Source organism: Sander vitreus, chromosome 3, assembly GCF_031162955.1.
Source record: "Sander vitreus isolate 19-12246 chromosome 3, sanVit1, whole genome shotgun sequence".
In the NCBI taxonomy this organism is placed as follows: domain Eukaryota; kingdom Metazoa; phylum Chordata; class Actinopteri; order Perciformes; family Percidae; genus Sander; species Sander vitreus.
In genome coordinates, this window is record NC_135857.1 from 10302704 (window position 1) to 10446882 (window position 144179).

The following is a 144179-nucleotide window of genomic DNA, read 5'->3' on the forward strand; positions in this document are numbered from 1 at the left end:
ATATATATATATATATTCTATTTTGGCTTGTTCCAGGGATGGCCTTTTTCCATCTGAGAAACATCTCCAGCCCTGCTTTAACACATGGAAGTCTTAGTCAATGTTTTGGTCACATCACACATTGACTACTGCACTGTGATCCTGGCAGGCATCCCCAACAAACTTCAACTCATCCAGAACTCTGCAGCACAGATTATTACACGGTCAAATTCCACTGAACATGTCACACCCCTGCTGATTCAATTACTTTGGCTCCCTGTGTCACAATGCATTCACTTCTTAGGAATATTTAAAGTTATTCATAATCTTAACCCTGCTCATCTCACAGACCGCCTTCAGACAGCCTGCGCCAGCCATCAGACGGTCCGGAAAAAACTAGAGTTGGGCATCGTTTTGGATTTTAACAATTCTGATTCCAATACCGATTCTTCCTTTCAATTCTGAAAGGAAGAATTCCAAACGACTCCAATAAAGAAACGATTCTACTGGAATCGTAATTTTTGAAACAATTCCAAGTAGGAATCGGTTCTCGATGCCCAATCCTTGCAAAAACGCAGGTAGTTCCATTCATTTTGAATGGGGGTAGTGTGTTTAGGCCTGTGGCAAAAACTGAGACCGACACGTTTGGACAGGAAATATCACTGCCTTTATCGCTGCCGCAGGAAAGTTTTAAAACACTATGAGGTAGGGCTGCACGATATGACCTTAAATCAAAATCACGATTAATTGCACATTCTACCTCGATAACGATTTTTTTTTTGGGCCCAAGTTGCTCAGTTGACTCAGACTCAGTTTTTGAGTTATCCTCCATTATGCTTACCATGCAGCTGACTGGTCCGGGCAAAGTCATGTGACTACACACACGGTAGAATGTTTGTTTTTAAGGAGAAATTAGGCCTATCAACAGAAATAAATTATCAAAATTAACGTCATGGGAAAAATACGTCGATAACCGCACCAGAATTTTGATCTCAATGCATTTTCGATAAATTGTCCAGCCCTACGATGAGGGTAATAAAATGAAACACAAGCAGTGAACTGCCCAGGAGTTTGTGTAATAGCTGGATGTTTCCTGCAACAACAAAGCACTCGCTATGTCTCGCTCGTCTTTTTTTTTTCTCTCTCCTGTGAAATAAAGCTGCCCTTGAAGTGCGGTCGGAAACGTCAAAATCAAAATTATAAACGATCTGACGGAAATCCGTAATTGTGAAATTTAAAGTCTACTTGTGCTAAATTGGGGGGTTAAAGAACACAACAGGACGTCACACAAATGGACCGTTTTCACACGACCTCAACGTCATCGTTCTCAGCCGCTCCCTCTCTTCGCTGATTGGACCGGTAAAGACTGGCCGGAGAAAACCCGCGAATATACCGCAAATCCAGACGACGTACTGAAGGAAAATAAAAATTGAGCGGAAGTACTGATATGACTGATCTTATGCAGTGTTGGGGAGTAACGGAATACATGTACCGGTGTTACGTATTCAGAATACAAATTATGAGTAACTGTATTCCATTACAGTTACAATTTAAAAAGTTGGTATTTAGAATACAGTTACATTGTTGAAATTAATGGATTACATGACGATACTTCTCTGTTTCACGGGTTTATTCACTTTCGCAACTCCATGCATTTTCCAGAAGCCCCAATATGAAAACGAAAAAATGAGCTATTTGCGTGGTCACTGATAGAGGTGATGGAGCCGGAACCGGCACAACAGAGCCAGGGCAGGAATGCGTTTCTATCTTGGAAATTCAAACAGCATTTCACATTAAAGAAAGAGAAGGGAGAACGAAATATAACCGTGCACTGCAGTGCAACTTCTGCTTGCCAGCAACCAACTTCCTTTCAGTGTCCAAATTACGCCACCTCCAACCTGAAGAAGCATCTTAAAGTAAGTTATTTTTAGCCAAGGGTAGTCGTCTGCTGTAGTTTTACTGGTCACCTTGCTATTTTATAGTTGAAGTGCGACTTTACATTGTCCTACGTGCTGATTTACTAGCCCCAGATCCGTTGAAAGACTAGCCCCGTTTGACATGTTAGCTAACGTTAGCTAAAATTAGCTCGTGGTAGCTTAGACTGCGGTTAGATTTTTGTAGTGTGCAGTTCGGGACTACAAATACAAAAATCTATCTGCTTGTTCAGGTACACATTCAGCCAGTTGGAACAGAAGAACACACCAGAATAGGCCTGTTTAGTAAGCTGTATGTGATGGCCACATTCCTACTTATAAAATGCAATTCAATGTGGAAGTAATCCAAGTATTCAGAATATGTTACTCAGATTGAGTAACGTAACGGAATACGTTACAAATTAAATTTGTGGGCATGTATTCTGTACTCTGTAACGGAATATGTTTTGAAAGTATCCTTCCCAACACTGATCTTATGTGATATAAGGTAACCTTGAGTGCCGTGAAAGACGCCATTAACTAAATTGTGTTATTATTTATTATGAGTTTATAATAACTGACCCCAGGCCCCTGCAGGCCAGTACTTCTTAAGGTTCTTTTTTTAAAAGGATGCCCTCCTCTGTAAGTCTCCTCTCCCATCTGTCATTCCCTCTCGTTTCCTCTTTCTCTGCACTGAACAAATGCGTGCATGTGTGTATGTGTTTCTAAAGCATGTGTGTCAGTGTGCATCTTTCCGTGGCAGCATTCCAGTAAAACTGAGCCAGTGAGGGGTCTCTGTCTCACATCCCTCTTCAATCAAACACAAACACACACGTCCGGCCAGCCTGGCCCACGCTATCTTTCCCTGCCTCCTAGTGCCAGATGCACACACCCTGTGCTCTCCCTCTTCTCCTCCTCTTCCAACATTCCTCCTCTGCCTCCTCTCTCTCCTCTGCTTGCTTTTCCTTCCCCCCTCCTCCCCTCCGGTTCGGCACCCCTGTGCATCACATTGTCTCCCGGCTCTTCATCTTTCTCCACTTCCTGTGTCCTGCTCCTTGTGCCCCCTACACCCCCTCCTCCTTCCTACCCCGCTTCTCTGGACTTCTCTCTCTCTCCTCGCGACGTGACTTTTAGCACAGACAGTGGGGCCGCTGCCAGTAAACTGGGGCAGAACTGGCTGAAGATGTGCACTCGCTCGCTGTGGTGTCCATGTACAAGGCTGACTGTGACATACGCAAGTGGACAAAGACAGATGTGGTTCACAGCAACTCAGATTTGTCTTTGTTTCTGCTATCTCATGTACAAGCCACAGGCGAAAGATTTTAAGGAATAGGTCAGCATTGTTCACTTTCTTGCAGGGATACCGATACTACTCATGCATCCTTTAAATATATAGCTGGATAGTTACTTTACCTTTGCATAAAGACTCGAAACAGGGAGACACCGTAAGCCTGGCTCTGTTTTGAAGGTGACAACATCTGCATACCAGCGCCTCTAAAGCTAACTCTAAATAACACATTATTCCTCATGTGTTTAGCCAAAGTATAAAAGTGGGAATTGTTTGGGCCAAGAAATAATCTTTAAAACATCAAATAAGAGAATTGTGTGCATAATCGCTTCTGTAGAGCTCCAGAGACTTGTAAAATAAATCTATAAATCTATGCAAGCAATGAAGTTGTTCAGCACGCTCATGGTGACCCAAACCTTACTTACTGTAGACACTTAATATTGTTTTTATTCTTTCATTTGTCACCCATCCTAATTTGTTTTTGTTTCCAATATGCCACCAAGCTTCACTGGACAACAACATGCTTTCAATATTTCACAATATACATTTCCCACTTTGTCTTACACATAATGCAGTTGTTTTATTTTTCTGACCCAACTTTCTCCACTCAACACCACTAACAATATCAATAGCTGATGGCAATTGTGCTCAGTGAGTGCTGGGAAACACTTTTTTTGTAATGTGATCGTGGGAATGAAAGAAGGCTCCAGTTTGCCTGAAGAGAGCAAGAAAGACATAAAGAGGAGGGGAGACAAGCTGCAGCTGGTACAGGAAGTAAGGGTGATGCCAGTGGAGGGTGGAGGGCATGAGAGCAATCCACAGAGCGTTCTCACAGGAGACACCAGAGCTCAGCAACACACACACACACACACACACACACACACACACACACACACACACACAAATGTGGCATAGTGAAGCACGTGATTGTCCAGACATGTTGTGTGTCTGCATGTGTGTAAGTGTGTGTTTTTTGCAAGAGTTATCAGGAGGTTGAAGATAGAGACAGAAGACGTTGGACCATCCCTCGCTCTCTGTGTTTACACTCAGTCTAAACAGCAGACCAGCCACTGAGGCTAATGGGGCTCTAATCTCGAGCTGGATGACACACACATGTTGTCTTCTGAGCTTCTCAAACAGACCAGTAACCTCTCTGTGCCACATGTGCATTTACAACATACTCTCCCTGTACTTTTTATACATTTAACTGTATGTAATGCAGTTGGCGCACATGGAAATTACTTTTTTTTTACCCCCATGGGGAGCAATTTTCAGTTTGGTGCCTTGCTCAAGGATATTTTCAACACTCTACCACCTGAGCTACAGATTCCTCCTATATTGCTTGTTTTGAGTATAAAGATTTATTGTTTACACATAAATGAACAGATTTACACGAGCATCCGCTCCTGAACAGAGAAAGAGAGATTAACAAACATACAGAAAACAACACTTGCTTTCTCACCTTTCTGTGGAACCCATCCACAAACACACACACACACACACACACACACACACACACACACACACACACACACACAGTGAAAGTGAAAGTGATGAGGCACTTGGTATTTTATTACCCTTGTCAAACTGAACAGAATACTAATGGACTGCTTTTAGGTTTTGTAACTCCATGCTAAGGTTATGGACACCCTGTTTTTAACAGCTCACTGACTTTCTCTTTTCTGTGAGACAAGGAAATTCTCACACACACACACACACACACACACACACACACACACACACACACATATTTGTGCCCATGCTCAGTCTTTGTTCTGAGAGTGAGTCACCAAATACAATAGCGTCAAAGTTCCAGCAGATCTGGCAGTCTCACCTTCACACTTTGTGTCATACACAGAACACATTTCACTGCCAGCACTTTCACATGAAGTCACGCTCAATAAATGAAAGATCACACTACTTCTATAGGCCTCACAATGCACAGGGCCTATACTGTATGTGTCTCTTACACAAAAACACACTCACCTTCTGAACTGCAATTGTTTGCATGCCAACTCATTAGTCTGTTCAACTTTTTCCGCTCCAGGCATGCAGTATCTCTACCTTTTCCCTAATAAATAGAGATCTCATTACTTCTAATGTTTGGGGTGCGTGTGTGCATGCGTGCGTGCGTGTTTCACCCAGCCAGGCTGGCCGTCAGCCTCTCTCCCCCAAGGCCATGCGAGTTTGTCCAGGCTTGTCTAGCCGCTGGATGGATGTGCAAACTTTATGATGTAAAGCCCCTGTTTGGTTTACTGTGTTTGCTTCTCCCTCTTGCTTTCAGCAACTGTGAATGACATATTCATGAACCTCTTCTACCAGTTTCTATTATCATCTGGGCTAGTATTTTAACACTATGTTTCTGGAAAGTTTAGCTCATACTCAAGGTCAGTTTATAGGTGTTTTGGCGTTCTGGTGTGCAAAAGGCTATGCTGTTTTTACACTTGTATGTATGTTTCTTTAATATTTTATTTGCATGTTTGTTATAAAGTATGTGCAGCGGCAGTAAGACTATGCATTGTGTGAGCTGAGAGAAACAGGATGGGTGGATTTGTCAGAGCAGGTGCCCACACGTTAGTCAATCTGCTGGCAGGAAATTGCACTGGCATAGACACACAAACACACACACATTGCCCACAATATACACCCAATCCTCCTCGTACTTCTCTTGACCCTGCTCTGCTTCTCACACCGTCCTCAGCTCTCTTGAAATATTTCATCTTTGTGACATAGCCAAACCACCAAGCACCATTTTAATCTTCCTAATCCCTCACAACAACACATTAAGTCACCATTAAGCTTTACAGTTAACTCCACTTCGACTTAAGTGTTTATTGTCAAATTAAAAACTGTACAAGCCCTTTACATATACGATTTAATCATTCTTTTAAAGTTTTGTCTGCCAGTAAAGATAGACCAGCAGTTCCTTCAATGAGAAGCCCTCACATATTATATTCATGTGACCTTTTAAGCAGGCATGATAGAGTTGAAGTTTCTACTTTACCTTAAACATTTTGAACAGCGGCAACAAGTGAAAGTGACCAGAGTTACATTAAATATCCCTTAGATTTTCCCAAGATTCTCTCCTATCACTTGCTTTAAAGACATCATTGTCTGTGACAATGCTTAAATGTTGTGTTTCAGGAACACCAAGATACTGATAGTCAGTTACACAGCAGCATCTTAAGCCTACTAAACACCGAGCCGATAATTGGCCATTCGGACAGTCTGGCAAGTCTGTTCGGTGTGTTCCGTGCCGTCATCCGTCCGAGGGGGCGTTGGCCTTCATTTTGGCCGATTTGACATGTATAATTGGTGGGGCTGGCACTGCCGGCAGTCAAACTCAAATGACCCATCTGATTGGTAGAGTACTAACCCGGAAACGGGGAGCGGAATGAGCGTGACTAGAGTCTCTCAAAATCTGACGAAAATCTTTTAAACTGACCTTTGTTGATCTGAAGACGGATTCAGCAACTGCACGGCCTATTTCTCACGTAACACGTTTCGGTGAACTATTTTAGTACAATATGAGATCGTATTCTGAACAAGCCACCATGACTGTCCGTCTTTGAATTTCTGGAGAAACCAGACCCACGTGACGTGTTCGTCCAATCAGCTGCCGGTTTTTATTTTTGGGCGACAATAGAGCTCAACAGTCCCACCCCTCCTCCGATAGACCTAAAGAAGTAAATTTCCCATTCATTCAGTTTTAGACCATGCCTTAGGCTAACCAGATGGTACGTGACTCATAACCATACAACATATCATTTCGAGTAAAAAAACGAACAGAAAATCCCAAAAAAGTCAAAGGTACAAGACTGTGTACATATCGTCATTTCAGAGCGAAGGAACTACTCATCCCATAAACCACCGCGCACCACTGAATAAAGAAAGCTACGTTAGTTTAGCTAACAGCTAATTTGGCTAACCGCTAGCTGAGACAGCATGAAATAACTTTAAAAGACCCTCAAAAATAACCGTTACAATATATAATGGCTGTTACGTCAGCTGTAGCCTGCTCTACCCAGTGAAGTAAGTTTGAGTTAACGTTATTTTAGACTGAATCAAGCTGTCAGCTAGCGGTTAGCCGAATTAGCTGTTAGCTAAACTAACGTTAGCTTCTCGGCAGAGGCTAACGGCAGAAGCGTGGAACAGATCGTGATTCGTGCAGTGTCGTAAATCCTCGTGACGGATCGTGCAGGCAGCACAGACCCCTCCTCAACAGCATGAGTTCCACCAATCAGAGGCATCACTGTGGGATTGTGGCATTGTTCAGGATTGTGGGTAATGAAGTACTTATTCAAGACATCGCGAATAAAAGACATTCATCTCAAAACAAGGGTAGTGCCTTTTTGGCGTCTATATGAGCATATACAATCGCTTAGTCATGTTGGCATGCTGGTTTTAAGTCTATCATCGACAATTACGATTTTATGGCTTATACTCCAATTTGTCAATGGAGAAATTGCATTGTATTTTTTACATATTAGCCGCCATAAGCCATAATTTATATTGTATTAGCCGCCATAAGCTACTAGTCATACCAGACCAAGTAAGGCTGTAGGAGTAAAACTCAGAAGAGTATAGCGAATAGAACAACGGTGCATTGCTCATTACTTTAAACAACATCAATTAACTGCAATCAATTACATTTCCACTCACACACAGCACTACATATAGTTTCAGAATCTATCCGCTTATTGTTTTTGGTTTTCCAGCTACCATAACTCTCCTTTCCAGCCACAGAAGGCAACTGTGCAGCTCTCAACTGTTAGTTTGTAAAAATCTGTTTGCACATTTGTTATTGCTTATTTCAAAAATGATATTGTCTCATTTGAACATGTTGTAGGTGGAGGCTAGCGATATTGAAAACTGTTTTCAAAGATCTGTGCAAAGGGAAGGATGTACAAAAGGAAGAAATTTAGTTTTGGAGTAGTTTTGTAGTTTTGGAAGCACATGCTGCTACATGTATTGCACCTTAACATATCTCTTGAAAAAACCTGTAAAAACACTTTATTCTACAAGGCTGTTTAAATGGGCCTTATACAATTTTTTTTGTTCTAAAGAAATCCAAGCACAGGTTTTATGGTTGCTTTTGTCTTCACATCTACCCCAGCAGGTGAACTAGCTTGGGTATGAGGGCAAAGTCATAACTCGGATACATTACCTAACTATGTGCATACTTGGCCGTACAGCTCAGCTGCATTATATCGCAACGTTTTTCATCTTGTCAAAAGCAGAACTAGCCATAACACCAGAGTATCACTAGGGAGTAAGGCTGGGAAACAAATTCACAGAATGTGGAAGAGGGAGTGAGTACCATATGTGGGTGAGAAACATGTTCTCATACAGGCTGTTTTTCTTTTGTTTCAGCTGCGCGGCCCCACCTTAAATGAGGACAGGGAACAAGGGAGCACACTGGACAGCGGAGGAGAGGGGAGAGGTAGTTGGGAATTCATTGAAGAATTGGGCATAATGTGCTCTGGGCAGTCCCTGAACCAGCTGTTTTCCATTCGGTGGGAGTCCAAGCAGTGAAATGTAGCAGGGGTGGGATAGACAGGCAGACAAAGAAGTGTAGAAGAAGAGGAGCAAGACTGTAAAACATGGTGTGAGACACAACAAGGTCATGAAGATGGCCATTCAAAGTGGCCTGGTGTGTCCTTTTCGTTCTCTCCATGCTTTCTTCTGTCTCTGACAAACTAAATAGAACAGTGGGCTCAAAAAGACACTCCCTTTAAAGGAATGGGACTTGTTTTTAGATGTATCAGTGTTTGCTTTTGTTGATAACCTACATCTTTTTACCCTAATTAAATGCTCCACATTGTGTATGATACACAAAACAGGAAGCCATTTACACTAATTGATACTGTACAACACACATGAGCGAAGTTCTTATTGTCCGTATTAATATACATTTTGTGTTACTGTAATTCATATTCAACATGAAACAGTGACTCAAACCACTTTTTAAATGTTAAAGTTTGTGACCTTTTCACACTTCTTCAAACTTGTGTGACTAATGGTTTCTTTTTTCAAATGATGACACAATATTGAAAGTGGCATCAGGAGCCTCCAGAGATCTTTTTCTATGCTTTATGGAATTGAAGAGAAGTCAGGGAAATCCAGAAAAAGGCAAAGCTCAATTACGCTGGAATCATTTTTGTTTTTTAAAGAAGACCTATTATGCTTTTCTGTGTTTTCTGTTTCGTGTTTTCTGTCTTATCTATTATGTTACAATGATATTGGATGTAACAAACATGAGACATGAAATAATGACAAACATATTTCAAAGAAATCCCTGTGAGCCAAAACAGATTTCAGATTTCACACTGTTCTGAACGCACTGGTTTCAATAGTTTTTTCCGTGCCGGTTGGCAGGTTGGGATGGTGATTGGTTGAAAGAAACACAAGACTTTCACTTAGGAGGCCAGGGTTTTAGTCCGTGACGCAATGACGTCTGTGACGTTATGTAGATACATAGTTTTTGGATTAGAAGCCTTTATTTGTGATTTTTCATGGTATGGTGAAATAGGGTACAGGGACTGGTACAGTCCCGCTATATAATAATATTAATAATAATAATACATTTTATTTATATAGCGCTTTACATGGTACTCAAAGACACTTTACAGTTAAAAGTATGGACTGTACTTAGACAGCGAGAGCAGAGCACAGATGCGGAGACTCCGTAGACCCAGAAATGCTAACCAATCAGAGCAGACCAGACTGTTTCGGGAGTAGGTGTTAAAGTGAAAGTAGCGCCAACAGAGCGTCTCAGACAGAGGGTGAATCCAGGCGCAGTATGTGAAGAAAAGAAACAGAGTCACTGCAGGTCGTCTATGTGTGCAGACATCAGAGTCCCTCAGAGTTTTAAGGACTCTGCAGTTAACACCTTTGCCCTTCTCATGTCCCATCTACTCTACCTCTGAAGCCCCTGGTTACGCTAACTTCCAGTCCACTGTAAACCCACTGATTAGCCACCTCATCTATGGATGTTTTTTATTCCCATGAAATAGGTCTCACCGAGCATACATGGCTCACATCCTGAAAAGTTCATTGCACTGTCCCTGAGCAAAACACAGACAGACATATTACCAGGCTAACCCAGGGCACTCAGTGCCTGACACCAGACACCTCAGACCTTTGCCTTTTAATTTAGGATGTCCCTGAGTGGCAGAGGCAAGAGAGCAGGGTGTAGGCAGGCCTGCTGCCAAAAGGAGTATCTCGTCTCTCAGTATGAGCAGTCAGGTTTTTGACAACTGCCCCTGAAATGAAGATACTAGTGCAGTGCCGTTCAAAACATTCCTATTTGGAACGGGCTGATTGCTTGGCCTCCTGTATTGTTGCTTGTAGCTATCTACTGGATTATTGTACCCTGGACCCTCAAAGCACTTAAAGATGCAGTAGGTAAGACTTCTAAAACTAACTTTCTGTCATATTTGCTGAAACTGACCCTATGTTCCCGTAGAACTACATGAAGCAGGTCATTTAAAAAAAAAATCCGCCTACAGCCTGTAGTGTGATTTGCAAAAATCCACAGCTCCCTGTTCAGATGCACCAATCAGGGCCGGGGGGGTGTCTAACTGCATGTCAATCACTGCTCATGCACACGCGTTCATTCTCTTGTGGGGGGAGGGGCTCAGGAGACGTTTTGGGCTTTAGCGGAAAGGGGGGGGAGGGACTGAGAAGTTGTCGATGTTCAAATTTTTTGGCTAAGTCCTGGATCTTCACAATCCTACCTACGGCACCTTTAATATGCAACTTAACTGTATACTACTGACTTACTGTGTAGGCTACTTCTACTTCATAGGATAACATTGTACTACTACAGTAGACAGCAATCAGTTTTCGGCGGATGATGACTTTTTTTGGCACGACACCGGTAGCCCACTGCAAAGACATATTTGACTGAGAGCCATGAAGCAGTAAAGCTCCATCCCCACAGATGCACACAGGCCGCTGTGTTTTTAAAAAAAAATTCTTTACAGCGTGCTCATGTGATGTGATGTCTTTTGCGCATGTGGGATCGTTTGAAAGACATACACATACATACATACATACATACATACATACATACATACATACATACATACATACACATACATATACATACATACACATACATACATATACATACATACATACATACATACACATACATATACATACATACATACACATACATATACATACATACATACATACATACACACACATACATACATACATACATACATACACACAGAGGTTTCTGTTCGATTTATAGTTAGATTAAAGGAAAATTTACTTTGGTCTTTTTTTAGCTATCATTTCTATCGGTTTTGATTCAATTTTACTTGGAGCACAGCAGAATCCCTGCTGGGGCTGCACGATATGTAGAAAATATACGATATGCGATAAGGTTGTTGAATATTGCGATAACAATATTACTTGCGATAAATCAGATATTAACGTGTACTCAGGTCTGCATTTCTGCTGCTTTCATTATTCTGCTAAGATACAACAAATTGCTTGTTGAATTTTAAACAAATGAAAGTAACTCATTTCCAACATTCTTTTATTGAACAAATTGAACATTGAATTGAATATAAACGCCACCACTAAAAACAATATGAAAGTTTAAAGTGCAGTTTTCTGCTGATATTTTCTTTTAACTCACACAAAAGATCTCTGAGTGGCTATCGCGATATGTCGCAGCCTTTCGCGAGATGTATATTGCGCCAGTTGATCTTGCGATGACGATAAAAGAAAACGATATATTGTGCAGCCCTAATCCCTACAAAGTCCAACAGGGCAAGCATCACAAGCAGTCACACATTTAAACAGGTCTTACACTAACTCCCAGTGAAGTCCAGCTCTTTTGGAAGAGAGAACCAAAACGAATTGTTGTAAACTTCTATCACAGTTTATAGATTGATATTCCGGTTCAACTTTGACCTGCTGTACTTAGTAACAAGTGCAATTTTCTTGTGCAGCGAGGGATTATTACCAACATTTTCAACTGCTCATCCAAACAACTTCACACTCGACACTGCACTTCCTTGGGTCCTGAGCAATACACCTGCCAAGACATAGTTGCGTCCCCTAGCAATTCTATAGTATAGTATAGTATACCCTGCATTTTTGGTAACAGCTAGAAAAAAGGTGACTGTGAGCTGGGTACCGGTCAACATGAGTTGACGGTCAGAACAGCCTGCAGCAATGCACCCGCCAAGTGTGTCGATTGGATGAACGGTTGTGGAGAAAATCGAAGGACAGACTGACATTTTAGTTAGATGAAGGCAGTATATTGATGTAGCAGGGGAGGGCTCTGTCCAAAAAAATGGCAGGTAATCTGGCAAAGAAGTTTATCCAGCAACATAATCCACATTCAACATAACGCCATCGCTGCATTAGCCATTTAAATAACTTATATGCTTGCAAACTTTGCTGGAAGTGGACTTTGTAACACGAATGCCATATTTCTACTGTTTGTCTTATAATCGTTGCAACGAAGATAAAATAGTTGCCGCTGTGATAACTTCCCAGAGATGTAAAATCCCATCTCAAAGTATGAACAGCTGTGCAGTATTTTGGCATTTGATGAGCTTTTTCAACATGTTACTTAAACTGGACTTCCTGGATCGTATTTAATGTCACACCAGTACCTGAAGCAACACGCTCCCACAAACACCGCCCTTTGCAAATTTTTTCACGCAAGGCTTTTGGCTTGTTAACAACCTGTCTGATCATCTTGTGTTTCTTGCCCCATTGGACTTCACACTAGTGATGTCAGTGATGTTCCCTGATCTCTGCAATACATTTCGAGAGCATAATGTTCTCATAAGCGATAGAAAAGATCATGACAAGTTAATTCCTGACCTTGGAAACACTTACTAGCTTGAAAGCTCTGAAAAAAAGCTGGTAAGTGGACTTTGGGTTTTGATAATAGATACAGTATGATAGCCACAAGTGAGGAAATAGCCCACATTTGATTAAACTGGAATTTTCCTTTAACTTAGAGAAAACTGAGGCAGCCATCCAGGTTTAGGAAACAGAATGAACTGAGACATGTTGATGAATGTCATGCTGTTCCTTTTGTTTTCACCTTATGTTCAAACAGCATAAAGCAGATGATGTCTTTAATTACACCTGGTGAATATGATCTCTCTCAGGGAGCTCCTCGAGTTCATGAGTGTTGATGATGTGCAGCACCTGTGAAAGGAAATGCTAATTTGTTTTAATGTCAAGACATAATTTGTGGCAAAATGCTTGATTCATGTCAAACATCTGGACGGCACGATGATTTCTCATGTGCTGGTGATAATATGGTGATTTTCACACAGTGGAAATAGGTGTGCGTGTGTGCGTGTGTGTGTGTGTGTGTGTGTGTGTGTGTGTGTGTGTGTGTGTGTGTGTGTGTGTGTGTGTGTGTGCCCCTGGCTGGTTTTGCTCCTGCTGACAGACTAATGGATCTGTTCATTGTTGCATGTGGACTGTGTGTGATGTATGAGATTCATTTGAAATTCTCTGTCTTAAATGAGGCACTCGCATGTCTCCGTATGGGAGGATATAGACGTGTAAAGGCGAATGTATTATAGGAAAATGAACAGAAGTTGCTAGTTTTTGCGGTCATCATTGCTGTGAAATGATCTTGATCGTGGTCTTTTTGTCTCATATTTTTTCTTTTTATGTGAAACCCATATCATGGGCAATAAATGTGTCAAAAACACAAATGGTTGCTGTGCTGCTCTAATACTTAAGGTTTGATGTGGACATTTTTGAAATGGGGTAAATCCAGTTAAATTAAATTCCAAGAAAATATCAATTTAATCATATCTGAAAAGTAGTTCAATGGAATGTTTGTCTAGTAGAAATGTATGATGTATAATAATGTGTTATGGAATTTATTATTTATAATAATTTGCATTTGAATTGGATGTGCAAAAGAACACTAAATAAATTAAATAATGACACATTTTCTTGTAAATCCGTTATGCAATTCACTTTATTGCCAAGTTGATTTTGAGTATAGTAACAAACAAAACAAACATGACATTTTTTTCACATTGGCTTTTAAAAAAATAAAAGCCTTATCAACATGATTTTATGAAGACACCATCATTAAAAAAAAACAAAAAAACAAAAAAAAAAACCCACAATTGAAATTTACAGAAAAATTTACTATAAAACATTTTGACATGCAATAAATACATTCATTTCACTAAAGCAAAGTATGATCAATATTGACAATGAAATGCAGAAAATGCAAAAATACTGTTTGGTTTAATGTATTGCTTTTAATTGGTTTTTTTATGGTACTATAAACTCTTGTAAAACCACAAAAGGAAACACCGGACATTATTGACGTTTCTGCTTCATGCCTGCTGAAATAAGATCCTGTCTTCCACTGAAAAAATCTCATTTCCATTGTAAATTTGTGATGTATGTATTCTGACATGTACACATATATATTTTCCATCTATCCGCAGCTACTACTGTCTGCGTGGCAGTCTGTGTTACTGCTGAACTTTCTTATCCGTGAACATCAATCAGTCGGGTACAACCACCTCAAAACATCACATTGATCTTTATTAGATCATAATCCGTCATCTCTACACTTTTTGCAAAACCAGAATAGATTTGTGTGTGTGTGTGTGTGTGTGTGTGTGTGTGTGTGTGTGTGTGTGTGTGTGTGTGTGTGTGTGTGTGTGGTGAGACCCTGAGGCTCTGTAATATTTTGGCACAGGTTTTAGTGTGTTGGGTGGAAGCCGTCAGTGGAATCACCTTTTCTTTAATAATGGCTTTTTCTACAAGAAGCGACACTCCAAACGGAGCAGGGAAACCTAATTTAATCTGACCTAATCTAGAGCAGCAGTCTGCCTTCCAGTTGTGCGTGCGTGCGTGCATGCATGCGTGTGCGCGATCGTGCGTGCGTGCGTGCGATATACAATCAAATGTTCTCCTTGACCAACTATCGCTCGTTCAAATTCCTGCATGTTTTGTCATTGCTCTTTGTTTGTCTATGTTTGTACACTGTAAACTAAAAGATTCAAGCCAAAATCCACTTAGTCTGTCTTGCATTGGTTTATGGTAGAGACAGAAACAGAGGTCCAAGATAAACAGATGGAAGAAGACACGGGCAGCCAGAACCCCCCCCCCTTCCCTATTAAACTACAAAGAGCCTACTGTGGGTCGTGGCTGATTGGGCGATAATTGTTAGGTCTGGGAAAAGGATGACATCTCTGAGGGCACGCTGACATGAACATTAACATAAAATGACCTGCAGCAATGAACAATTAAAGGGAAAAACTTCATTTCCTCACAAGATAATTTCGTAAAAGAGGGAAATGAAATAGAGTGAATCACAGAATGAGGTGGGGGTGGGGGGGGGCAAGAAGAGACTCACAAAGCAACCAGGATCAAGCACAGGCTACTTTTCTCTTTGTTTCTGTTCCTCTCAACTCCTCTCCCTTACTTGTTCTCTCCATCTCAGTACATGACTTGGCTGGTGCAGCCAAGGCCCGGCTCAATTGTGCAATTTCATACATGTTTACTTTACTGGCATCTTTCTGAGCATATTTTCCCCTGAACATTTTCCCTCACATTATTCTGCATTTCCTCTACAACGATATGCTGTCTTTAATCTCCCTTTGTAAGCCGTTTCTTGGCTTGAGGATCACAGTACAATAACCTTTTTTATATATATATATATATATATATATAAATATTTGGCCCGTCATCTGCTGTATTTTAACACATGCCACAAAGTTCATTTTGGAAATTGATCAGGGCTTAAAGAAAAAGAAAGTAGCTCTTCACATAAACATTTAGACAACTGTCTTCTTCAGCATGAAAAACAGCTGGAAGTAAGTGGATCAGGGGAGAGGAGGGAGGCAGCGGGCGCTGTGGGTCAGCGGTTTGTGTTGAGTGTAAGAAGAGAGAAGGGACAGAGAGAGGTGAGCATGGAAGCTGTGCTTCGAGGTAACAAGGGCGGCGAACGAGCGTGGCCAAGCTCTGCTCTTGGAGGGAGGAAGAGGAGGACAGCAAAGTGCCAGATGAAAAGGCAATTGTGGGACTTCTAGGGGAATCATAAGAGTAATAAAAAATCACAATGCAATGATCTTTCCAGAAAAGTGCAGTTCGGGGAAATAATCTAAAGCAGCTGCTTGTAATAAAGACTCTTGAAAGTGTAGAATCTCTCTCTGCTACACTGTGGGAAAGGCGTTCAGACTTGTAGACAGACAGGTGCACTATGTGGACACATCCGAAGACCTACACAATCACACAGGCACACACGCACGCATACAAGTTGTTGCAGAATCATCGATGCTTGTTATATTGAAGACACATTTGTATTGGTTGACTTAAGGGGCAGTTTTTGGTTTCAACGCCAAAAAAAAGCCTTGATTATTGATATTATTTGGCTCTAGCTTACATTTGAACATGAGTCCTCATAAAAAAACAAACAAATATGTACACTGGAAAATAGTGGCATGTCTCCGCTGTGCTCTCAAGATTAGCCACTTAGATAATGGCTTTTTAAGGCAAAGTCAAAGTTGGTCAGAAGCTTAGCTCGACAAACTACAAAACTACAAACTACTAAGATTGTCGCTGAGTTTTGTTTTGAGCATCCGCGATGTCAGCTAAGTGCTTCAGTCTTTTTGGCACACATCGGGAAACACAGTAAATGTCAAACAGCGGTATGATTGCAGATCAGGACTATTTAGCCTGTCAGAGTCACATAGGTGACCTCGGCCCGCTGCTGCTGATAGAGAGCTTTAAGGCATGCTTTACATTTTTCAACATTAAACCTAAATCCTTTTTTGGTCTACACGGGGCCACTGGAACTCATCCAGACATTTTTTACATCTATACTGTTAGTGTTGCAAAAGTTACAGGTCTGGGATGGTTGCCATAACAACATTAGAAAGGAATGAAGTGGCCTAAAAAATAAAATAAAATGATCAACCCACATCTCATAGTTGGTGGTTTGTCTCGCTGCACTCATTTATATTTGCATTGGTTCATTTTCATTATATCAATTGATGTAACTAATAAATTGTTTTGAATGCCTAAGTTTATTACTTTCTAAACATCTTCATCAAAACCACTTTGGTGGCAATGGGAGGTTTTCTGGGCTGGTGTGTCATATAAATAACGTTAACAAAGGCATTATGGCATAAAACCCCACGGGGCAAGTGGCTACACCAGCAAATTGAAACAAGACTCTTGTAATGTTACTAATTGAATCAACCACAGAGCAATAAAAATACTGCCATTTTCTAAATTATGAATTACATTACAGTTTCTAGGCCCTTCATATTGATCAGCGCTGTCCCAATTTAAAAAATAAAAAAAACAATCCCCAAATTGTACAAAATGTTTAAATGGCTTCCTCGCCATGCAGCCCTTGAAAGCCCATGATGTCGCATCACCGTGATACTGAGCAGAGGTCTATTCCCAAAGAGCATAAAAGGGGAAGGAAAAGAGAAGATACAGTCAACTTGTTTTCTGAATGGAGAGTTTTAGAAGTACGAACAGGCTTTCATACTGAGACAATGGCTTGCGTCCACCCTGCTGCGCTCTCCCTGCTCCTCTCCCTCCCCATTCTCCGTCTCTCTATCTGCCTCTGAGCAGAAGCACACGGCACATCCTGCTCAACACAACACACCAGCCAAAAGTTCACTTCCTGCTCCTCAGCTCTTCTCCTTCACACCGACCCTATTCCCAGGACTCGCATTAACAGCCCTTCATACGCTCGAATGGCACAGGGACGTACAAACAGACAAGCAAACGCTTCCCTTTTCTATAGATACACAACCCTCCTCCCCCTCTGTCTGTCATTAATGCATTAATGCAATTAAGCAAATTTTAAACTGTGCACATCCTACAGAAATGTTCAGCCATTATCTTGCTCTTCCCTCCTGCACAGATTTGGAGTGACAGTGGAAACACTTTGTGTTATTTTAATGGTGTAAGGCAGGGAAAAAGGAGGAGACAGATTTTCATTTAAACAAGTGAATGAGAAAGAGTGAGGGGACTGAAAGTCCCACGACTGACATCCGCCTACTGTACATTTTTAACACGTATGCACTTGCTTGTGGACAAAGTTGTAAATAATGTTTCGTTTAGCCTATCTTTGCTTTTTTTGTTACAGAGCTTGACAAATGAGTCCCAAAACTTGAAGCATCATCCAAAACAAGCTGGCTTCCTGTGTGTTTGTGTGCATGTATACGGCCTCAGTCTGGCTCTCGTCATTGCAAGTTCACTAACCTCTGGAGAAATATGAGGCGACTTTTCATACTCGCCCTCTGAAGCCACTGTTCGTCTGTTTAGGGAAATACTGAGAATATTCTGTGTGGTTGAAACCAAAGATCAAATCCATCATGCTCGCTAAAGTGTGGTTCAGAAATTCACAAACAGCCAGTTAAAATGCGACCAAAATGACTTTGCCTTATGTTATAACAATTGGAATTGGTCATACCAGCACAAGCCTCTTTGAGGACAACACAATAGAAAATGTATACCGCATAGTAAAAAATAAAAACAAAGAAAATGTTAATATCACATGTTATCTCTTCACCATAAAACAAGAAATGTATAAACACAGAAAAAAACACAGGTTTAACACAGGACAACTGCCCTGTTGATAAGAAAATAAAAAAAGTGTGTGTGTTGACATTGTAATTGGAAGGTTTAGTAAAGCTTAGCGTCCCCATGCTGGGTTCAGTCCTGAGGTAAGCACCAGTTTCTCGTGCGCAGCTTTCAGTTCAAATAAAAAAAAAAATGTTTTTAAAAAGTGACAGAAAACCACATGTTTGATATGATCATATGCTACAGAGAAGAAGCCCTTAAATTATTGTTACATTTAAAGAATAACAATCCCAAAAGTCAGGCACATTGTCTCTGTATTTTTTTCTTTTAAGCCTTTAGGATTCACTACCTCTATCACAGTGTATTTATGGCTTTAGTCTTCACATTCACCCACTGAGGTTGGCATTGGCACTATAGTGGTCAGACATTTCTAATCTGAATCAAGGACCAGTAAAAGTGGTAAAAGAAAACCAAAGGCCAGCACGTTCTTTGGAATAAACATTTTAAAGACAAAAATGTGCCGTCAACCCGCAACCTTTTAAGTGCTCTTTTGTTTTCAAGCTGGAGGAACGGCTGGTCAGCCAACACAGAAATATGTCATTCTTTGTTTTCACGTTTGATACAAGCGGGGAAAGGGAGGCTGGGCAGGGAGACATTCGCTCGGCTTGGATATGTTGTTAATAAGTGGATCAGAGGGGTAAGATGGCAGGCATGAAATGGGACATCGTGCCGGCGAGCAGTGGGAATTGTCCGGGAGAAAGTGAGATTTCACAGGGATTGCTGAAGCACAGCAGCTGGGGTGTACTGTTCACCCACTGGCTTCCAGGGACGACCCACAAACCCCTTCTTATGTTCATATCACGGACAGATTAACAGCTCGCTATGTGTGTGTGTGTGTGTGTGTGTGTGTGTGTGGGGAGGGGGAGGGAGTGTATATGTGTGTGGGGTGAGTGGAGTGAAGCGCTTTTAAGGCAAAGGGCTGAGTACAGCACTCACTTTGGCCTGTCAACAGTAGCAGGGCTCCCAGACAACAGACTGCAGGGGAGGGAGGTCTAATGAGAGGTGGGACAGTGGAGCTGCGGCGACGCGACATCTGACTACCGTCGCTACACGATTAATCATCAGGCTGCTGTGAATAGAGTAATTGCTGTTGAAAGTAAATGACAGATTTCTGTGCCATTCATTCTGACCTCGTCCCTGCCTCTCTGCTCGGCTGCATCTATAATTGTAAATTGTATTACACGATGTCAGAGGCAACACCCATGCTTCGTCTACGCCGTGAGATGAAGCTACGCTCATCATAAACAGGGATTAGTGTGTCATCAGTTGGGTATGTGCAATCGTGTCCCAGTTATGAGATCACAGGGCTTTGCTTATTGCATCTCGATAACAACTGAAAGGGATGTTAGTCAAAATGCTTTAAAAAACGTTTTAGGTCAAGAAGGGTTACACGCTGTAAGGCTGATTAAGCTACCATTACTGTCACATAGCATGAGTCTTTATCCGCACAAATATGTGGGGTAGTGGGTTACTTTTTAAAAATGTGGAGAAAATAAAACAGAGGAGACTTTACCCAGATGCCAGTCATTCCCTTGCGATTTGGGAAGCAGGAGCATGATTTGGAGAAGCTGGGATACATAAATGATCCAGTACCCCAAAAACAGAAGAAAAAAAAAAAGAAAAGAAAAAATATATCCTCCCATTACTTTAAAGTCCAGAAGAGTTGGCTTATTCATTTGGTAAAGGTTCCGCTCAGGTCTGGACTCAAACCCTGAATCTTGTCCTTATGTGCTTTTTTCTTTTTTTTGTACACTGATGATACTTAATAGTACACAGGTTTAGGGTCAGATTGCAACATTTCCTTGCAACAGTTTCTCTTTGGATTTCACCAAAATACAAAAAATAAATAAAACAATTTCATTTTGGTTTTCAATTTGTCACTTTGGCTCAATGGCTGTAATTTTTTTTCTTTTAAAGTTTGTTTGCATACACTGTACATAAATACTGGACTTCTTTGAGTGAGTGTCTCTTGGTCACGGAATAGCACAGAGCTCCTTTATGAAGGAGGACTTTAAGATACATTAGATGCATAGAAAGGCACTTAGAGTCTACACCTTTTGGTCTGCATGAGCAGACCAATTCCTCCTGGACTGAGTCTGAGGTGCAGAGGAGATATTGTGTTGAGGTGAATGGCTTTAGAATACTGCAAGTTATGTGTGCACAGATCTACTGGTGACTGCCATTTATACAGGTCATGTGGTCTTAGCTGGGTGAGTAGCGGTCAATGGTGCGGGCTTCAGACAGGGCCTGTGGAGGAGGGGGGAGGGGTTGTCCCAGGACATCCATCTTGTCGTGGGTGAGGCCCAGGTGCTCCGAGGCCAGTTTGGACAGCGGGTAGAGGCTTTCCATGACCTTTGCATCAGCTACCAGTTGCTGCTGGGCTTGGATGAGAAGCTCATTGGCCTTCTCCTGCTTCAGCCCCAAATGCTCTGCTGCATATTTACTCAGAGGATAGATGCCCTCAGCAAAGTCCAGCTTCAGTTTCCCATCTGCGGTCAGGCCCCCTGCAGTCCCTCCACTGCTGTGCATCTTCATGTGGCTGATGAGGTTGCGCTGCTGAGCGAACTTCCCTCCGCACACCTGACATTCGTAGGGCTTCTCCCCTGAGTGGATGCGCATGTGCTCGGTTAGGCGATACTGGCGGGTGAAGCGCATGCCACAGGAGTCGCAGGCAAAAGGTTTAAGGCCAAGGTGGCTACGCATGTGGCGCGTCATGGTGCCGCGCTGCGTGAACTTCTTGCCACAGATGCTGCAGGGGTAAGGCCGGGTCAGCCAGTGGGTCTTCTCATGCTGGCGCAAAGTGGCTGGATCTTTGTAGGACTTCTCACAGGAGGAACAGCGGTAGGGTCGGATCATCTCCCCGATGCCCCCTGAACTCAGCCCCTGGCTGGACTTGGTCTCCAGGTGGGACATACTGTTCAAACTGTTGCAGCTGTTCAGGCTCCCATAACCGTTTGTATTACTGCTCATGTTTTTGGTACTGCCGTTATTGCTGTTGCCCATCTCCCCACCAGAGTTGCCGTACAGCTCTTCTTCCGTGTGTGTCTCCACATGTGCATTGAGCTGCTCTGAGCTCGGAAAGCCTTTGTCACAGGGAATGCAGACATACAGATTGTCCCCGAAGCTCTCTGGCTCATACGGTATGTGGAACCTCCCCATTGGTCCAGAAGGGGACGGGCGGCCTTCACTACTGCCCGTCTCCTCTGTGCCTGACCCGCTCTTGTCGTCGGCTCCTTCACTCTCCTCCCCGGCCTTGTGGTGGTTATGATGCTGTTCTCCATTTTCCCCCGCTTCTTCCTCGTCCTCATCCTCATCTTCATCTTCAGCTGTGTATGAGAGTGGCTCATGTTTCACCCAGCGGTAGATGTTTCCCATATCTCTGCCTGCCTCTCCACCCTCTGTGGGGGTGTCAGGGCTGGGGAGGCATGGGTAGCGATCTCTTCCCTGGGAGCCTGAGCGGTGCAGGTGGGGGAGGTGTGGGCCAAGAGGCTGGTTGTGATGGAGAAATGGTGGAGGAGTGAGGGAGCTTGCCTGGTCAGTCGACTCCATTTTTTCTGAGGGGAAGGCCCTTCCATTCGTCCCCTGTATGGGACTAGTGCGTCCGCTCAGAGTCCCGTCTCGCTCCTCATCGTTGTGAGTGTTTGCCAGATGGGATTGAGAGGGTGTGTGCTGAGACTGGGAGTTGGGGCTTTTCTTGGAGAGATCAAGGCCATAGCTGGGGGAGCAGTTCCTCTCAGGGTGGGCTGAGCGCCCAATATGGGCAGGCAGAGCTGACTGCAGGGACGGGAACACCTGAGAGCCCTGGATGGAGGTGGGAGCATACAGTTCCGCAGCATGAACGGCTAGTCGATGGGGAACTAGCTCCTCTAGTGGTGATACTCGGGTTGCATTGTTATTTAAAATTCCTCCTGGAGGGCAGGACTGAATGACAGGAGTAGAAATCCTATACCTGCCACCACTCCCTAAACCCATATTATTGGGCCCCATCTTTGGGTAGGGCAGAAATGCAGGACCTGGGCGGGGAGGGTACTTGCCATTTCTTTTCAGCTTCTTTTTGCACAAAGCCACTAAGTCAAGCAGCTGAAGGTAGCTGGCTGCTGCCAAGACAGCCCCTAGATTGGGTTCAGTGGGAGAAGTGGGGTCTCCCTCACTGAGGCGGCCTGTGTAGATGTAGTCCAGAATGACCCTGAAGACCCCTGGACTCACCATCTCGTGGTCGAGGTTGATGAGATTGTCATGGACCACCAAAGATTTCAAGTAGAGGCTGCTGGCAGCCAGAATGTTCTTGTGAGCTCTGAAGAGGGCGTTCTGCACCACAATGATAACATCACACAGGAAGCCTTTGGTTCGTTGGCTGTTGAGCTGCAGGAGGAGATCCCTAGCATGACTTGGAACGTCCATGGCATCCAGCATCGTCTTCAGTCCGCCACCTGCAACAACAGATATCTGTAAAACATCATGCGGCAGTCAGCATTTCGATGCACAAAAACACAATTAATGTGTCATTTTCTGCACCATCAGAATAATTGTTGTTGCATTTTCACTCTATCAAATCTATGATTTACACATCAGAATATATTAAAATATATTTGAGAGGTTTGAGTGCCAAAAGATTGGATTGCCAACATAAAAGTAAAGGAATTTTTAGGAATAATATGGAAACAAAAATATCCCTTGCATATGCATTGCATATTTGTGAGGATTAATATAGATTAATTTATTTATAACAGATTTTATTTTGAATCACAAAACATCACTTAATTAAATAGCATTTTTATGCAAACAGTTATAACAGTTACAGTTTACATAATCATGTTTAATTCATAGATTCCACTTGATGGAACATGCACGGAGTAAAGATCAAAGTGCACATGAAGGCCACTTGGTAGGAGTGAACTTTTGCTGAAGGTGAGCGGCTGCAATGGTTTTCTCATTATCAGAAATTCAAGTCTACGCATTCACTTCCTCTGCAGCGAGCAAAAAGAAAGGGAAAAAAACAAAATTCAGTGAACAGCAGATAGATATTTTGTAACCACTGGCTTCCTGATAAAGTATTCCACAAGTGGAGTTTTTAAACAAAGCAAAGGGATGAATGTTTCACAAGTATGAGGAACAGCAGGTATAAACCTGTGGTGGACGGACACATCCAAAAAAAGATAGGTCTTTCAGCTCCCCTTTCTGCCCAGTCATATAAGGAGCACTGAGCGCACAGGATGTAAATCAACGTAACATGGTTCAATATTTTACATTATGATGAGCTCCAGGGATCTAATGCACACACGCACGCACGCATACACAAACACACACACACACACACACACACTCTCAAATATCAACACTAATTGTTCCATCGAGCCTAAAATAAACTATATGAGCTGCATGCATGACACACAATGTATTGTTCAATCAGTGGCATCTGAGGATAGTTTACTTATGAGATTACACATCTCAACTGTCCCTAAGGGCTTAGTCTCACTTGTGGGAAACAAGCTACTAAATAAATATCATGTCATCCGTCTGATCATGGTCTTCCTGACACCAGCTCATTCACTTCTTGTTTATTTCATTCAGTTTACACGCTCAGCACAAGAATAGGGAAGTATGAATTTAAGTAAAATAAACCTTCACGAGTGAGTTACTAGGGAATTCTGGAGAATCCTGAACAAAGAGTCATGTCACCATTATCTTCTCTTACAATGCATCGTTGACAATAGTCCTAAAGAAATCAGGGTTACTCCCTAGTAGAGTTTAAGCGGTGTATTTTTGTAATTGCATGGTCAGCATCAGGCGGAAATGTCATCACTGATGAAACAGAAAATGAAAAGGCAGTATAAGTATGACGTCCAGCACGTGATCGTGAGTAGAAATCAAAAAATGAAAAGAAATATCTTTTAAATACAAGTTTTATAAAAAAAAAAAAATTCCAAAGGTGCTGTCCTCATATCTATACGTATGACTCGTATGCTATTTATTACTTATTATCTGGTCATGAATTTCTAAAACAAACAAAAGAAGAAAGGGAAAAAAAGGCTATGAATAAAAAGGCGGGTAAGACAGGTTTAGGTGGATTTACGTTCCATCATGTCCCCAGTTGTCATCTAAAGTGTTTCCACTTCTGGTTTCTGTCTGGCTCTGATTACTCTGCGGCCATATTTTACTATAAATTTCAGCGTTCGGTCAGATCAAACATGTTTAGAAATGAGGGCGATATGAGAAATAGTACTTTCCACAACGTGTTGAACTTTTGCAGTCTCCATCGCATCCAGGAGTGTTTAGCTTACTGTTACTGGTTACTGTGCCGAGCACGGTGACACTTTGTGTACTCACACACACACAAACACACACACACACAATCAGTAGATTCCCGTCTGTATGAGGTCTACAGCGCCGTATTATGCGACACGGTTCATTTGCATCACTCAGCATAACAGAAAATGAAGCCTTCTTTTTTATCCTGATTTATGAAGACATTTTGTTTTTTTAAACAGGGCTTCTAAAACATTTCAAATCCACATTTTATATATCCTTGCCATGTTTTGTAAAATCGTTTGTGATACAAGAGAAGAAAAAAAATCTCATGCACAAAGCAACATTTCTGTGCACCTGCAATGTGCTGTGCATACAACAAATTATTGTGGTAACAACAGTCAAGGTGGCTGTGGGTTTCCCATCAGGACAATAAGAGTCTTCTTCTTTTTTTCTCCTTGTGATCCCAATGAGTCTTTTGAGAAGCTACAATTTGTCTTTTAAAATATCTGAGCGCCCCTGTTTGATGTAGCCTATACTGACAAAAAGTGAAATGCCACAGAAAAACATGTTTCATAAAAGTCTTGATCTGGAGGGCATGTGTAAGCTCACTGCATCCTGTTAGGAAGCCATGTATGATTGCAATGATATTTAGTCAGAGGACACATCTTAGAGCAAGCCTGCTACATATATAGGCTCATGTTCTCATAAGCACATTGAAAGCCTGTTTTGCGCCTTGTTTTGTTAGTTTGTTGTGTTAAAAGGGCTAAATGAAATCATTTTTCTAAGTTGCACATACAGTCCTGAGAGAAGTATACTCGAGTCCTTCTGGGATGCACGGCTGTTTCCATCAGATAACATTCTTCTTTTTTTTTAATGACCCGTCAACATGCCGAGGAAACTTAGATGATGGGGATGTAGTTTACAGGGATGACATTCAGTTATTTGCATTAGATTAATATCCACTGATGCTGTGTTCAGTCTGTTTTGTCACTTTTGGGGTTTGGGGTGAAGCAGGAGACTATTAACGTCCATACCTCTACATGCAGCCTCCATCACACAAACACTCCAGACATCTGCTTAAAACGTTGTGTTGACATTTTATTTTCTTCATTTCAATTTGCAGCCCATGCTCATGGAGCCTTGTTTATTTTAGAACTCATTTGACCACGTTCATACACCGTCCCATGTTCAATTTATGAGGCAACACTGCAATACAGCATCAGTGTAAACGTGCAAGAAGATATTTTACTGTAGTTTTGTATTACTTTTAGTCATTTATTTTATTTTTGTCATTTTTGTGACTCACAAGAGGGCATTTCATGCATTAAATAACAGACTGAGTTTCTCAATGAAGTTGAAGTTGAAGAAAAAAAACTGCATTCTGAAGCGCAGACCGAGCAGTAGCACTAATAATGGTGACTAATAAGTCGACTTTTAGGCAGGTCAGCAAACATCATGGGGAGTCAGAGTCGATTTCCTGTTTGATTACTGTAATCGCGTATCTAAAAATCATCACACATTTATGAAATAGTGTCGGAAGTGCGTCTTAATCTTGATGCCGAGGTAACCGTTCATTTAAACAGCAGATCACGAATAATCATATTCATATCACATGGTTATAATCGACACATAATGCCTATTTAAGTAGGCTTATTAACGGGATAAATTGTCTTTTGGTTTTGGATAACAATCCTTTTTATGCCGTGCAGGTTTTACAACATTTTTTTTTTTATAGTTGCACTATTTTCTAATTTCTTCTGGAAAATGACATTACATTTTCCCCGGGATTTGAAGTTCACTGCGTAACATCTGAGTACTACTTCACGTCCCGTTTTGCAAGCACAGCATTAGTCCGCTGACTCTGTGTGTCGAGAGGACGCGTCCTCTCTGCGTCTCTAAACTCTTTCACTCTTTACTCTTCTAATGTACAGTCGAGCTGCAGCGCCTCATCCTTTAAACCTTCACCTTATCTCCGCCAAAAGAGCTTTTAAATCCCCTCCAGAAACCGACCTGTACTTCAAGGTGCATCGCATCAGACAGCTGTTCCTCCTTCAGAGCTGTCAACAGCACTGAGACACTTCTCTTTCATACACGCTTATATAAAAGCTCTCTTTTTATAAAGGAAACCAGAAATTCATGCACTTAAAAAAATCCACCACAAAATATCCCTATAATATTCATTATAGTGTCCGTGTTCGGAATGACATTATTACACAGACACACACACACACACACACACACACACACACACACACACACACACACAGTAATGGGCCTGTTTAGTCCAATAGAGACATGGTTATTATTTTACTGCTTCCTTATTCAATTTATTACAGGCTACTGTAGTTCCCTTTTGACAGAGACATGTTCCCTTTAACTTTTACATTCAATTTGAGTTCAAAAAAACATTTTAAAAATAATTAAACTCGAAGGTGAGATCTTTTTAAAAAACAAACAAATCATGTTTCAAAATCTGATTTTGCAAAGTGAGTGAGCCTTGTCTTGTTAAGTACTCGAGACTTTTGACGTCGTTTTGCTGATTGTTGAAGCATAATATGCGATCTAAATTCGCCATTACATCAGACTGATCCGGAATGGGGTTTTTTTATACAAAATGGACTGTTCTACGTAGCCTTAAAGCCTTAATTAATTTTTAGGGGAATAAAATACACATTTTCAACCGAATTAAATAAATGCGTGAAAAAAGAACAAACGGAGCCTTCCTCGTGGATATCAAAATTCTTGTATGATATACAATACTGAGATATATATATATATATATATATATATATATATATATATATATATATATATATATATATATATATATATATATCAAGGATTAATTAAAAAAACAAACATATTTGCTCTCTGACAGCATGCACAGTTTCATGCATTCAAAAACCTAAATGTCATCTCTCCCTTATTCTTGTTTGGGTGCCTGCGCGCGTGCAGCTCACATCAGCTCTTACCTGCATGCCCGATGTCTTCTGCCATCCGATCTAAGTCTCCCTTAATGATCATCTCAGCAGTCTCTAGCAGTCATATCTGACGTTTCAGCTTTGAACTGCCAGCCTCCAAAAAACCATGCCAGTTTTCCGAGCGCGTCTGCCAGCACTTTTTTTTTTTTTTTATGATTATTAATTGATATGAATTTCTTGTCGCTCCTTAGGTCCGTCCTCCCACCCACTTTCCTCCCTTTCCCTCTCCCTCTTTCTCTGTGTGTCTATGCCCCTCCTCTCCCCTCGTTCTCATCCCCTCCTATAAAAATACGTGCTTAGACCAGCATCAGTTTCCTCCTTTTTCTTCTTCTAGTAATTTCCTTAGCTATTTTTGAGTCAGAGCAATAACGCGCACCGGGATGATAATGGTGCCTCTATGCGCCTTAAGTGTTTTAGCGCCCCGTGTGATGTCAGTCTATAATAAAACTAAAAGGTAAAATCGAGGGCAGGAACTTCAAGTGACCCCGACTTGAACTTCTCAACACGTCGTCTTAAAGAGACAGGCAGCCGTGCTACGCGCACGTATATATGATGCATATTTATGATCAGGCAGCCCACTTCAACTTTGGAGATGTGTTTAATGATAAATATAGCCGGTTACATCGAGAGTTGATAAAAAGCTTTAAATGTCAAGACCTTTAAGGAATTGGACTCCCAAACCCAAACACCACCACATTTTATTGAATGTTGTCACTGAGGGCCAAAATGAAATCAAAATGAATCACAGTTCATGTTTGCTTTTTGGGTCACTTAGGCAATAAATTCACAAATAATTGGTATTCTTTAGTTTTAATAATTTAATAAGAGTTTTAATAAGTAAAATGAATAAATGAAGGTGTCTCTCACCCTCCCTGCAGACCTCCCCTGAGAAGATTTGAAGGCTTAATGCCCCCTTAGGCTAAAGGCTTCACTTAAAGAGCACAACTAGCTTAGTGGGAACTAAATAGAGGTTTGATAAACCACTTGAAACATTTAAATACACCTCTCTCTCTCTCTCTCTCTCTCTCTCTCTCTGTGTGTCGGTATAACACACCTGCTGTCAGCTGGACATGGGTATTGGAGTGGACAGCACCACTGACAGTGTAGCCTATTATGAATGGGCAGATACAAGTCCACTGAAAACTGTCAACACAAGGACATCAGGGCCTACGTTCACGTTTAAATAACCTACCTACCAACTTCAAAACGTATCAAGGATTTTGTGTCAAAATATTCTTATGATAAGTAGTAAACGCAGCTGTATGCCATAACATAGAGCCCACTTGTGGACACTGTTTTGTCTTTGAAATAATTCCCATTTATTTTACAATTATTTTCCCTTTTTTCTACAGATATCTTATACAGTATCAAAATAAATGATTCAAACATTATTTTATTACGTACTTACTACTACGCCTACATCTTATGTTGAAAATACTAACCACAAGACGTCCAGCGTCTTGGATGATTTAAATATGCCTATGTCAAGATTTAAAAAAAAAAACTGAAAACATTCTAATATAGCCGAAGAGACCATCAGCTTTAGGCCGGGGACGTGCCCATATGATCCAGATGATCAAGCTTTGACTGTGGTGAAGGCTTTACAGGACCATCGGCTCCAATACAAAAATACATTAAATACACTCAAACTTGGACAAACTTATCATGGTCCACTAAAAAGCCGCCCGTTGTGACACAGTGTCACACGTCCGCATGAGTGCCATCCCTGCCTCTCTGCCGTATCGCAATCTTACCTCGGACTCATGTCTGGTGCTCTGGCCGTATGTCTGCTCTCCTTTTCGGCATTCCCTCATTAGGTCCTCCGCAGTTTCCTCCAAATCCAGCTCTCTCTCTCTCTCTCAAATATTATCTTCCGTGTTATTTTGCAGCCCTCTGTCTCCCAGTTTCCCTTTCTTTCACTCTCTTCCATACACTGAATATCTCACGTGTTAACAAGACTATCTGACACTTCAGACTGTGTTGGGGTCCGGTCGGACCAAACCTGCCGGCGGAGACTTTTCGCGCACAGCGACACCCAATGGTGCACTTGGCGGCAGCGAGTCCCACTGGCCTTATCAAGGAGGACATGCAGTGCTGTGAATTCGGCGGGGGGGGGGGGCTGGATTAAAAGTTATGGATGCTATGAGTATGACCTGTGGTTTGTGAGTACCATATAAAAACACGCAGTAACCTATCAACCAGCCATACTGATTGGGTGTTTATGCGGGAAATCTGGCTCATGGCCATTTCTGTCAGCATATAAATGTTAAGATTGGTCTTAACTTTTTTTTGCAAAATTAAAGGTAGGCTAAGTAAACTGAGTTTAGGTGACGAACACCTTTCATATTCACGTTGAAATGTCCAATGTGGGATGATGTATTCAGATATTTCATATTAAGTAAGTAGCAGCAGTTATAAATATACTCTATTACAAGTAAAAGTCCTGCATTTGAAGTACAACAGCACCAAAATGTACCTTAAGAACTTTTACCCCTGCCGGTGTTATTATATCATTGGATCATCGTTATTATCGATGCATTTACACGTTAGTATTACAATGCACCGTCGACTCTCATGGTTTACGGTAGAGAACAGGCTGGTTTTCAATACAGCTACATTTTTCCGAAACACTGTCTTTTCTTCTCAACCCGTTTTCTTATATAACCAAATTGTTAGGTGTGATCAGGTTCATTTTCATTTGACAAGGTCAGCTGATGATAGCCAGATGATGATGTTACCACGCCCAAAATCAAATGCTTTAAAGAGAACAGTTATTTATTGTGCCATCAATAATTAGAATAATTGCCCACTGAATATACGTAAAATGAATAGCAAAGTCTCTTTCAAGTACCATCTGAGAATGCACTATTTAAAATTGTGAGTAAGGAATGGACACATTTACTGTATGGATGTAATACTGAATGTAATACTGTAATAACTTATTCTGAATCATTTCTGATGATGTTTATAATGATGTCTACAATGATTTACTGCTTTTAGATTATCATCGTTAAGTGATTTCTTTTTCTTTTTGTTGTGGACCCCAGGAAGACTAGCTCGTCCCACTTTGGTGACAGCTAATTGGGATCCTTTTAACAATAAACAATAAAAATGTAAGCTGTGTATTTAATATGATACTTCCTAACTTTAACTACTTCATACACTGCATGATAGTCTAGTCTGTAAGCATCATATTGTACAGGCTGATTATAGGTTTTGTTGTGTAAAGTAACCATGTACTAGCTGTCAGATAAATGGAGTGAAGTTAAATATTTCCCTCAGATATGTAGTGGAGTAGAAGTATAAAGTAGCATACAATGTTGATACAAGTACCTCAAAAAGTTTACCTAAGTACAATTGAGTAAATACTTAAATAGAGTGAAAAAAAAAAAAAAAGGCTAACAATGTTGTAACTGTCTCTAAATCAATTGCACTCTAACCGGTCATGCAAAAGAAAAGATGTCCTTTGTTATGTCATCATGTATGCCAGTTTTTTTTTTTTTATTGTAACCATCACTCAAGGCTGGATTATTTCAATTTATAAGATAAAAGTAATTGAGAAAACATCATGAGCAACTCTGAACAACATGAGTCTGTATATTGCTGCCAATTGACTTCAGTGTCTAAATAAAAGTACATTTTGATTCTTTTTGTACGCTGTATTTAGCAGAAGTCATTACATTTCCATAAACATGAAGACATAATTAATCTACTGTTGGACGGGCTATGTGAGACAGGCCTGTGTGTTATTATCTCTTTTTTTCTCCCAGAGATATCTTGAGGTGTTTGAAAGACCGCAGATTGAAATTGATGAAACTACTTATTTCCCCCGTCGCTGAGGTCTCTTAACAGACAGCTGCGGTGATCCAGGGAAACACGAAGCAGAAGCCTATTTATGTTTGTTTTGATCAAAACAGCAGCTGACAATCTCATAATGCATGCCGGGTCTCTTCCTCTTGAAATGATCCGAGTTCAAGGTGCTGGTGTTTCATTGAAGTGATCCGAGCCACCCCGAGAGCCTGTTGGATTTGAGGAAGGTATTGTACTCTCGCTTCCATGTTCCCTTGATGAACTGTTGATAACCCCCCAGATAGAGGTAGGCAGAGCTGTGCGGGAGAATAGATATGTTTTATCAAGGATGTGACAGCGTGTTTCGATTCATGGTCTAAAATAGTTTTTTCCACTTAAGGAAACACATAATGATGTCACATGCTGTATGTCAGGATGTTAGGTTTAATTTACACAGCTTTAGAAAACAGTATAATTATGGCTGGTGGTGTTATTCAGCCGCGCATTTCTGCCCTACTTGTATTTATCTGATTATAAGCTTCATATTGGCTTCAAATATTGATGTATTGCACTAGTTTTTTTCCAAGATGATCAGGGCTATTTGAAAATGAAGACATTGGATGTGAATAATTGGATTCAAGATATATGATGGATTACATATGCAGACCTGAGGTTACAAAATGCATTTTATTAAGCTGATAGCTCATTACAGAACGCAGATTCCAACAAATCAGTGACATCTGTGTGGTTATTTGGTGTAATTGGCAGTAACTATGCACCTACAATAGCCTCGTAACCATTAAATAACACAGGCAAAAATGATTAAGTGCAACAACATGCCTTGACTCAGGTTTTACTCAAGACAAACTATGTCACACAGCTTTCTGACTTCATAGGGGTCAAGGGTCACGCCTAGATTGTGAGTAGTTTACAAAAGCCTCGTAACCGATAAATAACAAACTTTCCTGCCACATGTTGCTTGGACCTCCATAACAACACAAAATGAGAGGGTTCCAGCCAAGAATAGTAGACATATACACATATACTTATTGGATGTGTTGTCTAATAGTGAAACCAGCACACAGCTAGAATAGATAGGTATGTGTTAAAAGCAAATAAAATAGTGTTTATATGTTAACAGTGGCATGTCAGTGTTTGTTTTATATAGTTTATATTACTATATTTGAGAGAAGGAAATAGTTGAAAAAAAAAAAAGTCTGATACTATAGAAACTTATGTTGCTTAATTTCCAATGTCTTTGTTTGTCTCTGGGTACAGCTGTTGTCTTCCCAGACAAACTGTATCTGACTAATCAATCAGCCTCCAGAGGCCTGCGCTGGATATTAAACTTCAGCCTGTTAAAACACAATTTAACATACTGTAATCTGGAGCGCAGCAAACCTGAAACGCTGAACTTTTAATGAACTGAAAAAGCCTCCAAATTGCTGGTTGTAAGCAATGATTCAATTAAAGCGGTGAGAGCTGAGCCCCAAACACAGCCCAGGGAACCCATCCCAAAGACTGTGCATGTGTACTTCCCCAAAGACCAACACTCGGTGAGGAACCAGAACTGGAGATAAGGCAGGCTGGACAGCTAAATCCCTTAACAGTCTTCTCTCACCCTCTAAATCACACACCTTTCCCACCATTTCTCCAAGTGTGAGCATTTCAGGTTTTACATGTGATATATACAGTATATCTTGCAGAGGCTTTGTGGGTTGGATATGGAAACACAATGGGGAGGTGAATACTCTGAATGACTGTAGCCAACTTTTTCAGACATCTGTGAGCAGATATGCTGCAAGGTCACCATGTCTCCGAGGCCAAACCATTGCGTTTTTTTAAATTAAGTTTTGAGTGACGAATACGAATCATTTCTGTCCACCAGCACATGCATAGGACCCTGGACAATAGACAGGACAGTCTTAAAGTAATCTTAACACCTCGAAACAGACCATCTGAGTGTAATGTCCCACAGTTATTCAACTACTCACACAAGGCCGTTTTGCTCTCTCTTCTTACTTTCTTTCATTCTTATAAATCATCCCTCTCTCCTTTCTTTGTTTCTTTCTTTCCAGCGGACATGGCCACACATACCTCCAGATGCTTGCTGTGACCGCCCCGCAATAGCAGACACGCCCCCCCCCCTCCAGCTTCAGATTCCCTTCACCACCAAAAATTGAACGGTAGGCTCAACATTTACACACAGACCTCTCTTAATTCATTGTAATGAGCAGTTTTGCGACAGCTTTAGAGCACAGGCGTGCAAGGCATGTCATTTGAACGAGCAGAGCTGTTGTGTGCGTTCGGTCGCTATTCTAGTTCGCCCATCTGCTGGTGATGGACAATTATCGTGCCATGCTTAGAGCCAGATCATTTTTACAGAGGAAAACATGTATAAATGCAAAATAGTTTACCATACCATGTTTTATTCCCCAAATATTTGTGGCTATATTGTATATCTTACCCTCAGCTGGGTGGTATATGAATGATATGAAATGGAAAACTTGAAAAAAACAATATGACAACCATTTTTACAAAATAAGGAAATACAAGATGCTTATTGACTTCATTGACAGCACTTAGATGAGAAGATCACTACCTCTCTTGTCTCTCAGAGTGGTATCGATCTTCTCATCTAACTCTCGGCAAGACGGCAAATGAGCATATCTTTCAAAATGTCGAACTATTTCTTTAAACCAACAATGGGTACAACCGGTTGAATCTCCTCATTTATCACCCTGATGAAGGTAAGATAGCTGAATACAACTGAGGAATACAGCATTGTATTCTGAAATCTTGGTGATATTGATTTTAAACAGGTGTCATTATTTGAAACTGAAGTTAATTAGAAAAGTTTGACTTTTCATAACAGAGGGACAAGGACTCTCTTTTGGGCTACCGTACGCATCAAAAAGACCGTATACAATCTTACAAGGTCCAATTAGTGGCTGTTCTGGAGCTTTTGATCGTATCACAGAATCTTCCTCAGCTGATGAAGTTTGCCCAGTTGTCAAACTGCATTGTATTGTCACGTAGTTTGCATTTTTGTTTTTTGTTAGCACTTTCAGGAAATAAAGAATTTAAGAAGATTGTGTGATATACGACTGACTAAATGGACCTTGTGCTGAAATTGTTGTGTCGACTGCTGTGTCCAAGGTCAAGAATGGACTTTTACCTTTGACTATAAACCAACTCCTTGGCTATAAGAAGCTGTGAACACACCACTGGGATATTATCACCTTTTAAGTTGATATGGCAAACTGGAGTTGTGTTTCTGGCCATCTGATTCATTTGATGTCAGTCCAATATTCATTTTCCTTCTAGCTGTGGCCTAGCTGGCTCTTTAGCAGCTACATGCTCCACCATTTTTACAAGGTAAGGTCGTCAACTTTGTCTATGTACCGTTTGGCGCCGAGTATAGTTGGTTTGTCGAGCTTCTTGCAGTATATAAAAGTGATGAGTTGGTGAGAGCAGTAAGACTGAACCAAAACAGTAAAGTAGCAGCCAGAAAAGCAAATCAATGAAGTGAAAGATGCTAAAACACGTCATTAAGTGGAGGAACTGCAAAGTCAAGTGGTAATTCTCTGTCGGTTTATTACTACCAGCGAGCCCTTTCACATACAAGTAGTTATGGGATGTAAAAATATTGATTATAGCCGCTTTAAGTTTTTGGCAACTGATCACAGCTCAAATACCTGCAATAACATGAAATGAGACAACTAAACCATTCTTTACCTCACAGAACATCTTATTGATATTAAATCCTATTTACCAGCATTGCCTGTTAGCTTAGTCCTGCCTACTTCAGCACTACAGTGTGAGTACATGACTCTGTTTAAATGTGTGTATCTCTGCCTATGGTGTGTAGGCCAGTCCAACAGGCGTCTGTGCAGCACATGGCTGTCCGATGCATGGTCTCTGCTCCCTGGTCTCTCTTCATTAGCCTCACACAGTGCAGCCACCCCCCCCCCACTCTCCCTCACTACCTTCCACTCACAGTACACACAAGGGGAAGAGTGAACCTTTTGTTTTCTGTGTCCGACCTGCGCCCTGTTCCAGCCCTCCTCCTTTTCTCTCCTTCTCCTCTCCACTGACTAAATCTCTTTTCCGGCTTGATACTGCTGAAAACCATATGGTGTGTGACATCATCAGGGCAGGATGCAGGGAGAGGGGAATGGTAGAGCAGGGGAGAGATTGGCTTGCCAGGTCTCTGTGCAGTGATGTCAGCAGAAAAGCACTCTGGGAGGCCCGTTGGGGGGGTAAGAGCAGAGCAGGTTGGAAATGAGTATCTTTATATATATATATATATTTTTAGATTTCACTCCCACCTGGATAATCAAGGGCTAATGGAGGGAGAGTACAGAGGCAGCGTACACCTTTAAGGAAACCTTCATGTAATTTGTCGACATGTCAGGTCATGAACTTTCCCTGTTGTGCTTTGTGCAGGTGCTGTTGCAACACTTCTCCAAAAATGTCAGAATCTCCATCAGAAGGATTTCAGTAAAAGTGTTGGGCCATCTTAAGATGTCTTGGTCTCATCCTGTGATGCTAAAGAACTTCTGCTCATCATCTGTCTGCCTCGTCCTTTTAGTCACTGGCAGTCCCAATCTGCTCACCAGGCTTTATGTCTGTCAACCTCCCTCCCTCCCCGCTTTTGTTCTCTGGGTGAACTCTGCAGCTTTGTGTGAGATTCTGGTCTCCATACCATCACTACCGAGCCATCCAGCTCTCTATCGGCGCACACGCGGAGATACACATAACACTCACTTAGCCCCTCACACAGTCAGCATCTCTCTCCTTCACACACAAACACACATGCACCAAAATACCCATCCCCTCTGATTAATGGCGGAGCTGGGGAGGGTGCCAGGCAAGGAGGGAAAGCATTAGAGGAGAGAGGAGAGGAGGAAAGAGAGGCTGCTGCAGCTGTGGTTTTGGAGTCAGTCTCTGCACCCCCTTGCTGCCCCCTCTCTCCATCTCCTCTCTGGCTCCTCCAGGGACACACGCCTTGGCCAGGCCCCAGGAACCTGGGAGTCAGGACCAGGCTAAGGGGGATAAAAAAGGGGAACAAGAGAGGGAAGGAAGGATATCACAAAAGAAAGAGGAAAAACAGAGCTGACCTAGTACGAAAGTATTGCCAGGCAGCACCTACATAAACAGCAGAGTGCATGGGATGTTCCTCAAGGGTTTTTACGGGCGAAGAGGTACAAAGCATCACATTTCCAAAAACACTTGATCCTGTCAAGGTTTGTTTTACTATGTGATACTGGTGCTGTCACTTGGTTTTATGTTGCAACAAAATCAGTACTCAGTTTTCTCAGAGCTGAAAAGAACTACATCTACTCAAGTACTATTCTTAATTGCACTGTTGAGATAATAGCATTTTACTGAAGTATTTACTATTTTGCATGAATTTATATTTTAGTCACTGAAATACAACCAGATAATTGTATTGTACTTTTTATATGCAAAGCACTGCACGCAAATCACTGAAAGCTCACTCTTTCACATTTAGCAGGCTGCAGATTCTCCACAGGGAGTGCTGTTAGGTACTACCTCCATCAGTTTATGCCAATATCTGCCACCTATAGGTGCAGTTTAGATCTGCAGATGTAGACATGTCAATGTTGCCTCCTACAGGCAAGGAGAGTAGAATCTGCCAAAGTTTTAACCAAGGGGGTAAGCGAGCATCCGGAAAGCGTACCTCCTATGGGGAGTTTCTGAGGCTAACAAGCCATCGCCTTCCGCTAGCATTCCATTGACTGCCATTCATTTTGATGTCACTTTGACAGCGAATAACTTTACATCTGAAGCGTTTAAAGACTCTATATGTCCATTGTTTATTTCTAAAGAAACATGACAATGTATAAAAGGCTCCATTACCTTGTATCTCACGTTATGGCCCCGTAGCAGCCGTTTTTGTAAAAATAGGCTAACGATTGTGTCATAACCACGCGACTTACTGTCACACAGTAGAGAAATTACCGTATGGTCAGGAGAAGCTTGCAGGCAATCATGGGGACGTGGAGGCAAACAGTCAAGGGAGAAGCCTATAGAGAGTCCATGAAAGCATCGGAACAAATATATTTCAGCAAATTTTGCTCCTGCTCCTACGCTCATGGACAGCTCCTACTCAAGCTCTCTGTCTCTGCAAGATTGGGAATGATTGAGATTTCTCTTGGCACAGCCACCAGAAGACTTAAACATTTCAAACAGGTTGCTCCCGTCACATCTACATCGTCAAGCTCAGTTTGAGGCTGCGCAGTACGCTCAGCCATCACCGGAAAAGTGCTTCTAATAGACTCCACTGGTCTCCGTCGAAGTCTGTGGCATCGCTGTGTCCATCTCTTTCACTGTCTATGGTTTTAACACTCACGCCACCGGCAGGCAGTGAGTTTTACAACTTTAAATAAACTAAGACTGAATCTGCAGTTTAAAAAGTGTTTTGGGCGTGTACAAAATGCCAAATTGTGGATCTTAATGTACAGTATTGTAGTATTAAGTACCTTAAATGTAAGTAATATGACTATAAGCAAAAGTTTGGTTATTCAAATCCCTTTGTGCACAGTGTGAACAGTACTCTCAACACTGCCAACGATCAAACACTCACTGCCCTCTGAGCAGTTGACTGCAGATTGCTGCAGTAAATTGTTCATCCTCCAGTATCAGAACACTGCAGTTGTACTATTAAATGTGGAGGAAAAAAATGTGATTTTTCTCGGAAGAGGGAGGGAATCTGGAATCTGGAAAGAGAAATGGTAAAAAGTGTGTGGATAAGCATAAGTGAACAGACACCTGATGAACACTTTTGCTTGTACACGTGGCTGGCTTGCTTCTCTTTCGTAATCTTGTCAAAAGCACTTGTAATAAATTCAGCATTAATGCGTACAGAGGTAGAAAATTCCCTTGTAACAGTGACGATAGTGTGATTTTTCATGGCTGTGGGAGGTGTCTACAGAAGGCTCATCCTCATTAAATGTGAGATAAGCGTATCATCTCTCCACTTCATGCTAAGTCTTATGCATTAACCTATGACTCTATCGGTAGCCTGGCCCGACATATGCAGGGTGTTCAGGTATGCCTGTGCTTGCTTGAACCCAAAGTGTGATCCGCTCACCCCCGCTGCCCTGCTGTCCTGGGTTAGTGTGTGTTTAAGTCCTATTCTCTCTCTCCTCTCCCCCACTACTCTCAGTGTTTTATGGTCTGTGTGCTGTGGTGCAGTGACCTCCCTCTCACCCCGGTGCCACCCAGCCGGTGCAGGATTCAGGCGCGCACGGCCCCTGCCAAAACCCCATAGCGCCACATCTGCAATCCATAAACGCCAGCCACTCTCACTCTCCTACTCCCTCGCCCACACCGCCTTAGACTCTCACACTCCTCCATTTCACTCTCTCGCGCTCTCTCTCTCTCTCTCACTCACACACACACACACACACACACACACACACACACACACACACACACACACACACACACACACTAAACTTTTTATTTCAATTCCCAAATTCTATGCATCCCCCTTTTTTGCATTCCTCTGACTGCTTCCTCCCACCACTTCTAGTTTTATTAATGCTGAACATCAACTGGCTCTTCCCTTATCTCTCCTTCCGTTTCTGTATCCACATCCAACGGAAAACTCTCTCACCCATTATATCTTCAGTGCGAGCCAACTGAGTGTGGTGGCAGTGAACTGGGAACCACAAGACATTCCTGATCCAAGCAAACAGCACTAAGTCACCAGCGTTGATGTCTTCTGACGGTGGCCTGTGCCAAACACACACTTCACTTATGGGCTGGATTCAGTCTTAACACGTCGCAGTTGGTCCCCTAACAGCTAAATGTTTATCTGTATCAAATTGATAGTGTCAGAGAAAAATGTAGTGTGCGCATCTAAACTCAGTACCATTTTTGTATATGTGTTACTTTAAGAGCATTCTCCATCAAGGGGGTATTGAATTCCCCCTCCCCTTGCCTTGAACTGCTGGCCAGCAGAACACCCCTCCCCTCAGCCTTAACAAGATGTGTTCAACACATCACTGTTGCTGTGCCCTTGCCTTAATACATGTTAAAAAAAAACAACTAGTAAAGCAGGAAATAAATTGAGTGTTACCACAAAACTGTCCAGAGCTCCCGGCTTGCCCCCCATGGGCAATGGAGACATTAGTCTTTCTCGATTGTATTATCTTCTTTTTTTTTTCTTCAATTTTTTTGCACGCAGTGAACTTTTGCTCCCCTTCGTTTCTTGGATCATGTTCTCCTCTCCATCCCAAAGTCTTCACCTTCTGGTTTCCCAGACATATTGGCATGCCTCTGTGGTGCGGTCCCAACACAGCCCGAGGATGAATCACGTTGCTGCAAGCATGCAAGAGCCCAGTTTTATGATAAATACTGCAATTCATAAATCAGTGTTTTCCTATGCAAGAAAGCACGGGGCAGGGAAGGACAAAGCATTTCAACTTCAGTTTGAAAGCAACAGAGGACCTGGTCTGTGTGTGTGTGTGTGTGTGTGTGTGTGTGTGCGCGTGTTTCAGGTCAGGGCCAGACCACCATAGAGAGAGAGAGAGAGAGAGAGAGACTGATCTCATGAAGTGGTGTATGTATGACATGCCAATTCGTATGCCATTTTGGTGTGTTATCAAGACTCATACTCCCTTTTCAGCTTGTTTATCAACACTGTTTGGCCTCCATTGACTTACATTACCATGCGATTGCGTGGGAATTTACGCCGTAGCGAGTAGTATGAAAGAGCGAAAATCCACATTGGGAGGTTGGTCGGGATGGAGGATGGGTCAAACACAGGACTTTCACCCAGGAGACCGGGGATCATGTCCCGCATGTCACGTTTCCTAAACTCAACCGTCGCTTTCTTCTTTTCCTAAACCCAACCCGTCCGCCAAGTGGCGTGTATGTTTACGTCCGCTGTATACAGCGTAGAAATACACGCGGATAGCTCAAAATGCGTACAGGTAACACGCCACTTGGCTTAAGAAAGTGGGCGTGTATGTTTACGCGAAGTGAGGATGTCATGTTGGAAAGCAGGGTATGTGAAGGGGTGTATTCTGCTGTTAGTAAGCAAAATACTATAAATAACTAAGTTTGGGCCCACCGCTTGTAAATTCTATTAATGAATCACAGGGTACAGGAAATAGTAGCATGAGTGTGTTTGGAGAATAATTGTTTTCATTGCTGTATCCCTGCTTTAACACTGATATAGTTTAGGTGGTGCCATGTTGCTTAAATGGGTTAACAAGTCTTGTATTTAGTGCTTTTAGTTGTTCAAGTTCATTCCAAAAGACTGGTGATTAATCAGGTCTTGGTAGCCTTTTTTGTAAAGCCCACTGAGGCATGTTTGTGATAAAAGATTATATAAATAAATAAACCTGGCAGCTGTTATTTCTCAAAATCTTAAAAGGCCACACCTCATTGATAGAGATATGGAAAAGCATTTTTGCTTAAAAGTACAACTTGGGAGTTCTTTTTCCATGATTAAAGTTCCTCAGATATCACAAACATTAACTATATAATAATGGGCCAGTTAGTGCGTTTTGGTGTAGCTGCAGGCTTTAACCCACATCGGCATGACTTCAAAGAGTTGCCAGTGTAATGGGCTTGATACATGACGAATGTAAAATGTATTATTGACCTGCGTGTTGCTCTGGTAACAACCATCATTTAATCATAAAGTACTCAACACACAGACAGCTATGTGTTCAGTGGCAGTCACTCATTCTTGACCCATTTTAAACAAAGTTGAAAAAAAAAAAGTAGTGGAGAAGCTTTATGAATACTTATTTATCACTGCCATCTAGTGGCCGAAACACACTCAGCCGCAAATTAGAGCCTTCATAGCAAAATGGAACAAGGTGACAACAGTTACAAAGGAGATACTGTGAATGTAAAGTTATTTTTAATACACGTTACACTTCTTGAAACGGTTATGCAATCACACTGATGTAGAGTATTTCTCTTCTGTAAATACATGTCCTGTGTCTTTCTTGGGTTGTCCCTCCACTATTCCATGTCCAAGTCGTCCATCTCCACAGTTGTCTCTCTCTTGACCCAGGGTAAAGACAACGGCACGTAGGGGTCGTATGTCCAGCGAGGATACACTCTTTTGTACAAATTCATCAGGACAGTGTCTTGCGAGCGCATCTGATTATCAAATACACACTTCATGTGACCGTGTGTTCCTGGAAAGATAAAACATGCCAGTCAGAATTATAGAGATAACATGGCTTCAAGAAGCTTCGGACACCTAATTTCATTTTTTTTTTTAAATGTCTCACCTAAAGCCTCCTTGATGTGGCCTCTCCGACCCCACTTTGTCCGCAGCTCCACTGGCTTGAACCACATGATGTCATCTGTCACAGAAGGAAACAAAAGAACGGTGGATCATGAAGCTTAAAGCCACAGAGAAGTCAAACGTTATGTCATATTCTGCAGTCAAAGTAGTGAAAGTGAACGTCCCCTTACCCCGGTTAAAGAACATGTAACGGACAACCGCAGAGCGCCGGTTAATTTTGAACGGGTGTCCGCTCAGTACAATCCTCTTCAGCACAACACGCTGAGGGTCACAGCTGAGCAGACTTCCTGTAGCCACCAGGTCCTGGATGCCTAGAAAGAAAAGAAGGAAACAAAAAACAAATACCAGTGCAGGATTAGCTTAAGTGGATAATCAAATAAAACGGACAACAGAATGGACGGTCAAAAGTTTAAAAAGAAGGCAGCCGGACCAAATGACAAATGAAATCAACATATTTTCAAGTATTCACGGAACTTTTCGTCTCACCGTCATTCCTTTGTTTGAAGAGCAGGATTCCTGCAGGGGGGAAGGTGATAGGAGCGTACACCGACACCACGGTGGGGGCATCTGGCCGGAGGAAGCGCTCCATCTTATGCTTGTCAGCTAGAGAAGAGCAGAGTTCAGCACGCAATAATTCACTTACAACCATTTTATCCAGCGGCTAAATTGGTTTCAGACCACCTGCTTCCACGGTCATCCTGCTAATGCCAATAGAAGTAACAGCAAATCGACAGTGCTCTCGAACAATGAATAACTGATCTTGCAGAATGATACTGTCCTAGAACCAGAAAATCAAGCAAGACGCTGAACCCACTGCCTTCTGAGAGACAGCACGCTGCTTTAAATAAGGGCATTACTAAATTCCTAGAATACCAAAATCGTGTTCATCATCCCCAGCTTTTGGGGGGATTTGGTGTCCTATCAAGGTGGCAATTATTACAATTAAATGTCAAAGTCAGGTCAAAATAAAGTGCCACAGCAAAATGTATTGGGTGTTTTTGCACAATTGGTGGTTTTTGGTGACATAGTGAATCCTTGATGGTCGTTCAGGGGATAGCGTTCATTGTTGCTGGTTGCCTCTGTCGCATCAGTTCCATTGAAAACAATTGATTTAGGTACCAAATCTAATTGTTAAGTTGTTAAAGCTGGTTTGAGTGAGCCATTAATATGTGGTAGTCAAGTCATGTTTTTACTAACTTCGTGTAGATGGGGTCATTTCTATCTCTCAGTTGTTCTAATGCATGTATTATGGGGATTTGGTTTCATTAAGATGAGATTAAAGTTAGAATAGGAGTATGTTTAGGGGCATGTTTGCTCAGTTAAAAGTTGTTCTACCTGAAGTGTGCTGAGAGAAGATAGGAGATGCCCTGAACCTCCGAAATCCACAGTGGAGCACCAGCTCCTCTTTAGATTTGATCGGCTCCGTATTGCTGGGGTGTCTCCTCACCAGGAGGTGCATCACTGACATCTGTGCACGGCGGGAAAAAAGGATGAGGTCAGAAAAGTCAATGACAATAGTACTGTACCGTCAGTGTGACTTTGTGTCAAATGGACAGTTCTACATTCAGACCTTCTGTTCATGGGGCAGGAGAGACACCATCATCAGAGGTCTGCCGGACTGGACACTCTCCATCACAGAAAAAGGCACATTAATGATGTGCAGCGTAACATACCAGCCCACCTGAAACAGAAGGGACAGCAGAGTCAGTGAAGCCACAGATCTAAGATTGAACAAAGCGCATTCACGCCACTCTTCTTTTTTTTTTCTTTTCCTTTTTTACCATGGCGCCCTCTTCCTCAGCTGCAGCCTCAGCTAGCACGCGGCGGCGAGTGCGTTCAAAGCTCTGGAACTGGAAGATGCGAGAGTAATTGAGGGGCAAGTTCTCCATGGAGTCCCAGGGCGAGGCGCGGAAACTTTTTAGGCCTCTGTAGCGCTGGAACCTTGACAGAGGACGGCAACAGAATGAAATGTGGCGATGATCAAACTGTACAAAGAAAATTCGATCCGAAATGGTTTTCATTCTAACCTAAAATCACAACACTTTCATATTTTTTCATCATCCTACATAAAAGAAGCAGGACTGACCTGATTCTAGCTGCCACGTCGAGGGGTGTGTCCACCTCATCAGGAAACATTTCATTGGCTCGAGCCTCACGGTAGCGTTTTAGGCCTTCCACTTCTGCAGCCTCGTCAATGTGCTCATCATAGCGCACATCTGTTCCAGTTCGCTCTGTGGAGCACAATTCTTCCACCTCCTCCTCTTCTTCTTCTGAGACACAGCCTGAACCTGGCTCCTGAGCAGAGCATACAGTACAATATGCTGCTTCAATATGCAATAGCTTCCCTGTCCCCTTTATATGAGACTATTAGCAAAATTACTTTGTGACATTGTGAGAACCACTGTAGTTCCTAGTTTGAAAAGGGACCACACAAGTCTTCCTCTTGACTAGAGACCTCAGAGCTGTACTGTATATATCGCAAAACCTGGATAATAAAAACTAAAGTATTTGCATCACCAGATACTACTAGAGGCAAGATTTCTTTTTTGTAAACTGGATGAACTGACCCTTTCACTTCACCAGCACTGCTAGTGGCTGCCACTGTTCAAACTATGAGCTATTATCTGAAAAATGGCAGTCTTCAAGACATACATAGATGAACAGGTTTCTATGCTATTATCTTGCAGTTCTGTATGCCAGTAATACTCCTCTTCTCCAACTTCTTCTTCAAGGCAGCTTTTTGCCTCCTCCGTTCACCAGACGCACTTGTTAGGAACACAAGTGCAGTCAAAGAGATTCTAAGTATAGAAATTGTATTATAGCCAAACATAAACAAGACTGACCCAGCCACAATACAAAAAGTGTTTTGAGTCTATGTGTGAATGTGATAAGGAGTTGCCAGAATTCTAACTATCAACTATGGGAACCCCTGGTTTGCATAGATTTAAAAAGTGTGTCTACAAACGACTGATGTTTCCAGACATTATCTCGGACAATATCTAGAAATTCCAACCTCCGCAGGCCATAAATTTGTACGAGTATACGAATCATCAAAGAGGACATGCTTTAAAGTGCTCCCTCAACTGGCAAAAACAGGCAGAGCCAGACGCATGAGGGGAAAGCACTCTGCATGGGGCTGATTCACAACCTTTCCAACATCCCTGCTGCAATAATAATAATCATTATTATCATTTGAAGTACCCTTTTCCCTATTGTTACGTCTCATAAATACGTATTCCTGTGTGTTAACGTCGACATCAAACACATGCTAATAACAATCACAGATCGTAGTGAACCCACTGCAAAGGGAGAGGTCCCCCCGACTTCTTTTCAAGCGGAGCTGGAAATAAATAAATGGTCGACCCCTCCCTTCGTCCAGACAGGAAGTTGTGTTCACAGGGCAGGAAGACAGGAGGCTTCTCTCGGGACTCCTGCTCCAAACACTATTGTTGTGGTGAGCAGCCTGGCACTACAGGCCAGAGACAGACACTGAGAAAACAAACAGTGCCTCTCAGTTACGAGGTGCACTGACCGCGGGTCACGTATGCACCGCTCCGGCCGCTCCGACTCGTAGCGTCTCCACAGATTACTGTCCTCATCAGCCTCCATTAGATTACGTTGTCTGACTGCAGCCACACAGTTGCTATGACAACAAGAAGCAGCTGAACAAAGTAACCCTCTTGTGCTGGAAGTATACAATGAGAAATAAATTGAGAAAACAATTAAATTAATTAACAATTTAAATACTTGAGTAAGGTTGTTTTTTTTCCTTCCTAACTATACAAAATATAACACCGAATATTTTGTAGACTCCAGCTTCTACAAGGTGAGGGTTTGAGCTTTTTCTCTAACTCATATAATTATAAACTAAATCCCCCCTTTTTTCTTTTTGGAGAAAATCGACAATTTGATAATGACAGCTTGGGATCAGTAGCCTGACGAGCCAGACCCACATCCAGATGTTGGGTCTGGGAACTCACCATTGGCAGGGCTCAATCCGAGGGGCGGGACAAACGGTTGTCTTTCAAATTCCCTCTGCACTCATAGTAGCCAACCAGAGCAACGCTAGTCGACAGATTAAACTTTTGCCGTATCCGGTCAGCAAAACTCCGAACACATCTTCCTTTTTTAAGAATGTGCTTGACTCCAAGTCTTCCAGAGTCGCGGCCAAAGCCCATTGGAAAGGCCGCTGTTCGCCAGCAGCAGCAGCCATCTTCTTTGTTTTCAAGTAGCAGGAAATTCACGCGGAACCGTTGCAACTCTGCTGTCCTTATGTTAAGCCCGCCCACCGACTCTATACACGACGTGATTGGCCTGCCCAGAATTCGGTTTTTCCAGCTCGCAAGCCAACGGAGAGTTGCCAGACTGACCCTGGCTGCAAATTACATTTGCTGCTGCTAGGGTGCGTCTAGATTTCTAGGCTATGGGATCGGTGAACTTGCAGTGGACATTTGCCCTTATTTTTGTCTTTACATTTATGGACAAAACTATTAACTCATAAAACTAAAAAAGGGAGTTGACGGCCTTGAAACTCTATGCAATCATGCTACCTTTTGAATTAACAACAAACCATAGAGAAAGAAATGGAAAAGAAAATGATTAATAATCGTGACTAAGCTTTCTGGTTTGAGTCCGTTCAGGGATGCTTGTTGCATCTCTCCTTCATTTCCACTCACCTCTTTATCACTGTCTGTAATAAAGGCTTCAAGTGCTCAAAAAAACTCAGTGTGTACCTGAAAGATATTGTCCTCATCCTCTCCATCCATGGCCTCGTCCAACATGTCGTCATCGTCGTCATCTTCCTCACTGCTTTCGTCGTCTACCTCTCCATTCTCCTCCTCGTCTTCATCAACAATCCACGAGGCCTGGTAGTCTGATGTTCCTTTGGGGACCTTCATCACACGTTTTATCTTCCTGGCCTCTAAAAACCAGAGAGAAACATTTAGAGTCCTGTCTCACTGGCAGTCCCATTTTAATCAAGAAAGGCATTTTAGTACACAGACATTATTTTAAGTTGTGTAGGTACAAAATGAAGGCAAATAAAATATTGCAATGTACAGTTTCACTTTGCTTTGAGCCAACCATGACAACCATGTTCCAGTGTGTTCTGTAAATCCCTGGTCGTGTTACTCTATCAAATATATTTTGCAAACACCTATTAAACTGACTTTAAGATCACGTCAGAGCATGGTGTAATACAAACCTGTAATAAAAATGAAAATGTGGCGAGCCAGCATCATTTGTACAAAGTTTCCTTGTGACTTCTCTCACAGCGATAGTTTGGAGTTGATGCCAGTACGACAGGATTGCTCCAAAAAACAAAACTGGTTGCTCTGACACACGTGAGGCCTCAACTAGGGATGCACCGATCCGACTTTTTCAATCCCGATACCGATGCCTGGGCTTTGTGTATCTGTCGATACCTGATACCGTCGTTGAATTAATAATACACTGTATACCTCCCACCTTATACCTTCCTTCCACCATGTGGAAGAGACTAAAGGCACCAGACTTTCCTAACTAAGACAAATAACATAGATGTAATGTATTGAATTCTTATTTATTTGTACACTCAACTCTTCCAGCATACGACATAGGTTCGACAGAGGGGGGGGGGAAAAAGCTATTTTGTCAATATCGGGACAGATATCCGATCTTAATATCGGATCGGTGCACCCCTAGCCTCAACCCCTACACTGAACAATTATCTTATCCTCATCTTACCATCTCAAGATGCTATTATGTGTACATTCTGTTTCTGCACCTTCAGCTTCCAGAAGCTCTGTTTCTGTTGGCCACGTCTGCTCTCCATCCATGGGGTCCACCTCAGCCTCTGCCTGCAGACTCTCCCTGCAGGATGGGTTCGCTTTCATGAGCACCCTCACCGGAGCCTCGTCTTCAACTCCGTCCTGTGGGGAAAAAACACAGATGACCGAGGTAAATGGGAAATGTTAACAGTGAACTAACGGCACGGAAAATCCAAAGCAAAGTGTTAAAAGTCGACTTGTCCGTCCAAGGACCACACCAGTGGCTTTGCATGGTCAAGCCCACTTACTATCACTCATATTGTGAGACGTTTACATTGTTTTTATGAACAGCAGAGAGTTTGACATTCTTGAATTGCTTTCGCCATCGTCCAGTCAGCCACTCTTTTAATTAATTAAACAAATAGGACAATCTGATACTTGAATTCGCTCAAGTATCTTGCCCACTTAGGTAATTTATTATAATCAATGTCATGACTGCTTTAATTGTTGTTACGGTTATTTATTGCTGCATAGTAAGAAAGTGCACATTTGCGTGCTCTCCATTATTATGCAACAGAAACATGACATTGACAAAAGTGGTGATTCACTGTGATGTCTCAAGTCTCTTCACCTACCAGCATGTCGACATCTCCCTTGCCAGGCTTTGTTGGTCTGGCTGTTGTTAAGTTGAGGGGAAGGGGGTCTGATGGAGCATCTATCTGACTGAGCTGAAAGTCCCCGTGTCCACTAATGTGCACCAGTCTGTCAACTTGTAGAGGACGGCCACGGACGTACCCAGAGACACAGAGGGTGCCCAGGCCAGTGGGACCGCCGCCTGTCCCCTCAGCAGGGCCGTTGGGCGTGAAGGTGACTTGCTGAGCCACGAGATGGGAACGTCTGGAGCGGAAACCGAGCTTTCTCTGTCTCTGGGTGCCCAGGTGTCTGAGAAGTAGAGTGGCATCCTGCTCCGAATCAAGAGGGAAGAGACGGGCTTCAGGGAAACGGATCTCTGTGATCTTTGACAGAGCTCTCCTGGACTCAACCTTCTTCTTCACAGGAATATCAGACAGACCCTGACACACCAGTGCTACATGGGGTGAATTTAGGGACAGAGAGATAAGCGCTTAAAAAAAATATACCATCAAAATCTGACATTATGGATACAATCTGCTGCAACAACAGTGTCACTGCCACAGAGGCTCCAGCAGTGTGTTCAGGTTGATACCCACCATGGCTGGGGAGGCCCTGGGCAAAGAGGCCGGAGAGACAGTAGTCTCCATAGCTGTCCCAACCTTCAGTCGAGTCCAGCACAAATACAAGGCTATCTGCAATCTTTGCCACATCCAGCAGGGAGTGTATGTCAGCTGTCCAAACAAACCATTTGAGAAGCTTCAGAATGGGACAACATAATGATCATAACAACAAACAAAAATGGTGCAAGGCATATAAGATAGTACAATCTACACAAGATTTTCCTTTACACGGTTTAACTGTATCAATGCCAATATACCAGACTGCACCTTAGTATTGTTTTGTGTCGTTTTGTATTTATATTTGAATGAATACATTCATTACAAAACAGGTTTGAACTGCATTTAAAAAGGACCAGTGGGTAGGATTTAGTGACATCTAGCGGTGAGGTTGCAGATTGCAACAACTGAATACCCCACCCTTCCCCTACCAAGCTTCTGGCAGAACCTACTTACCAGACTGATCTCATGAAGTGGCGTATGTATGACACGCCAATTCGTATGCCATTTTTGGCATGTTATCAAGACGCGTACTTGCTTTTTAGTGTGTTTATCAACACTGTTTGGCCTCCATTGACTTACATTACCTTGCGATTGCGTGTGAATTGACGTCGTAGCGAGTAGTATGAAAGGGCGAAAATCCGCGTAGGGAGGTCGGTCGGGGTGGAGGATGGGTCAAACACAGGACTTTCACCAAGGAGACCGGGGATCGTGTCCCGCGTGTCACGTTTCCTTCGTGTCCCTCGTGTGATGTTTCCTTTACACATTTGTTCTTTTCCTAAACCCAACCCTGTTCTTCTTTTCCTAATCCCAACTGGTAGAGCTTAGATCGGGCCCAAAAAATCAAGCCCGACCCTACCCGAGTACGTTGTGTCCGAGCCCGGCCCGACACATTAACTGTAATTATGACCCCGAGCCCGATAACTGACGTTCTCAACTACAATTCAGAGTTGTTTGAACTACAGAAATCTGTTTAGAATTATCTTAATGAATACCGGTAATGCAACAAGGACGAAGCATGTGAACTGCGCCGTTTCTTTATTCAGAATGGAATGGATCGCAAATGGATCTGAATGAAGAAACGTTAAAAAAAAAAACACGATCCTAGCTGCTCCCTCAGCCGAATAGTGTGGGTAACAGATCAAGGCAGCAACATAATCAAAGCCCTGGAACCATATAGGAGACTTTCTTGTCTCGATCACCTAATTGGCCGACAACAGTGCTGCGGGGGGACGCGATGTAGCACAGTTTACCTCACACTCAAGTCAGTGCAGGACACACACCCAGGGGTTAGGGGAGAAGCTGGAGAGGCATAGCTTGCTCCCCACCGAATAAGGCTAATAAAGTAATGATTAAAAAAACACAAATGCTTGTTTAAGGGCCCGGCCCGATCATAGCGGCGTAAAATGTCGGTTCGGGTCAGGCCCGGTTTGGGCTCGGGCAGAGAATCTAAACTCTACCAACCGGTTCTTCTTTTCCTAAACCCATCCCGCGTGTCACGTTTCCTAAACCCAACCGTAACCTCGCGATAACACGCCACGTTGGCTTTAGAAAGTGGCGTGTCTGTTTACGTTGTGACGTTGCAAACTGCCGTCCGCTGTATACAGTGTAGACATACACGCGGATAGCTCAAAATGCGTACAGATAACACGCCACTTGGCTTTAGGAAAGTGGCGTGTATGTCTACACGAAGTCATGATGTACTTACCTTCAGGTAATGTAAAAAAACAAAAGGCCCTCTCTGGAGCCAGTGTTTGGTTTGTCCGTTCTGAGCTACTGTAAAAACATGGCGGTGCAACAGGGCGGGTTCTTATGAAGAGGACCCGCTCCCGATGTAGGTAGATCTTAGTTTCTAGTTATTATACAATAATGAAAAGAAAAGTTGTTTTTTTTGAAAAGCAACAACCGTTCAATATCACTCAATACTTACCCGTGCTGTGGCTTAGGAAGATGAACCTTTGTTTAAAACGAGGCAGAAGCAGCCCAAAACTGTCAGCGACACCACTGATGCACCGCTCCTGATGTACGACACCCCCAGTACCCTCTCCACGTAGCAGTTTGGTAACCGCACCGGCATCGACTCCAGCGTGGAGGGACACCACAGCGACCAAATGAGGAGGACCATCCCTGCTGCCCAGACGTCGCTTTTCTGTCAGGACCTAAAAAGACAAGACACGTGGAAACTCTGCAGCACAAAATCAGGAATTCTAAGTAGACTTTTCTCCGTGTGAAATAAATGAAAAATACCATGTCTTTCTTATTCCTGCGTAGCTGGTTGGCTTTGTGCCTTCTGTCCATCCTCTTTTGCTCCTTCCTCTGTTTTTTGGTAAGGGCCGTCACTGACACTCTCCCTGAGAGCCAGGTCAACACAGGGATTAATTACCATCTTGTGCAAGATCCAAGCAAAATGGTAAATATAAATGTGTAGGTGCACACTTTCAAAGGCTGATTTGGATGCTTTATTGAGCGAACCTCGTAGTATTTGCACTGTATGAAAAACAAAGTGCAAAAGAATGCCTGCACTGTTCACAGTACAAACAAACCACAGCCTTGCGGCTTAGAATGGCTCTGCTAGTACAATTTATTGTAAACCGATCCTACAAATATACCATGTAACTATAAGCTGTCAATACATCTGCAGTAGATATGTGAACAGTGTGTGAACAAGAATGGCTTTCTGTAGGCTATTGAAGTTATGATTGATGTCTACAATATCTTTGCTGCTGGGTGGACAATATATCAAAAACACCTGTCGAGTTCAGTGCGATCCAAAAACAATAGCCCTGCAACAAAAACTGCCTCGACTTTGTGAGGCTTATCATGTTACATTTTCTTAAAAAAGCATTGATTTGATGATGGATATACATTTTTTTGGGGGCTTTTCCACCTTTAATTTTTTTTGACAGGACAGCTAGGTGAGAAAGGGGAGAGAGAGGGGGGGAAGACATGCAGGAAATTGTCACAGGTCGGATTCGAAACCCTGGATCTCTGCGTCGAGGCATAAACCTCTCAGTACATGCACGCCTGCTCTACCCACTGAGCCATACTGGCCACAATGATGGATCATTTTTATGGCCATAGTTCAATCAACACCAATCAACTAAACTTAGCACCTTCATTTGAGATGTGGTTAAGAGAGCTGGGCGAAGTCCTCCACCTGGAGAAGATCAGATTCACCAATGCAGGGAGGAAGAATGTGTTTGATAGGGCATGGGGACTGGTTTGGGAACACTTAAGGGGTCTGAGGGAGGAAGCGGAGTGATGAGGGGTCACATATATTGAAAATGTAATATTAGCGGTTTCATAGGGAATTTTTCTTAGCTCTTTTGACTCCTGGTTTGCTTTTTGGTCTCTTAACTAAGTCTTGATATTTGCTACGGTGCCTCACCATAATGTATTCAGAATCCGCCAAATAATTACAATTGTATGTTCTTGGTTGCTGCTTATTGTTATTGATGTTATTGTATGAATAAGAAAATGGAAAAAACAATGTTGCTTGTATGAACAAGTGCAGTCTGAACCCAATGTTGATCTGCAATAAACATATTTAAAAAAAAAAAAAAAACTACTAACAACAAAAACTGACCATGAAAAGGGATAGTTCCTTGTTTACTTGACATACTAAACATGGATAAATACTAAACTTAGAGATAAAGCCAGATGGACATTAGTTCACATTCTGTGGAACGAGATATTGTGGTTGCAGCATACTGACTCATAAGGCTGGGCGATATGGAGAAAATCAAATATCACGATATTTTTGACCAAATACCTCGATATTGATACTGCAACAATATTGTAGTGTGGATATAATGACTAAGTGGGTAAAGGCAAACAGTTAAAACGTTTGACAAAATGACATCACTTTACTGTAATGCAGCCTTTAAAACGATGATGATATATTGATATAATATCGATATATTGCCCAGCTTTAATTGGAATAAAATAAAAGACGAACACATTTGCTTAGACTAATAGGATGACAACGGCTTCTTCTCCCCTGGGGAGCACTGATTGGTCCCCCGTGCTATAAAAGGTCATGGGTCAACTGGTAAAAAAAACAGCAGTTTAGTTACCAACGTCAAGCGAGACGGTCGGGCGTTTTCACGCAATTGCTTACAAAGGAATAGTTGTTTTACATATAAAGTTACCACATTTTCTACACTGAACGGATGCCACCACAAAATCCACTGGAAATTCAACACGTGTGTTTGCAGAGCCGTGGCCACAGCCACAAGCTAACGGCAGCTGTTGGGTATAACACTGTATAACTGAACACGGCTTACCTTTGTTTTCTCTCTCAATTTCACCTTTCGTCCGGTGCTTGCCATGTTTGTGGCCTTTATTTTTCTGTTTATAAATGCCGGGCCTGTGGCCCTGTTGTTTTTCCTCATTCGCAGCCATTTTCACACCATGTGGGAAAAGTCAGGCGATTTACTTCCGTACTCGCACCGGCGTCATGGCAGAGGGGCGTGTCTTTAGGCTTTCCGGAGAGGGTTTTCTTCAAAATAAAAGCATACGTCAACTCACGATCATGTGAACGTTATTTCCACAAACAATTAAGTAAATGTGGTGAACAAACTAAGATATTCAGGTCACATAATCAGGAACGATGTATGTAATGATGACGACGTGCAGCGCCAATGTTGCAAACTGTATGCACAAGCCACTAAAACAGCCCTTTTTGGAGCACGTACAGCCAACAAAATGAAAATGATCCGTAAATCTTGATCCAGCTTTCAAGATGCACAAGTGCAAGTCATATCTTTGTGACTTATGTTCCAACCTAATGCCGTGTTTACGAATTTTATGTACAAACGTATGTCAATAACTGCTAAAAAAAACTATGTCATCATAATCGGCTTAACTGAGCCTACACAAAGTGCCACACGGTATTCCTGTTGTTTTTGAAAATATTGGAACAAATTGCAACAAAAATGTTGTCGTATTTATTGTATTGTTCATATACTGATATGGACCTTGGTGTCTGAAATACACTTACATTCAATTGAATTTGAATAAATTAATACTGCAATTATATTACTGTATTTACTACATATAATTTAACAAATTAAGATAAACGTGAGCCTAATATATTCTATATATGATTATAATATATATATATATATATATATATACTATATGCTACTACAGCTATTCTACAGAAAGTGCTGCTTACTATGACAATAAGAAAAAAAAATTTTCTTTGTCAACACAACCTATACAAATTTGAATAAACATGATCACAAATAATATTGTAGGTTATATGATGTGTGAGCTCAAACCCACCTCTAAAAAGATGTATCCATCCTCTGTTTTCATCATCATCATCTGATATGTATTCCTCTTTCTCATCACTCTATAATGATTTAGCATTTATTTTATTTTTTTCAATTATCCAGTTTTATAGTTCACAAGCCTCTCTTTAAAAAAATACACTCACTTTTACCTGGAAGTAAAAGAGAGGGAGATGTAGAGATGGAAAGAAGAGAAGAAAAAAATTAAGTAGCCTTTGATGCAATCACATTAGCAAAAATTGAGCTTGTAGCTGCTACACCTCTACATTCGGAGAATAGGTTCCTGTCATAGCAGCATCCTTATATTACTGAGGCCTGGATGTTTGAATTGGATCCATATCTAGACACTTCATCAAGTATTTGGCGAAATCCAAAGTTGTGTATTAGTAGATCTCCCCTTTTTTGGAGGGATTGGCTGGAAAATGGAATTGTTACACTGGGGGATCTGTATCTCAGTGGCATATTGAAATCATTTGAGGATGTGGTACAGCAATTTGGAGTTTCAATTTTTCAGATATTTGCAACTTTTGCCATCTGTTAGTGGGGATTTTTGGCTCCAGTTCTTAAGCCCTGATAGCACCAGAATGTTTAGATAAGGTGTTGTTGAAATATGGAAAAGGGTATTATTTTATGCTTATGCAGAACCTGGGGGATGGAGCCTGGACAGTCCTCAAGAAGACATGGGAAAGGGATCTAAGTACTGGATGATGAGGAGTGGGACAGAATTTGTAATTTTTAAACCATGTCATGGGATGTGAGGGTGCGCCTCATTCAGTTCAAGATTATGCATCGCTTCTATTGGACTCCCTCCCGATTGTTTGTAACTTTGTTTGAAAGACACACCAAATTGTTGGAAATGTAAGACAGAGGACGGCCAATTACTTCATGTCCTACGGTCCTGTGGATAAGGTCCAGGGGATAAGGTCCAGGGATTTTGGACTGGGATACATGATAACCTATGTCAGATTGCATGGACCCAGGTTCCATTCAACCCCAGATTTATTCCATATGGATCAATCCTAATCCTATATGGAGCTTATCCATCCCTAAACGGAATGGATAAGCTCATAAGAACCTGGGTCTAAACTAGTTTAATGATAGCCAGACAGATTCTTTGACGATGAAGGAATGAAGGGGTGCCGTCAACCCAAGAGTGGGCTTGTGAGATGGCTAGGGTGGCAGCATTTGAAAAAAGTCATCTAAACGGTTTAATAGATTGAATGTCTACACTAGAAAATGTGGAAAGTACCTGCTTTCTGGAGGGTTCCTAAGAAGCCATGTACTGGGTGTTATATTATGGTTTGGTGCCCCCATAAAGCCAACAACTTTCCACTTGTACATTAAAAAAACACAACACAAAACAATACAATAACAATAATATAAAAGAATGTAATTGACAGACTGCCATGAAATATACTGACCATGTCCATGCTCTCCAGAAGCCAGAAGAGAAAAACTAATTTTGGACTTGCTAACTTAACTCTTTTATGCATAGGCTGCCCTTATGTCATGTACATTACACAGACTCACTACAGTAGGTCTCTAGTATGAACACTTTACGATATGTGAAAAAGCCTAACAATCAAAATCAATTCTACTTTTCAGATATCAGCATTTTCCATCCATCCATCCATCCATCTTCATCCGCTTATCCGGGGTCGGGTCGCGGGGGTAGCAGCTCCAGCAGGGGACCCCAAACTTCCCTTTCCCGGGCCACATTAATTATAATAAGCATTTTCTATTGCAGTTAAATTAATATATTTTATATGACCTATCTATTCCATTGTAAATAGTCAGAAACAAATATGAGGAAATAACCACAAATGAATGAAAAAAATCTAATAGAAGAGTAGCCTATTTACTCCACTGTATATCATAGGCCGATCGAGTGTTTTCTTTATGTCTCCGCCTCTGGATGATTTTGGGTCAGAGAAAGTTTACTGCAACTACAACAGGCAGGGCGGAACTGCTGTTTGCACACTGTCGAAGGAAGACGGACAGGCAGGCAGAGTTACAGTTTAACTAAACAGCTAGCTAAGTAACTAGTAAACATGCCAGTGTGCTAGGTGAAATCCCCAGTTTTTCGACATTGCGTATACCATCGCGGCTTGTTTCTGGGTGTTTGGGAGGTGTTTGAACTTCCCTCACATTCTCCACAACGCATTTTCACGAAGGGAGGCGGCGGTGGAGCGCTCGGCAGCCATCTTTGGAGCTGGGCTGGGAGTGGGATTCGACTATTCTGGCACCCCAGATACTTCGAGGGTGGGGATTTTAACGTACAATAATTCATAAATGTGCATGTTATAATCGACTGACAGCGTCACGAACCACAAGGATTTAGCGTAGGAAATTACTGCGCCGGGGATGAAACGGGAAGAATACTTTATAATCCCAAACTGTTTTGAATTACACGACATTCTCTACAGTGCTGAAACCTGGCCTGTCAGGAGAGGGTGAGTTTCGGCTAGCTAACTGGCTAAGCTAACTTAGCAAACATCACATAGGTTAGCGTGCTAATTTAGTCATTTCTGGTAAATGACTCTTGAAGTTGATTTAATTCCACATCATTCGAGTAGTTACTCAACTGTTTACGTTGTGAATACGTCGCGAATATTGCTTGGATTGTTTGATCATATGACACGTAACTTGGCTAACGTTAAGTTTGGTGTGTAGCTAGCTAACATGAACGTTACAGTCAACGTTGGCTGGTTTAGGAGCTCCTGAATGATTTGTTTGCGCACGCTTGAGAGTGCAGTGCGGGTCTTTCCATGTCAGACTTTGTTAGTTTGATTTACTTGAAACAGCTGTTGGAAAGTGACAACTTGTAGAAAATCCCACTAAGTGCTTTCTCTAATTCCACTTGTGTTGCAACTCCAGTGAGGTAATACCAAGCCACAGGTAACTGATGATGTAACGCAGCAGGTAGGGTTAAGGCTGGGCTACTAGCTAGTTTAACTCGTATATGATAGGGTTTAGGTAAGAATTGGTCATTTGATAGTGGTTTAAAATGTTCAGAGCAATAACCCTACTGTACAAGTGTCTGTCTATCCCAACAGACAAACTCTGATTAGGCCCAATTGCCATCTTACTCCATTAATGTACAACGATTTAGGCCTGTACATAAACACAAGTCTTTGGTTTATGCTCTTTGACATACAGATAAAGGAAACACTGGTGATTGACACTATTTGATTATGTGTTGTTTGTGCTATGGATTGGAGTACCATAAGGAAATGACTTAACTGACCGACGTTACTGATAAGTTTAAACCGTGTAACGTTACTGATCTCTAATAAGTGATGGCAGTTGCATTTTGTCAAGGTGAATTAACTGTATGGTATGAAAGCTTCAAAAACTGTCTTTCACTGTGTCTGCATTTGCAACGCAGGTCTGTAAGCATGCCCTCGCTGTTAAGACAAGGCAGACGGATAATCACTAGTCAAAACGCTCACCAGGGCCCCTTCCTAGCTCCCTATAGCTGTGCGAACAGGAAATGCAGCCCAGTGAGGGCATACATTGGGAATTCCAGCCCTCCAGCTTTGTTGTCCTGTCCTGCTGCATTCTTGTGTGTTTTTCTGTGTGTGTGTTTTATGTAGGTATCAGTTATCATCACTCACTACTTTTGGGCTCACGTGTCCACATTTGAAAATTCCATCATGAGATACGACAACAAAGCTCATTCATGAGCAACGATGTAGTAAAGAGAACAATGGCAATAAAGAGGCACAGTCCCACATGGTAATGAGGCTTTATTTCAGGGCTGTGGCTGCATCTGTGTGGAATAGTGAGTTGTTCAGTGTTGTTGTGAGACAAAAGATGTCTGCTTGAACTGGGGGCTGTTTCTCCCAGCCCTGGGAAAGAAGTCTTGTGACTCTAGCGTCAGCTCTGCATCTGTTTGCAGCTGATCATCTGAGCCTCACAGACTCAGTAAACTTTCCTCAGTGATCTTTTTACAGTCTACATCTGTGTTACAGCAGTGAGCGAAGCTGTATAACAAACTATTTAATCGGCGACAAATAGTTAAAAGTTAAGCCTGGCAGTGGAGAATGTGGACCTATGCTATATTCTGTCCATTTCTGTAATTTTAAAGGATGACTTCGTCTAAAAAACAAAACACATTATCCCACGTCTCTGTTTCTAGTCATGCGGACAGTTTAAAAAAACTTTTTTATGGTGAGCTTTTAAGATCAGGTTCATTGACACCCATGCTGTGGATATTTTCAGTATTTTTCACATTCAGAAGAAGAAAACTGTTCACAACTCCTTTCAGTATTGATGATTATACAGCGTACCTAGGACGTTATTTTTTAGAAAAGCTTTTTTTATTTTTTCAACCCTGAGCACCACAAACAAATTATTCATCCGTTTGGTAACCACTATAGATAATTGGGAATAGGCGTTTTGTGATGTTTGACGAACTGATCCTTTTAATCACTTGTAGGAAAGTTATATGGACAATGTTTGGTATGTTTGAGAATGTGTGTTCACCAAGTACTTACAGGTTTAACAAGTAGTCCCATCACTGGAATGCTTTGTTCCAGTTCAGGCGTCTATCTCCCAGTGAAGCAGCGTGTTGTTGAAGTTGGTTTCTTTGTTTTCGAGCTGGAAATAGTCAGTTGCGAGATGGTTCGTTGTATCCTCCTCAACGTCTCCCTGTCTACATACCAGTCACTGACGGTGTGAGGAGAGTTGATCAGCCCACCGATTTCCTTACCGTGCTTGCTGTTACTATGGGAACAGGAGACTTGTCTCTTGCTACCTCAGGATTTCCGACTTTCCGTTCTCTACATTTGCACCTGACGTCATGGTTCATCGCATGTTTTGCGTGGCAATTCTCTCGCTCAGGTATATAGGCTCTGCTATAGCACGTATGGACAGCTAGAGAGCTGTGTGATTGTTTCACTTGCTTCAGGTTGCCTCTCACTGTAACATATATCATTGTTAATGTAGTGCAACATTACCTTACTAATAAGTTACTTTACATGGGTACAGAATGTGTATATTTCACTTTTTGGATCATGTTGTACTTCTCTGCTGTCCATTCAGTATTAAAATGAAGCCCTGTAATTTATACTGTGGGACACATGAATACATTGGGATAAACCCCTCTGCTGCTGTTGTGTTTTTTTTAGTGTACTCATTCCTGTTTTTCCTTGTACTTTCAGCTCTGAACACATATGAGACCACTGTCCTGCAGATGAGCCATCGGTGGGGGCTTCCAAGTCGCTGTCGCAGACCCAGATAGTTCCTGGCGGCAGCGGCATTGCCCCCTTCCCCAACTCCCCATTATGCCCAACAGCAGTCGGGCGGGGAGCCTGAAGGACCCCGAAATTGCTGAGCTCTTCTTCAAGGAGGACCCAGAAAAGCTCTACTCAGATCTGCGTGAGATTGGACATGGCAGCTTTGGTGCCGTATATTTTGTGAGTATTTCGCAGTATTAGGCTTTGGTCCGAGCCCTAGGCCGTGTTCAGTCTGACGTCAGAACCGCGTCAAAAACAAAGTCACTGTGTGGGCACATTGGGACACATCGGGGGTCTGGACCAAAAAAATAAAATGTCAGAGCATAACAATGTTAAGCCTGGCTCAGCTAATGTAATATATACAAGTGCACTGTGACATGTAACATGAATGGCACAATTACATTTTTTACCTCAAGATCATTGTTGCGGATGATTAAATGAATGCTGCCTTTTTGGAAAATTAGGAAAATCCTGTCTCATAGTAAACTGCTAACAAAGAGAGAAAGCAAAGTGCAGCATGAGTGTGTCAGCCTGCAAGTCTATTCAGAATGTGCTTGAAGGCCATTTGGATGACATTGGTAAATTGTTCGGTTTTATTTCAGTATTCAGCAATGGGAGAGCTCTGTTCTATCAACCAAAAAGGCCTTTAGATGCTTTCAAATATTTCATAATGATTCTTAAAATGCACAACCGTTTTTAGTGGCACTCCAGCCTATTATTGAGCAGGCTTTTGTGCAACGTGTTAGCTAAGATGGGTTATATAGTCTATGCCATGTGGATATTATACCCAAGCAGCTAGAAGTCCCAATTTGTTGTTATAAAATGCCACATTGTAACAGCTACATTGAATTTGAATGTGGATCATGTAGTTGAGTCTCTAATACAGATTGCGTGTGTCATGATGAGATCACATACAGTGATTGTCGATTTTAATAATTATATAAGACATAATTTATGATTCACAGGCAAATATTAGATGACAAAATGAATAGGTAGCATGGGTATCTGAAAATACAGCTGGTACTTCTACTGTGCTCATATTATGCTTTTTGGCTTTTCCCCTTTATTGTGTTATATATCTTTTTTTGTGCATGTTTTAGGTTTACAAAGTGAAAAAGCCCAAAGTCCACCCCAAAGGGACTTACCATCTCCAACAGACAACACTGTTCACAAACTGCTCCAAACAGCTCTATTGTAGTCCAGCCTTTACTTCCGTGACGAACGTGCGTCACTTTGTAACACACGTTACAATGCTCGCCTAGCTGCTAGCGTGTCACGCCCTCATACTCTGCTTCTGACTGGCTAGTAGTCCTTACCTAGCTACTGCGCATGTGCCACTCCCAACAAAGATGGAACAGAAGTGCGATGTCTCACTCTGTAGCTAAAACAGAGCGATCAACACACAGGGTGAAAAGAGGAGCTGCAGCAATGTGCAGTACAACAAAAATATGGTGTTTTTTGAAAATTAAACCACGTAAACCTATTCTGGTACAACCTCTAAATACAATTATGACCCTGAAAATGAGCATAATATGAGCACTTTAAAGGGATATTTCACAGCTGGAAAGCTGAATATATCTTTAAATTGGGTCACTTAGTAGTATTTAAATTGGTGCCTTCTAGGCCAAGAAAAGCCAGCAAATGTGTTTTTGGCTAATGTGGATGAAAGACGCCAAATCCCAGAATGCACTTGCTTCGCTGCTCGGAGTCCACTCCCAAGCCACGCCTACCGTTAACAGACAGACAGACAGACAGTGAGACGATCAACTACTTAACTGTGTTTTTATTGTCATTTCAACCATATACACGAAACAACGTTTCACCGTGGCTCAAGTGGTTACACAATTAAAATATGTAAAAACGACATACGAAACAGGCTACATTTAGTGCACACACATTAGCTATATGCTCCGTAAAGTTCAGCTAACGCATGCTAGCATTAGCGCTTGGTAGGCTGTAAACAGAGCCGTAAATTTGCGTGGAATGTAGAATGGTCGGCATCTAACAGTCTCAAACTCCACCAGCGGTTAGCAGTTAGTTGGATACAAGCACCCCCATTTCTGCAACAGTCCGTGTTAAAAAAGCCCACCTCCGCTAGCTAGCTATGCTGCGTTCTATTTACCTCGGAACTCGGATTTTCCGAGGTCAGAAACGCGCCCCCTGACCTCAGATTTCCGAGCTCGGAACTCGGACAACCTCGCAGTAGCCCGAGTTCAAAATCCAACATGGCTGCCCCCTGTATCAACAGTTGTGAAAGCTGCAGTAACATGAAGTTATAAACACTTCTGTCTTATTTGTGTCACTAAATCAGTCGTTCACACAGGCATGTTCAACTTCTATCTGTTTGACAGTTGTTACGCTGTTTGCATGCACAAAAAACGGCGTAATGCGTTGTTATCAACTGGTATTGCTAACAATAGCTAACCGGGCTAGAGCTAATGAAAACAATGAAAATCCGACTATGTAATTAGTAATAAATGGAACGCATTCAACTCGGGTATGATGTCATTCCCAGCTCTGGCTTCCGAGTTCCAAGGTAAATACAACGCGCCACTAGTCTTACCCGGTGACAGAGCCGCTACTGAGGCTGTGCCGTAGCAGGCCAAGCCTGGCACAGGTGCCTGGCTATCGTTAGCTTCCACCTAGCTCCAACTCCTACCCTCGTCCCGCTTTCCGCACACCGCTGAGGATGTCCCCCTACCGGCTAGCAATGTATCCCGGTGGATTGTTGTTCTAAAATTTCCTTTGGGATGAATAAATCTGTTTCTGCTGAGAAGCTAAGCGATGATTCAAGATGGCTGATGACACTCGTTTTTACCTCGGCAATTTCCGTTAAAAAAAACCGTCGTACTGGCTGTAGTCCTTTGCCTCTGGAAAAATGTATACCGATGACGTAAAATGACGCTTTTTGCGTCATCGGTATACATTTTTCCAAACCCCCAATACAGAGATCTCTCCTCTCAGGGGGACATGAGGGAGGGTAGCACGGTCATTCAAAAATACTACCGTGTTTCTACTGATACAAAGCTTAATGGTAAATCGGTGAAGTATCCCTTTAAGTAACTGAACCAAACCTTATACCAGTGGTAAAGTTATGAAGTAAAGAGGAGAATCGCACCAATATGTGATGTGCTTATCATTCAGGCACGGGATGTGCGGACAAATGAGGTGGTGGCCATCAAGAAGATGTCGTACAGTGGAAAGCAGTCCACTGAGGTATGGTGGCTTTCACTAGCCTGTTTCCTGTTAACAGGCAATCGTTAATAACATTTACTCATGAGTGTTTTTTGTTGTTGTTGTTGTCCTCTAATTCTTTACTATTTTCACAGAAATGGCAAGACATAATCAAAGAGGTGAAATTCCTGCAGAGAATACAACACCCAAACAGCATAGAGTACAAAGGATGTTACCTGCGAGAGCACACCGCCTGGGTAAGATTCGACACGCCAGTCAGTGATGACTACTAAAATGTACTACCCACTGATTGGAAAAAACAATTTCACACAAAACTCTCTTTATTTCATTGCAGCTGGTAATGGAGTATTGTCTGGGCTCTGCTTCCGATTTGTTAGAAGGTGAGTTGAAAAGCTTTTTTTTGGAGTCCTGATCATTGCACGAGGCTGCGTGACGACAAACAGAAACGGTAGTCTCGCTTATCAAGTTCGTCCTTGTCACCTCTTTGCGATTTACACTGCTGACTGTAATGCATCCCTTCCAGTTCACAAGAAACCTCTGCAAGAAGTTGAAATAGCTGCAATTACCCATGGTGCTCTTCAAGGGTTGGCTTATCTTCACTCCCACAACATGATTCACCGGTGAGTGTTTGGGAGAGCGTGCTGGACACTGCTTGTGTGTCCCAGGCGTTGTGTCAGTCAGTCTGTCTGTCTGTCTGTGTGGAGCTGGAATCATTTCCTCTTATGTGTTTGACAGAGATATCAAGGCGGGGAACGTCTTGCTGACGGAGCCGGGGCAGGTCAAACTAGCAGATTTTGGTTCTGCCTCCATCGCCTGTCCTGCTAACTCCTTTGTTGGGACTCCATATTGGTGCGCTACAAAACATTACTATTCAAGTTTTCTGTTAGAGCAAATTCCCCATTAAATTGTTATTCTTTATTGTGCTGAATGTGTTTGTTTTCTCAGGATGGCCCCAGAAGTAATTTTAGCTATGGATGAGGGCCAGTATGATGGAAAGGTGGACATTTGGTCTTTGGGAATAACCTGCATTGAATTAGGTACGGTCCCTGTTATATTTATATATGGCCTGTTTTCACATCTAAGATTTAGATTACATTGCTTGCATCCACATCCATTTTTTTTTTAAAACACTTTCACTAACCTCTCATTGCAAGCAATACTTTTGCTCACTTATTCAGTCAATACTTGAATGACGTTGCTTTTTCTTTCTCTCATAATTCAATTTTTTGTCGCAACATCTGACTCCGTGATGTAACCCACTACTTGGTCTGTAGCTGAGAGGAAGCCTCCACTGTTCAACATGAATGCAATGAGTGCCTTATACCATATAGCACAGAATGAGAGCCCCATGCTGCAGTCTAGTGAATGGTGAGTTTAGAATTACATTAATAGAGCTGGTGTGTTGTTTCTTAAACAAACTTGAGTCCGTACAATAATTCGATCCGTTTTCCACTTTCCGTCTCTCAACTTTAGGACGGATTATTTCCGAAACTTTGTAGATTCTTGCCTTCAGAAATTTCCCCAGGATAGGCCGAACTCTGAGGAGCTTTTAAAGGTAAGAATTAAAAAAAAAAAAATAAATAAATATATATAGCCATGTTAGAAGTCATGATTTTAATGCAAGAGGTCTTTTCTGTGTTCTTCCTCTAGCATGCATTTGTCCAGCGTGAGCGACCAGAGTCAGTTCTAATAGACCTGATCAGTCGGACTAAGGATGCAGTGCGGGAGCTTGACAATCTGCAGTATCGCAAAATGAAGAAGCTCTTGTTTCAGGAAGCCCATAATGGCCCCACAACAGAGGCCCAAGATGAAGAGGAGGTATGTGATGGGACTGTTTTGAACTTCTGCTAGGCTGCATTTCTTTTCTTTTCTTTTTTGTGTCATCTCTGTCATGTCCAGTGTAGGGATGTTGTATATTCTAGTATTGGGTCCTATTTTAACCATCTAAGCGCCTGGCGTAGGTGCGTTTAGGGCGTGTCCAAATCCACTTTTGCTAGTTTGACGGCGGAAAAAAGGGTCCGTGCGCCAGGCGCATGGTTCAAAATATTTGTACTTAGTGTGTTCATTAATTCATAGGTGTGTTTTGGGCGTAACATGCAATAAACCAATCGGAGTGTCATCTCCCATTCCCTTTAAAAGCCAGGCGCGTTTATACCTTGGCGCATTGCTATTATGATGGCGGATTTGCACCATAATATTTTTATTTGTAATCTTTTGCATGTGTGTGTGCGTAACGAGCATAGTGTGTGTAACAAGCATAGAGTGGGCGCGCCGTGCATAAGCCTAGGAGTTCAAATAATGAAATGCTATTGACTGTAGACCAGGTTTTTGTTGGTCAATGGCGTGATCACTTCACGCTGCGTCAAGATAGCAATACGCCAAGAATGCACCTGAACACACCTCCCTGTAAGACCAGCACGCCCGTGGGCGCAAAGATGGCCGCAGGTGCATTTGCTATTCAAACGACGCGGGCGCTGGACGGGAAATTGACAACTGCGTCGGTCTTAAACTAGCCAAGACACTTGCGTCGGGCTTTGCGCTGCGCCGGGAGCAAGATGGGGCCCACTGTGTCATTCTATGTTATTAGAGAGCTTTGTTGTAACCTTGTTACTGTCTGCCGTGTGTTTCGATACTTTTAGGAGCCAGAACACAGCGTGGGTCGGACGGGTACGGTGAACAGCGTTGGGAGCAACCAATCCATACCCAGCATGTCAATCAGTGCCAGTTCACAGAGCAGCTCTGTCAACAGTCTAACGGATGCAGGCGATGACAAGAGTGAGGTGGACATTGAGGGAGACCACACAGTCATGTCCAACAGCTCTGTGATACACCTCAAACCGGTATGATGTTCAGGTTCCAGTCTGACCTGAAATTTATTATTATTATTATTATTATAATATGATCTTATTTATTCATTTTAAATACAGCATGAGATACATAATTTTATTGTTTTGCAATATCTTCTCCTGCTGTTTACATGTTGGGTGCATGTTTGCCTATGTTTTAGGAGGAGGAGGCGTATAAAGAAGAGTCGGCGCCCAACACCCGGCCAACTGAGCCACAGTCCCCGCCTGCACACACTCCGCGGCCAAAACGGAACCGCGAACACTTTGCTACTATACGCACAGCCTCAGTGGTAATAACAGTTATTGTATTTGCAGATCAAATAAGAAGATGGATAAAATGACTGTGTGTGTGTAGCTGCTGGACATCCATGGGTTGTTCAAAGGCAAAGATCTTTTGACGAATTGTCGTTGTGATCACTGATGCTTTTGCTTTAAGGCTAGAAAGGAGTACTTGATTCAGCTTGAAACATGTATGCCCTTGGATATGCACTTTAAAAGATAATTGTCCATTTCCTCCATATTGTCTTAAAAAACCTCACTCATACGTGAGAGACACGTTAGCCTCACACACACATTGTTGTCTCAAAAACTTGTTCATACCGACCAAAACAACATATAAAGGGAATCCGGGTCTTGTGTCTTCCAGCTCACTCGCCAGATTAAGGAGCACGAGCAGGATTCTGAGTTAAGGGAGCAGATATTGGGCTACAAGCGCATGAGGCGGCAGCACCAGAAACAGCTGATGGCTCTGGAAAACAAGCTGAAGGCTGAGATGGATGAGCACAGACTCCGCCTGGACAAGGAGCTGGAGAACCAGAGGAACAGCTTTGCCCAGGAGATGGAGAAACTGATCAAGAAGCACCAGGCGTCCATGGAGAAAGACGTATGCTTTCAGCTCATTTCTGTGTTCACTTGAGATTTACAAAACACGTGGAGTAAACTGATTACGATGCGCATTTCTCCATTAGGCAAAAACGTTTTCCAACGATGAGAAGAAGTTCCAACAACACATTCAGAGTCAGCAGAAGAAAGAGCTCAACAGCTTCCTTGAATCCCAGAAACGGGAGTACAAACTTCGCAAGGAACAACTCAAGGAGGTAGGGAGATCCACGCCTTCTTGCCCCATACATTAGTCTCTAAAACGTTCACTTTACTTACTATCAGCAAATGGACATCAGTCAGCACCATGGAAGTCTGTTTTACAAGTGACCTGCTATCTTTCTTCCGTTTTTTAGGAGTTGAATGAAAACCAGTCGACACCCAAGAAGGAAAAGCAGGAGTGGTTGTCCAAGCAGAAGGAGAACTTCCAACACTTCCAAGCTGAGGAAGAGGCCAACTTGCAGCGCAGACAGAGGCAGTATCTGGACCTGGAGTGCCGCAGGTTCAAACGGAGGATCTTGATTGCCCGCCACAATATAGAACAGGACTTAGTGCGTGAGGTCAGCACTCTGTCTCTTCCGTTGTACCGCTGGGTCTCTCTCAAATCGTACAAACATTAGTGAATTGATTAACAAACTAAAATTGAGTTATCTTTGGAGCGCGACCGTCTCATCACTTTTGTCGTTTGTCTCTCCACGTGCACATAATCAGGAGCTGAACAAGCGTCAGACCCAGAAGGACTTGGAACACGCCATGCTTCTCCGGCACCACGAGTCCATGCAGGAACTGGAGTTCCGCCAGGTCAACACCATCCAAAAGACGAGGGCGGAGCTCATCCGTCTGCAGCACCAGACGGAGCTCACCAATCAGCAGGAGTACAACAAGAGGAGGGAGAGGGAACTTCGACGCAAACACGTCATGGAGGTTCGCCAGCAGCCCAAGAGCCTCAAGGTGAGAACTCGGCTTGTGAGCATGCATGTTTATTGAATATTCAATAGATACTCTCTTTTCAATAATAATGAAATGTTGCTCTGGGTACTTATAGGGTCTGTTTCATATGCAATTCACTGTTTAAGAGGCAGACCTATTTTTCTTCTTGAATAAGCCAAGATGCGCTGAAACACTGATCCATAGAATTTAGAGTAAAAGGACTGCATCGGAGTAATGAGTGTGTCGCTTGTTCCTTCTCTTTGGTTAGGCAAACGGTTTTAAAATGGAATTGTGAATAGAAGCTGACCCATGTTAGCCTGGTCCTACCCGACTCTGGTACATTTCATTGGTACAGAGAGTCTGGCCTCTCTCCATTGACAAGTGTTAACTTCCTTGAAGGCGGGGACTCTGTTGAAGTTTAAAACTATTGGATCTGCCCAGAGCCACTCTGGTAGCCTGGCTCCGCCCTCCTACGTACTGTCTGGTCGGACCAGGCTAACAAGAGGGGAGACGACAACAACTATCGGCTTAGCATCGCGAGCGTTAGCCTTAGCCAACTCCTTCACCACTAATGAAGCGAGCTGGAAAAGCAAACTGTTCCCGAACCCCGTGGGGACCAGGGCCACAACATCATGGCCACCAACACAACTCAGCAAAGATTGTTCTTTGTCCACCGCCATTACGGAACTACAACTCAAACTAGCGCACGTCACGTCGTCAACGTCATCGTTCTCAGCCACTCCCTCTGTTCGCTGGTTGGACCGCCAAATATTTAGCCGGAGAAAACCCAAGAATATACCGCAAACCCAGACGGAGTACTGAAGGAAAATTCAAATTGAGCAGAAGTACGTAGGAGGGCGGAGCCAGGCTAGACCCATCTTGCCTTACCCGTGTATTGTGGTTTTCCTGTCTCAAGCCCCAAAAATATTAAGATTGTACAGACCTAATGTAGATCATTCATGTTTTCTGTGTTGGTGTGAATGCAAGGTTGGTAACTATTTCCAATATACACTTTTTATATGTTGTTTTGAAATGGTCTTTACACACAAAGGGCTTTGAAAAAGGAGCGAAAGCCCACCGATCACTGCCTCGCAGTCCGCTTGGAAAGAACCAATGAAGTGCCTCCTTTCCCCGCTGCGCTTACTCTACCCCTCCCGTGTACGAGCCTGAGGTCAATGCGCGTCGTCGCCGCATTGCTAACAGTAGTCATGTTTGTTTTAAACATTTGGTATGATAATATTAGGTGTTAGCTTGCCTGTGAATGAGACGTGAAGTTCAATGGACCTTTTGGCTCAATTCCATCAAGTGTCCCAGTGAGCTATTTCAGTGAGTCAGCATGCACAATACCAGGGCCTCTCCTAAGTGGAATGCAGCCATCATTAATGGTTTGGAATACACCTGTGCTTTTCCTACTATGACATGTCAACATGTCTGCCGTGAAAAAGGTCTATCGCGGTCCTTTCTTCGCTCTGCTCTGAAGCAGCGACACGTGTGCACGCCTCTGTGTGGGGCGGAGCCCCGAAGGGCAAGGGGAGGGGTTACACTGAGCCCCGAGGAGATGCTGCTTTCAAATCTTGCTAGCTTTTCAACTTTACCAACCCTGCCTTTTTAATGTTTGCTTTTAAATATAGAAATACATAATTGTATCATTTCGTTTTTCTCTAATAACCTAGTCCAAAGAGCTACAGATCAAGAAGCAGTTCCAGGACACATGTAAGATCCAGACCAGGCAGTACAAAGCACTGAGGAACCATCTGTTGGAGACCACACCAAAGTCCGAGCACAAAGCTGTCCTTAAACGGCTGAAGCAGGAGCAGCACCGCAAACTCGCCATCTTGGCAGAGCAGTATGACCACTCCATCAATGAGATGCTTTCCACTCAGGCGGTGAGTCTGGGAATGCCAGGAATGTAGAAAAGTTGTAAAATAAAACCATGAAGTTGCAACCCGATTTATTTTTTTATTTTTTAACATTTTGTCCAAATCAGTTATGGTTGTTTATATGTTTTACTTGTTGGATCCTGATCCTGATGTGTCTGTCCCTTAGCTTCGTCTGGATGAGACGCAGGAGGCTCAGTGCCAAGGCCTACGAATGCAGCTACAGCAGGAGCTGGAGCTTCTCAACGCCTACCAGAGCAAGATCAAAATGCAGACCGATGCCCAGCACGAGCGTGAGAGGAAGGACCTGGAGCAGAGGGTGTCACTCCGAAGGGCCCTGCTGGAACAGAAGGTTCTCCTCTAGAAATGATTGTCACGTGGAGATTTTATATTGGGCTCCATTGTCATTGCAAGCACCGGTGTTTACTAGTAACATTAACGATGGCTCTGTCCTATTCAAGTGCCCCAGTAAGTCGTGACCGTGAAACGCCACGCCCAATACCAGGGACCCTGAAACTGAAGCCACTAAATGGAATTCAGCCATCTGCCCTCATTTTGTCATGTGCACTGTGAAGTAGAGACGTTTTCCGATACCTGAACTTGCGTATCGGCCGATACAGAGTACCGATCAGATACCAGTGGGATTAAAATGTATTTATTCTTATTTTTAACAGCTGTATACTACTAACCCTGTATGGATGTGATATCATGGTATGCATTGTATGACATTGTTGTATGGCCTGGCTCAGGTTAAACCCTTTGTAAAACATACAAACAACAAACAAATACATACAGAGAATGAATGACATAGAACGTTCTTTTATTCTCTAGTTTGACAATTAGTCTCAACGGAAAAAGAACTTTTAAATATAAACCACTTTTAAAGTATATTTTTTTTCAGGGCTAAATTACGGGTGTTTGGTGTTTTAAGCCCCCAACGTGGTCTTCCAGGCAGCGCTGCATGGAAGGCACTAGGATTAGGCAATGGTTAGGTGCCTTGAAGTTCGACGGTCGCAGCGCTGCCTTGAAGTCGACGTTGGGGGGCTTAAAACACCATCGAGCTAAATTACGTGGTATCGGATCATGCGTAGACTTGCGTACTCACCGATACCCATACCAGCGTTTTTAGGCAGCATCGGAGGCATTTCCGGTACTGGTATCGGAACTACTCTACTGTGAAGCACATATACTGTATATGAACATTGTTATTTACCATGTTTTTTTCTATTTGTTTTTTTTTTGTAGATTGAGGAAGAGATGATGTCCCTGCAGAATGAACGCCTGGAGCGAATCCGGAGCCTGCTGGAACGTCAAGCCCGCGAAGTTGAGGCCTTTGACTCCGAGAGTATGCGCCTGGGCTTCAGCAACATGGTGCTCGCAAACATCTCCCCAGAGGGCCTCAGCCACAGCTTTCCCGGGGCTCCAGCGAGTTGGAGTCACCATCAGCAACCGCGGCCGTCTGGGAGCTCTCCAGGGTCGCACTGGGGCAGCGTCGGCTCGGCCGCCGGGGCGAGCCACCACGGCAGCCATCACAACTATCACTCCAGTCCGGGAGGGGCACCTATGCAGCAAGGCTGGGGGCAGGGCACGCAGGGAGGTGGGGTCCCGTCACCGTGGGGCCACCCATCGGCAGGAGCCCTGTCCCGCAGCAGTGGAGGTGTACAGAACAGCCCCCAAGCAATGGGGAGGACACCCTCAGGAGGGCGCAGTGAGCAGAGCATGAGCAGGAGTACCAGCGTCACCTCTCAAATATCTAACGGGTCACACCTCTCCTACACATAGATTTCCCCCCCCATCAGCCCCTGGAGTCGGAATTTGAGCGTGGAGATGTAGAATCCAGCAAACGCAAGTATTGGCTGAGCTCTGCCGCCACCCCCCCAGCCCCTTGTACAGATGTGGATGTGCGATGAAATAAATGTTGCTCAGGTCAAAAAGGGCTGGAAATGACGCAGCCCGTCCTCACAGCAGTTTATCGGCACACGCACAGATCCTTAAATTTGTTACATAAGCGATTTGAGTGTCAACACATATTGGTCATATTGGACTATATATATATATATATATATATATATATATATATAGTCCCATTTGCTTGTATTTACAGCTCCCTCCTGCGAAAAAGTTTTAAAATATGTTTTGTGCTATTCACAGCCATTGCTCTTATTTTGCACATGAAACACTGTTTAAACGCCTTTTGACGTGTGTTAAAAATGTCCTAAGAAATGTGGTATCAAACAATCAGAGCATTTTTATTTAGGACTCTCTCTCTCCCCTCCACTCTCCCGATTCACATTCAGTGACACACCGGTCGATTTCGCTGACGGTGGATTAAAACCGCAGCAGACCTCCTAACTAAAGCTGCTTTGCCGTTTGTGATACCAGCCTGCTGTAATGGTCGTTGTGATAAATGAGATGCCTCCTTCTATTCAGTAGTTTTTATTTCACCTGATTTCCTGGTCATCAGCCCAAAATGAGACTTTACAAATTCAGAGCCAAACAACCCTAATGTTAGCTGTATCAGGCTTATGCTCCAACACTACTACAGTGCCTTTTTTTAACCTGTTTTGAATCAGTCTCGGACGTTTATAGTTTTATTTTAAATCGTATCATTAGTTCCAGCGTATGTTTTAGTTTGATTTTAGTTCCAGAGGTCCCGAATACTTTTCTCAGATAATTACAGTATATTCACTGTGTACGCAGTAAAGTCTTATAAATGCTGAGAAATAGAAAATCGCTATATCAGTAACTATATATTGAGGTCTTTAGAGTGGTGGTACTCTAGGGGTGAACTTGGAAACCCCTTGCGTTACAGAGAATGTCATTGTACACATTCACAGGAGGAATTGTGAGGGGGGGGATGGGGAAGAGATGAATTTGCCTTCAAAAGCAAACCTAGTATTGATTTGTCGATTTTTATTAGTGCCTTTTTTTTTTTTTAAACTGCTGCCTTGTTCAAAGCACTTTATACAGCGGAATATGTGTACAATTTAAATGTTACTTCTGTCCGCAAAGCACCTGGTGGATGAGTGTTTTCGTCGGTACGCATTTACTTAAGTTGAGGAGTCGAGCTAACCCGTGCTGTGATTTTTTTTTTTTTTTTTTTTGGTGGAGCGATTTCCCAAGTAGAGACAAGACCTTGTGTTTGGCAACATACAGTATGTGACTGAAAGCAGTTCCCCCTTTCTGCAGCTTTTTTTACTGTGTTTTGAAACTAAAGCTGCTGTTGGTTATCTCCTCCTGTGTGTTTCTGCTGAATTTCGATTGAACAGAGGATGTGAGGATGCTGCAGGCTTTTTGAGATATGTTTTTGACTACAGTTTCCATAAAACAAATTGAACTAAGTGTGCTGTAGAGAGTCCATTATGTGCAGCAGGCAGAAAGGTTAAGGCATATTGTCACGACCATGACAGCAGGCTTGGCACTAATAAGAAAACTACAACACTGTTAAAAACAAAAAGTGTTGGGGCCCAGTCAAGTACACTAAAAATAAGGTGCTAAGTCATAATTGTTACACCATCTCATCAGAACCCAAGAACAAGGGTGACCGAATCAAGCACATGCTCGCATGATGACATTGTGTTATAGATCCATGTAAATGTAAAATTGATTCAACGCACTCTCTGTGAAAACAGCCAAATACAAAATAAATGTGGCAAAAAAGCACTTAGGTGTTCCTTTTGATACCTCAAGCAGTTCCTCTAATAATGTGTCTCTGCTCGCTCCCTTCTCTCTGGCTTGTGGTTGAAATGTCATTGGAGAAACGCCCTTTAAACCTTTTTAACAGCCTCTCTTAGGCCTTAGGCTTTCAATTTCCATATCCACACAGAGAGTTTAAAACATTTTTATTGAAAAGGCCATTAAGGTTAATGATCTCGAGATAATAAGGATGTATGCTTTCCTCGAAATACAAAGCTGGAGTTAAATGTGCATATGTGTATATTTTATTAAAGAAAACGTATAAAAACCTAAACTCACATTTTTAAGAAAATAATTTCTAAAACTAACTTTATTTAACTGACAGACCACACCGATATTGGCAAACCTTCCACTGTCCAAGTGGTTTTGAGTTGTCTGGACATAGCTCAATGAAAGATATTCTAGCTTTTGTGTACGCAGACCGAATGCCACACACGCACGTGTTTGCCGTCGTCGTCCTAAGTGGCACTTCTTTAATCAGGCGGCCGTTTCTGAGCTTTATCACGGCAAAATCCCCCCCCCTCCTCCAGCACACGTTTAATAATTTGTCCCCGTCCCACTCGGATTCAGAGCCATCTTTTCAGATGCTGGCTCTTTCTGAATGTCATAATGTGATATACGCCTATCACATTTGAGGACACAAAAATGCTTTTTTCTTAAATAGGTGGGATGTTAATTTTCCACGTGTGTGTATATATATCCTATCCTTGAAAGTATGCATTATATGAAGTTACAATACGGTTTAGTCCCAAAACTCTAAAAAATTTTAATGCCGAGTAACTAGTTCAGTTACTGTAACACAGCAGGTTGTATTTCTCATTTCCTTTCTGATTGATTGATATTTGGTAAAGAAATGGGAAATGTATTAATCATGATTGGAATCTTACCTTTAGTCAAAAGCCAAGGCCAAGAGTTTGAATGTCAGGCCAACTGAACCTCACCTACATGCCAACCTTAAGTTTGTATGCGCTAACTTTTGTTCACGTTTATGTCAATGTGGTGCGTGAGGGCGTCTGGATACTGTTGTCAATCATTGTCGGTTACGAGACCGCTCCACAAACCTGGATTTTATTTTATTTTTGACTTTAACTTTGATGTCAAATTTTGTCCTACTGACTGAAAGCTTATGGGATACCGAATGAGAAACAGCAACAACAACGAATGGCGATCCTTTCTATGGTCAAACACTGTGCCATACCTGAGTTGCCAAGCCCACATACCACTGCGTTGTCTTCATCTCCATGGTTTTACCGATCAGTGGGCTGATGGCATGAAATGTATAAAAACAAGTTGGTTCTGCTCTAGGGGCCAAAGTAAAAAGGCTTGAAAAGATGTTGTGGTGACAGGCAAATTATGAAAGAGATTGCATTTCTTTGATGTCAGTATTCTTCTTTGGCACATTACCACTACAACTCATAACCTGTATTAAAATGTATAGATGGTGGAACTTGTTATTGAATGTCAGAGAGATTATGAAGATACTATGTAAGAGATGGTAAAGTGCTAGAAGTGGATTTAAGTTGTGTAAAAAAGATACATTAAACAGAATAAAAATAGGATCAAATTTACTATTTTGTTTGTATTATATTTACCATTGTGTTGGCAGAGGGATATTGAACAGAAATCAGCTGTAATAAAGTAATTTTAGTATAACTGGCCTTGTGTTTTTATTTTTTTTTGTACCTCAAGTGTGTAATATTTTATATAATATTGATGCTACTTCCATGGGACTGCAGAAAAGGAGGGAAAGGAGCTCTCTGAAGGTCCGAGGACAGCTTGGGAATCAAACAACCAATGATATCACTGGGAGTCAATCAACCAATGATATCACTGGGAATCAATCAACCAATGATATCACTTGACGCAGAAGCGGAAATGCATGCAACGTGATACGTGACGTATGTAACGAGCATTGTAAACAAGTTTTGCTAGCCTGGAAAAGGAATGCCATAACAAGAGTCTTTTACTTGAGTGAGTAAATAGTCTTACAACACGAATCAATATTTATTTACTGACCTTAAGCTCCGTTAACAACATGGATATGTGATAAATGTAACTTCACGTTAGCAGTCTGTTCCTCTTGTGTAACTTTGTCATGTTTAACCTTGTATTGGAGATGCACTAATTAAGTTTAAGTTGAAATGTAATTATTAACTTTAGCTAATGTTAAAGTGAAACTATAGCTGACGTTACACAAACAAGGGGCTTTAAAACGAGTAACGTTAGCTGACGTTATACCTGGCTGCTAAGGCACGCACTTGTATGACGACTTTAGCTGCCGAGCTAGTTACCTGTCATTTGTTTTCTATCGCTAAAGAAACGTTATATTCCCTACTTCGAGGCACTGACCAACAACTTTGTTTGAATAATAGTAACGTTAACGATTCATAGATATGAATACGCCATATATATATATATATATATATATATATATATATATATATATATTTATATGTATGGTAACGATTCACAACACACGACATTGCATTAGCTAACGTTAACTGTTATCTTTTGTAATAAATGAATAGTCGACACTGATTTGCTGACTTTACTTTGTCAGCCAAATAAAAAGAGAAAAATTGTCAACATCAATGTACATAATAATTGCATGTTTTGGCTCACATTATATATGCCCAACTTCATTATGTTATATAATACAATATGAAAATGTACAGTATGTTTTGTGTAATTCTAGTTATCCAATTACGACCTATAGCACTATTTTATGACACATTGTAGATTTCGTCTAAATTTAGCACAAAAAGTAAGGGAATTTGTGTTTGGTAGATTATTTCTCTGTGGTAACGATGCTTTTTGGCAATACATCTTATACCGTTGGAAAGCCTGTTTAGTTCCCTTTCAAATGGTGCCCCATTTGAAAGGAACATGGATTCGTGGGGTGAGCAGCATCGCTGAGTATGTGGGTTGCGCCCATCAAAGATTTGCCAAATCTTCTCTGCCATTGCCAAACAGGTTATTTTGCTGTTGCTATTGACACTTGTTTTGAGCTTCTGGTACCCTCAGGTGCCTGATTTAGAGATGAGATTCTGCAACCAGTGGCAATCCCATATCTCCACAGTCTGGGACTGAACTCTATCCTCCAAGATGACAACGCTCGCCCCCACAGGGCGGGGTTCATCAGAGACTACCTCCAGAATGTGGGAGTGGAGAGGATGGAATAGCCTGCCAGCAGTCCTGACCTCAACCCCGTTGAACACTTGTGGGATCAGCTAGGGAGTGCTGTTCGTGGTAGAGCGACCAACACAACCACGTTGGCTGACTTGCGACAAATGCTGGTTGAAGAATGGGATGCCATCCCACAGCAGTGTGTGACCAGGCTGGTGACCAGCATGAGGAGGAGGTGCCAGGCTGTTGTGGCTGTGTATGGTTCTTCCACACGCTACTGAGGCTCCTGTTTGTGAAATGAATAAATTGTTCAGTTGCCAATATGTCTTGTTTCTTCCAACTTCAATCATCCAATCCACCAAACACCAAACGAGTCAATGGCAGAATAAGCTGTTTGGCAAATTGTTCATGGGCGCAACCAACATACTCAGCGCTGCTGCTCATCCCACAAATGCATGTTCCTTACAAATGGGGCACCATTTGAAAGGGAACTAAACAGGCTTTCCAACGGTATAAGATTTATTGCCAAAAAACATTGTTACCACAGAGAAATAATCTACCAAACACGTCACATGTCCTTACTTTTTGTGCTAAGTTTACTAAACGTATAGGGTGGATTAGCAAAAACCAATTGGAGTATAAGAATAATGATGATGAATGAAATGTTGTGCTTTAATAATGTAAAAGAAACAACAACACTAAGATTGTATGTTGACTTTGCCATATTCACCATGCATACGAAACTTTATGTTATTTACAATATTTCATTTTTGAATGTATATATGCATCTGTAAAAAGGTTAGGCTATTAACAGTATAAATGGTATGGGAAAATCCCTGACAGTAGACAAATATTCAAAGAATAACACATGAAAAAGTCAGGACAGGTGAATACTTTTTTATAGTCACAGTATACATAGGAACATAATTCCAAAAGGAATCACTTACAGTATTTCTACTGTATGTCTGTTGTCCTCACAGAGCTCCAGGATGTTGTGTGAAGTCCTGCTGTCATCGCTATGGTTCCTGTTCGTTATCTTCTGGGTCGAGACAATAAGTGTCTGGCTGTTTCTGTCCATGTTCTACCAGGACCGAGCGTTTTACCACTGGGGAGATGAGTAAGAGATGGGTTTCTGTGGTAGGGCTGCACAATTAATCCCAATTTTATCGAAATCGCAATATGGCCTAGTGCAATATCCAAATCGCAGGGGGGCAAAATATACGTCAAACCGTTCTGAATGAAGTATTGTGGTGCTGCAGAGACGTCCCGGGCTACAAATCCTATCCTACAGACTAAAGAAAACTTTGTTTGGTACAGATCCTCGCAAAAATCACACTTTAATCATTTAAATTTTTAAGATGTAATATTAGTCAATGAAAATGAGAATAATGATACGAACATGATCATTCCCTTCAATATCGTGAATCATATCGCAATCGCAACATCAGTCAAAATAATCGCAATTAGATATTTTCCTCATATCGTGCAGCCCTATTCTGTGGTTAACATTTTTATGTGCGTCATATATTCAAAATAGTGAAATATTATATAGTAAAGCAAAAGATACTCACTCTGCACTAAAGTAGAAAGCCCCGCACTTTTTCATACTCCTAGCCTTACTTTCAATATTCTGAAATGATTTCTAGTATTTACAGCTTCTTATTTTATTCTAGTTATGTGATTAATTATAATGCATACATTTCACCTAATGGAATATCACTTCAAATCTTCCTGCGAGTATATTACTATTATACTTCATTTCCTATGAAGTACTTTAATTGTGTTACAGGTAACTGAGCTAGTTAATATCCAGCTTTGTGACACCAGTTATTTTTTGCCAATGGTAGGCTCATGTAACCCAGAAGAGAGCCAGATTAAGTTGAACAGGCTTTGGGGTACAGGCCCCAGATGTATATCTTTGTTTTGCCCACCAACACTTTAGAGAAAATCAAATATCCCGATATGTTTGACCAAATACCTCGATATCGATATTGTGGCGATACTGTAGGGTTGCCTATTGGTGCTTTCACAAAATATGCGCATAATGAGATTTTCTGATAAATAATCATCAGTTATGTTGATATAATAACTATGTGGGTAAAGGCAAATAATAGAACAGCAAGAACAGTCTGGTGAGTTCAGAAAATTACATCACTCTACTGTAATGGAGCCTTTAAAACCAGGAAAAGACAACACTTGTGTCATATCGGGATATTACGATATGCAAAATTTAAGACGATATCTAGACTCACATATCGATATAATATCGATATATTGCCCAGCCCTACAACACTTCTTCGTCAACTAACTTGTAAGTAGTTGGAGAGAAGAGAAGGTAGAATGACATGCGTTGAAAGTTAAAACGCCGTCTCCATTTACTCGATGGGACCCAAATTTAGACCTTAAGGGTCCTCAAGCCCTTCCTAAACCGATGGATGGAAAAACACTTAAGACCTAATGGTCAGTGTCCATTATGGAATCAGTGCTGTGTGTACTCGGTTCCTTGGTTAGTGAAAATTCTGTTTTAATAGAACTATTTGTTTGATGTTACAGGGTATTTGCAGATGATCCTGGACAGATGATATACATGTTGAGCAGGCAAGAGCTTTATTTTTATCCTGATTAATTAAGTTTATAACAATTTGAAACATGAGCCGTGTATATTTGTGTGCAAGGTTTAATCTCTTGTCTCTCTCTCCACAGAGTCGATACCCATATGCAGACAGAGATGCAGACCTGAGACGTGAAAAGATCAAGTGCTCCACTGAAAGGACTCTCAATAGAGGGGCTGTAGCAGTTATGTGACGAAAACATGACCGAAAGCAGTAGCTGTTTTTCCTTTGCACTGCCTGCCTGGCACACTGTTGTGCACAGTCCTTGTTAACAAATGTAAATGTAGGCCCACTTTGATTATCGGTGGTGGAAACTTGCAGCATGAGTGAAGGCGCAGCGTCTCAATGATTGATGTGTATCACACCCACCAATGTAACATTTATATTTTCTCTTGTAGCAGAAAATGCTTGGTTTGGTTGGTCTTTATTTTAACTGCATTTTGAGACTTGCGCTGAGATGCTGTTTTGATCATACCACCGTTCTATGGAACTACAGTTGTTGCTGTCTGCAGCTATATTTGTGTTTTAAATGTCAGATTGCAGTAAGTCTGTTATAGCTAAGGTGTATGGATGTTATTAACAATTAGGTATGAATGTTATTAACAATCTTCTGATGTTTTGGTGTACGTTTGATGCCACACCCTTCAACAAGGAGCTAAGCTAGCTGTGAATATCAGGGGTGGTGGAGCCATGTACTTGTGGTTAGATACAAGTCTGAACACAAAATATAGGTGATTAAGAGTTCATAATTTATATTTTTTACACTCAGAACCGTCACCTACAGTAAATAACTGCAATAGGAACAATATTATTTGAGCTTAAAGGTTTATTATAAACCGTGGAAATACTTTGTCCACTTCAACCACATCTTGTGCTCTTTATCTGTGGATGGATTTAGCTTTTTTTAGTTGTCATATCCCGATATGAACTGCTTTATCTGCTGTTAAAGATCACATGATGGGACCGAAAGCCTTGGAAGTGGACCTTGTTGTGTTAAGATTTTTCAGAAAGGCGGGGTGTGTGTGTGTGTTTGTGTGTATGTGTGTGTGTGTGTGTGTGTGTGTGTGTGTGTGTGTGTGTGTGTGAGTGAGTGAGTGAGTGAGATAAAGAGAGAGACAGGAAAATAATAGTGGAGAGTATATCCCATGGTAGGAATCCTCTCTCAAAGCAATATGTCAATGTTATCTTTAGTGAATGAACTGAAAGTTAAATTATACTTTTAAAATATACAACTCTTTGCAAGCCTGTGAGAGTACATGGTCTGCCCAATACATTTTTGTATTCCCTCTCTGTCAATTAAAGGGGTTTCTTTTGAACAAAACCAGCAGATTGAATTTTGGTCTCATTTTGCAAATGAGACGAAGAATGTCAGTGTTGTTTTGTATCAATATGCTAGCTAAATAAATGGAAGTATTTTTAAGTGCAAGTTTTTGCTGAGTATACATTATACAACCTTAATACCTCGTATGCCAGGGCAGTAGGGGTCGCTCACAATAAAGCAATGCAAATCCTCCTCAGAACTGAGGCTCTCGATACTCCACCGGGTCATCATCATCCTGTCTTCCCGGGTCGGAATAAAAATGCCGTACACATTTTGATAAAGTTAGATTTAATAGTTGTATGTACTGTTACTTAGGTCAAAGATTTGGGTTGTCATCGGGCGTATTTGTTTTCCTAGTTTGTGCAAACAAATAACTTTGTTTTAAGTTGTGAGCAGTTTGTTGTAAACATGGCTCCAACGATTCAGACTCAATCTCAACGAGAAGACGGCCACAGGTAACGTTAAATTAAACTTAAGGTTTTACAAGGTTGTTAAACTAGCTGCGCAATTTATGTTATGTTCATGTTATTGAGGTAATGCGAAAGCAGCTACAAGTTGTCAACGTTAGCTTATTAGGTGGCTCGCTTGTCAGTTGTGTACAACATTAGCTAACAATGCTAGTTAGCCAGCTAACGTTAACGGTAGCTAAACAAGCAAGCTTAGCGTCAAGATAACTTATGCTAAGCTAACCTATTTAGCGGCAAATTAATACTTTACACTTTACACTTAATTAGCTAATTAATTACTATTTGGTCTATCCAGTCAGTCGTAGTGATTTAATGTAACGTTAGATGCAAATCCATTTGCTAACATTGTGTTACGGTAAAACAGTCCTAATGCTAACTGTAACGTGACGTTACTTGGCAACGTTAAAGCTATGCAGAACAGTAACGTTATTATTGGATTACATTATACAGGTGGTAAAGCTTTAGCGTTAGCTACGTTAGGTACTAACGTTATTTACCTAACATTAATACATGTCTCTAACAAATAAACAACATTTTGAATTAGTTATTGTCAGTAACATTTACAGTACGTTCCCTAACGTTACAAGAATAAGATAATGAGAAGTATTTAGAGACTTGACTTTAGGGTTGAATTCAGCCAGTAATGTAAATAAAGAGCATTCGCACAAAGGGAACACCTATAAATGTGATGTTCTTCAGTGGTCTAACGTTAATACCTTTTACACAGTGATTCATTCTTGGTATACACATAATGAAATAAAATAACATCCATCTATCCACTCAGGCATAATATAAGGGAATGTTGAAGAGCTATAAGCAAGGCAGGACAATATCAATGTCCTTCCACTGAAACATGTCTATGTCACACTGTAGCATTAGTTTATGAGAGATAATCTGACAAATGTATGGTTTTCTCTTCCAGTAGGCCATCCTCTCATAGAACTGTCCCAGAGAGGTAAGTTGTTTTACTGTTTATATAAGTATTTACTATTATGTACAGTAATTTTAAGTGTGCTTCTTAGAAGTAGCACTAAGGTATGTAAAAGTGTCTGCGTAACCCAAATTGTGTATGTCCTGTACTTTTGTGCCCGTGACAGGTCAGGGGTGGTCTGTCGAGTGAAGTACTGCAACAGCCTGCCTGACATCCCTTTTGACCCCAAATTCATCACATATCCATTTGATCAGCACAGGTAAACATCCAGCCTCTCTATGCATGGAGGACACACGCTGTGATGAACATTGGCACAGCTTGACATTTGTTTTTCTGTTGTGGCAGGTTTGTACAGTATAAAGCCACTTCTCTAGAGAAGCAACACAAGCATGAGCTCCTGACTGAGCCGGACCTCGGGGTCACTATTGATCTCATCAACCCAGACACCTACCGCATAGACCCCAATAGTAAGTCTCCAGTTGTTGTTACATGTCATATCCTATTCTTCTTTTTTTTCCCAGGGACTACCGTGCTTTATCAAATCTTTGTGTAGACTGAACCACTCTTTTATATTGTCAGTACTGTTGGATCCCGCTGATGAAAAACTGTTGGAAGAAGACATCCAGGCTCCATCCAGCTCCAAGAGGTAAGGCTGCTAAAAAGGCAGCTTTATGTTGTTATAGATCCATGTGGAGATTCTTTTTTGTTGTAAACATTTTCTTTTTCCCTATAAGGTCACAGCAGCATGCCAAAGTGGTCCCGTGGATGAGAAAGACAGAATATATTTCCACAGAGTTCAACAGATACGGCGTTTCCAACGAGAAAGTGGAAGTCAAGTAAGTCGGCTAAATGTGTTCACTTTCCCACACAACTATAGCCTGGTTGACACCAGACCCTTCTCAGTTGTAGCTGAGAGTGGGTCTGGGAAAGATTCATTCACAGCTCATTTCCAAAGGGGCGTCGCCAACGGACACCGCTCAAATGCCTCCGGGCGCAACTGGATAGTCCTTCAACCAATCAGACCAACGATCCGGGTGACGTAGCAGCGACAGCGGCATCAACGGGTTGTTGCGCTTCGGTGGCGGTCATGTTGAATGTAAACAAAAAGCTGCGCTATCGTCATTGTGTAAAGCCCGCCTCAACGGTTGTGATTGGTGCCTCGATTTGGAAAAATTGGAAATGGGCTTTTGGCCAGACTGACTTGCGGAGCAAATCTCAAATTTGCCGGAAGTTCGTCAGGGGTTTGCCAGGCTAGCTAATGCTAATGGCAGATGGTTTTGTGTGTGCATAACCAAGACATGTTTTGTGTTTAGGATCGGTGTATCTGTCAAACAGCAGTTCACAGAAGAAGAAATCTACAAGGACAGAGACAGCCAGATTTCTGCTATTGAGAAAACCTTTGAGGATGCACAGAAATCGGTGAGTTGGTGAATTAGTTGTTTAACAGCCTTTTATATGTTGTTATATTTTAAGCCACATAAAGAGTAAAATGGACATTACAGTTGTTATAGTAGTTCTCTTCAGCTATTGCTGTGGAGCTGCTCTGTGCAGTAGAGGACTGTTTCCAATGGGGAGTTGTCTTTGGGCTGTGGTTCATAAACATGTTGTTTCTCTCCAGATTTCACAGCACTACAGTAAACCCAGAGTCACTCCTGTGGAGGTTCTACCCGTGTTCCCCGACTTCAAGGTGAGCTATAATTTCACTCAAGTTTATTGACTTTTAGAGTCTCTGTGTATTATTTCAAATGACATGCCACATGCACTGTAGTACAGTGTTGGGAAGGATACTTCCAAAACGTATTCCGTTACAGAATACTTGGCCAAAAATGTAATTCGTAACGTATTCTGAATACTTGGATTACTTCCACATTGAATTGCATTTTATAAGTGGAGGAATGTGGCCATCACATACAGCTTACTAAACAGGTCTATTCTGGTGTGTTCTTCTGTTCCAACTGGCTGAATGTGTACCTAAACACCCAGATAGATTGTTGTATTTGTAGTCCCGAACTGCATACTACAAAAATCTAACCGCAGTCTAAACTACCACGAGCTAATTTTAGCTAACGTTAGCTAGCATGTCAAACGGGGCTAGTCAGTCAGCTCTGGGGCTAATAAATCAACATGTAGGAGAATGTAAAGTCGCACGTCAACTATAAAATAGCAAGGTGACCAGTAAAACTACAGCAGACGACTACCCTTGGCTAAAAATAACTTACTTTAAGATGCTTCTTCAGGTTGGAGGTGGAGTAATTTGGACACTGAAAGGAAGTTGGTTGCTGGCAAGCAGAAGTTGCACTGCAGTGCACGGTTATATTTCGTTCTCCCTTCTCTTTCTTTAATGTTGTCAAACTGCTGTTTGAATTTCCAAGATAGAAACACATTCCTGCCCTGGCTCTGTTGTGCCGGTTCCGACTCCATTGTGACTGATCACACAAATAGCTAATTTTTTCGTTTTCATATTGGGGCTTCTGGGAAATGCATGGAGTTGCCTTAATTTATTCAGAGAGTGAATAAACTCGTGAAACAGAAGTATCGTCATGTATTCCATTGATTTTAACAGTGTAACTGTATTCTAAATACCAACTCTTTAAATTGTATCTGTAACGGAATACAGTTACTCATAATTTGTATTCTGACTACGTAACTCCGGTACATGTACTCCCCTCAGTTATTCCCTAACACTGCTGTAGTAGGAGAAGCGCAAGGAGGGAAAATTATTTAACAGACAATTCACAATTAGTTTGTCAGTTTAAGATACTTTAACTGACAAACTGGCACTTTACAGATTTATACAATGATATTTTGTATGTATGTTTTTCTCTTTTCTCCAGATGTGGATCAACCCATGTGCTCAGGTCATCTTTGACTCTGATCCTGCACCTAAAGACATATCGGGACCAGCGGGAGTGGAAATGATGTCTCAGGCCATGATCAGGTATCTCCAAAATATCGGTTGCGTTGATGAGTGTTTGAACGGTAAACATTTTGCATAAACGCTAATTCACGTGTCCTGTCTCTTCAATACAGAGGTATGATGGATGAGGAGGGAAATCAGTTTGTGGCCTACTTCCTCCCCCATGAAGAAACCATTCGCAAGCGCAAGAGAGACTGCGATGAGGGCATGGACTATATGCCTGAGGATCTGTATGTACACAAATAATGACATCAAGAAAATCACGCATTTAAAAATCACCTTGTTACTTTGCTTTGCTTGTATGCCAGGAAGTAGTAATGCATTTTGTTTTCTGTGTTTCAGGTATGATTACAAGATAGCCAGGGAGTACAACTGGAATGTCAAGAACAAAGCCAGCAAGGGCTATGAAGAGAACTACTTCTTCATCTTCAGAGATGGAGATGGTGTTTACTACAATGAGCTCGAGACAAGGTAACTCATTGATTAGAGAGGAGACTTGTTTGTTGTTGGGCCTCAACATGAAGATAGATAGCTAGATGGATACTTTATTCATCCAGAGGGAAATGTTAGGCATCCAGTAGCTTAGACAAACGTAACACAACAAACGCACACATATCTCACATACATAAAAAATCACACACATAAATTTGAATGGTTAACAATTTGTGAAGTGATTACAAAGGTCTGGTATGGACTGACCATGTGATAAAGGGAGATGTGCTTTTTCAAGGAATAATTGCAGCTGGTGTGCTTCTATCAAGCACAGTCGGAAATTGTTATGCTGTAGAAAGTTTGATGTAAATTGGCGATGCACAAAACCAAACCGCACCACCACCATGATACATGGGGCTTTCATGGGAATCTGTTTGCCCTTGCCCTCTGACGGCCTTTCTTCCGTCCTGCAGGGTGCGTTTGAGCAAGAGGAGAGCCAAGGCTGGAGCACAGTCCACCACAAACGCTGTGCTGGTGTGTAAGCACAGAGACATGAACGAGAAGGAACTCGAAGCCCAGGTGAGTGTACATTTTACTTTCCTCTTTTTCTTAATGTTAGAATGAACACACTTTTTTACTTTTTCTTTTAAGGCATTTGTACCACTTATTGGCAGAGGTGTCAAGTAACGAAGTACAAATACTTCGTTACCTTACTTAAGCAGAAATTTTGGGTATCTATACTTTACTGGAGTAATTATTTTACAGCAGATTTTTTTACTTCTACTCCTTACATTTTCACGCAATTATCTGTCCTTTCTACTCCTTATATTTTAAAAATGGCCTCGTTACTCCTATTTCAGTTTGGCTTGTTTTCATTCCGGCTTGTCATCGTTTAAAAAAAAACAAAAAAAACAAAAATCTATCCAGATAAATCGCGCCATCCGGATAGAGAGAATTTGATTGTGGTTGGATGAGAAGTATAAACGTATACCATTCCGACACCCTATTGGTTTGTACGCGATCCATCACACCTGCACATGACACAAATCACGTCACACTCCAGCAAGGAAATAGCAGACGTATGTACTGTAGCCTATTACAAAGATGTCCGTGGCAGAGACTCAAGAGAATTTGAGTGAAATGTCCCAACCAAGCGCCAGGAAGACCAGCCAACCCTTCTACATCCCCTCAATCTTTCAAAATGGTTGGATTTTTCAACATTAAATATAACATTAGTCATTATGGCCCTCTAGAAAAACGTGTTTTTTGTGGATGTGGGGTAGTGCACGGCCTAAGATGTTGTCCTTTTTTTTTAATGGCATTTTTTTCCCCCCTTACATTACTTTTACTTTTATACTTTACGTAGTTTTGAGACCAGTACTTGGACTTGAGTAAAAAGCTTGAGTTGATTCAACTTCTACAGAAGTCTTTTTAAACCCTAGTATCTATACTTCGACCTGAGTAATGAATGCGAATACTTTTGACACCTCTGCTTATTGGACAGCACTTGTTATCATTATTTTCTTATTTAACTAAAGTTACTGTTTATTTCAATACCTCCATATGTATTTAAAAACCACAGACGTTTAGGAAATCATAGTTATCATTGAATACAGATGTAATATTCATTAACTTTATTGCCAGATTCAAGGTCCATTCAGAAGACAGATAAACATATACAGAGAAATATTGATTACGTTCAGTTAGGAATTCAACATGATCTTAAAAGGAGTTGCAATTAGGGCAAATAGACCACATTAATAGTTAGATTACCTGCCATGTAGTTGGTGTTTGCCTGTGTTTTGTTTCCAACGTGACAGTAGGAGTGTACTGATGACTCATTTTTTTAAATTTTTTTTTATTGTGATTCTCAGGAAGCTCGTAAAGCTCAGCTGGAGAACCATGAGCCAGAAGATGAAGAGGAAGACATGGATAAGGACTTGCAGGACTCAGGTCAGTTTTCTTTTATTTTCTACCGGTGCAATTCTCGTCACTCATCCTCATCGTCATTTTTTACTTCTTTGGCTACCTGCTGCAACGGAGTAGTAGTGGTGCATCGATGACAGGTTTTTAATTCTTTTCTTTTTGTGCGTGTGATATTTGAATTGTTTTCACCAGGTGACGAGAAAGAGAAGGGCAGCGGCAGCGAGGCAGAGAACTCTGGTAGTGAATCTGAGAGGGAAGATGAAGAGCGGGAACCGAGGGGCGAGGAGGACGAAGAGGACGAGGACCGAGAGAAGCGGAGAAGGAAGGCGAGCGGCAGCGGAAGTGAGAGCGGCGAGGAGAGGACGAGAGAAATGCGAGACGAGGAGGAGATCTTCGGCAGCGACGACGACAGCGACGACAACGACGACAACGAGGAGAACGAGAACAACAAGCACTCAGCCAGGAGCAGCGGCGAGGAGGGCAGCGGAAGCGAGGACGACGGAGGGAACCGCGGAGGCAGCAGGAGTCGCAGCGCCTCTCCAGCACACAGCGACCGCAGCAGTGAGCACTCAGAGACCCGGGCGCACAGCGGGAGTGGAAGTGAGAGAGGCTCAGACTCCAGTGATGCCAGTGACAGTGAATAAGATCTGTGGTCCGGAGGACGGCAAGGTGATGGCCACCTTTTCTTACCTCTACGTTCAGCTCCAAACATGGCAGTGTTACCCTGTCACTGACCCTAATGTTAGCTCAGTCTGGGGATGTAGTTTCTTTTGATTACAAATAGGGTTGGGCATCGTTTTGGATTTTAACAATTCTGTTTCCAATTCTTCCTTTTGATTCTGGTTGTTATTGATTCCGAATCTTTGAGGGGTGGAGTTGAAACGGGTCACGTGCCTATTTTCACAAATAGGAGGAAAGTTTTATTTTGATTCAGCTGTTTACAGGGCTTTTTCAATGTAAAATAAAGGCACACTAGAGCGCTGCTTACTGGGCTCCAAGGCTGCAACACAACAAGCGCCTGGTCGCTATGGAAACCAAAACTTGCGCATATTAAATTGGGAAGCGATGATCGGCTTTTGAAACCAAATCCTCCCAAACGACTCCAATAAAGAAACGATTCTACTGGAATCGTAATTTTTGAAACGATTCCAAGTAGGAATCGGTTCTCGATGCCCAATCCTAATTACAAATGAAGATGCTCATTGGTTTTGGACCGGGGACATCTCTCTTCAGTCCAGTTTTTAATTGTAGATTTGTCAAGCATTCTGTTTTTGTCTGTCAGATATTCCGTACAGGATCATGTAAAAATGTCTTTGTTCTCTCGGCTTTTGATTTGACGTTGTGTTAAGGCTTTGAAACTGATAATAAAATGCAGGTGACATTTTGTAAGAAACGGTTGTAGTTTTTCCCTCATTAATGGATTTCGGGAACCTCTAAGTCAGGGGTGTCAACAGTTTCACTAAGGGCCACACTGGAAAAAGAGAATAAGGGCCAGACATGTAAAGTTTGTTGACATGCTTTTATTTAGTTGAAAAAAGTAAAATATTTTGACTGTATTGTATGTCTCATGTAGCATATAGAGCTCAACAGTCCCGCCCCTCCTCCGAGAGACCTTGGGTTCCGGAAGTAAATTTCCCATTCATTTCTCCCATTGACGTCTGGAAAAATCTGTATATAAAGAGTTTTAGACCATGCCTTAGGCTAACCAGACGTGACGTGACTCATAACCATACAACATATCATTTCGAGTGAAAAAAAGAACAGAAAATCCCAAAAAAAGTCAAAGGTGCAAGACTGTTTACATATTTTCATTATCGAGCTAAGGAACTACTCATCCCATAAACCACTGCGCTGATTAAAGGAAGCTAACGTTAGTTTAGCTAACAGCTAATTTGGCTAACCGCTAACTGAGACAGCATGAAATAACTTTAAAAGACCCTCAAAATAAAACCTGAAAATAACCGTTACAATATATAACAGCTGTTACCAGCTGTAGCCTGCTTTAGACTGAATCAAGCTGTCAGCTAGCGGTTAGCCGAATTAGCTGTTAGCTAAACTAGCGTTAGCTTCCCGGTGGAGGCTAACGGCAGAAGCGTGGAACAGATTGTGATTCGTGCAGTGTCGTAAATCCTCGTAAAACAGGATTATCATCTTGCGTGTGCGCATGACGGATCGTGCAGGCAACACAGATCGGGTACTGACACCCCCCCCTCCCCTCACCAGCATGAGTTCCACTAATCAGAGGCATCACTGTGGGATTGTGGGTAATGGAGTACTTATCCAAGACATTGCGACTAAAAGACTTTTATCTCAAAACAAGGTTGGTGCCCCATGAACTTTTGGCGTCTATATGAGCATGTACAATCGCTGAGTCATGTCGTAGCTGGTTTTAAGTCTACCATCGACGGTTACGATTTATGGCTTATACTCCAATTGTCAATGGAAAAATTGCATTGTATTTTTACTTCCGTAACCCGCTGTGGGCGGGACTGTTGAGCTCTATTTGGTCCACGTAAAGCCCTAAAACAATCCAGCAAAAAAGTTCCTTAGCCATCATAGAATTTAGCAAAACAATGCATTCTGTAGGCTACCTGACTAACAACAACCTGTTTCACAGGCTGTGTGGAAATTTCTACATCTCAAATTGTGCTTTGTGTGTGGTGTAATTGCAGTTTGAAAATCAGTTTCCTGTCTTTTTGGTTTGGGGCACAACTACGCGGGCCAAAATTTATTGCGACCCTAAATTGAAATGCGGGCCAGATCAAAATTTGCGAGGGGCCGGATTTGGCCCGCCGGCCTTGAGTTTGACACCTGTGCTCTTAAGTAATCCTATAAATGTAACCACTTATTACTGTCTGTGCTCCATTTTAAAAATGGGAAATAATGGATTTGTTTAGTGTAATGCTCAGTACATATATTGTTGGACAAAATAGAGGATTGTTCATGTCTAAAATGATTGATTTAATGCAAAACTAACAAATCAAAACTTCCTTTCAAACAGTACCCCGTTTAATAGCAATAACATGGACAACAATTGGTAAATTCAAATCCACGGTCATGTTTCACAAAGGAAAAAGTCAGCTACTATTGAAGATGCATATTTAACGGAAAAACGCCAGCTGGTTCTTCAGCCATTCTTCTGTCAAGTCATCAGCATTCCTTGTTTCAAAGACCTCATAAAGTAAAGCACAAAGTGTCACAATGCAAATGTCAATAAATAGAACATAAAAATCTGAAGACATCCAAGATATTAACTCATCAATACTTAACCCTTGTATGGTGTTCGGGTCTGTGGGACCCGTTTGCTAAAAGAAAAATGATGCTATTTATTTTTTCTTCTAACTCAAACTCATTGGCCTTGGCTCATTTTCTGTGAATAACATAAAAAATAATTTATTTTCAATGACTGCACACGGTACACCCTCTTCCCCCTAAACATAACTATTACATATGAGGTGTTCGGGTCTACTGGACCCGAGTGTATTTAATTGTAGGTGCTATGAAACTATGTTGTATTTCTGCACCTGCTATTCCCACAATAAGTTACACAATTATTACATTTCAAGCACTTTCACCTGTTCTGATTAAGTTCTAAGAAATCAACACCAATAATGATCAAAAATCTTGTTACAATTTCCTTGTTTTCTCACAAAAAAACAAAAATGATCATATGATCATAAATGTGATCTCACAGGGGTAAATGGTAAATATGAACCATAAATGATGTATATATAATTGGTAATTGAGCTAAAGTAAACATCTATTAAGTATTTTTACATAAATTCATATGGCTGTATTGATTTAAAAGCCTAATAATGTGGTGGGTCCACCAGACCCGGGAACATTGGCTGTGTAACAAAAATATGAACACCACACAAGGGTTAAGCTAGCTGCTAATTAATGGGGTAGAAGAATCAAAACAAACAAATGGCACATCTAAAAGTATGAATAACCTGCTGAATACGTTGCCAACCAACTTACAGATAATTAGGCTTTGGTCTACTTTTAATAAGTGTCCCATGTTGATATGTGATCAAAATACCACTGTGGTTGTGATAAACTACAGGTCATAATTTTGAGATAATTACCTTTGTGAGCTCTGCAGCTTGGACCAGTTGATTCTTGCTGCCTGCGTACATCATCTGTTGCTCTGGCTTACATCCTGTTCAAATGAAATTTGACATTTTTTCCCCAGGGATTCTGTAGTTTGAGCAGTCAAACATTCCTCAGAAAATCCATTTAATCTTCATCCCCCTTCATCGCTACAATACATTTTAATAAAGTGGATTTCAGACAAGAGGAGACATCTGTTCATTTGGCAGTTAAGTTATTCTATTAAGCAGAACAATAGTTTAACGAGAAAGTTGAGTTTTGATTTAAGATACTGTAAGGACTTACCCATTGGACTGGAGAATATGAAACACAGAGGGTAAGACACCCTTCCGTCAGCATGGACATATTTGTAGCTGTAGACAATGAATGTGCACTACCGTCAAGGAATTAAAAAACTTTTTCAGAATAAAAACAATCATTTCTGTGTGAATTTAAGGATTTTGCTACATCCATAAGACAGGATAAGAAGGATATCTGGGTTGCCGTTCTGGAAGTTCATTTCTCAACTCATCCAGTGAGATGTCCTAAAAGACAAAAAATGATACAAAGTGACTTTAAACGCAGGCTGAACCAACCCCCCCCCCACCCTCCACCCCAATAAAAAAACAATTACAAAATTTGACTTGCCTCATATTCCTCTTCAAGGATAACAAGCTGTTTCACCATGTCTATTTTCACTAAAAAATTAAAACCATTATTTAGGCTTTTGGTTCTCTTTTATGTTGATGCACTGATATTTGTATAGGATAGGAATTTGTGCTGATCAACTTACAAATGTAGATATGAAAGGAACTATAACATTTATCGTTGGTATTTGATACTTACTTAGTATGGCAGCATTGTTGGTCTCTTTTCGAAATCTAAACTTACTCAGTTTAGCTTTCAGACTTTCATCCACTTCACACACAACCAGAGAGCTTGACTGCAAAATGGGGCAAAAAAAAAAAAAATATCACTCAAAATGTGTCAGTCTAAGAAATGTTAAAATTATCTCCTGATGCTGCTTTGCTTTCTGAAAAAAAGGTATGTAGATTGGTCTACAGGCCAGAAATATAAACAAAGAAAAAGGGGTAAGAGACATCTGCTCAGTCTGTTCAGATGTTAAGGTCTCTAGCCACCTTGCATGGAGGCATTAAACATTCATAACACTATTCTGACATATTGAGGGCAGGAAATGTTTTTTGATGCAACATGCCAGAATGTAGTTTCCTGTGTGAAAGAGAGCTGGGGGGATGGTCGACTTGTGTTGCAATGGTAAAGTCAAAAATATATATACACGAATACGTATAAATGACAGTTCATCACATCCAGTAAATGTCAACAGAAAAGCAAAATCTTTCAAGCAATTGCATCAGTTTCACCTACCATTATGAAAGGATCCTTTTCTGCCTCCTTGTCGTGAGGGTGACACCGCCTTGTTGAAACAGACAAACTGAAAGCGACTCTCAAACTGTCAAGATCCCTGTTTAAGATGGTGAGGGGAGGGCAGACACTCCGCTAGAGGATGCAGTAGTGCTGCTTCCTCTTTTCAACATCACAAGACGACACCAGTGTGTGTAAGCTCAGCCGCGTGTTGTATAAAACCATCTTTTAATGCCTATGTAATGCATTAAGGAAAGATATCCTATCCTGTGATGGAAATCTTAGTGTGACAAGATACTGTTCAGTACATCCATACATTTTTGAAGTTGAAGAAGCTCAATTTTACCATATGTTGTCATCATTTGTTGCTATGTGTGGTTGGGTTCCTTTCACTTCCCATTACCATACAGGGATGGACACAGAAACTTGCAGAACACGAAAGTTTCCTCAGATGCATTTAACTAACAATACCACAATAGAATACATTTACAATTTGAATGTGAGTAAAAGTATAGGAATGTATGCAGTAAAATGTAATCTACTTAAACATCAAAAGTAAAATGCCTCCATTACAAAAAAGATTACGTCACAGTATTACATTATTATTACTGCTCTCTACTGGTGGAAACTTCAGGCATGTTGCAGCCCCACCCCAATCAGTGATGTCACAGCAGGTCCTTTGCCATTTACCTGTGTGGGTGTGTGTGTGTGCTGTGTTGTGTTGTGTTCTGCCACTGACAGCTGATTGTAACCCAAAGACACAGCCTATGCTTTCAACCCATTCAGACTAATGCAACAGCAGTTTTCTATTCTATGTTATTTGGTGTTGAATAACCATCATCCACGTTATGGAGATATTTATCTTAATCCTAAATCCTTTTATGGTCTTTTCCATTTATAATTTGATACTATGGTTATGTCTGAAATTACTCTCTCGTACATATTTACTTTTCCCCTACATAATAAGCACTCAATTGTTTACTATGGTGCTTAAACAGACAATCCAAAAAAATGACTAGATCAGCAGAAAATGAGCTGGCACATATGTTAATCCATTAAGCATTTATCAAGAGATGTGGCTGTTAGTAGCTCAAGTGCTTGGCCATTAATTGAAGAGTTGGTGATTGAGGATTTCCTGTTTTATATTGTTAATTAAATCTATTTAGGTGTATGTGAGTCAGACAAAACAGGCAATTCGAGAACATATATCTATATATCTATAAATATATACTATACATATAAATAAGACGAATGTTATGGTTATCATGCTTTTTATTTTTCCCATATGACCATGCCCATAGTGCCTACTTTTACTACGAGAAAGCATTCCTCTGTTCAGTTAGTTTATGAACATGGAATATACACTCACCTAAAGGATTGTTAGGAACACCTGTTACATTTCTCATTAATGCAATTATCTAATCAACCAATCACATGGCAGCTGCTTCAATGTATTTAGGGGTGTGGTCCTGGTCTAGACAATTTCCTGAACTTCAAACTGAATGTCAGAATGGGAAAGATAGGTGATCTAAGCAACTTTGAGCCAGACGGGCTGGTCTGAGTATTTCACAATCTGCTCAGTTACTGGGATTTTCACGCACAACCATTTCTAGGGTTTACAAAGAATGGTCTGAAAAAGGAAAAACATCCATATTGCCGCAGTCCTGTGGGCGAAAATGCCTTGTTGATGCTAGAGGTCATAGGAGAATGGGCAGAGTGATTCAAGCTGATAGAAGATCAACTTTGACTCAAATAACCACTCGTTACAACCGAGGTATGCAGCAAAGCATTTGTGAAGCCACAACATGCACAACCTTGAGGCGGATGAGCTACACCAGCAGAAGACCCCACCGGGTAGCCTATCCCTCATCTCCACTAAAAATAGGAAAATTAGGCTACAATTTGCACGAGCCCACCAAAATTGGACAGTTGAAGACTGGAAAAATGTTGCCCGGTCTGATGAGTCTCGACTTCTGTTGAGACATTCAGATGGTAGAGTCAGAATTTGGCCTAAACAGAATGAGAACATGGATCCGTCATGCCTTGTTACCATTGGGCAGGCTGGTGGTGGTGGTGGTGTAATGGTGTGGGGGATGCTATCCTATCAATATGGGCCAACATTTCTAAAGAATGCTTCCAGCACCTTGTTGAATCAATGCCACGAAGAATTAAGGCAGTTTGAAGGCGAAACGGGGTCAAACACAGTATGAGTACGGTGTTCCTAATAATCCTTTAGGTGAGTATAGCTCCGGGATTATGCCTAATGGTGTTTACCAGGTCAGGGTGGGAGTCCTTTTTATTTACCAGACAGTGGGCGGAACAAACCATTACGTTCCGTCCAGACGTATGACGTTGTACTCACGTCTTGCGTCAACTCAAAAATCGAAGTAGATTTCTCCAGGCGTACACTCTTTATTTTCTGCATTGCAATAAACATTTTGTACATAAATTCTTTAACATGGCCTGTTTAAAACCACGGGAGCTTGCAGCTGTAAAGGAATATCCTTAAGGAATACCTCGTATGGGATCGAAATCTACGCCTCTTTCAGCTAAGATAACGTTATTGCATCTATTAGCAAAACTTGCTAGCTAAGAAGCTAGCGCTAGCACTTAGCTGGCTCTACCCTACCGTCGAGCTAGCGATGCATTAGCACTTTAGCCTAGCTCGCTAACCAGTGACAACTGACAAAGGTAAACAACAAACCTTTTGAGTATGTTTATTCTTAAATCACATATCGGTAACCTTTACCTAACGTTAGTTAATTGGATACAGCCTGCTGTCTATTAAAACTGCGTTTTAACGTCCCTGTTTGCACCGCTAAGATTGAAGTACGAAACGGAGAAAAGGGGCAACAGCGTTAACGAAAAACCAATACAAATGTTGAATCCCTCATCACTGACTAGGCCTTCCAAGCTAGTGATGGGGGAAACGAAGCTTTCTGAAGTACTGAATCACTATGAAGCAATTGTGTGTTGAAAATGGTTCAATGTTTCGAAGCATTTGATACGGTCAAAAAATGGCGACACCTGCTGGTCAAGCCCTTTGTATTGGTATTTGTATGGATGGATTAAATCTGAGACGGTGGTAAAACAGTTAACGTTAGTTAGTGTTGTACTCCTTTCATCGTTGTAATTTGGTTCAATAAAGCTTGTTTTTTCAAAAAACGATCACTTAAAAAAAAGAATGTATATCTAAATAGTGAGCCAGATTGACAGGAACACCCCGTATCTCTGATATGAGTGGGGGACTTTACGAGGCCTCGTTTGGGGTGGTCACTTGATTTTTGGCGTAGTGAAGCGAAGCATCGAACCATCTTTCTGTGATACTTAATGCTATGAAAGGTCTAGCTAGCTATACTGTGTTGAGTAGTCTGCTTCGAGTGTTAGCTACATCACTGGACCAAGCTAACTCTGGCTAACCGCTATCTAATGCTAGGCTGCTTGGCGTAATGTTAGCCTGGTTCAACTTAATAAATCTCGCAGGGATACTTAGAACAGCAGTCTGTGGACCAGAGCTTATAGTCAGACACTCAGGTTTGTTCTTCAGTCAAAATTATAACTAATGTTACAGGTGTTGCCGTTAGCAGGGTTGGCAGTTTAACGTTAGCATGCTGGTTAGTGAGTTTGTGTTATACTTTTCTTTAGTAGCGGATAACCAGTGAATTGTAATTAGCTATTGTTAATACAGGGCACTGACGACAGCCCTTAGAGCAGCCCATTTCAGTGTTTTGCGTTAAGCATTCCACTTAAGTGTTAATGACCGGGACTCTTATCTTTTGGATAGGGTGTTTGGCACACCCTTTGTGGTTAACTTGCGCCTTTATCATTATGATATTGACTAACTCAATTAGTAAAAGCTTACCTAAAATAACACCCTTACAGTCGCAGTTATACGTGAGATTTGTTTTGGATATTTGTCATATCTTATGTTGTTTTGAATTATACATATAGGGGACATTTTGTATAGAAAAGTTCTTACAAAAAAACTCAAATTTAATATTCCCTATCACTGCCATTCTTTGCATATCATAAAAGGTTGAAGCCGTGTGCCTGTCCTATATTGGCTGTGTGCGCCATTATCTCTTATTTATATATTATCCTACATACCTTGACTGTAAATTCCGTTTGTCACTTACTGAAGCTGATGATCCATCTGAGTTTGCGGTAGTTTGGGGCAGAACAATTGTTTGTGCCCAAACAAGACTTTCCAAGATCACAGGGAGAACATATTCCAGTACTAAATATGTGGGATGAATGATGTCAAAGCACTCATGTTCCAAACACATTTGGAATGGATATAAATATTGGATTGGTTAATGTTTCAACATTAAAGTAGACATTGGCGTAATTATCATCTAAGATTTTGCTCTTTGTCTTTTTGTTGATTTTTTTTTTTTTTTTTAGGGCACGGATGATGTGATCCTGAACATGCCAGAGTGAAAAACAAAGCTTTTCCTGTTTGTGTCATTACCAACTACGATTGACACACTTTAAGTCTCACTTTATAAGAATAATCCGTACAGCATCCCTGTCTGCAGTTCCTTTCGCACCTGAACCATGTGAGGGCCCCTCGGTCCAGTCTGAGGGGATCCTAGGACTGTGGTTGCAAATACGACCCCGCTGTGCGGGGTGGGACTGATCCTGTCTGTGTCTGAGAGAGCAGTCTTTCCAGTGCCCCCCTCCCCATCCACATATTCCTGTTCTCCTTACCGAGGAGACACGCCATGATGTTCCGGGACCAGGTAGGTATCCTCACAGATTGGTTCAAGGGCTGGAATGAGTGTGAACAGACGGTGGCACTGTTGTCCCTCCTAAAGAGGGTGTCCCGCACCCAGGCTCGCTTCTTACACATCTGCCTTGAACACTGGCTGGCAGACTGCACAGAGATCCACATCCTAGAAGCTGAGGCCAACAATGCAGGTAGCTGAGAGTTCTTTTGTCTGTTTTGTGTTTATGTGAGTTTTTTTTTTTTTTCTCTCCTTATATTATCGATTATGAAGCACTATTAGTTCTATTAGTTTCTCCTTAAATTGAAGAAGGCCTAAACCAGTATTAAAAGATTGATTGCCCTTGAATCTCTTGTTTGCCCTTTTGTCATTAGCAATTGTCAGCCAGTGGCATCAGGAGCCAAAGGAGAAGATTGTGTCCTTGCTGCTGTCCCATCTGCCTCTGCTGCAGCCGCGCAACAGCGAGGCCAAATGTGAGTACATGAAGCTGCTGCAGAAGGTCTTGAGTCACACTATTGAGAGTAGCCTGTTTGTTGAAGAAAGCAGGCAGCTGCTGTCCTACGCGCTCATCCACCCTGCCACCACACTGGATGACCGCACCTCCCTGGCCATGTGGCTAAACCACCTGGAGGAGCACCTATCCAGTGGCTACACGCCCCGGGCCCCATCTAGCCCCTACCACCCGCGCCAGGGCTCAGATGAATGGCCCAGCTCTGCTGAAGCTCTGGACCCCGGCCACGCCTGGCACGACCAGTCCCCTTCATCCAGCACGTCTCCTGCAGGCCAGAACGGACATATGTCTTTCCCAGGCGGGATGTCCTCTCCCATCAACAGCAATAACACAGGTAATGTTTGTCGTTCTCCTTATTTTTCAAACTGGGTGAAAACATAAAGGAATTGTTTAGTAGGGGCATATGAGACCATTGTAGACCTCTCATATATTGTGCAAACAGTGTGCTTTTTGTTAACGGTCTTAGCGTGTTAACATTTCTTTCATTTCTTTTAAAGGAATTCCTAAGAATTGCTGCTGTTTCTCATATATTAATTGTTTCCCGTGCCAGGTCTGTGTGGGCAGATGCAGCCCAGCCCTCTGAAGAAGTCCATGTCCGTTATTCCTTCCTGTCCCCAGGCTTGTGGCTCTGAATGGGTTTGCCAGGATGACATAGGGGGCCGGCAGAACTTCATTCTAACAGACCACGCGCCCCTTTCACCCCAGAGCAGCGTCGCCTCCTCAGGCAGTGAGCAGACGGAAGAACAGGGCTCTGCTCGCAACACCTTCCAGGAGGATGGCAGTGGCATGAAAGGTCAGAGTTCATTACCTAAGTGAGCCAAGGGCGCTCACGGTATGTTGCTCTGGTAAAAGCCACGCACAGCCAACAGCTAAGGTGATATAAGCTAAAATGTAACATTACTTTTTTTTTGTCCCTTGGTGTATTTGTTCTAGATGTTCCCGCATGGTTGAAGAGTCTCCGCCTTCATAAATATGCATCACTTTTCTCCCAGATGACCTATGAGGAGATGATGATTCTCACAGAGCAACACCTAGAGTCACAGGTTTTTAAGCCTCCCTTTTACATACACTGGGGCTGGGCTTTGATTACTCCACCCTCCTTATCAATTGTGAACGTTACTGTCCTCAAACCTGATGATACATCAAATGTCAATGAGGCATGAAATTAAGCAACGCACCCTACAGTTCTATTGAGCCAGTCACACATACAAATGGTGCGATTTTGCCTCTGCCCCTTGGCTTTAATGAAACAAATGGTGATTAGGTTTGTTATTTAGTAACTGTGTGAATTGTGTTCCCACAAGAAATGACACATTGCTTCTCACGGCGTCTTGTTACTTTCTCTCTCTCCTTTTTAGAACGTCACTAAAGGAGCACGGCATAAGATCGCCTTGAGTATCCAGAAACTGCGAGAGAGGCAGAGTGTGCTCAAGTCTTTAGAGAAGGTAATTCAAATGGGATGATGATGATGTTATTCTTCTCATGCTAAAAAAAAAAAAAAAAGGAACAAGGGTTTTGTCTTGATTCATTTCCGCTTGTACTGATCAAAAATGCACTTGAGTATGTACTTCATCAAGAAATTCCCATTATGCACAGGAACAGACACAGAGCAGGACTGGTTGGAATCCGTACAAAGCGTACCTCTGAATAGCTTATTCAGCATGTTCAATGATGTTGTCATCTCATGGCAGGATATTTTGGAAGGGGGAAACCTGCGTAACGCCCTCCAAGAATTGCAACAGATCATCATCACCCCCATCAAGGCCTACAGCCCACCCAGTGCAGCGCAGACTGCCCTTGACACAGCCGCCGCCTCGGACACAGCCACCTCTCCTTCAGAAGCTACAAAAACAGGCACAGACAAAGATCCGGCCTCAGAGGGCTTCCAGTCCCACAACCCACCTTCCTGTGACGGAGACTCCTCAGCCACACCCATCTCAGACGGCGACATTGCTGGACAGTTCACCCGTGTCATGGGTAAAGGTAAGAGTACGATGTTTTCCCACCGGTTTAAAATTGATTACACGTAGATCCTAGACTACAGAGGTAGTTATGTTATTTGTCCTTAAAGGAACTGCTCTTAAAATGTTGTCAACACACACATCAAACACACTCAACAGCTTAAAGTGCTCATATTATGCTTTTTGGCTTTTTCCCTTTCCTTTATTGTGTTATATTTTTTGTGCATGTTATAGGTTTACAAAGTGAAAAAGCCCAAAGTCCACCCCAAAGGGACTTACCATCTCCAACAGAAAACACTGTTCACAAACTGCTCCAAACAGCTCTATTGTAGTCCAGCCTTTACTTCCGTGACCAACGTGCGTCACTTTGTAACACACGTTACAATGCTCGCCTAGCTGCTAGCGTGGCACGCCCTCATACGCTGCTTCTGACTGGCTAGTAGTCCTTACCTAGCTACTGCGCATGTGCGACTCCCAACAAAGATGGAACAGAAGTGAGATGTCTCACTTTGTAGCTAAAACAGAGAGCTCAACACACAGGGTGAAAAGAGGAGCTGCAGTACAACAAAAATATGGTGTTTTTTGAAAATTAAACCACGTAAACCTATTCTGGTACAACCTCTAAATACAATTGTTAAAATTACAATAATTGTGTAAATTACAATTATTACCTGAAAATGAGCATAATATGAGCACTTTAACAATATACTGTAATGAAGCTATTACAGCATGTTATGTCCATGCCAGCATTCAACATGAAACACATAGATACTTCATCTATTATCCCTATCCACCTACCCTCATATTTACAGATATCTCTCAGATCCAAATGAACTTAATGTGTGTGTGTGTGTGTGTGTGTGTGTGTGTGTGTGTGTGTGTATATATATATATATATATATATATATATATATATATATATATATATATATATATATATATATATATATATATATATATATACACCCACCCTGGCTTCTTTTTGTTTCAGTGTGCACCCAGCTGCTGGTGTCAAGGCCAGATGAGGAGAATATCAGCTGTTACCTTCAGCTCATTGAGAAGTGTCTGACACATGAGGTGAGAACCTGAAGATAATTTTTTTTAATTTACTGAATATATTTAATCCATTTGTATGCATGGTTGTAAATGCATCTAATGGCAGTCTCACAGCACATTAAATAATACCTCAAAAATATACAAGAATGAAAATACCATGTAGACAGATTTACACAAATTGTTAGCAATAGAGAGTCTTCTATAATCATCTATAGTGTTTGTCTTTTAAATTAAGAATAAAGCTTGCGTTTTCATTTAAAAATCACTAATTCCAGAAAGCATCTGCCGAAAATGATGCTCTTTGAAAATCTGATGCCTTTAATTCGTCTGCGGTCTCTTTCTCTGTGTTAGGCTTTCACAGAAACTCACAAGAAAAGGCTGGTCTCCTGGAAGCAGCAGGTCCTCAAACTGCTACGCCTGTTCCCTCGGAAAGCTATGCTGGACATGCCTGTGTACAGACAGAAAGGGTAAGACTCAGCTGGCCCTCTTTACCTTTGATCTCCCTCTTCAGCAGGGGAGATGTCCGACCAGCTGAATGTTATGTTCCCCCTCAACTCGTCCCAATTGTCCAACTTTTACTTTGATTCTCTTTCACGTTCTCTTCCGCATTCAAATAACAACTACCATTTCATATGAAGTAGCGTCAACAGTTAAACGCGCAGTTCTCTTAACTCTCATTGATTTCTGATATATGTTACTGTTCGTTTGTTTTTCATTACTCCAGCTGGACCTATGGGTCCAACTCCCTCCCCACAGCAGGCTCTGTGAGTGGAGTTGTAGGGCGGCGGGGACAAAGGCAGTTCCAGATGACTTCTCGTGGTCTCCCAGCCGGGCGCATTGGCCTTCTGAGTCCCGGCGGGATCGGGGGAGCATCTTCACGCCACACACTTACTAGTCCTGCGTTGGCAGGCCAGGGTAGACAGGTCAGTATTCCTGCCAACGGATGAGCATTTTAACACCCGTTTGTGACATGTGTAGCTCGCCTCAATTGCGGACAAAACAGATCATATTTATCAAGTCATGTCATCTTTTTTCGTTTGTTTTTTTAAAGTTGAAGGGGAAAAAAAGTTTTGTGCTGAAAGCAAACCACAGCTTCATGTAGTGACCTGACTTTATATTTTTGGACTTGACAGTGGTTCTGAGTTTTTCTTCAACATGTCCATTCACTATGTCTGAAGGTATTAACCTGCATGATGAGATGCCCAAGGAGTCATCGTAGGCCTTTGTAAACATTTGTTCTGAAAGGAAAACAAGTGAATAAAACAGGAGACGTTGGCAGTTTAATCACACAAGACCATACAAGGGGTTAGGGATCGCATTTTGATACGAACTGATTCATTATCTTAGCTTGGAAGAGTTTCTGTTTAATGATTTTAGCTGAAAGGTGCTCCCAGGATGACGGGCATTTGCGTAATGAGAATTTGTGTTTTCCTCTATAGAACCTGTGGTTTGCCAACCCTGGGGGCAGTAACAGCATGCCAAGTCAGAGTCGCAGCTCTGTGCAGCGGACCCACTCACTCCCTGTCCACACTTCCCCACAAACCATGCTCATGTTCCAGCAGCAAGGTATTGGATGAGGTCAAGCCTCTTGTATTCTTCTTAATCATGGGTGTATGCATTCACACACAGTCTATTCCTGTCCATTTTGATACACTGAAAACCAAAACCTAACTACAGATGTCAGTCTGGCAGGATTGCTTACGTTACCACACGCATTTGCTACGTGTTGCTTATCTAGAACTCCTCCTCCCCAGATTCCCGCAGATTTGACTCTGCTGGTGAGCAACAAAAGCTACAAAACCTTTGTTAAAAATAAATAAATAAATGTATATATATGTGTGTTTTTTTTAAAAGACCATTTGGTCAGATGCCAAACTGGAGAGCTAATCTCCCTCTGTGCCAAGGACAAAATGACAAGCCAGCTTAGCAGCATGTTGCAGTAAACAATCTGTGAACTTACAATACAATATACTTAACTTAACGGTTGCCTTGTCTCGTGTGCCAGATGCCACACATGAGCATTGCCAATTCATCTGTAATGGTCCTGTCATTTTTCAACAGAGTCAACATAGGACGTTTCCATAACGGAGCATTCTGTGTGAAAGCCAAAAATTCATAACTTAAACAGATGAATGAACCCAGCAATGTTATCGTTTCCATGCCTACAGCTTGGAGCTCTAGCTTCTTCGTACTGTCGGTACGTTTATGAATACAAAAAACTTCTAATTTCTAATTCCAACCACCGGACTCTCTGATAGGATGGTTTTTGGTTTATTGCACCTTTCTACGTAACCATGCTTCAGTTACTAGAACTGACATGCCAAGCACCCACACAACATCGCGTGTACAACTAACATATAGGTGATTGTTGTTTGTTTGGCATTTTTGCCTTTTACTGAATAGGGCAGAATAGAAGCAGAAAGGAAACAAGGGGAGAGAGGAGGCTATGACATGTAATGCAGTTCCTCGGCCCGCGTTCAGCAACCCAACCATTCGGCCATCAGGACGATCTTTGCTGTTTGTTTTAACTTTAATAATTCCTACAACAGACAGACAGTTTAAGAAATCCATCGTAGACCTCCACTACAAATGATCTTATTAGACATCCTTATAGAGATAAGGATTACAGAATGTCACAATTTCCAGGTATACTGTAAAAGCTATGATCTGTAAACCAAGGAATTGAATATAGATGCATAGAGAGCACATCAAAGTAGACAAGAATAGGCAAGACTTGGATGATACTTTAGTAACTTTCTCCTATTAAAAGACGTGATCCTCAATAAAAAAGACAACACAAGTGTTACAGCAGAGTTTAACAGCGTGTGGGTAGTCCAAATGATCCAATTTAAACAGCACTCATCACTGCACAGTCTTGCAGCTGAGTATTAAGATCGGTTAAGGGTCAAGACAGACAGACAGACTAAATGGACATCATTCATTATTATACAGCCCTAGCTTGATCAACCTGATTATCACGTTGTTCATTGGTTAATGGCATGTTTCAGCTGTAGGTTTGCACCATGCTGAGTCCTTTCCAATGCACACCAAGTGTGTCTGGCACTTAGTTTATTTTACGGAAATATGTGAATAGTGCAGTAGCAGTATAGCACTTTTCGATGTGAGGAAGACATAGTGACTAATGAAGTATCATAGATGTGCTAGTGTAATGTAAATAGTTTTGGTTCAGTGTAAATGTTACCAAAAGCAATGTCATTTTAACATAAAGACATTTTTTTATTTCAATAATTTTAAGAATGACTTTTGCCCCTGTGAGGCCTACACACTTATGCATTTTTTTGTTGTAATTTTGACTATGATTTTTTTACCACTTATAACATGTTTGAAGCTGCACCAATGCCGGTACACACTCTTTACAACAGATTCCATTACAATAAGCATCACAAGTGATGAAATGCTTTCAAACCTATTCCATCGTCAGCCATTTTATTTAATTCAAAATGAAGGTAAACATACCCTAAAGGTCCATTTATATTGCTATTTGGGCTGCATTGTAAATCTGCGTGTGCTCGCACAACTATTGTCACTTTAATAGGTCAAAGTTGAATCAGTAAGTTACTGAGAACTAACAGACATTGACAACCAATATTTGGGATAATAAAGTAAAATTCACCAATGTTTTCACTCACAGTTAATTGGTTGAAATAACTTGGTTATACTGGTAGCTAACTGTACAAGCTATGTATAACCGTTGCCTGTAGTTTTTACAGTGTGTTAGCACTGTTGGCCTCAGTTGGTCTTTTTATTAGCTCCAGATTCAACATGTTAAATCTTGTTTTGTTTGTGTAGCTGACAACAGAACTATTATTTATTTATTTATTTATTTATATATATATATATATATATATATATATATATATATATATATATATATATATATATATATATATATATATATATATATATATACTATTATTGACATAAGTTATTCTTCGGCTCACAAAAATTGGGTATTTTACCCTTAAACCTGATAAAGCATAGTTGTGTCCTGATAATGGAAACTTTTCTTTTCCAAGTAAAATAAGCAAATGAATCCTCATTGGATATCCTCTATTTAGAGAAAATCCACACCTGCTTTTGTAAATGTGTACTTTTATAATTGACTTTATGGCAAACTTGACAGTCGTATAAATCCTCAATCTTCTTATGGACTGAGACTATTTTTACTCATTTTTCTCAGAATGCCAAGTTCCAGGCGCTGACCTGGAGATCAACCCCACGCTGGAGTCACTGTGCCTCAGTATGACAGAGCATGCCTTAGGGGGTAAGTGTCCTTAGCAGCCTGGTACTAAATAGGCCACTCGCTGGCAAACCTCGCACTGAACTACTAACCAGGCAACAACACCTTATGTGTTACAACTAGGCCATGTGAGAAAGGATTTAATGAACTGTGTGTCCATTAAGGCAATACATAGCAAGCAATGCATATCATTTCTTCACACACTTTTCCTCCTATGCAAACAGAGATGGAAAAGTCTGTTGACTTTTAGAATTCATATTTAATTAGTTATATTTGTGTATTAATTTTTAATAACATCTAAATTATACAATATCATTAGTCAAGTCACAGTCGGGGGTCCTCTTGCGGAAAGGGAGGAAGACACAGACTTACCACTGTGCATCATATGGTGTACTTGAATGACAAAATTTGCATCATTGTGTCAAACGTTTAAAGGACAGCAGCTCTGTATTTTCCTGTGTCCCAACTCCTGAGTATTCTGGGCCTGACGTAAAAAAGGTATCCCCGTTGCATGACATTTTTTGAGTTGGATGGAATTCAGTAGCCTGGTCCTACCCGGCCTCTCTCCATTGACAAGTGTTAACTTCCTCGAAGGCGGGGACTCTGTTGAAGTTTAAAACTATTGGATCTGCCCAGAGCCAGTCTGGATCTGCCATAACCAATCGCTAACGTTTGGTCGTGACGTATGTCATGCGCATGTGCAACAAGAAGGGAGACAGACAACAACTATCCGCTTATATTTAGCATTAGCATCGCTAGCGTTAGCCTTAGGCAACTCGTTCACCACTAACAGAGCGAGCTGGAAAATCAAACTGTTCCCGAACCCCGTGGGGAGGAGGGCCACAACATCATGGCCACCAACACAACTCAGCAAAGGTTGTTCTTGCTCGGGCTTTAACTTCTGGATATTCGGCAGCGTTGCCATAACGGACCGAATGGCTTCGCTCGCTTCTTTCTACTAACACATGTCCTCAACGTCATCGTTCTCAGCCACTCCCTCTGTTCGCTGATTGGGCCGACAAATATTTGGCCGGAGAAAACCCAAGACTATACTGCGAACCCAGACGGAGTACTGAAGGGAAATGAAAATTGAGCGGAAGTACGTAGGAGGGCGGAGCCAGGCTAGGAATTATGGGCATTTCAATTATTCTCCTTCTTTTCTCAGATACAGATAAAGTTAGTGATATATATTTGTCTGTGTTTATAGTCTGAAAGTATGTTTAACACTGTTTAGCCTAGTTTGGCTTACTTTCTTGATGTCTAAGATCAAATAGTATGGACATACACACTGGAATCTATCCACAGATTGCTGTTGAAACTAAATGAGATGTTATAATTTCAATGTTTCACTATTTACACCATTCACTATTTCCTTATTACCAAAGAAATGACATCAAACACCCTTTTGTTTACATAAACAGCCATGGCGAAATGCATATTTTGGAGACAATATCCCCAGGTAACTGTTAGGTTGTTGTATGTACTTTCATTTACAGTGAAGTGTATTTTCCCAACGTGGGGAAGGAGCTCCTATTTATCCAGAAACCTATCTAATAAAGATAAGATATGCTAAGTTAAATGGCTGACACACCATACAAATGCATGAAATGAATGCAACAAATTGTTAGACACATAAAAAGACATCAATAACTTGTTCTGCCCCTTGGAGAAAAGGGAGTAGAATTGTGAACAGTGAACCCTTTAAGGATGAAACATAAATGGTGCAGTATATTTTATGATTGTAAATGTCGTTTTTTTTTTGTTTTGTTTTTTTCCCCAATCTCCTCCTCAGATGGAACAGACCGGACGTCAACAATATGAAAAGAACAAAGGAAAAATACACTTCAGTTGAGGCCTGTTCAACTCCTCTTCACCCAGCACAAAGATATACGTATGCTTAAGAAAACCAGGCAAAGCAGTCACTACAAAATGACAAAAAAACTGTGTATATGTTCTCTAATATTTTTGTACTTTATTATATACAACTAAGTTTATTAAAAATGGAATACAGATGATTATTATATTGCAGGACAGAGAAAAAGAAAAGGCAAACTGCTCCATGTCACCTGCAGGACTGTGACATGAGGCACATGCAGAGGCTCAGTTTGCCGTGGTCTGAGAGAAAAACGGTGGATTGGTGCTGTCTTAAAGGGGTTCTGCCCTACAAGTTACTCTTCTTTTCCTCCTGCCTTTGGAGCAAGGCTTCTTTCCAGAACACACTGACAGCCGCAGCCCCTGCAACACATGATGTGTAGATTCAGAAAATGTCCACCCAAAAGTGAGGCACTTTTATTAAATGGTCTCTGATATTAGCCACTAAACTGTAATTGACCCTAGGATGCACTCGCTGAGGTTCCACTTGTAGACAGGTATTGATAAACTGACACCAATACACTTCCTAGCCAACCTAATTGTTCTATAACCAGTGCTAGTGAGGGCTTGTGTTGTTTGAAAGTTTGAAAGCTTTCCTTGGTTCTTTTTATCCACAGTAGAGGACCAAAAGGATTGAGGAAAAGCTTGTAACAAACCACAGGCATTCCCTTTGTCTTGGTTGCTGCCCCTGAACACATCAAAGCAGAAGTGACTGTCCTCCTCTAAACGTCTACAAAGCCAAAGAGAAGGGTTGTGCGATTTGAGATGGATATTTGTAGTGAAATGCAACAGAATGGTATAATTTTTTTTTTTTATAAAAGAACAGCAGACTGAATAATTTATGCCAGCTGCAATTTGTCCCCGTTATTTTATGTCCTACTACATAAATGATGATGAATCTCATTTTGTGCCAAGGAATCCCCAGAGGGGTGAATAAGGGCTGGTGAGGTTTTTACTGTGCGAGAGCTGATTTGATATTGAATTGATAAAAGCGAGGAGGGTAGAGTGTTTTCAATTTACACTTTAATGCCGGGTGAGAAAGCTAAATGAAACCCATCTCAACCCTCTGGCCTCCTTATGATTGGCTCTGAAAAATGAAGCTTGATCTTGTAATAAATGCTCGGGGAGCGCAGCGCCTCACCATCACAGTGCCCTCATCCTCAAACGGCCAACGTGATGATTTGATGAATCATACTTTTCAAGGTGCTTGACGATGTCCATATTTTCTGTTTGTGTCTCAACGTGTTTCCGTCTCAGAACCCTAACATTATCATGTGGTATCAGTGTTGAATCAAAAAAAAAAAAAACCTGTCTTATACAGCCTCTGTCTTTGAATGTGGCAGAGCGGAGGTGCATGTATGTGTAATATGGTCTTAACCTTTGGATCACTTTTGGTTGCATCATAAGGCAGGGATAACCATTCACGTTTTATTTCAGCAGAGCCATAGGAGGTCTGTCTAGTAAAGATGGTTATTTACAGATATCTTTTCCAATTGTATTTTTTACTCTCCCTTGATATTGATAACTTATGCTTATTTTCTATAATCGCATGTTTTGCCACACTAATACAGCACTGTTGTAGATAGAGGACATGGTGGTTGATGGTGTCCAGAGTCACCAACAGCTAGAGAGCAGAAATCGTGCAACTCATGTATGTTTATACCGCCTAAATGTCACTGTTTACATCTCTCTTGAATAATGCCCAATTCATCTTATGTGATGTCATGAATACTCCATTGTCTCACTATGTAACGCATTAAAGAACTGAAGCCTTCTCGCACATGAGCTGGCTGGGTAGAGCCTGAAAACAAAAGCCGTCTACCCCCTAATCCATGGACTCTGTGTGAGTCTCGGTAGGCTTTTTGAAGTGATAACTGTATGAGACATGTAATGCCTGTTTTTCTAGATATGCGGTGATGAGAGAATAGCTTTCCTGGCTTTGTGTTTGAACCGTTAGCTGTCATGTCCTGATAAACTGTTCATGTGGTGCCTGAAATGCACAGCTCCAGCATCTTCAATATGTTGATTTAATGGTCTTCAGTAGTATTCTAGTCATGGATTTCTTCAGAGCAGGCTCTTGGATAGATCTGACTTACTAAAAGCATCACACTCATGCCCACAAAGGACTTCTGTGAGTTAACAATGCTGACAACTTTAAGACTCGGCTATCTTTATTTTTTAACTATTCACTATACTGTATATCAATGTGTTATGTTACAAATGGCTCAGATTATCCTTTTCATATCCTCTGTAGCTTTGGACAGACTACATATTAATGCAAATGGACAGAGGTACAGTGCATCAGATTTCTACAAGTGTCTGTGCATAATGAAGATGCAGCAGGGGATGACAATGCTTATCTGAGCCACAAATGATGTGATTATGAGTAAACGGAACACTAATAACAGGCCAAGGAATATGTTTACTCCATGTTTACATTCCAGTGATGCATGAAATGAGTTGGGAAATGCACTTCACGTGTTAAGCCTGGTGTATTTTCACCTACCAAGCATCCACTAGGAGGTACAGAGCCTGTGTCTTATGAAGATGTCTACCAAGTGGTCCCAAGATCATGTTAATGTCCCTGCCAGGCTAAATTATTGAATTAATGCAGCCAGCTGTAGGCTACATTGCATAGATTTGTCTTGTACAATTTATATTTAATTCTGATGACTCCCCAGACATTTTCTAATATTTTATGAACCTTTTGCATCCCATGCTTACTCTACTTTTTTACTGTCACTCATGTGTGAATGGTCTGAAGTGCAGCATTCGTCGGATCATTGACAGTCCAAATAAAGAGGTTCAGTTCTTTTGCAACTACACTTTGTGGTTTGTGTTTGTGTCTATTCACTTTGTTACATATTGGACACGCCTTTTAGCAGCTGAAAAAAGTCCGCTGCTGTCATTACTCTCATTCCGACGTTACTTCAATTACTTTTTACTTCCGGGTTGCACGGGTTTTAGGTTTTGGCAGTTCATTTATCAAGCTAATATGAGCTAGCCGCCTTTTTGTTAACGCCATTAGCTAGTTTATCTAAGAAGAAACGGGAGCTCTTTCGTCGGAGAACTGCATAACAACTGCTTGGGTATGTTCACATTTTGTGTTACTGTTGAGAAAGCTGGATATAAGTTGCCATAAATACAATTTAACCGTTCCTCCTACAGCAAAGAGTAGCTACTCAAGTTAGCAGATAGCTAACGTTAGCTGCCCCGCTAACTTAGCTTGCGGACGATTTTAGCTTGGTAGCTAACGTTAATGTTAACGCTTTATGTTTCACTGTAAAGGGATGATTTGACTGTTCGATTTGCCTAAACTTTAAAGGGATGATTTGAGTCGTCGATTTGTCTGAAGTGTTTGATATCTCGCAAGTATTTGACGCTAGTTAACGTTAGCTTAGGTTGTAACGTTAGTGGAAAAAGTTCGACCGTCCACTTTTGTTGCGGTGATAGTAACGTAGTTGATGTTTTTTGAGAGGACTGTGAGTGTTCATGATCTTCCTCAAGGCAAAAAGAGGATGTTGGGTTAAAGTAGAGAAAACTATAGCTGACCGGCGCTGTAGTTTTCTGCCACTTATTTTCTTTAAATCACAGTCAAAACCTCTAACTAACTAACTAACTAACGTTAACTGCTTAGCTAACGTTACTAACCCAACTGACGTTACGAGTTTGTCACCGGCGTACGGAAAGTTATATTAAAATTGTGGATTTAACGTTACTTACATTAACGTTTTAGAAGATGCTTCAGATTGTAGGAAATGAGAGCGAAGAGCATCGTATCTTATGGTTTTCAAGGGAAGTAAGTTAGCTAGATGGTTTAAACAATGGTCTCATCTTTTCTGGTAAACACGATATCTATTTAACTGTTTCTGACCGTTTGTCAGTTGTGTGTTTTAGGAAGGATATACTATGTAATATTAAGGACCCAGGTATAAATTCTGCTGAAAGCCAAAATAAGCTAACATGCAGGATAACTTTACAGCACGGACATCTTTCTCCTAGAGCTAGAGGCTAATAGAACCAACACAGTAGAGGATTAATCAAACTGGAAGTTGGGCCTGTGTTGTTTGCTTCTTTTAATTCTCTAATATGTTCCAAAATGCCTTGAATTCAAAATATAGCTACTCATGTACAAGAACTCTTCTCATTTTTTAGACAGACTCAAAGTATCCAAACATTAGAAACACCTCGCAGTACAACGCCATACAATTCAACAACACCACAAACAGTCTTCAAGTTGAATCGGCTAGAGTTGAAACTATTAATTAGCCGATCAGCAGAAAAACAATCGGCAACAATTTTGATAAAAGATTGATCATCTAAGGCATTTCTCAAAGCAAAAGTGACAAATTAACTGGGATTGGGGTCTTTACTGGTTTTCTTAATCTTCTAGGATTTTTAACTGGATATATTTAGGTTTTGGATGTCAACTTGGACTGGAAAAAAAATAATATATATATATACACACACACACACACACACACACACACAATTTTTTAACTATTTCGTGACCTGAAGATGAATGTATTAATCAAGAGAATAATTGACAGATTAAACAATAATGACAAGTGTTAGTTGAGCTCTAAAATAAACACCTCCCTAAAACAATTTCACATTATTGAACATTATGAGCTTCATGAAGCTATATTTTTGAGCAGGGCTGTTGGGTAATATTGCATCAGTTTTAGAAAGGTGTAGCACTAGTAATATGATATGGTATCTCAAAAAGGTAATTGCAGGCTCTAAACGGAACTCTCATTTTGTTTTGCAGGTTGTTTTGAACTGTTTATGGCTACAATACATGGACACTGATAATGATGTCTCAAACAAGGGATGTAGATGGGAAACCTGTCAAAAGCTAACTGCAATTACAAGTCATCCCTTGGCAACGCCCTGTTGCACAACCGTTGCGTTTTCACCACATAATCCATCATGTCGTTACCAAAGGAGTCGGGGAACAGAGGGAAGGATCGAGAAAGGGGGGCCCGTCCAAAGGTGAGACAGAGCCGGTCAGAGGAGAGACGAGGTTCAGGCGGTGGACGGAAAGGTGGCAAGGGGAAGAAGAAAGGCATGGCTTCGCATGAACCAGCGGCCGAGAGGCCTGTCAGCGATGGCTTTGAGTACGGTGAGCTGTTGAGCGACCTAGAGACTATGGACCAGTCTTCCTCCTCGCCTCTGAAGGAGAGCTGGAGATGGCAGGGTTTGGAAGCCGCCACCTCATTCCTAGGACAAGAACGGGTTGCAGCCAGGTCAGGACTGGGAACAGTTAGCTCTGCTACAGAGATACCTGCACCCGGTGAAGGTGAGGGCAGAGGGTCAAGCAGCAGTCGCACTCTCCGGCAAAAAATCCAAGATGCAATGGGGCAGTGTTTCCCGTTAAAGACGCACAGTGCGGCAGCATCGGCGCCATCTCCATCTCCGCAGGCTCTTTCGTCATCCGTTGCCTGTGCCTCCTCGAGGCGCAAGATCCATCTCAGTGAATTGATGTTGGACGACTGCCCTTTCCCCGTAGGATCGGAGCTGGCTCAAAAGTGGTATCTCATTAAGCAACACACGGCCCCCATTACCCAGCCTCCCACGCTTGATTCTGCGGTAGTATGCAGTGCCCCTACTGCAGCCGCGGCTACTGTGGTGGAGGACGTCGATGACAGGTTGCGAGAGCGCAGGCGCATCAGCATCGAGCAAGGTGTTGAGCCACCACCCAACGCAGAGATCCACACATTTGAGGTCACGGCCCAAATTAACCCTCTCTACAAGCATGGCCCTAAGCTGGCTCATGGTATGAATGAGTTAGCCGTGGCTGACAGAGCCTCCGTTCATCAGCAACAACAGCAGCTTCTTCTCCAAAGACAGCAGCAGCACCAGCTCCTTCTACAGAGCTGTTTGGACACTCTGGACGAGGTGGCGGCCTCAGCATCGGCCTCATCAGCTGCATCCGCCCCTGTCCAGACCTGTGCTACAATCCCCGACCCTCTGGTTTACCCAGAGGTGACGGCTACCAACGTGCCCTCCAGAGCCATACTTCCTCCGACTGAGGATCCCAAATGTCACGATGGCTACCGCATACACACTCAGATCGATTACATCCACTGTTTGGTTCCAGACCTGCTGCAGATCACCAACCTCCCGTGTTACTGGGGGGTGATGGACCGCTACGAGGCAGAGACGCTGCTGGAGGGAAAGCCCGAAGGCACTTTCCTCCTGCGTGACTCGGCCCAGGAAGACTACCTCTTCTCCGTTAGCTTCCGCCGCTACGGCCGCTCGCTGCACGCGCGCATCGAACAGTGGAACCACAACTTTAGCTTTGACGTACACGACCCCAGTGTCTTCCACGCTCCGACTGTTACGGGATTGCTGGAGCACTACAAGGACCCCAACTCCTGCATGTTCTTCGAGCCCCTGCTGTCTAACCCCATCCATCGCACGCAGCCCTTCACCCTGCAACACATCTGCCGGGCGGTCATAAGCAGCTGCACCACCTATGATGGCATTAACACGCTTCACATTCCAAATGCTCTGAAAAAGCACCTGAAAGAATACCACTATAAGCAAAGAGTACGTGTACGGCGAATGGATACCTGGTGGGAATAAGGAACAACAACAACAAAAATACTGACTAAAAGAAACGACTAAATACATTTTAAACGCTCCTCGAACTGAACGAGTCTTGTTGTTCACTCTATCTGGCTGTGTAAACCTACACTGCAATGTACTTTTTTAATTCCTGCTGTACATGACTTAGTTGTACTAAACTACACTGATGAGACAATACAGTGGGGCAAAAAAAGTATTTAGTCAGCCACCAATTGTGCAAGTTCTCCCACTTAAAAAGATGAGAGGCCTGTAATTTTCACCATAGGTACACTTCAACTATGAGAGCCAAATGAGAAAAGAAAAATCCTGAAAATCACATTGTAGGATTTTTAATGAATTTATTTGCAAATTATGGTGGAAAATAAGTATTTGGTCAATAACAAAAGTTCATCTCAATACTTTGTTATATACCCTTTGTTGGCAATGACAGAGGTCAAATGTTTTCTGTAAGTCTAAGGTTTTCACACACTGTTGTTGGTATTTTGGCCCATTCCTCCATCTCCTCTAGAGCAGTGATGTTTTGGGGCTGTCGCTGGGCAACATGGACTTTCAGCTCCCTCCAAAGATTTTCTATGGGGTTGAGATCTGGAGACTGGCTAGGCCACTCCAGGACCTTGAAATGCTTCTTACGAAGCCACTCCTTCGTTGCCCGGGCGGTGTGTTTGGGATCATTGTCATGCTGAAAGAACCAGCCACGTTTCATCTTCAATGCCCTTGCTGATGGAAGGAGGTTTTCTCTCAAAATCTCACGATACATGGCCCCATTCATTCTTTCCTTTACACGGATCAGTCGTCCTGGTCCCTTTGCAGAAAAACAGCCCCAAAGCATGATGTTTCCACCCCCATGCTTCACAGTAGGTATGGTGTTCTTTGGATGCAACTCAGCATTCTTTCCCCTCCAAACACGACGAGTTCAGTTTTTACCAAGAAGTTCTATTTTGGTTTCATCTGACCATATGACATTCTCCCAATCCTCTTCTGGATCATCCAAATGCTCTCTAGCAAACTCCAGACGGGCCTGGACATGTACTGGCTTAAGCAGGGGGACACGTCTGGCACTGCAGGATTTGAGTCCCTGGCGGCGTAGTGTGTTACTGATGGTAGCCTTTGTTACTTTGGTCCCAGCTCTCTACAGGTCATTCGCTAGGTCCCCCCGTGTGGTTCTGGGATTTTTGCTCACCGTTCTTGTGATCATTTTGACCCCACGGGGTGAGATCTTGCATGGAGCCCCAGATCGAGGGAGATTAGTGGTCTTGTATGTCTTCCATTTTCTTATAATTGCTCTCACAGTTGATTTCTTCACACCAAGCTGCTTACCTATTGCAGATTCAGTCTTCCCAGCCTGGTGCAGGTCTACAATTATGTTTCTGGTGTCCTTTGACAGCTCTTTGGTCTTGGCCATAGTGGAGTTTGGATTGTGACTGTTTGAGGTTGTGGACAGGTGTCTTTTATACTGATAACAAGTTCAAACAGGTGCCATTAATACAGGTAACGAGTGGAGGACAGAGGAGCCTCTTAAAGAATAAGTTACAGGTCTGTGAGAGCCAGAAATCTTGCTTGTTTGTAGGTGACCAAATACTTATTTTCCCGAGGAATTTGCAAATAAATAAATTAAAAATCCTACAATGTGATTTTCTGGATTGTTTTTCTCATTTTGTCCCTCATAGTTGAAGTGTACCTATGATGACAATTACAGGCCTCTCATCTTTTTAAGTGGGAGAACTTGCACAATTGGTGGCTGACTAAATACCTTTTTGCCCCACTGTATATATAATCTCACTGATCTTGCACACTCAAAGTTCTTTATGCTCAAATTAAACAAACTTATTTAGATCTGTGGTGTTCAGCTACCCTAACGCACCCTCTGTGTTTTCAAGTGTGACTAAATCAGTTTAATTATCTGGTGATGCGGGCGGGGGGAGGGAAGGAAGAGTGTCCTAGTGTGAATCAAGATGATTATAATAGAGTTGTTCATCAGTCACGTGCTGAGAATGTGGAACACACACTGACAAGGTTCTCTTCTCGTTCCTGAGGTGTGGGAGTGCAGCACGTTTGCAGTATTATTCATTATTTCCCACATTGAGCCCAGGGCTGATTATAAGGGGTGAGATAGTAGCTGCATATGCTACCGGTTATTAAAATGTTGGAGGCTTCCTCTAGAATAGATACTTTTCACACATTGAAGGTATGATTACACGTTTGCATTAGTTTTCAGTAGTGGTCTAAATGCAGGGAAAGATGTGAAGAGTGATGTTTCACAACTAGCAGTAAATTAATAACTTTTAATTAATAAGTGTGTATGTATATGTGTGTGTGTGTGTATATGTATATATATATGTGTGTATGTATATATATCTATGTATGTATATATATGTATGTGTGTGTATATATATATATATATATATATATATATATATATATATATATATATATATATATATATATATATATATATATGTATGTGTGTGTGTGTATATATATATATATATATATGCAAGCAAGCAAGCTCAGGTTCTAAATCATTCACCTGCTTTGTTTTCAGCTTCCATTATATAACCATCTGCGGTTTCTCCTATGAAGCATGCAGGCAGTGCCAGCAGCCGTCTTCATTAGTTTTGAAGTAAAGGATCAAATGTGGCCTTCATGAACTTGTCAGCAGCGGGTGAAGCAGCTGTAATATCAGAATGCAAATGATGAAGCTCAGATGTGTGGACTTGATTTTGTTTAAAACCTGACTGTTGTGTTGTCCAGGGCCCTATTAGAAAGCAGGTTTAGTGAAAACTCTTGAGTTTGTTAACCCTGAGATGAGGGGAACTCTGGGTTTTCGGTTTCAGAAAGAGAGGTAACTTCACCTCAGAGTCAGTTACTATGGTAACTGAGCCTGTGAACCTAACCTGGTCGGGAGCAGGTTTTCTTCTCTCAGTCTCCTCCCTCTGACACAGCTCTCTCTCGTTTCTCATTCATTCATTCATTCATTCAGTCTGTATCGGCCGCATTTTAGCGCAGTTTGTTATCGACATGAATAAAAAAAAAAAACATGTTGGTTTGTTAACCATGTTAGGCAGACTATAAAACGTTTTATTTCTCAAAACATGGCATTTCCTTTTCTCGACGATCCCGTTGAAGAAGAAGCTGCTTTAATTCGCATTAAAATGTTGGGGTTTCAAGAGATCGATATTGAAACCCCAACATTTTATTTTCCAGATAACTTCCTATTTGAGCGGTATCGTTTTTCTTCCCAGTCGATCAGTTATGTAGCCTACAACCTTATCCGTCCTTATATCACTAACGTCACCCATCTATGCTCTTACATCCCAGCAGATTATTTGTGTCGCATTACGTTTTGTTTTTTTTGCAAACGGCATTTTACAACATTGGTGATGCGGGGCATTTTAGTAAAGCCGTCAGAGTGACTCGCTCGGTTTTAAACGTTTTTAAAAGGAGTTCCACAGTATTGCAGGTGAATGATGTAAACCCTTTGAAATAAAAGATTATGGATTATAATTCTGTTAATGATGGTGCTGCAGCCTCAGAATGGGATTAGTAGGCCTAGGACTTTTTCGCCCGCAGTGTTGCACCTAAATGAAATAGATTATACTTCAATACCATTTCACCAGTAATATTAGGCTATACTTATGATTAAATATGATATACACCATATTGGAATATAAATTTACTCTAGCAGCAATTTTCTCCTACGCAAATTCTCTCTCTTTTGCAGCAGCCGCTGTGTTGTTGTTGTTTTAACTCGCCGTTTGTGCACATGAGTATTTCCGCCGACCCGTTTGTTTGTGGTTGTTACCATGGTGAATCGTAGAATCATGGCTCCATTTATGCTGCCTTTTTATTGTGGTGGTGCATGCGCGTGAACCTACTCTGAGTTGATTGAACCAACTCATATCAGCTGTTCTGAAACCGAAAACTCAGTTTCCCATCTCAGGGTAAATCAACTCAGACCTCAGAGTTTGTTAAACCTTCTACCTGAAATAGGGCCCAGTTCTAAATGTAGTCCTAGTCAAGAGGTTTGGTCTGTTTTTAAAAAAAAAAAAAAAATCTTTTTTAATTGGCATCTAACTGTGTTGTTAAAACCCAAGTCCTTAAAAGACAAAAATCATCTTGTTGCTATGCTTCCTGCTGTGCACATTATTAAGAGGTGAGGTGTCTGCACACAAATCTTCCATGCCAGCAGTTCAATGACAAAATTACCATAGTGAATTAGCACTGATGAATCTTAATCAACAAAAATAATGATTGGAGAAATGATGTGTTTTGAACTTGGCATTAAAGCAACACTAGGTAACTTTTCCAGCTTCGGTCCCTCTACAGCACACGTGTCAAACTCAAGGCCCGCGGGCCAAATCTGGCCCCTGGCAAATTTTGATCCGGCCCGCATATCAATTTACGTTCACAATAGATTTTGGCCCGCCTAGATGTGAGCCAAACCAAAAGGACGGGAAACTGTTTTACAAACTGCAATTGTGCGACACTCAAAGCAGAATTTGGCAGATGTGCCGACTTTGAGACTGAGAAATTGCCATAGAACCAGACAGTTTACCTATTCAGGCTGTGAAACAGGTTGTTTTGCTTGATTTGCTAAACTCTATGATGGCTAAGGGACTTTTTTGCTGACTTTTTAGGGCTTCATGTCGACCAAACTGTTAGTGAGAAAGCTATATGAGAAACAAATAATACAGTCAAAGGTATTATTCAACTTTTCGGTTGAAAAAAAGCATGTCAAACATGTCGGGCCCTTAATGTGATTCTCATTTTCCAGTGTGACCCTTAGTGAAGTTGAGTTCGACACCCCTGCTCTACAGGTTGGAAGCGGAATTGTCCATTACATTGTCCAGTTCATTCGAACTACAGATCCACTAACCGATCTGGCAAACTAGCGTAATGTAATGGACAATTCTGCTTCCAACCTGTAGGGGGACCGAAGCGGGAGAAGTGCTCTAGTGTTGTCCTTGGGTCAAATTTGACCCATTTTCAAAAAGTCTCTATATAAAAAATTTGGGTTTCTTTCAACCAGATTGTCCAAAAGAAAAATAACATGGATGGTTACAACGCTCTTTGGTGTAAAATAAATGATCAGTTTAATACTTTCAATTAATTTGGGTATTTTATTAGATTTTATAGCATTTCGAAAAAGAATTGCTAGGTTGAAAAAATTTACAAAAATGCTTCAAAAACGTGGAAAAAAAAACACGAAAAACTTCAGAAAAAAAATCGACAGAGACATCAGGAAAAGAGACAAACTTGGGGAAAAAAAGTGACAAAAAAGTCAGAAAAAGCTTCAAAAAAACTCAACTAAAATCGACAAAGACATCGGACAAAGTGACAAAAAACTTGGTGAAAAAAAAGCTTCAAAAGAAAAGCCACAAAAGTGTCAAAAAAGACGACCAAAAAAAGGTTTTCATTTTGAGTCCAGAATGACAAAAAGCTGTGTGATCGACCCAAGGACAACAGGAGAGACAGACATCTGCAAGCTCTGAGGAAGAGGTAAAGTTCAAAATACAAGTCAACCCAAGTCAAGGAGGGCAAAAGCTTAAAGTTCAGTGTATGGGAGTACAGGGTATTGTGCATTATATAGTATAATATTGCATAATACACCTGTGGTCAAAAGAAATCGCAAATCAGCAAAATCTAACAATATAAATATAATATATATATATATGTATATATAAAAATATGTGAAGACTCCCATTTCACCGTCTCACCAATAGACTGCTTCATACGTACAGTATTATGGTGAAGAACGACAATTAATATTCAAATATTTACACGTTTAGAATAATGCTATCCCCAGACATTGTAAATGGGGATCTCTTAAATGGCAGACAAGAAACATCTGCATGTTTGAAAGTACAAATAAAACAAAATCCCCTTAACAACACGAAGCAAGTCAAAAGCATCTCATGCTAGACAGACTTTCATTTGCTCTGTTGCCTGGGACTTATTCAAAGATGAATTGCAACATTCACCTGTGTGGTGGAGTCATCTACTGCTGTGTGTGAACTGTGAACACCATATATTGTATTAATGAGAACGCACAAGAGAGACCCCACTGCTAATTGTTGTGTGCACTGAGTCATAATCACAAAAGACAACCGTCCCAGTGTTAATGGGGAAAGCATGGAGAATGGATCCCAGATCGTCTTCTGAAACCACTGTGGTGTGATGCGGTTTTCTCCTTGAGATGGGCGATTTGATATGCAGAATGCAAATCATCCATGACAGGCACTCATCCACTAATGAAGCAGCTATAATTTAAACAGCAGTTCCAAGGCAGCATTAAAGTCTCCGATCAAAATTCAAAGTCAGGACCTTTGACCTTTGTATACCTAATTAAGTCACTATAAAAACTCAACTATGAAGTCAGATTTACTGTGTTGGAAGACTTTGACCTGTCATGAATACACAAGTGTGGGCTACACCATGAACCCTCTCGCACAAGCAATTTAAGATCCTCGACAGCTCAAGGCAGTGTAGGCTACATGCTGATGAATGACACACCACCACAGGCGTGTGTGTGTGTGTGTGTGTGTGTGTGTGTGTGTGCGCGTGCGTGCGCACGCACCTGCTCCTATCTGCCGCTTGCTGTTCAGACACAAATTAACGTGTGGAATAAGTAGTCTAAGTCATTCAGAATATAACAACAATCACAATCCACAGTGACAAAAGGCTATTTCTAAATAAATAAAGTGGACGGGCAGGTTTTGATATTTCATCATGTAAGAATCGGGGGAATTGAAACTCGAGAACAGCAGGAAAATCTAAAGGGTTGGCAAGCAGGGGATGAATATTTGATCATTTATCAGAATCATTTCATTATTACCATCTATAATGTGCCTTCTATGTCGTTTATAATATATTATCTGTGTGTTTTCTTGCAAGATCAATGTGCAGTAAAAGATGAGCCATAAAGATTATTTTTTCGGGCATTTTAGTCCTCTATTTCCATAGGACAGACGAAGACATGAAAGGGGGGAGAGAGAGGGTGGGGGGGAATGACATGCAGCAAAGGGCTGCAGGTCGGAGCTGAATCCGCGGCCGCTGCGCCAAGTAGCAAACCCCCACACGTGTGCCCGCTCCACCAACCGAGCCAACCTGGCCACAGAGCCATATACTAGGTTTTGACCTAGTCATGTTTGTCTCTATTTGCCCTGTAACTAGTAATACTTCATACAGTTATTTCCAGGAAATTAACTAGGACATTGCTAGGAAATTACAGACTCGTAAAATAATGTGTTACCAATTCAATATACAATTAGAAATCTCATTAATTCTGCACATTATCTTCACAAAACAGCACATACAGATTGTGTTTCCATCAGTGCAAAAAAAAAAAATGCTGTTTTACATCGAGCACAGCAGGTGGCTGCAAAGAGCTTCAGTGTGTTTTACACTGGCTGCTCTCAGGCCTGTGTGTTCTCTGTGTGTGGTGCAATTGAGATGGAGGGATTGAGTATGGCTGCTGCAGCTGGCAGCACCGTGGCACTCATCACACAGGTATTACAGGTCCTGGGGGGAAAAATAGGAGCTTTTCTTTGCCTGGATCAACGGGCCCAGAGGGACTGCATGCTCAAGCAAAGCAGAAAGCTGATTGGCTACACATACTTAGTGTGTTTGTGCCTGTTTGGACCTCTTTTTTCCCTTCCTTCCATTGAGGGAAGAGCTTTTACTCTGAGCCTAATCTCCACAGTTGAGCACCATGGGGGTGGAGAATAAGCTTGGGATGTTCAGAACACCTGGGGACAATTACTTCCCCAAATAATCTGCCAGTCATAATCTAACAAATGCCCTAAAAAGGCTGGAAGTGGCAGAAACTTGGCTTATTTGAGACTGAAAATGTGCACAGGGACTGAGTCTTTTTGTAGGTCTATGGTTTTTGCTGCTAGATGTAGATCCATATACTGTAGATTGTAAACTCAAGAGGAAGTGTGTATCTAGGCCATTAATTCAAAGGTTGGCGCATCAAACCGATTTCACATTCTTGCAAGTTCCATACAGCTAGACAGGATTCTTCTTATCCACCCAGAGAGCAGGAATACATTTCTGTAACAGAGGAAACACTGCAGCTGAGAGAGATTTATTTTTGGTTCGTAAATGAATCCAGCTGAATTTCAACTTCAACATGAATAGGAACATTCTTGCTTATTTCGAGTCACACCTTTTCAAACAAAGCACTTCTTGTCAAAACCAAGTAAGTAATTCCTGAGTTATTAAAGTTTCAGTTCTTAAAAGTCTCACAATTCCCCCGTAGGGGGTACATTGTCACACAGTGACACGATTACATTTGATGTTTGTTTCTCTGGAAGCAAGCCTTACAACCCAATATTTCCTTTTCCTCCTATCTAAAATCCAAATGCACTCCCATTCTCTCAGGCATGTAGGAACTCATTTGAGGCCTTTGCTACAGAAAAACATCAGTATTCTTATTTGAAGCTGCTTGCGTTCCTTCTGCTGCCTCTGTTTTTCCGCTCTCCTCTGTACTGACAGGTTGTTGATGGAATAATGGGGGTGTTGGGCATGCTACAAATAAGCCATTGGATACTACACAGATTGATGGAATTGCAGTGTAAATGACACACAACAACCCATATCCTAGGCTTTAGCCCATGAAGTCATTAACTAACAGCCTGGAAATAATAAAGGGATATACCATGGATAGATTATGATGTTTGGTTGTATATGAAGCTTTGCAAATTAACATATCCCGTAATTTGACGTCAAAATGTACTTGTGTATCATAATGTGTTTGTACAAATGGACTGTAATGGAGCTACAGATAACACAGATATAATTATAGATAAACATTGTTTGTTTGGAGGAAAATTGTTAATTAGCCTTCACAATGACTGCTAAAAAGGCCCATGCATGTTTGATAAACGGTAGGGGAAAATGTATAATTGCATAAATGATAAATCAAATTGCACAACTCCTGCTCTCTGTGACTAATTACGCTGTTGCACAACAGTTGCATTGACCGGTGCGTTACAATGAAAGGGTACGCATGAGAAAGGCATGAGTAGACCTTGCCATCTAGTTATTGAAAGAGTAATTCCTCACAATGGGCACTTTTTAAACCCAGTGATTTTTTTTTCAGGTATTCATTTTCCATCCTTTTAACATTTTGTCACAGAGTAGACACATTTAATTTGCAGGGAAACATGTTGGTGGAGCCCAGGCACCTTAATCATCTAGACTCTAAGCAAATCAAACCAAACATAACTTATATCAGCTTGGTTCCCGTCATGCACACAATTACTTTGCAGAAGAATTGCCCTTACGCTACTGTGGTATGCTATAACGTAATAATTGTTTGATAACATGCCTTTATACTTCATTAAAGTTAATGCATTTATTTGGTAACATTGTTGAGATGCTTTTTTGTGAGTCTCATTATTGTAATAATACATTACAAAATGGCACAGTAGGAAAAATGTTTTTATTCACAAGTAAATCAAGTGAATATGTTATGCTAATTATTCTTTTTGTCATATGTTTATCTCCATTATTTTTCCTCATTTAGCATTTCTGACTGTTTTTTTACAACACAATTATGACACTGTATGACCTGTAACTGCAATATATTGGATGGTTTGGTTTATAATATGACAATAAATAGCCTACCTAACATACTTGCACAAAATATACACAGATATCATAAATTATTACTATGGCAGGTCTTATTTATCTTTGGCACCTGTCCTCACCAATTTGCAGTAGGATGTAGGCCTAGATTAATCCATCATATCTTTGTGAAGGCAGATGTTGCAAGAACAAGTGAGAACTTTCTGTGGCTGTCCGGCTTAAAAGATTGAATTTGCTGGTGGTAACACGTACAAGTTGGAAATGCCTCAGCTTTTGCCTCTCATGTTTGTGCCTCTCATGTAATCAGTGTATAACAATTGAGATTTGTGTTTACACTTATAGCATAGGCCTATATGCATTTGTTTTTCTCTGAGATAAATAAGTCCAACTTAAAAAAAAAACAAAAAAAAACACAGGTAATTTGTTTTGTAGACATTTCCTTAAAGACTTTCCTATGGATCTTTTTCACAGCACAGCTGAAATTGATAACCTTAACAATGGCTCAATTCCATCAAGTGTCCCAGTGAGCTATTTCAGTGAGTCAGCGTGCACAACACCAGGGCCTCTCCTAAGTGGAATCATTAATGGTTTTGAATACACCTGTGCTTTTCCTACTATGACATGTCAACATGTCTGCCGTGAAAAAGGTCTATAGGCCTACATCTAAAAATGAAAATGATTTGCATGGATGTAAGTTGTTTGTCGAGTAGCCGGAAGTGTTACCTTGCTACCTTGAAAATGTTAACGTACGTACTTCCCGCTGCCATCTTTGTTTGGCGAAACAGGTGAAAAAACGTGTTTATTATATATTCATCCCAGGGAATATGTATCAACTCGACGAGGGACGTACGCTTTAAGCTGTCTTTAAATATCTTTCTTAAAAGCGGTAGGTGTTTTTAGAGGTTCCCCTAAGGTTTTAAAATGTTGGGTTGGGCATTAGCACTGTGTCTTGAACTTGCATGGACTGCTATGAATGCAAGTATCAAATGGAACGTTACAAGCGATGCTTAACGTTGGGGATGTGTGTAGAGAGGCACAAACTCAGTCTATGCACAGACCGCAGCAACCAACTCAATATATATTTTTTAAAGGACACGGGATGCAACAAAAACACAACTGAACACCTGTTGCTAGCCAAAAGCAGAATTGAGGACGTTAGCAACTTAACTTTGGACCAGCAGCTCGATGTAACAAGAGTCTTTTTTTTTTTTTTTACTTACACCTTGTATTGCTATGCTGCACTGAACATTGGCATGGCATGCTGTTTTTATTTGTGTGTGTGTGTGTGTGTGTGTGTGTGTGTGTGTGTGTGTGTGTGTGTGTGTCAGTCAGTCAGTCATTTGCAGCCGCTTGGTTTGTTGATCAGAATCATTTGTTATTGATTGTAGAGCAATGTCACATTTGGGATTGAGTTCAGTTTGTCTGGGTTATGGATTGTTTTGAGTTAGTTTTAGTTGTTGATAACACATTCACCTTTTACATACATTTAAATTATGTCATAACAACACACCTCATTTTTAAAATCACTATTTAGATGGAAAAAGCCAATTGTTTGGTCAAACAAAACCATCACTGGCTACATGTTGTACATGCTAATACAACTCTCTTTGTATGTTGCAAATTGATAATATATATAATACATATATTTACATAGTCACACATAATATAATAACTAGTGCTGTCACATGATTAAAATATTGAATCGCATTAATGTCGTAGTTAACTCGCAATTAATCGCACATTTTTATCTATTCTAAATGTCCCTTGATTTCTTTTTGTCCCGTTATTTATTTATTTTTCTCATTCTAATGCTATGATATCAGCTAGACCCTCGTCCTCCACAACGTTAACATGCCTACATGCAGTAGCCACCCATTTAGCTATGGCTGCAGTAAGTTTGTTCTTAGTTGTGGTATCCATGTGCTTCTGTCTGAAGTCATCCATTGTGGCCTGGCTTTGACTAGGGGGTGGAGAATTGGCATCAGCTGTGTGTTTGGTATCAAGTGGTATTTCAGACTGGACGTGCTGCGATGATAGCTCAGTTCACAACAACAAAACACACAGATCACTTTGGTCTTGTCAATGGAACCATTTGGCAACTTTTTAAAAGTAAACTTTCCATTCAGAATCTTATTGGCATCCATTTCGGCGTCTCGCGCTCGACAACCACTCAAAACGTAACGCTAGCCTACTACTCTTTGGCCGGCTCGCAAGCCCAAACAAGTGTGTGCGGCGTGTCTGTTGTTTTGTTTCCGGTCTAGCTAGATCCGGTGTGGTGTTATAGTTTTTCTTACGTTACTAGTTGTTGCAACAGCATGTGAAAAAAACTACAAAGTTTGCTAGGCCAAAAAGAACGTTAATCTCGCGATAAAAAAATTGACGCCATTAAAATGGGTTTGTGTTAACGCCGTTAATAACCCGTTTAACTGACAGCACTAATAATAACCCTAATATATTTGACCACATTTCTCTAACTTATAATATATATTACCACATATTTATATCTTATTTATATTTATCACATTTATCTATTATTTTATATATATATATATATATATATATATATATATATATATATATATATATATATACACACACACACACACTCCTCAATGAACACATTGCAATTGTTAAAGCCCTCCTTCTTTCCTATATCTTTTGTATGTATGTATATACTGTCTGCTTCCTCTGTGCCTGTGGTAGCTTTAGGCAAAGTCATAACCTCAAAGTAGGCCCTATTCTGTTAGGCATAAGACATGATTGACACATGTTGGGGAATGAGCTTTTAAAGGACTGCAGGGGAGGAGGGAGGAGGGAGGGTCTTACCATGCACTTCTGCCTCCAAGCAAAAACTTGCACAGGAGCCTTACCCATATTGCAGCCTACTAGCTGACATGTCTAGCATGACAAGTTGTTTTCCTTTCAGTGATTGATGTATTTTTGCATCACACATGGCAGTCAGTAGCATGGATAGTTTTTTACACCCCTGTGTTCCAGGTTAATATATTACTGAAGCATACTCAAAAAAAAAGAAAAAAAACAGGAAAAAAAAGAGTGCAAAATCCCAGCATGCTGAGTAAACTGATTTAAGAGACAAATTTGCCAACTCAACTACTTTCAATTTCACTAAAGTGAAAAAGACTACAGAAGCACAGACACAGTATGGCTCAGTAAACTTTTTAGATAGACAGTAGATGGTCCTCACATCATTTCTCACCTCTTCTTTTACACTGATACATCCCAGCTATTACAAACTATGGCAACACAGCAAAACGGGTGTTCTCTAACTTTTAAAACCATGGATATGTTGTTCAGAGTACCTTCAATTAATTCCATTCGCTGGGCATAGCAGGTGTGAAATAGTCTCTAATTATGCAGACAACGAAAGCCAGCAGGAATCTGGCGTTGTCTCTGAAATCACTCATTCTCTGCTCCCTACATACCACTCAATAACACTCAATAGTTTACAGTGAGCTGTAATTTATTTCACTTATGAATCATCATGTTGCGTCATCACTGACAGGTGTAGTGTAGCATGACTGATTTTCATATTCATCAAAGTTGAAGCTTTGCATTATTGGATTATTTCTTTTTTATTTTTTTTTATCAAAGTGGTGTGCGTGACATAGACACTACTTGTTTTTACGTTCCATTGTTGAGTTTTCTGGGCAAATTAGGACTGCAAATAAAATAGAAAGTAAACCGTAAAGGACAAGGATGAATAATCAGCTAGGAAGTTAGGGCAAAAATCTGTTTGTGCTACTATGGCGGGATGTCACAATTCAGTTATTATAATTAAAAAAAGAGCAGAGATCTTCTGAATTAGTTTGTCTTCCTGAAAAGCTAAGGGGATTCTGAGGTTTTAAGTCTGTATATGCCTTTTTCACTGACTAACAAAACCCCACACTAAAGTCTGTGCTCAAATGTAACACTTTAAAGCCTCTTTAAGGGTTCTTTACTGAGTAAAGTTTACTCAACATTAAGCATTAATACAGCACATACTAATATTTGCTCCCTCTGTGTAATCGGAGCTTCTGTGTTTTTTGTTTTGGTCAATGTTATGTTCCTGTCTGGCCGTGTGTGCATGTGAGTGCATGTTAGCGAGATAGAAATGGAGTAAAAAGAGCTAATATTTCACTGCCTCTTCTGCTTTTGGTTTTATTAGTATCCTTTGCCTCCAATTCCAAGTGATATTGTTTAGCCCAGACTTGGCCAATGCCGCAAAATGGCGTGTTTGAATTATGCTGTAATAGTGACCTTTTTAGTGATTAACTACTACTAACAGTGACTACTGAGCATATGGAGAAGAACACAATATTACTCGGTTGTTACCGAAATGCAGAACGAGGACGTCAAACAAACAAATTGAAAAGAACAAATTAATGAAAAAAGCTGAACTGGACTGGTGCCAGGTTTTGTTGAGGAAAAATGTTTGTCAAAAATAAAATCCCAAAAGTAATAAATTGAATAACATGTACATTTTAAGGAAATGGCACTGTATCTTTGTCATTAATACCATTTTTATGTATATATATATATATATTTAATTATATTTTATTTTTTTAAATAACTGAACATGCTCTGCACAGAATTGGAAAATGGCTAATGACTTGTTTGTGGGGGCCGTGGCTGCAATGCAGCAATTTGTGGTTCCTTGGCATACGGAACTTCTGGAACTGCACAAGGCAATGCCCAGATGGGTGGAGACAGATAAAGTGGCTCTGCAGAGTAGGTGTGGAAAAGCAAGGAAAGGCAGATTTGATCACATTCTGGCTTGGCATTATGTCATGTCTCTGGCACACACAAGTCCACCCAGCTGCCAATTTCTGGCTCCTGTGGTCAGGCAGGACCAGTGGCAGCAAATGTTCTTGGCACAAAGGCTGTATTGTGTTTTACCTATTAGATGAACAAAGAAATGATGTGTTTTACTAGGTATGGTGGAGCATAGCTAACCCTTGTGTTGTCTTCCCGCCCACCATGAATGTCTTGTCCTTCCTGGTCTAAATTGAAAATGAACTTCTTTTGGGGGACTTTTTCCAATGTTTTTGACACTTCACACACACGTTTTTGTCACTTTTCTCAACTCTTTTTTTTAAATTCATGGTCATTAAACCTAATTTAAATGACATTATACCCAATTTTTTTGTTAAAGTGAAATGATGCATTGTTTTGACTAAAAGTTAAGATCAGAGGATGTTGAGTGAGTCACAGACTGGTTTATGTCAAACTTTAGTCTTGAAACTGTTTAGAAACCATTACTTTTTTTTTCAAATGCTATAAAATTGAATAAAACACCCAAAATTCAATGAAAGTAATCATTAATTGTACCTGCGAAGATTGTTATATGGGTTCCATACAACGTACATGCATGCATCCAGGTTATTTTTGGCCAATTTGGTTGTAAGAAACCCATATTTCTGATATAAAAAAACTTTGAAAACGGGTCAAATTTGACCCGAAGACAACACAAGGGCTATCACAGCGCTGCTTTTCATCTTCACCTGTTCAGAAAATAGATACAGCAGCAGAGTTATGGGTACATCTTGGTAAGGGCCAAGTAAAAAAACAGGCTTGTATTTGTCAAAGTGATCAATTTTACCAATGTGAATATTTTCTATATATTATTTTCCAGGACACGCCACAATTTGCTTTTTGTTTCGGTGTGTGTGCTTAAGATGTTATGTTGTAAGACTGGGTAGATTCTCAGTCTTTTCCCTCGGTTTGTGGAAGACTTACTGTAGGTGCGCGTATTTGGCGGGGGATTTAAGCGTCCTTCCTCAAGAAAATGTTTAAATATAAAAAAAAAAAAAAAAAGCAATTTCCCCATGTCTCTTTGTGGGGTTTTGTGGCCCTTTTTGTGGGGTTCTCTTTTTGGTCATTTTTGTTTTCTTTGGGGTTGTTTTGGGTCTCTGTGGTCATTTGGCATCTCTTTGTAGTCAGTTTTTGTCCGTTTGTGGTAGTTTTACATCTCTCTTTCACATCATTTTGGACTGTTATTATTACCATATCTGTGTCTAAAAGATTGGAAAAGCTAGAGCAGATAATGAATAAATAACACTCAAAAAGCTTAAAGACAAAACTTAAAGCTGAAGAAGTCCAACTACAATCATTCTATCTGCCTTTTAGGTACGTTCATTTGGCTTAGGTGCTGCCCAAAGTGGCTCGGGTGCTGCCTTCTAAAGGGGAAAAAACCCTGGAGGTTATTTTTTTTTTCCAAACATGTAGGCCTAGATTGTTTACATTCTGCAACTGTTTAATGCATTCTGATTCTTTCCTATATTGTATAATTGTGTGGGGCCAAGCAAACACTAGTAAAATTAAAGCTTTCATTATACATGATGACATTAAACTACACTTGATCTTAGCCAAAAGGCCGGAAAGCGAAATTAAAGTGTTGTTTATATTTATTCTCCTTACAGAAGAAAACGCCATTAATATACCTTATTTAAATATTTAAAGGCCCAGTCATGCAAAAGAAAAACAATGTGATTTTCTGTGAAACCGCCAGAATCTTAAAAAAATATTGTGATAGTTGTTTTTGTCAAACCGCCCAGCACTAGTGTTAGCCATTCTGTGTCTGCTGAACTAAAAGGAATACCTTTTTTATAAAATATTTGTAATAACTCATCACCTGTTGCCAGACTGAGAGGTTTCACTGTTCATAAAGAACTGAACATTCATTTAAGAACTACAAATTATCCTTAGAAATTTCCCACAGTAATACCTATTCAAGTATGAGCCATTCACTCCTTAAGTTTAGTAGCAGGGCTGTAACTATTATTTTTTTCATTGTCAATCTATGAATATATTTTCGATTAGGTGTTTGGTCTATAAAATGGTAAAAAAAAACTGTTGATTATTGTTTCCCCAAGGCAAGGCAACTTTATTTATATAGCACATTTCAGCACAGGGCAACTCAAAGTGCTTTACATAAAACATAAAACATTAAAAAGCAAAGAGCAAGATGGGAAATAAAAAATAAAGTGAAATATTGACGAATACAAATATAATACAAGAATAAAATTAACTATATTGAATAATAACTATTATAGAAATATATTTTGGCCCTAAGCCATTTAGGGATTTATATACCAGCAGAAGTATTTTGAAGTCTATTCTTTAAGGCACAGGAAGCCAGTGTAAAGACTTGAGAACTGGAGTAATGTGATCCACTTTCTTGGTCTTAGTTAGAACTCGGGCAGTAGCATTTTGAATCAGCTGCAGCTGTCTAATTGATTTTTTTTAGGGAGACCTGTAAGGACAGTATTACAATAGTCAAGTCTACTAAAAATAAAAGCGTGGACAAGTTTTCTAAGTCCTGTTGAGACATAAGTCCTCTAATCCTTGATATATTCTTAAAATGGTAATAGGCTGATTTTGTTATTGTCTTAATGTGGCTGTTGAAATTCAGGTCTGGGTCCATGACTACACCTAGATTTTTTTGCTTTGTCTGTTTTCAACATTGCCGCTTGAAGCTGAGTGCTGATCTTTAATCGTTCGTCCTTTGCTCCAAAAACTAACACCTCAGTTTTTCCTTCATTTAATTTAAGAAAATGTTGGCACATCCAGTTGTTGATTTGTTCAATGCACCTCATTAATTTCGGTATTGGGTTATAGTCTCCTGGTGTTAAAGTTTTATATAAAGTTGTGTATCGTCGGCATAGTTATGGTGACTTATTGTTTAATATAATACGAGCTAGAGGAAGCATGTAGATGTTGAACAGAAGAGGTCCCAGAACCGAACCTTGGGGAACACCACACGTCACGTTTGTGTATTCAGATACGCAATTGCCTATAGACACAAAGTAGTCGCTATTCTTTAGGTAGGATTCAAACCAGTTTAGAACTGATCCAGAAAGGCCAACCCAGTTTTTCAGTCGTTCTAGTAATATGTTATGGTCAGCCGTGTCAAATGCAGCACTGAGATCAAGCAACACCAAGACTGAGGTTATGACACTATCTGTGTTTAAGTGGATGTCATTGAAGACTTTAACAAGAGCTGTCTCAGTGCTGTGGTGCGGTCAAAAACCAGACTGGAAGGCATCAAAACTGTTGTTTATTGACAAGAAAAAGGTGAGTTGTTGAAAGACCGCTTTTTCTGTGATTTTACTTAAAAATGGAAGGTTTGATATTGGCCTATAGTTGCTCATTAGTGATGTGTCTAGATTGTTCTTTTTTAAGAGTGGCTTGATGACTGCAGTTTTTAGGGCCTGTGGGAAGATGCCAGAAAGAAGAGACGTGTTTACAATCTGTAGAACATCTGAAGCCAAACAACTGAAAACGTCTGTTGGTAGAACATCAGACAACAGGAGGAGGTTTTTAGTTGTTTCATAATGTCTTCCAGGTTGTTGTGGCTAATCTTATGAAGTTGTGTCATATTGGGACCTGTTTTTCCTGGACACTGTGACAACACAGGTCCTGTTCCTGATATGGAGGCACTAGCTGTTTGTCTAATTTTCTGAATTTTATCTGTGAAGAAGATGGCAAATTCATTACAGGCCTTGGTGGATAAACATTCAGATGCTACTGACACTGGAGGGTTTGTTAATCTATCAACAGTAGCAAACAAAGCACTTGAATTATTATTGTTTCTGGCAATAATCTCAGAAAAGAAGGACCGCCTTGCATTCCTCAGTTCCAAATTGTAAATGCGAAGTCTCTCTTTATAGGTGTAATAATGAACCTGCAGAGTAGTTTTTCGCCACCTGCGTTCAGCTTTTTGACACTCTTTTTTTCGGATCTTACAAATGTGGCATTTCTCCATGGAGATCTTTTCTTATCAGAGACAGTTTTTACCTTAATGGGAGCAATGGCATCAATAACATTTGTAATTTTACAATTCAAATGATCTACAAGCTCAGTGACTGAGACCCCAGAAAGGGCGGGTGTGGAGGAGAACAGCTCAATGAATGCTTCGCTGGTGTTCTCAGTGATGTACCGTTTTTTGATTACCTTCGTTTGAATGCTTTTTTGTACAGTGATAGTACCATTGAAGAAAAGACAGGATCAGATGGAGCAATATCAGTCACCACAACATTGAAAATGTTTAGACCTTTGGAGAAGATCAAGTCCAGAGTGTGCCCCTTTATTGTGTGTGGGCTCTGTCACATGCTGAGTCAGTCCATAGTTCTCAAAAACACAACACAGTTCTTTAGTCCCTCTGTCCTGAGGGTTGTCAACATGAATGTTAAAATCACCAGCAATAACCACACAGTCAAAATCAATACAGATGACAGACAGCAGTTCAGCAAACTCTTCGAAGAAGGCTGCACAGTATTTAGGTGGCCTGTAGATATTAACAAATATAGCTCGAGGGGAGGCCTCAGTCTTCAACTGAAGAGCTACATATTCAAAACAAGCAAAATTTCCATAAGATAATTTCGTACATTGAAATGAGTCATTAAACAAAATGGCGACTCTACGTCCTTTCTTATTAACTCTATTCTCACTTATAAAGTTGAAGTTAGGAGGAGCTGACTCAATGAGTACAAGAGCACTGTTATCATTGTCCAACCAGGTTTCAGTTAAAAACATAAAATCAAGGTTGTGCAAAGCCCAAGATGACGTCCTCAAATGTCGTGTTCTGAAGCTATTCAGTTTACTGTCCTAGAGGAGTGCAGAAACTAGAAAATATTCACATCAAAGAAGCTGGAATCTGAGAAGTTTGACTTTGTTTTCTTAAAGAATTACTCAAACCGATGAATCAATTATCAAAATAGTGGCGATTCATTTAGTAGCTGACGACTAATCGATTAATCTCCGCAGCTCTGTTCAGTAAACGCCAGTATTTTACTACAATATTGCTGAATAGACTACTTCCACAAAGTCCTCCTCCAGCCTGTCACTGGCTCGGTTATTAGCCGGAAGTGTTCAGTCGTAGCTCACATTGACCTGACACAATGTAGCTGAAGGATGGCCAATGACTGACTGTCCCATGTCGTATCAATGGGGGAACAATGACAGTCCATTTAATGTCTTACCGATATGTCCCTGGGCCATTTACAAGTAAAATAGAGGGCTAGTTTCATTTTATGAACACGGATTGCTTTGTTATATGAAATCTTATATGCAGCCGTATGCAGTGCAGGTCTTAATAAATTGCCATTATGTTTCTTTCTCTTACTAATAAAAGCAATACAGCTACTTTCCTAACAGCTACTACAGCTCTACCCAAAGAGGACGACATGCTTAGCAGGATTTATTTTGAGGTCAAAGAAGTGAGAAATACACCAAATGCACAAAAGTAGAATGAATAATTATAAACTTGAGTTCATTCAAACACAGTTGTGATGGAAATAACATGGAGTAACGGGGGGGAAAGAATGAAGGTTTTGCCTGTGCAGTGGCATCCTTACAGAAAATTTGCCAACAGTCTACTTATGAAAATCCACATTGAGAGATATGATTTCAAATGCAAGCCGGTCTGAGAAATCCTTTACCTACTAAGAGAACTGGAAAGTAATTTGCATGTTCTCCCAACCATGGCGAGACCCCACCCTGAAAGAGCTGAATTGCACATGCTGCACACAGTGTGTTGGGCATCCTGCCCCCGAGCTAGGAACTCAAGCAAAGTCAGCACATTGTGTGTCTCACTAGTATCTACATACAACTGCCAAGAAATGAGGGGCTGGTCCTGTTTTTCTCATGTTTGACAAGGAAGCCAAAAGACTTACATTTGTGTTGTGGAACATCAATATCAAAGACAGATATGGCGGTTTGTGAGTTTCTAGAGCTTCAAATAAGGTGCCAGAGTTAGAGCTCACTTGTAATCTTTGATTGAAGGATACAATACAGATTCACAGATTTTCATACATTTAACAAATGTGACATCAGAAAAAAAATATGCTTATTATTATTATTATTATTATTATTATTGTGATATTGATTTCAGTTGCATTGTCCAGTCCCAATGAACTTATTTTTCGACAGCACCAACAGAAAAATGCGTGCGTGAGCTGGAGAGAAAGGGAGGTTTTTGTTCAGTTGTTGGCTGGAACAAGTTGAGTGGAATTATGTTGGATATTGTAGCCTGAGTTTTCTTCTTTGATCCTGATTCATGAGATAAGAGTGACAGATAATGTGGTTTTCTATTATAAAAGAATAGCAGCAGTAGCCTGGGAAACCCCTGACGAACTTCCGGCAAATTTGAGATTTGCTCCGCAAGTCAGTCTGGCCAAAAGCCCATTCAAGCCCATTTCCAATTTTCCAAATCACCAATCACAACCGTTGAGGCGGGCTTGACACGATGACGATAGCGCAGCTTTTTGTTTACATTCAACATGACCGCCACCGAAGCGCAGCAACCCGTTGATACCGCTGTCGCTGCTACGTCACCCGGATCGTTGGTCTGATTGGTTTAAGGACTATCCAGTTGCGCCCGGAGGCATTTGAGTGGCGTCCGTTGGCGACGCCCCTTTGGAAATGAGCTGTGAATGAATCTTTCCCAGACCCACTCTCAGCTACAACTGAGAAGGGTCTGGTGTCAACCAGGCTATAGCAGCAGACCTTCCTACATGATTGCCTAACTCGGACTGAGGAGTTTGTTAAAAGTGTCATTGTATCCTCTTTAGTAGTAATCCACTGCTAAAATGCATTCAATTTATGTTTTTAGTTTTTTGCATCTACAAGATTTGATTAGCCCTACATTTCTGAGCAATACAGGGGTGTGTGTGTGTGTGTGTGTGTGTGTGTGTGTGTGTGAATGCTAAAGGTAGGCTACATGTGTGGTAACTGCCTTGATTATGCTAAATGTTGGCCTTTGGGGCTTTTCTTTAGGCTCTAAGATATTTTGCACAGGACAGATAGCATACATTTGCTTGTCCGAGGTCCTGCTGAACTGCATTCTTTTATTTATCTGGGTAGAATATATGTGCAATATGAGGGGGAGGATGTGCAGTAGGTTCTCTTTCGTGTGTGTGTGTGGAGGAAGGTAGGGGGGTCTTGTGTGAGGCTTATTGAATGTTAACTGTAGTTAATGTTGGCAATGTTGAAAACAACAGACAATTGTATTTTTATGTGCGATGTGTCGGCATTTTTGTTTCCTACACTGCCCAAGACAAATTTCTCCTAGACAATGAAGGCTTATCTTATCTCATGGTTTTGGTTTTGTCTGTCCTGAAACCATAACAATATGCTTAAAGAGGCTGAAAGCTGCAACGTGATGTGCACACTCGGTGGCCACTTTATTAGGTACGCCTTTACGATCTAATGCAATCCGATACAACAGTCCTGCCACAACATCGATCGTCACTCATAATGTCCAGTTGTTGGCATCATTGTCAGAAATCTGTAAATTCAATTCTATGTTTATTATTGGCGTGTTTTGTTTGCTAACACTTGGTGCTATGCTGTTTGTGTTTTGAGCTCCAAACCACAGATAATTACAGGGGCAAGGGGTTTTAAGATAAAGGGTAACATTTAATGAGATAGTGGCAGTGTGACTCAATATTTAGCTGCCTCTGGGCAGGTTTGGTGCTTATCTTTGACCTCTTTTGTGTGAAATTTGCATGTTGTTGTTGTTGTGTCCTAACAACACTGATATCTGGTAGATTGGATTAGAAGTACTCCATAGACTTGCTGTGTCTTGCCAGGTGTCTACCTTTTAATCCAACAAATATCGACTCTTTTATTGAAGAGGAAACAATTAAGCTGGAAGGAAAAATGAAATTATTAAATTAACTAAATTGGAGTTGATTGGCGTTGGTGCTCATTTCCTGCATTCCTTGACTGTTTCACACCAGTTTCGATACAATTTATGTGGCTTTCTGTGACCATTTCTGCCACTTTATCACAGTTTTCATCAACATCTGAACATTAGGTATTTACAATTAATTGCCAAGCTCTGCATCAACTACAATTGTTTTGCTGTTGGTACATGTTAAGCTTTACATTGTGTGTTGACTTAAAGGCATACTAGGTAACTTTTCCCACTTTGGTCCCCCTACAGGTTGTCTCATTGGAACTACAGCTCGCACGGCTACCTAGGGACCAAAGAGGGAAAAGTTACATAGTATGCCTTTAAATTGTTTGATGGTTTGGTTGATTAACAAGAAGTATCAACGTGATTAGAAGAAATAAGCCTAAGATGTAAGGTAAAACTGAATTTGAAAATACCTTTTAAAAATGCTGCTTACATAAGGGTTTAAAATGTAATTGGGGGGAACTGAAGAACCGTCAAGAAAAGGGAAATTCCCCAAGATATACAGACACCCACTGCTTCTAACTAAACAAAAAAAACAGATATCGTATTTAATTAGGCCGTGTGTGTGTGTGTGTGTGTGTGTGTGATCTAAAGGGTTCCAAACTGATTAAATCTACTGAAAAACTTTGATGCATGAACCCGACACTCGGTTTATCTGATAGGATTAAATTTAAATGCAGCAGTTTAATTTCTGTATCTGCAAGCTTTTGATTTGTATCTGCCTTTGAAATCCATCTTTTAATAACAATTTTGTGTCATTCAGGGCCAGAAAATATATAAAGCTGCTGTGTTAAGTCCCTTTGCTGTGAAACTGCACTGTATTATGGGTGAAATATATAAAGACATTTCAAAAATGCACATTTCTCAGATCTAGCCCAAACCCACATTACTCCATAAATTTGCCACAGCTGCTATTGTGTTACAAATTACAAAATCGGTGGAGTAAGTTAAAGTAGCAAGTAACTAGCCATTAACTCCACACTCTGTTGTGACATTATGCTTCATTGGCCAACAGTCTCCAATGATAATGGTACGTGACTATTAGGCAGTGCATCATTGTGTAGCCAGGAGGCAGTCTCATTAATATTAAGCTTTAATTAATCGTCTTGTCTGTTTATTACAAGTGTCATGATGTGCATGGGTGCAACCCCTACACATTTACACATTGTCAACATGACAATACACCCCGATGGCTACCTTTGGTTAAGATCTAGACATCAAGACAGCGTTTTAATTCATCGGGAAAAGTGGGTTAAACTTGGAAGCTGACGTGACGCCCAATTCTTCCCAGAGACATTCTGACAGAGCGCCTGAGTGTCTGGTCACTTTCATTATAATAGACAGCAGAGAAGATTTGGTTTCTGTTGCAGTCACCAAGCAGCTGCAATCAGCAGCGCGGCTCTCTCACGCTCATGCCCAGTAATTAGAAACAGGGAGGATGGAGGGCTTGTATTTAACCTTCACATCCCCTTGTTTTATTAGAAGTGAATTTCCACATCCTATTTCTGTATTCCTCTTGCACAACGGATGTCTTGCTTCATGCAGTGTCCCTTTTGTGGTCGTCTTTATAAACATTACAATTTGTGCACTTTCTCATTCCGCTTATGTTTATCAAAAATACTTTGCAGTTGGAGTTCAGGATAATGAGTTGTGAGGTGTTTGCTCCTTATCCACACCACAACTAATTTTGTATGCCAACTGGGATGCTTAGCTTGCTGCCCTTCGCTGCGTGCACCGAGGGAATCCCAAATTCCTGTCGTAAAAGCACAGGAAGCTGTGACCTCTTTTGAAAGACTATGAATCATCCTGTTATCTCCATCTCTTCGGCGGCAGGGACTCTCATTCCAACATATCACTGTCGAGTCAGGGCTTGGTAAATGAAGTGGAAAGGCAGTCGTAATGACATTGCAATGGCATTTTCAGACTTGAGTTGGGAAATTTAATTTGCAAGGCCTCAGATGTGCAAACATTGTGTATCAAACTTAAGACAAAGTCGATGCAGGATGGAGCTTGAGTCATACAAAAGGTAGCAGGATAGAAAGACCTGTTCAGTAATGCTCTTTTCAACAGTAGAGTCCCAGGCAGGGGTGATGAAGAGCAGACTGTCATTAGCATGCCCTATGTGTGTCAAGTTACCTCTTTGCCTTGCTGCTGCGACTCCAAACAACCAGCCCTTCAAGTCAGCTGATTAAATGCAGCAAATTCCTGTGTTGGCTGATCTCTTTATTGGTGGTGAAACCTCTAATCAAGTTCACACTATAAATATCATTCTTGGGATTCCCATTTAATATTCACCATATTTCACCTCACCAGGGATTTTATTAATCTGGAAACTCTTAGAGTTAAACGGTACGTTTTCGAAATATTGTTGCATATTAAAATGGTAAACTGTTTTCAGGGCAACGCAACAGCTCACTTAAAATTCATTTGAGTTAGCCTATGCACCCTGCAGCCTCATGCACAGATTTGACGGTTTCACTTTGATTGGTTTTATTCTTTGTGGCATGCACATGTTCTGTATCCGTCCCCCACATTCCTGTGGTTAGAAAATGATTAAGACCACTGCATGTCTACAAACAAGCAAACAGTCACTGTTAGAATTAGTTATTTTAGGCATGCGTGAATGGTTTGCAGAGTTTGAGTTTTTTTTTTTACAGCCTCTCATTATAACATTAATCCTGTTGTCCAATTATTCAGTTGAGACCTCACAAACATGGAGGACATTTGATTGATAAATGGAGGAGTTTGTGCTCCCCTTTTTAATCTGAGCACAGGAACAGAATGAGTTTCAAAGGTCACTTCTCTACCTCAGACAGACATGATAGATATGTCACTTCTGTATATGTATGTTGTGGCTAGGACTGGAATTTATATAAGTGTCCCACTACACATTAGTCCTGATTCCTATAGCATGACTTTCTTCTTTTTTTTTTTTTTTTTTTTTTTTTAAAAGTAAGGCACTGTAATAATTTATATTTGATAGTTTTAGTGTACAATAGTTGCTGTAGTAGTTGGAAAATAGTGGTGACGAGGGGGGCTACCTAATTGCAACTTTACTACCCAGATAGATAAATAGTGTTTTGAGTTTTTTTTGGCCTGGCAATCGTACTTTATCAAGGCTAAGCGGTTACTTACAGTTTTTAGGTGCAAAGTCGTCCTTTGGTATAGCCCATTTGGCACTCGACTTTTTGGTTGTCATCTTCGCAAATTACATTACATGTCATTTAGCTGACGCTTTTATCCAAAGCAACTTACAATTGCTATATATGTCAGAGGTCGCACGCCTCTGGAGCAACCTCTGGTTGATGTATTACAGTGGGACTTGAACCCAGATCTCCCACACCAAAGTTATGTCATATCCCCTGCGCCATCACCGCAAATTGTAAAATGACTCCAGACACTTGATGTTTTTAGTGTCTTGCATGCTGATAGTTGCAGCCATGTTAACTTTCAGTTTTGGTGCTGGTAATGTTAGGGATAAAGTGAGTTTTCCCATATGTCTTTCAATTCCACAGTGCAAATGATTGTTTTCATACATGCACCCAAGGGAAGGACACCGTTACTCACGGGCATTGTTCACATGATGGCATTATGCAAAATAGAATTCTGCCAAAACACTAAGTAAATCTTGCATGTGCCAAATTACAATGTTATCCAAGCTGGATCTGATATGCCTATGCTGTGTAAAGATGGCTAATAATGGCTGTTATAGACAAATTATTATAAGATTCTGGATTAAGAGAGTGTTGCGTAATGTACTGTAAAATCTACAATATAGGTAGGTTGGAGATTCAACTGTTAATGACTGTGACATTTCTAAATGTCTTGTAAAATAGGGCACATTGCCTTTGAAAGGGGAGATGGGACACCTGGTGGTCCAGAGCTGGCTAGGTGCCCAAGAGACGGAGAAAAGGCTAACCTTCTAAAATAAAATGAGATTAGGTCATTCATCCTTGTCTCAGCATTTCCATTGTACTGTTTTGTGCAGAGAAGAGATGAAATCACAGCAATCTGAGGGCCTCTTGCACAAAACCTTAACTCTAAAATTAGGTTCCATGCTGCCCATCTACAGTATATAGTATAGCACCCATACATATCAGCCCCTTTCACACAGTGATTTCACAAAAGCGCAGCAATGAAGGTCTACCGGCTTTGTGTATTCACACAGAACCAGTGTGTGATTTCACATAGCATGCCGGCGTTTCGCGAGCAAAAAAAGGCATGACGTTTAAAGCAACACTAAAGCACTTCTCCCGCTTCGGTCCCCCTACAGGTTGGAAGGGGAATTGTCCATTACATTACATTATGCAAGTTTGCCAGATCGGGTAGCAGATCTGTAGTTCGAATGAGACGTAATGAGCCATTACGACAGCGGTAATGGACAATTCCACGTCCAACATGTAGGGGGACCGAAGCGGGAAAAGTGCTTTAGTGTTGCTTTAATACTTACAGACACCCACTGCTTCTAACTAAACAAAAAAACTAGATTGTGTGTGTGTGTGTGTGTGTGTGTGTGCCTGCACCTTTAATCAACCACTTGAACCCGACCGGACCCACAAACCGCGAACTTTATGAACTCTATGCGTTACAGTAGCACAATTATCAGTAGAGAGGACAGAGACGGCCGCAGCGACCAGCGTCGGTTCTGCTCTGTTGCGGCTCTGTGGCTACTTCTGCTGCCAGCTTAAAGGCGCAACAACTCTGTCCCCCCATTTCGTCTTCGTAACTTTCACACAGATGGCGAGGCAACTTAAAGGCACATCAGTCCCGCCTTGAACAGGCCTTGTGAAAGGGCGTATCGTGTAGCAGAATATTGGAAAGACTTACTGTACATAAGTTTCCCATGGTGTGGTGCTCTTTCCTGGCATTAATTTGCTCTAGTCATCTCCTACAGTGCAAGGTCAATCCTTATCTCAGTTAGCATATTAATTTAGTGAAGTCATTGTGTTCAGAAAAATATCTAGAAGGCATTTCAGACATTCGTTTAGGTCCTCTGTCAGGATTAGATTTCTATACAGAATGCCACATTGCATATAATTAACATCTTTCTACTGTTGTCATCCTTTAAGTCACTGCATTAATAAAAACAGTTTAGATTTCTTAGAATATGTGCAGGATTTCTTGAAGTGATAATTAATTCTCCATAAGGCCCAGATCCCCATCTTGTGCAGAACAACCAGAACCATTTTGTTCCTTTTGACTTAATATTCATGTTTCTTTACTTTTGATCAGCTTGCTGTCAGTGGGAAATAACTCATGATGGGGTGCTGTTAATCCCTCAGAATCAGTGTTTGCCTTGACTAGGATTCTCTAGAAGTGAATATTCATAGTATTTAAATGAATAACTACACTGTGTTCAAATAAAGCACCTGACACCAGACTATAAATGTATGATATTTTAATATTTCATTCCTGGCTTGCCTTTAATTCCCGAACATGTCATTCGGTGACTGCTGGTATAATGATCACCTGGCTCAATATCCCACAGGCGGTGAAGTCAGTGATGAGCTAATTGAGACTTTTCTCAGGCCTTTAATCGTCCTTAAAGGAACATGCCGACTTATTGGGACTTTAGCTTATTCACCGTATCCCCCAGAGTTAGATAAGTCCATACATACCCTTCTCATATCCGTGCGTGTTGTAACTCTGTCTGACGCCCCCCAGCGCTAGTTAAGCCTAGCACAGATCCTGGAGGTACCGGTTCCGTCTAGCCTATTGCTTCCAATAAGTGACAAAATAACGCCAACATGTTCCTATTTACATGTTGTGATTTGTAGAGTCACAGCGTGTACAAATAACGAGGTCACATGAGACACAGCCATCTTCTAACTGTATACATACTGAGAACTATATTCTCAGAAAGGCGAAGCACTGCTACTTCTGCTACTTGGGCGGAGTGATTTGCTAGCAGCACCTGAAGCCCTGTGGTGAGGAGCAGAGAGTTCACCTGGAGTACGCTCAGAGTTGGCGTAATAGCGTCAACAATTACTAGATAGTAAAAGCATAGTGACCTTGTTATTTGTACACCCTGTGACTATACAAATCACAACATGTAAACGGGAACATGTTGGCGTTTGTCACTTATTGGGAGCAGTAGGCTAGTTGGAACCGGTTACCTCCAGGATCTGTGCTAGGATACTGTGAATAAGCTAAAGTCCCAATAAGTTGGCGTGTTCCTTTAATGTTTTATGTCTCACTTTTTACTCTCCTGTTTTTATTGTACATTTTTAAATGTGCTTTATAAATAACTTGATTTGATTAAATAATACCAAAATAAAAATGTCAACATGTAACACAGGTAAATGTTGCTATAATGTTCTCCATATCAGCACACTTGTTGCTCAGTTATAAGATGTTTCGCATTGTGGATATTGAAGTTGCAGATTCTATACTTCTAATTGTTGTTGTTGGACTGAATTGCCTTTTCGTTTTACATTATTATTACTGTTTGACCCTGTGAAATAATCTGAGAAGTAATTCAGAGTTCAGTGACCAGGGTAGTGCATGAGAAGGAACCAAATATAGCATAGCTAACCCTAACCCTAACCCCTAACCCTAATAAAGCATATTCTACATAATTTAAGTGAGAAACTAAAACTTTCTAGACACTTAAACTTGCAATGTTGCCTTAATTTTCAGAATTGCATTGAAAGGGTATATTTTGTAAATGCACTACTGACATTTTTCCAACTACCATATTAATGCTTTCAAGATTCTAATGAAAACCTAAAGAGAGAAAACAGTGTTAGATTCCCAAAATGTGTACTTTGAGAGAACCAAAACAGCTGCAGGGAGTCAAAGCCCTGGTCTACATCGGTGAGTCAGAGGCATTACAGCCTCCAGTTTTAGACCTCATGTCATTCCCATTTAATATTTTCATTAAAGTGATTTTACATGGAACACGTTCATGAAACTCATGTCATTGTTGTAACAAATTTAACTCTCTGCCCCGGGGAAATTAAATGAGCGATGTTAACTTTTGGTGTGATAAAGACAAATCCCCAACTCAGGACATACTTCTTTTCACGAGGACACCTTCATCTCAAAATAGAATAGGCTGTTTTGTCATGCTTTAGTGGTGCTTAAATAGCAAAACAATAATGCAATTAGGGCTCTCTGCTGCACATCCGCCATCTCTTTCTCTATTCTCTTTACATCTTCACATCACAACCTACTGCTAATGCCCACGGCATGTCCCCAGCTGGAGTGTCAAATGCTGGGTTCTGATTTGGGACCGGTCGAGTCAGCAAGGAAGTTCTGAGACACTGTGAAACCCTGTAATATGATCTTTACAATCGACAATCAGTAGATCTTTCCTCCTTGCCTTGTGTAATGTTGTGGGTGTTTGATTTTAGCAGAGTCATTTCTTTATTCTCCTTTGACTTGGTGTGGGTGTACCGCCACCCTGAATAAGAAGTTTAGCCAACGTTATTCAGAAAAGTTTTCCCATTTAGTAATTGGGTTCCTTTTGCAAAAAGGTCATTTAATTTAATAAGAGAACTTATTTAACAAATGCTAACTTTTCACAGACTGGCATCATAGCAACCACATTTGTTTTCCAAAGGTTAAACCTGGCCATTAATGAGCAACAGCCATACAGAATCAAAGGAGTGAAGATAGCAGTAAAGTATATCTGTGGGAGCTTTTCTTCAACTGCCCATGGCTTTATCTAGCTAAAAAGCCAGAAATGACCAATGTCAAGTATCTCGTAGCTTGAACAGCTCGTTGATGAACATGCTGCCAGTCCACATGCTGCGCTCCTTCGCTTTGATGAAAATCACTTCAAAACCGGAGATAGCCAGCTACCACATAATCTGACCTTTGCACTTTGGTCAGACCCACAGTGAGGTAACACCCGGGGGAAGACGTTCTGGGGTCTCTGAAAAGTGCTTTTTTGCAGAGTAATCAAGACTGGCAGTGAGTCCGTGTCCGTTGGGAAAAGTAGGTTGTGTTTATTTATAGCCTCAGAGACCTAGGCGCTGATTGGTAGAGAGTGCACTTGAGGCAAAATACTTTGAGTTTTCATCTTAAAAACAATCTAAATCTCCACCACTGCTGTAGAAAAGAAAAAAGAGTAGAAGAGATCCAAACTTTTGATGATGCTGCTGTTTATAGATGTATATGTGCATGCTGTGAATATGGGTACTGATTTTAATATTTTTAACAATTGTTTTGTTAAGCGTTTCATTTTCCATCTCATGTTATGTATTCTATTTCATCTTAATGTCTATTTTCCCTTATTGTAAAGCACTTTGGGCTGCATTTCTTGTATGGAAGGTCCTTTACAAGTTAAGTTTATTATTATTATTATATATGTGGTGCCCTAATTCAGTGTTTTGTTCCTTTTACTGTAGAGTCACACCAAAGTTTAAAATACATTTTAACAGTATTTACTGAGGAGACAAAATGGTGGCCAAATAACAAGTCATGTGGGACTGGACACTAATGGGCCGTAAGTGAATTCATTGTGAAGAATGGCATTTGGCTCTTGCGTTACTAAAAAAATATTCAAAGGAGCAGGTTTTTATTTATTTATTAAATTATTTTGCACCATAATCACTTAAAATGTCTTCGTACCTTTGCCTCTGAACGTTTTTG

The 144179-nt window shown here is 41.2% G+C and overlaps 7 protein-coding genes and 1 long non-coding RNA gene across 13 annotated transcripts; 5 read left to right on the top strand and 3 right to left on the bottom strand.

Annotated features, from left to right (window-relative positions):
* Positions 1 to 15898: 15898 nt before the first annotated feature.
* hic1 (hypermethylated in cancer 1) lies at positions 15899 to 30003 on the bottom strand. Of its 4 annotated transcripts, none has more exons than XM_078245926.1 (2): positions 29801 to 30003; positions 15899 to 23246 (listed from the first exon to the last, which is right to left on the bottom strand). In XM_078245926.1, the coding sequence occupies exon 2, from the start codon at positions 23227 to 23229 to the stop codon at positions 21019 to 21021; it is 2211 nt and encodes a 736-aa protein (XP_078102052.1). In that variant the 5' UTR covers positions 23230 to 23246; positions 29801 to 30003; the 3' UTR covers positions 15899 to 21018. The 4 variants fall into 4 exon arrangements, with proteins under 4 accessions (XP_078102052.1, XP_078102048.1, XP_078102049.1 ...); XM_078245922.1 differs by having other exon boundaries at positions 15899 to 23262; XM_078245923.1 differs by lacking the exon at positions 29801 to 30003 and adding an exon at positions 28038 to 28236.
* Positions 30004 to 41486: 11483 nt separating this feature from the next.
* On the bottom strand, positions 41487 to 53584 carry tsr1 (TSR1 ribosome maturation factor). Its single transcript, XM_078245927.1, has 15 exons — positions 53425 to 53584; positions 51386 to 51489; positions 51069 to 51297; positions 49118 to 49252; positions 48524 to 48975; positions 47906 to 48050; positions 46875 to 47062; positions 44228 to 44436; positions 43923 to 44082; positions 43712 to 43822; positions 43477 to 43609; positions 42628 to 42744; positions 42312 to 42452; positions 42125 to 42199; positions 41487 to 42028 (listed from the first exon to the last, which is right to left on the bottom strand). Exons 1-15 carry the CDS (start codon positions 53540 to 53542, stop codon positions 41850 to 41852), a joined length of 2496 nt encoding a protein of 831 aa, XP_078102053.1. The 5' UTR covers positions 53543 to 53584; the 3' UTR covers positions 41487 to 41849.
* A 2796-nt stretch (positions 53585 to 56380) lies between these two features.
* On the top strand, positions 56381 to 74751 carry taok1a (TAO kinase 1a). 2 transcript variants are annotated; one of them, XM_078245928.1, is made up of 20 exons: positions 56381 to 56888; positions 59601 to 59855; positions 62820 to 62891; positions 63005 to 63106; positions 63205 to 63250; positions 63394 to 63490; positions 63606 to 63719; positions 63816 to 63907; positions 64145 to 64238; positions 64344 to 64425; positions 64521 to 64688; positions 65510 to 65710; positions 65878 to 66006; positions 66363 to 66599; positions 66685 to 66813; positions 66952 to 67155; positions 67307 to 67546; positions 69199 to 69411; positions 69572 to 69754; positions 70648 to 74751. In XM_078245928.1, exons 2-20 carry the CDS (start codon positions 59724 to 59726, stop codon positions 71182 to 71184), a joined length of 3072 nt encoding a protein of 1023 aa, XP_078102054.1. In that variant the 5' UTR covers positions 56381 to 56888; positions 59601 to 59723; the 3' UTR covers positions 71185 to 74751. The 2 variants fall into 2 exon arrangements, with proteins under 2 accessions (XP_078102054.1, XP_078102055.1); XM_078245929.1 differs by having other exon boundaries at positions 56381 to 56697.
* A 234-nt stretch (positions 74752 to 74985) lies between these two features.
* Positions 74986 to 80262, top strand: LOC144515253 (uncharacterized). The gene is made up of 4 exons (XR_013501733.1): positions 74986 to 75069; positions 77205 to 77341; positions 78778 to 78822; positions 78928 to 80262. It is a non-coding gene; the product is annotated as an uncharacterized LOC144515253 (long non-coding RNA).
* Positions 80263 to 80366: 104 nt separating this feature from the next.
* paf1 (PAF1 homolog, Paf1/RNA polymerase II complex component) lies at positions 80367 to 88223 on the top strand. 2 transcript variants are annotated; one of them, XM_078245931.1, is made up of 14 exons: positions 80367 to 80612; positions 81547 to 81579; positions 81722 to 81814; positions 81901 to 82022; positions 82135 to 82201; positions 82290 to 82391; positions 82869 to 82974; positions 83174 to 83242; positions 84390 to 84493; positions 84586 to 84702; positions 84815 to 84943; positions 85378 to 85483; positions 86779 to 86857; positions 87023 to 88223. In XM_078245931.1, exons 1-14 carry the CDS (start codon positions 80566 to 80568, stop codon positions 87472 to 87474), a joined length of 1626 nt encoding a protein of 541 aa, XP_078102057.1. In that variant the 5' UTR covers positions 80367 to 80565; the 3' UTR covers positions 87475 to 88223. The 2 variants fall into 2 exon arrangements, with proteins under 2 accessions (XP_078102057.1, XP_078102058.1); XM_078245932.1 differs by having other exon boundaries at positions 81550 to 81579.
* Positions 88224 to 89762: 1539 nt separating this feature from the next.
* Positions 89763 to 92418, bottom strand: gmfg (glia maturation factor, gamma). The gene is made up of 7 exons (XM_078245933.1): positions 92309 to 92418; positions 91769 to 91865; positions 91571 to 91620; positions 91416 to 91467; positions 91229 to 91309; positions 90919 to 90992; positions 89763 to 90003 (listed from the first exon to the last, which is right to left on the bottom strand). Exons 1-7 carry the CDS (start codon positions 92309 to 92311, stop codon positions 89932 to 89934), a joined length of 429 nt encoding a protein of 142 aa, XP_078102059.1. The 5' UTR covers positions 92312 to 92418; the 3' UTR covers positions 89763 to 89931.
* Positions 92419 to 94680: 2262 nt separating this feature from the next.
* On the top strand, positions 94681 to 109518 carry samd4b (sterile alpha motif domain containing 4B). The gene is made up of 13 exons (XM_078245934.1): positions 94681 to 94996; positions 96710 to 97225; positions 97407 to 97877; positions 98094 to 98336; positions 98477 to 98586; positions 98902 to 98988; positions 99235 to 99526; positions 100496 to 100581; positions 100912 to 101027; positions 101285 to 101483; positions 102000 to 102126; positions 104762 to 104845; positions 106614 to 109518. Exons 2-13 carry the CDS (start codon positions 97030 to 97032, stop codon positions 106640 to 106642), a joined length of 2040 nt encoding a protein of 679 aa, XP_078102060.1. The 5' UTR covers positions 94681 to 94996; positions 96710 to 97029; the 3' UTR covers positions 106643 to 109518.
* A 102-nt stretch (positions 109519 to 109620) lies between these two features.
* socs9 (suppressor of cytokine signaling 9) lies at positions 109621 to 115137 on the top strand. The gene is made up of 2 exons (XM_078245935.1): positions 109621 to 109782; positions 111465 to 115137. The coding sequence occupies exon 2, from the start codon at positions 111626 to 111628 to the stop codon at positions 113282 to 113284; it is 1659 nt and encodes a 552-aa protein (XP_078102061.1). The 5' UTR covers positions 109621 to 109782; positions 111465 to 111625; the 3' UTR covers positions 113285 to 115137.
* The last annotated feature ends 29042 nt before the right edge of the window (positions 115138 to 144179 follow it).

Coding starts and splice junctions, on each gene's coding strand:
- socs9 (XM_078245935.1), top strand. CDS start 111,626: ATGTCGTTACCAAAGGAGTCGGGGAACAGAGGGAAGGATCGAGAAAGG.
- paf1 (XM_078245931.1), top strand. CDS start 80,566: ATGGCTCCAACGATTCAGACTCAATCTCAACGAGAAGACGGCCACAG. Junction 80,613..81,546: donor CAACGAGAAGACGGCCACAG/GTAACGTTAAAT, acceptor TTTCTCTTCCAG/TAGGCCATCCTCTCATAGAA. Junction 81,815..81,900: donor TATCCATTTGATCAGCACAG/GTAAACATCCAG, acceptor CTGTTGTGGCAG/GTTTGTACAGTATAAAGCCA.
- samd4b (XM_078245934.1), top strand. CDS start 97,030: ATGATGTTCCGGGACCAGGTAGGTATCCTCACAGATTGGTTCAAGGGC. Junction 98,989..99,234: donor TGCTCAAGTCTTTAGAGAAG/GTAATTCAAATG, acceptor ATCTCATGGCAG/GATATTTTGGAAGGGGGAAA. Junction 100,582..100,911: donor AGAAGTGTCTGACACATGAG/GTGAGAACCTGA, acceptor TCTCTGTGTTAG/GCTTTCACAGAAACTCACAA.
- taok1a (XM_078245928.1), top strand. CDS start 59,724: ATGCCCAACAGCAGTCGGGCGGGGAGCCTGAAGGACCCCGAAATTGCT. Junction 59,856..62,819: donor GCTTTGGTGCCGTATATTTT/GTGAGTATTTCG, acceptor CTTATCATTCAG/GCACGGGATGTGCGGACAAA. Junction 62,892..63,004: donor GTGGAAAGCAGTCCACTGAG/GTATGGTGGCTT, acceptor CTATTTTCACAG/AAATGGCAAGACATAATCAA.
- hic1 (XM_078245922.1), bottom strand. CDS start 29,860: ATGAGGGAATGCCGAAAAGGAGAGCAGACATACGGCCAGAGCACCAGA. Junction 23,263..29,800: donor GCACCAGACATGAGTCCGAG/GTAAGATTGCGA, acceptor GATGTTTTACAG/ATATCTGTTGTTGCAGGTGG.
- gmfg (XM_078245933.1), bottom strand. Junction 91,621..91,768: donor CAACAATGCTGCCATACTAA/GTAAGTATCAAA, acceptor TTAATTTTTTAG/TGAAAATAGACATGGTGAAA. Junction 90,004..90,918: donor AAGCTGCAGAGCTCACAAAG/GTAATTATCTCA, acceptor TTACTTTATGAG/GTCTTTGAAACAAGGAATGC.
- tsr1 (XM_078245927.1), bottom strand. CDS start 53,542: ATGGCTGCGAATGAGGAAAAACAACAGGGCCACAGGCCCGGCATTTAT. Junction 51,298..51,385: donor GCAGGAATAAGAAAGACATG/GTATTTTTCATT, acceptor TTGTCTTTTTAG/GTCCTGACAGAAAAGCGACG. Junction 48,976..49,117: donor CCAGGGCCTCCCCAGCCATG/GTGGGTATCAAC, acceptor CACCCCATGTAG/CACTGGTGTGTCAGGGTCTG.